Source organism: Choloepus didactylus, chromosome 4 (genome assembly GCF_015220235.1).
Source record: "Choloepus didactylus isolate mChoDid1 chromosome 4, mChoDid1.pri, whole genome shotgun sequence".
Taxonomy (NCBI): domain Eukaryota; kingdom Metazoa; phylum Chordata; class Mammalia; order Pilosa; family Megalonychidae; genus Choloepus; species Choloepus didactylus.
Window position 1 is genome coordinate 195756142 of NC_051310.1, and position 144179 is coordinate 195900320.

The window sequence follows — 144179 nt, forward strand, 5'->3', positions numbered from 1 at the left end:
GGATTGTAAAAAATGGTTATGATATCAATGATTATTATAGTGGCTAGCACCTGTGAAATATTGGCTACATTCCAGGCTCCATGTTAGGTGCTACACATATAACCATATTCTTCTTCTCATTTTACAGGGAAGGAAGCAGAGTAGTTGGCTGGAGAATGGAAAGAAAAGAAGTGAGAGGGTCATGATCCCAGCCAGGGATCCCAACCTCTCTGCTACCATCCCAATCAACTAGGGACAAACACTGAAGAAGGCTTTTGGTGTATATTGATTTCCTTGGCCACCTTTAGACCTTGGGGCCCTGATGTTCTCAACACAGGCTCCCCAACTGCCTTCTGATGGTAGTCAATGGGAGTGAGTGCCCCCAATAGCCAGACTTCCCCCTACCTTTGTCTACAGCTTCTCTCTGCTTCTATAAATTGATGCTTCCTAGCATTAATTGTTGGCCTTATGGGAAGGCCATAAATTGTGCAGCATTAATAGCAGCATAAAAATTCCAGTTACACAGTGTTGCTCCAGGAAGCTCAAAAAGTCAGGAAAAGGTGATATGTGAGTATATGCTAATCTTCAGTCCTGTGGGGTGAGGCAGCTTTCTCAAAGTAGCAGAAGGTCATAGGCAAAATTCAAAGCAAGTGCCTGTCACTGGAGACAAGTTCCTGAGCTGTTCCAAGCCTTTGGCCTCCTCAAGCCCCATTTCTTCCCTCATATCAGTGTCAGAAGCAATGGAGACCCTTAGACCGGAACCCTTCATCTCCCCTAACTGCATCCTTACCATCATCTGTCCTTTCCTTCTGTTAGAAGAACAAGGATTAAACCTCCCACTTGTGCTTTCCATTTCTGTCATCTTATGTCATCTGGGGACTTGAATCATCCATTTAAGTTTCTTTCCTGTTTCTTCAAACTTTCCCCTCAACCTCTTCCTGCACTATATCTACAAACAAGATGAAATTCTTCTCCATCACTGCCTTCCCCTACCAATGTCATGCTAATCTCTCTCCATCCCTTCAGAGCTGAGACTTTTGAAAGTGTCCCACTTTTACCACCCTCTTCTACTGTTTCTTCATTTCTGTTCACTTTTCCATGTCCTAAAATGTGGCTTCTATCTACTTCTGCCTCCCAGCGACCAGGGTGGCCTGGTGGCTGCTCACCAGACCCAAGACTCACCCACTGCTGAGCTCCTTCAGCTCAACATTGTGGACTTTGTAGGATTTGAAACTGTAAACCACCCCTTCTTTTTTGAAAACCTCCATTTTGACATTGCCCTTGGGTAATCATCCTACATACACTAGGCCTTATGTCCTTTATCTTTTTCTGTGTGCCCTATCCTGAGCCTTCCTTCTTTGCTCTTTCACTGTTAATGATGTGAGGCAGACAACCTTGGAAATGGCCCTAATGATCCCTCCCTCCCTGTACACACATCCATGGGTAATTTCCTTCCACAGTCTTACCAGGGTTAGTGTGTGACCAGCAAATATGACAGCAGTGGTAGTGTGACAATTCCAATATTAGGTTAGAAAAGACACTAAATTGGTTTCTTTTTTTTTTTTTCCCTTGGATGATGCTTTTGGGGGGAAGCTGGCTTCTGTGTTGTGAGCAGCTCTCTGGAGAGCCCAGAGCCCTCCTGCCTACCTTCCCAAGCATGAGCTTAAAAGCAGATCTTCCAGCCCCTAACAATCTTTTGAATGACTGCAGCTCTGATTAACAGCTTGACTTCAACTTCATGACAGACCCTGGACCAGAAATATCCAACTAAACTGTTCTCTTATACATGACTCTCAAAAGCTGTATGTTGTAATGAATTTTTATTGTTTTGAGTTTTAGGTTTGGGAATAATTTGTTATGCAATGAATTTTTATTGTTTTGAGTTTTAGGTTTGGGAATAATTTGTTATGCAATGATAGTTAACAGATACAACATTCTTAACCTCTTTTCTCTTGACCACCCTCCACTCTTTCTCTGGTTATTCTTTAATAATTCCATGGCTTGAGTAAGAGCAGCAAGAGAAAACTCCCATCCAAGGTGTCTGGCCCCAGCCACTTTTCTTACTACAGAACTAGGTCTCCACCTGCCCACTGGTCACCTGTGCCTCAAATAGTATGCCACAAATTGAACTTATCTTTTTCACTTCAATTATTTTCCTTGATCTGAGTTTTACTTGTTGGCTACTAGTCTCATTATTACACTAGTGTCTGAAGCTAGAAACATCAACATTGATTTTGACAACACCTTTTGTTCTTTCCCCAGTCCTGCCAGTTCTATATTACAATTGATCCTCACCCACCTTCTCACATCTGTTGCCTCCCTCCTAATGAGTTCAGTCCTGTAATGGTTAGGTTCATTTGTCAACTTAGGCAGGTGATAGTAACCAGATATTTGGTCAAGCAAGCACTAGCTTTACCCTTACTGCAAGGACAGTTGTGGCTGGTTAATAAACTAGAAGGCTGGTTTATTAAATCATCAGTCAATTGGCTGCAGGTGTGACAGGTTACATCAATGATAGGCATTTCTTTCACAATGAGAGAATGCAATCAGCTGGATTTAATCTAATCAGTTGAAGACTTATAAGTGAGACAGATAGAGGACCTTCACTCCTTTGACTAACCAGCAAAGCATTTCCTGAGGAGTTCATTGAAGTTGCCAGTTGGTTTCCTGAGTAGTTCAGTGAAAAGCTTCATTGAAGATGCCAGCTCACTGCATGAGGAGCTCATCAAACACTTTCATTGGATTTTCCAGTTTGCTGCCTGCCCTACAGAATTTGGAATCATGCATACCCACATTTATGTGAGACACTTTTATAAAATCTTATATTTGTAGATATCTCTTGTTGATTCTGTTTCCCTATAAAATTCTAATAGAACTTGTTACCAAGAATGGGGTGGGTCTTGAGAAACAGAATCTTAAAATGGGATTTTGCAATTGGCCTTCTACTCTGATGATATTCAAAGGCACCATTTCCAATAATCAAGATGGCACTGACAGTCCATGGCATGAGTTGGCAATGGATATGCACCAAACATAACCATTTGATTCTCCTAACCATACTCTTGTATGAAGGAAGGCTGTGGTTAACTGTGTTTTTTGACACGTTAACAGAGTTTTGCAGAGTTAACAGGTATAACAATGTTGGCTGGCTTTTCTTAGATATGCTGGATAAAATTATAAGAGAAAGGGATGACCTAAAGTCTTCAAATTTGAAACTTAAGTACCATATGACAGATGTAAATGTTTCTATGTGTGCCCTGAAAGAAAATCTTCTTTCCTGTGGCAGCAGACTTGAGATTTCTGAAACACAGACCCAGAATCTCATTGTGTGAGTAGCAGATTTACAATGTAAACTAAAACCTCAACCTTGCATGGCATCTGCTTTTAAAGTAAAGGCATTGATTGGAAAAGAATGGGATCCTGAAACTTGGGATGGGGACATATGGATTGATAATGGCAGTGAAACACTGGAATCCTGTATTCTGCTGAGGCTTTGTTAGATATATCTGCAGTGGTTTGTCCTGAGAAAACAGCTTCCTGGTTCCAGTGTGCTCTGAGGAGCCTACCATCCAACCCCTACCTAAACAGATTAACCCTTCAGCACCTTCTGAACATGTAATCACCTCCCCTGAGGAAGCAGCCCTCACTGCTCTGGAGAGATTACTCCTGTTTCAGGAGACGAAACTGCAACAGAATTTTCTGAGGTAAATGGATTGAGGTGTACTTCTAATTCTTTTCATTACCCACCCCCATCACCAGTCATGCTTCAAGACTATAACTAGACTAAAGTCCCAACAGATCCTGAAGGGTGAGGTACAAAGTGTGACCCATGATAAAGTATGCTATACTCCAAAGGAACTATGAGTTTTCCAACTTATACAGACAGAAATCAGAAGAATTTGTGTGGGAATGGATATTGTGTGTGTGATAATGGTGGAAGGAATATAAAGTTGGATCAGGCTAAATTTACTGATATGGGCCTACTAAGCACAGATTCTACATTCAATGTTGTAGCTTAAGGGGTTAGAAAGGGTGTTAACAGTTTGGGTAGCTGACTGAAACATGGATCAAAAGGTGGCTGACATTACCTGAGGTTGAAATGTCAGAACTTCCCTGTGATAATGTAAAGAAGGGGATTCAAAGGCTTAGAGAGATTGGAATGTTACAGTGGATTTATCATGGAAGACTTGGTCACATACCCCTTGAATGTCCAGAGAACACACCTTTTACCAGCACTGTGAGGAATAAATTTGTAGACTAGCTCCATCATCCCTGAAGGGCTCTGTAGTCATCCTTCTCTGTAGATCAGTTATAACTGTGGGAAATGCTGTCACTGAGCTGCAATCATTAGAAACAATACAGATAATCAGATCCCAGGTTGGCAGAAGCCATGTGTCAGCAGTTAATCACCAAAAACAAGGTGGGTGTGTCTACCATAAAGGAAAACATGCTCAAGGCAGCAGTCAAAATAATCTGACTTGTAGAGACTTATGGCATTAGCTAGTAAATCATGGAGTAACTAGCAGTAAAACAGATGGGCAGTCTACTAAATTCTTGTTTGAGCTTTATAAGCAGAATTCAAGGTAGAACAAAAGTCTACCTTGAATTACAAATGCAGAGAATCATGACCCCTTAATCAATTCCCAGAATTGAGACAGTTTACAGATCCAGAGCCCCTTGAATGAGGGGAAGTCTGCATACACTTGGGGAAGGACCCTGTTACATTGCCAAAATTTATACTGTTAATCTTCTTCCCAGACTTCCCCAGGGGGACCTACAGCCTTTTGCAGGGTGATGTGCATTGGGGAAAAGGAAATGGTTATATTTAGGGGATTATTAGACACTGGAACAGAAGTTACATTAATTCCAGCAGACCCAAAATGTCACTCTGATCTACCAGTCAGAGTTGGGGCTTATGAAGGTCAGATGATTGCTGGAGTGTTAGCTCAGGTTCATCTCACAGTGGGTCCGGTGGGTTCCCAGACCCATTCTGTGGTTATTTCCCCTGTTCTGGAATGCATCATTGGAATAGATACACTCAACAACTGGCAGAATCCTCACATTAGGTCCCTGATTTGTGGAGTGAGGGCTATTATGGTTGGAAAGGCAAGTGGAAGCCACTAGAACTGCCCATGCCTAGCAAAATAGTAAACCAAAAGCAATACTGGATTCCTGGAGGGATTGCAGAGATTAATGCCACACTTAAGGACTTGAAGGATGCAAGGGTGGTGATTCCCACCACATCCCCATTCAACTCTGCTATTTGGCATGTACAGGAAAAAGATGGGTCTTGGAGAATGACAGATTATCATAAGTTTAACCAGGTGGTGACTCCAATTGCAGCTGCTGTTGCAGATGTGGTATCATCGCTTGAGCAAAGCAATACATCCTGTTACCTGGTATGCAGCTATTGATCTGGCAAATGTTTTTTTCTCTTTAGCTGTTAGTAAGGACCACCAGAAACTATTTGCATTCAGCTGGCAAGGCCAGCAGTATATATTCACTGTGCTACCTCAAGAATATATCATCTCTCACCCTATGTCATAACATTGTTCACAGGGAACTTGATCATTTCTTCCTCCCACAAGACATCACACTGGTCCATTATATTGATGATGTCATGTTGATTGGATATAGTGAGCAAGAACAAACTACTCTAGATTTCTTGGTAAGACATTTGCATGACAGAGGATGGAAGAGAAATACAATAAAAATGCAGGGACCTTCCACCTCAGTTAATTATCTAGGTGTCAAGTGTTGTGGAATATGTCAAGATATCCCTTCTAAGGTGAAAGATATGCTGTCACATATGGCCCCTCCTATGACCAAAAAGAGGCACAATGCCTAGTTGGCCTCTTTGGATTTTGGAGGCAACATATTCTTCATTGGGGAGTGGTACTCCAGCCCATTTACCAAGTGACCAGGAAAAACTTCTAGTTTTGAGTGGGGACTGGAAAAAGATGAGGCTATGCAACAGGTCCAGGTTGCTGTTCAAGCTGCTCTGCCACTTGGACTATATGATCCTGCTGACACAATGGTGCTGGAAATGTCAGTTGCAAATAAAGATTCTGTTTGGAGCTTTTTGCAGGCTCCTATAGGAGAATCACAACACAGGCCCTTAGGATTTTAGAGTAAAGCCTTACAGTCTCTACTAAGCCCTGGTATTGGACCTTAGTAGAGATGAACACTTAACTATGGGCCACCAAGTTACCATGAGACCTGAGTTACCTATCATGAGCTGGATGTTGTCTGACAAGCCAAGTCATAAATTTGGGTTTGTACAGCAATGCTCCATTATAAAATGGAAATGGCACATATGAGATTGAGCTCAAGTGGATCCTGAAGGCATAAATATGTTATGTGAGGAAGTGGTCTAAATGCCCATGGCCCCCACTCCTGCCATAATACCTTCTGTTTCACGGCGTGCAGCTATGGCATCTTGGGGAGTTCCTTAAAATCATTTAACTGAGGAAAAGAAAACTCAGGCCTGGTTTACAGATGGCTCTGCATGATATGCTACCACCCAATAGTAGACAGCTGCAGCACTGAAGCTCCTTTGTGGAATGTCTCTGAAGGACAGTGGTGAGGGGAAATCCTCCCAGTGGATGGAACTTTGAGCAGTGCACCTGATTTTTCACTTTGTTGGAAGGAGAACTGGCGAGAGGTTTTTTTGTATACTGATTCATGGGCTGTTGCTAATGGTTTGGCTGGATGGTCATGGACTTGGAAGGAACATGATTGGAAAATTGGTGACAAAGAAGTCTGGGGAAGAGGTACGTGGATAGAACTTTCTGAGTGGGAAAAAAAACATGAAGATATTTGTGTCCCATGTGAATAGTCACTAGAGGGTGATTCAGCAGAAACAGATTTTAATAATCAAGTGGATAAGATGACCCATTTGGTGGATACCAATCAGCCTCTTTACCCAACAACTCCTATCATTACCCAATGGATTCATGAACAAAGTGGTCATGGTGGTAGGGATGGAGGTTATGCATGGGCTCAGCAACATGGACTTCAGCTCACCAAGGCTGATCTGGCCACAGCCACTGCTGAGTGCCCAATCTGCCAGCAGCAGAGACCCACACTGAGTCCCAGATATGGCACCATTCCCAGAGGTGATCAGCCTGCTACCTGGTGGCAGGTTGATTACATTGGACCACTTTCATCATGGAAGGGGCAGCAACTTGTTCTCACTGGAAAAAAGATGTACTCTGGATATGGGTTTGCCTTCCCTGCACAAAATGCTTCTGCCACAGCTACCATCTGTGGACTTCAGAATGCCTTATCCACCATCATGGTATTCCACACAGCATTGCTTCTGACCAAGGAACCCACTTCACATCAGTGAAGTGATGAAATGGGCACATGTTCATGGAATTCTCTGGTCTTACCATGTTCCCTATCATCCAGAGGCAGCTGTCTTGATAGAATGGTGGAATGGCCTGTTGAGGACTCAGTTATGGTTCCAATTAAGTGGCAATACCTTGCAGGTCTGGGGAAGTGTTCTCCAAGAAGCTGTGCATGCTCTGAATCAGCACCCACTATATGGTGTGGTTTCTTCCATAGCCAGGATTCATGGGTCCAGGAATCAAGGGGTAGAAACAGGTGTAGCACCACTTGCTATCACTCCTAGTGATCCACTATGTAATATTTGCTTCCTGTCCATGCAAGCTTAAGCTCTGCTTGTCAACAAGACTTGGTTCCAAAAGGAGGGGTGTTTCCACCAGGAAACACAACCATAATCCCATTGAACTGGAAGTTAAGACTGCCACCTGGCCACTTTGGGCTTCTTCTCCCTCTGAATCAACAGGAAGAATCTTCCTTTAGTGTCTTGAGAGGGGCAGGAAGATAAACTTTCCTGCCTTTACTCACTTTAAGTAATGCTTTACCTGGCTCAACTCAAAAGCTAAAGTTGCAATATCTCTCCAGTGAGAGACTAAAATGACAAAATCTACTACTTCCGCTCCAAGGGTCATTCCTTAATATGCATGCCTTACTTTTTGCCTCTTCTCTCTTCTCTACCTCCATCCTCTTTGGGTTTTCCTGGTGATCACAATCCTCTAGTCATTTTTACTTTCCATTTGTTAAATGGCAGACATATTTATTGGTGTGAGATGATATCTCATTGTGGTCTTTGTTTGCATCTCCCTAATACCAAGTGTAAATGAACATTTTTTCATGTGTTTTTTTTTTAGCAATTTGTATTGCCTCTTCAGAGAAATGTCTTTTCATATCTTTTGCCCATTTCATAATTGGGCTGTTTGTACTATTATCATTGAGTTGTATGGTTTCCTTATATAGGCAAGATATCAGTCTCTTATCAGATACAAGGTTTCCAAACATTTTATCACATTGAGTTGACTATCTCTTTATCTTTTTACAAATTTCTTTGAGGTACAGAAGTTTCAATTTTGAGGAATTCCAATTTATCTATTTTTTCTTTCATTGCTTGTTCTTTGGGTATAAGGTCTAAGAAGTGGTCTCCAAATACTAGGTCTTGAAGATGTGTCCCTATATTATGTTCTAGGAGCTTTAGGGTACTGTCTCTTATACTGAGGTCTTTGATCCACTTTGAGTTAATTTTTGTATAGGGTGTAAGGTAGGGGTCTTTTTCATTCAGTTGGATATGGATATACAGTACTCCCTTCCCCATTTGTTGAAAAGACTGTTATGTCCCAGATAAGTGGTTTTGGGGGTCTAATCAAAAATCAGTCAACCATAGATCTGGGGGTCTATTTCTAAATTCTTAATTCAATTCCATTGATCAGTATGTCTATCTTTGTGCCAATACCATGCTATTCTGACTTCTGTGGCTTTATAGTAAGCTACAACATCAGGAAGTGTAAGTTCTCCCACTTTGTGTTTCTTTTTTCATATGTTTTTAGCAATTTAGGGCAAACTTCCCTTCCAAATAAATTTGATAACTTGCTTTTCCAAGTCTGCAAAGTAGGTTGTTGGAAATTTGATTGGAATTGAATTCAAACTGTAGATCAGTTTGGTTAGGATTGACATCTTAATGATCTTTGGCCTTCCTGTCCATGAACATGGATTATCTTTCTACCTCTTAGGTTCTCTTTTATTTCTTTTAGTGAAATTATGTAATTTTCTATGTAGACATTTTTATATTCTTAATTAAGTTTATTCCTAGGTATCTGACCTTTTTAGTTGCTATTGAGAATGGAATCTTTTTTACTTGAGTGTCTCTTCAGTTAGGTCATTTCAAGTACATAAGAACTTTACTGACATATATGCATTAATCTTGTATCCTACCACTTTGCTAAATTTGTTTATTAGCTCAAGTAACTCTGTCATCAGTTTCTCAGGGATTTCCAAATATAAGATCATATCATCTACAAATAATGACAGTTTTACTTCTTCTTTTCCAATTTGGATGCTTTTTATTTCTTTGTCTTTCTGGATTGTTCTGGCTAGAACTTCTAACACAATGTTGAAAAATAGTGGTGAGAGTGGTTATTGTTGTCTCATTCCTGATTTTAGAGAGAAGGCTTTCAGCCTCTTGGCATTGCATACTAATTTGGTTGTGGGTTTTTCATATATGCCCTTTATCATATTGAGGAAGTTTCCTTTGATTACTACATTTTGAAGAGTTTTTGTCAAAAAAGGATGCTGAATTTTTTGAATGCTTTTTCAGCGTGTATTAAGATGATCATTTTATTGGTCCCTTTTCACTTTTTAATGTGCTGTAGTGCATGGATTGATTTTCTTCTGTTGAACCACCCTTGCATGCCTAAAATGAACCCCATGTGCTCATGGTGTATGATTATTTAATGTGTTTTTGGATTTGATTTGCAAGTATTTTGTTGAGAATACTGTACCTATATTCATTAGGGAGATTGGTCTGTAGTTTTCCTTTCTTTTTACCTCTTTATCTGGTTTTTGGTATTAAGAGTGATGGGTTGATTTTTTCAATTTTGAAAGAGTTTAAGTAGAATTAGCATAAGTTCTTTTTGGAAAGTTTGGAAGAATTCCCCTTTGAAGTCATCAGTCCAAGGGCTTTTATTAGTAGGAAGCTTTTGGATGACTGATTGGATTTCTTTGCTTGTGATTAGTTTGTTGTGATCTTCTGTTTCTTCTCTCTTAGTCTAGGTTTTTCATGTTTTTCCAGGAAACTATCCATTTCTCCTAAATTACCTAGTTTGTGTGCAGTTTTTCATAATATCCTATTATGATTTTTTTTTTTTAAATTTTGGGGGCTCCTCAGTAATGTATTCCCTCATTCATTATTTTGTTTATTTGGGTTTTCTCTCTTTTTGACTTTGTCTGTCTAACTAAGGGTTTGTCAATATTGTTGATCTTCTCAAAGAATGAACTTCTTTTATATTTAGTCTCTCTATGTTTTCTGTTCTCCATGTCATTTATTTCTGCTTTAATCCTTATTATTTCTTTTCTTCTACTTCCTTTAAGGATTAGTTTAGTGATCATTTTCTAGATTCTTCAGTTGTCCCATTAGTTCTTTGATTTTAACTCTTTCTTCCTTTTTAGTGTATGCATTTACAGCTATTATTTTCCCTCTTAATACCACCTTCACTGCATTCCATAGGTTTTTATACATTATGTTCTAATTTTCATTGGTTTCTAGATATTTAGAAGGTTGTCTTGCAATTTTTCTTTGATCCACTGATTGTTTAGGAGTGTGTTGTTTAACCACCAGATATTTGTGAATGTTCTAGAACTTTGGTGGTTATTGACATCTTGTTGCATTCCATTGTGGTCAGAGAATGTACTTTGAATAATTTCAAACTATTAAATTCTGGGGGGTTATGTTTTATGCCCCAGCATATGATCTAACCTGGAGAAAGTTCCATGAATACTGGAGAAAGATGTATATCCTTGTAATTTGGGCTGTAATGCTCTACATATGTGTCGAGTCTAATTCATTTATCAGATTGGGGGCTCTTGGCTAACATTTACAGCAGCTAGAATAAGGGATGTGAAAATTGTTCTATTCACAATTCATTATCCATGGGCAGCTCTGAGAACTTGAGTTATTGGAAGATCTAGAAGAGGACAAATATTACTGATATATAGTGTTTAGGGCAAGAGTGCAATGTGTTGATATTAAAGGTGTTGATATTTTGGTTTTGTATTTATGTTTTGTAAATGAAGGGGTTGATATTTTGGTTTTGCATTTATGTTTAAAGAGAAATCACTGGTTTTAAGCAAGAAATTGATGTGTTCTAGTTTATATTTTTATAAATATAACTTTTATAGGGGATATGAATGCTTTGAAATATCACTTGATCTAGGAATGTTAGAATCAACATAGTAAAGATATCAATACTCCTCTATTTGATACACAGGTTTTAGATAATTTTCATGAAAATTCAAAATGATTGTTTTGGAAGATGAAGACAAGAATGTTTTAAAATTTATATGGAATGAAAAATGAACTGGAATATCAAAGACTTAAAAGTACAATAAAATGAATGGAACACATCTCCTTGATTTTAAAACTTATAACAGTTGAGATGGGAAAGTCATATATATATATGAAATATTATATATATGTATATATTTCCACAGTTGAAGAAATAGGAAGACTAAAGGGACACTGACAAATAAATGCAATATATGATATGGACTGTATCTTATAATGGAGAAGAAAGTGCCCAAAATGACATTATATGAGTAAGTACAAATTGGAATATAAGAAGAAAGCTTTAAATCAGTGTTAAATTTCTTGCCATGCTTAGCAAATGTAGACAGAAGTTTTAAGAGCGCAAGGAAAATGATGTATTCAATGTATTTTCAAATATTTAGGAAACTGATAGATAAATAGAAAAGTTAAATAGAAAAAAATGAGATGACAAATGTGACAAAACATCAAAAGTTGGAAGATTGGGTACCTGGGTGGAAAGTATGATAGAGTTCTCTATTTGTTTTGTACTATTTTTGCATCTCTCCTGTTTAAAATTATTTCAAAATAATAATTATACATAAAAATTTGTGTTTACTCCAAAACATCTATGTACATGGTCTATTCTAAAAATAGAATATTTCACACAGATAAAATGAACATCTTAGCATACTATGAAGAAATGATCATAGCATACTAAGAAAAGGTAACCATTTGAGATAACCATTTAAGATGCTGGAAAGTAATAATCTAGAGGGCAAATTATTTTCAAATTGAAACAGGATGGAATATACATATTTTATTTTGGATTTTTCTTTTGACAAGAGGAGGACATGATTTTCTAATACAATGGTGCATAGGAATATGTGGAATTGAAATCCCTATGCATATTTTTCGGGGGTGGTATAAAAGTAATTCAGCTCTTGTCTGAAGTGATCTACTTTCTCAGTGAGTTATTAGGTAAGAAAAAGAGGTAAAAGATGTGGGTATCATGGTTAGAATACAGAAAAGATTGGATATAGATATTTCCTCAGAAATGATTTTACTATGGAAACATAAACTTAATGATTTTTGAAAATGTTTCTTGCCCATTTGGTATGTAGAAAATTTTAATTTGCAGTGATATGATTATGCCACTTTCTGATAATTTCTCCATTACGATACATCTATGAGGTGTAATCATGCAATTATAAGGCAAATGGAAGAGATCACCCATTGATGGAATGTATCTAGAGAGAGGAAAGAGGGTTAAGAAAGTTTAAAGTATTTATAAGACAGTGACTACATAGGAGGATGAAGTAGTCCACCTGTGGGTTTTTGTGGAGTATTTTTAGGAGGGTATTTGATCACATCAGAGAGAAGGGATGCAATGAATGGACTGTGTGCCTGGATACATGGAACTAAATGTGACTGCAGGTATTTGTACAAATAGTCTTGTAGTTTAGGAAGTTGTGGGCAGCAAATTTACCAAGGAATCAAGGATGTCTGTAGAGGTGAAGAGTACAGAAAATTTAAACAATAGGTGGTGAGTGGGGCATTGGTAGAGGCAGCAACTGGCCACTTAGTAAGGAATGATCCCAAAATGAATGGAGCAAGAGGGCTCATGGGAGATGGGTCCTTCATTTGTCTGTAAAGTTGTGATCTATGATCTGTCATGATTACTTTGAGAATTGCAAAAGATTAATCTAACATTTAATTGGAATTTTCCAGGACTTGTTCAAAATTTGTTACAATGGTAATCTTATAAACTCTCTTGGTTTGAAACTGTTATCATTGATCCTACTTTCTGAAGAAAAAATGGAGGGATGGAGTGGAAAAGCAAATTGTTTGAAATAGCTCATTTAAGAAGTAATAGACCTGGGGTTGAAACCCAGGCAATGGAGCTGAAAATTAACTCTGTGCCAGGAAGTGCCTTCCCAGCCTTTCTTTTATTGCCAAGTCAGGAAGACCCTTGAGAGAGAAAGCTCCAGACATGACAGATTTGTGTTCAAGCTATCCTCAGTTACACTTGGAGGGTGTACCAGTTTGTATATATTAGGTCCCCAAGAAAAAGCCATGTTCTTTGAATGCAATCTTGTGGGGGCAGAAATATTAGTGTAGATTAGGTTGGAACCTTTGGATTGAGTATTTCCATGGAGATGTGACTCACTCAACTGTAGGTGATGACTTTGGATAATGTCCATGGAGGTGTTACCCCACCCAGCCATATAAATGACTGACAAACAGAAGGAACTCAGTACAGCTGTGAGTGACATTTTGGAGAGCAACTGAAAATGACATTTTGAAGAGGAGCTACAGCTGAGACAGACATTCTGAAGGAGGCCATTGAAAGTTGACATTTTGGAGAATGCCACTTTGAAATGTAACCTGGGAATAAGCAGATGCCAGGCATGTGCCTTCCCAAATAACAGAGGTTTTCCAGATGCCAATGTTTTTTCTCCAGTGGAGGTAGCCTATTGTTGATGCCTTACTTTGGACAATTTATGGCCCTTAGACTGTAACTTTGTAACCAAATAAACCCCCTTTATAAAAGCCAATCCATTTCTGGTGTTTTGCAGAATGGCAGCATTAGCAAACTGGAACCGATTTTGGTAGCAAAGAGGTGAGGTGCTGCTGAATTTGCAAATACCAAACATGTTGGAATGGCTTTTTAAATGGATAAGGGGAAGAACTGTGAGGAGCTTGATAGAAAAGCCCTGATTGTTTTGAAGAGACTGTTGGTAGAAATATCAACTCTAAAGATAGTTCTGATGATGAATGTGTCATTGCCAACTGGAAGAATGGTGATTTGTTTTAAAGTGGCAGAGAATTTGGCAAAATTGAGTCTTTGTATTAGATGGAAGGCAGAATTTGATAGTGATGAGCTGGAGTATCAAAAGTGTGGCCTGGCTTCTACTTGCAGCTTAAAGTAAAATGTGAGTGAATAGAGATAAGCTAAGAACTGAACTATTGGGTATAAAGAAACCAGAAACTGATGGTTTGGAAGATTCTGGTCTTCCAGAAAGTGAGACTCCAGAGGCTATAGACCCACATTAGGATTTAACCAAATGTAGAAACTTGCTGCCATTTCATTACAAGCCAAGATTTGAGATGGAGTTATCTAGACAGGATTTGTGGAAACTCCTGTTGTCTGATGGTTTTGACCCCTGTGTTCTTCATGCCAAGCCAACCAGATATTTGTGAGGTCTGTATATATGGAGGCATTGCCAGTCTGAACTGGAACACAGAAGGAACAAATTGAAGGAAAAATTTCTTCAAAGACAGAGCCGTGGAGATTGAGGTCTGGAGTCAAGAAGCTGGGAGAGTGGAGCAGCCCATGCATATGGAAAGGGTTAGTTTGCCCCAGAGGCAGAGCACAGGCCTTCCACCTCAATGATCAGGAAGACTACTGCCACCTTAGTCTCCAGAGAGGGTGAAGCACATTCCCCGGGAATTGGGGATAGCCTGGTCACCACCACACTGTTCAGAGAGGAAATAGCCTTTGCCCCAGAAAGGCAGAATCTAGATGGCACCCTGATGATTGAGGAGGGTGGGGCCAAGAAGAAAGTAGTCTCCCCAACATGTGGACATGTTGGGGCACTCACCCCTGTGTTTGGAGAGAAAAGGGATGCTGCATAATCTTTGGAAAGTGTGGGAAAGCAACTCTCTCAAGCCCCAAGGATGCAACATCATTCTGTAAATGACTCAGAATTTGAAATCTAATAGAGTTTGCCCTTCAGGTTTTAGGAACTGTTTTGGTCCCTTAAACCCTCTTTTCCTTACTGGTTTTCCTTATGGCAATGGGAATATTTATCCTATGACTGTCCCTCCTTTGCATATTGGAAGCATATAACTTGTCCTAAGTTCCACAATTAGAAGAGAAATTTGCCTTAGGACAGACCACACCTGTAACTGATTTTGAGGGGATCTTGTAGTTAACTGTTGTTACTGAAATGATTTAAGTTTTTGTGATATTATGATGGGATGAATGTATTTTGTATATGGAAAGTTCACATTTTCTGGGGTCCAGGAGGTGAAATGTACCAGTTTGTATATATTATGTCCCCCAGTAAAAGCCATGTTCTTTGAATGAAATCATGAGGGGGCAGACATATTAGTGTTGATTAGATTGGAACTTTCTGATTGAGAGTTTCCATGGGGATGTGACCCCCCAACTGTGGGTGATGATTTTGATTTGATAATGTCCACGGAGGTGTTACCCCACCTATTCAGGCTGGGGCTGAATTAAATCAATGGAGTCAAATATATGACTGACAAAGAGAAGAAACTCAGTGCAGCTGTGAGTGACATCTGGAGAGCAAGTGAGAGTGACATTTTGAAGATGGCCATTGAAAGTTGACATTTTGGAGAAAGCCATTTTGAAATGTAAGCTGGGAAGAAGGAGATGCCAGCCATGTGCCTTTTCAGCTAATGGAGGTTTTCCAGATGTGAATGTCCTTTTTCCAATGAAGATACACTATTGTTGATGCTTTACTTGGAAAATTTATAGCCCTAAGACTGTAACTTTGTAACCAAATAAACCCCCTTTATAAAAACCAATCCATTTCTGGTGTCTTGCAGAATGGCAGCATTAGCAAACTGGAACAGAGGGTGACATTTCATATCCCTTCCTTTCACTAATGGAAATGGCCATTTTATACTCCTCATCTTAAAGAGGTAATCACTCCTCTTATAAAAATTTTTTGGGAGAACCTAAGATGGCAGCCAGGTGAGACACGGCAAAAAAATACCACCATGAAAAATACTAGATAAAAGCCAGAAAGTGACCCAGAACACCAGTTTCAGCAATGCACCAGCCAGACAATGTCTGCTAAATCCACAGGGACCATGCATTTGGTGAAACAGGGAGTCTGTATTCTGAAACAAGTGAGTGAGACAACTGAAAGTCCAGTGGTCACACTGCACTGTGGGGAAACCATGGGTTGGCATTTGTAGATGGACTTGTTCTTTTAAAAAAGAAAACCCAGGAGTGGCTTCAGTTATGATGGTGAGGACCATGCAGTGAATCATGGCAGGAGTGGGCTGTGCCAACCTCTCAGTGTTTGGCATGGAGGATAGCCTGCTGCTAATTACTTCAGGGCCAGGGGGACAGAGGGGAACCAAAAGGAGAAAGAAACCATGCCCCTTGCAGCCATCTCCCTGGTGGGCTGGGAACACTCCTGCCCAGAGCTAGTGCTATAGCCCAGAGCCACACCAAGAAACCCAGTGTGATGAGTAGTGTCTCCCACAACACTGTGCACATGTCACAATATTGGCCATGGACAGTGGCCTTTAGTGCACCCTCAGCTAATTGTCCCAGAGCTGGGAAGGTGGAGCTGTGCAAAAAGGGGGAAATTAACATGCTGCATTCAACCATCTTTAGAGCAGGCTGGGAATGCCCCTGCATGGCCCAGTGGCCCAGGGCTTCCCTGGAGGGCTGGTGCACACTTGTGACATGGCACAGCTTTCCCTCAGCAGAGGTCCTGGAAGAACATGACTGGGAAGGGGGACGTGTGTGAAAATCCCAGGGATCCTATGCCATTATGAAGGACTTGTGGGTCAGTGGCAGAGACTATCTGTAGCAAGACTGAAATGAAGGCTTAGACTCTTCCAACAGCCTTAAATCTCTGGAAACACCTGGGAGGTTTGATTATTAAAGATACCATGCCTCCCTAAACACCCAGACACACACCTCACATTCAGAGCAGACAGCATCAACAACACACCCAAATTTAGTGCACAAATTGAACCCCACAAGAACCATTACAGTCTCATTCAATTCTCTCAATCATTTGAGGTAGCTTCCATCACCTTGATATTATACATAAAAATAGAGGTTCCATGATAATCAATTATGTGCACAAATGTCAGTGACAGAGCAAGATTTTAATATACCACTCTACTCCAGAGTATATGCACAAATAAATTGCAAAACAAGCTCAGTGTTATGGATAAGGGCAAGAGAATGAATGTTTTTGATTAGGGAGAAGAGAAAAGATATTTTTCTCCTAATTGTAGTCAGAGGAGTGTAAATAGTAAATGAGTAAACAGGGAATTACCATGTTTTTTTAGAATCTCAATTCAGCACAGACTTCATATTAATTCTTATGATTAATAATTATTGTCATTATTGTACCATTTTTACATGGATAATTTTGTTTAATACTCATAATAACCCTATGAGCTAAGACCTAACATTGGTACCCCTGTTATACATCTTAGAGAAATGAGACTTAGGTAACTTTCCATGTTTCCAAATTCAGCATAGGCAAGTTAAATTTGAATTTCAGAAAAAAAAAAAAATGAATGCCCTTTTTAGTTGAAGTTTGTACCATGCAATATTTGTCCCAAACTAGGCATCTTGCATTTTTCTTTGCTAAATAGCCCTACTTTAACTCAAGTCCCAATCTCTGAGTTGCTATGCAATATGGATAGTGATGAGTTTCTTCATAATTGGGAGTGATTCATATGAACAGGCTCTTTTTTCCTATGACAAAATGATAAATTAAATCAGTTTTGGAGGTTGTGTTATAAATATCTTGCCTAACTTCAGTTATGCACACAAATGTTTTACTTCAACAGAAGCAGAATCCAAAGATATAAGCATAATAATCCAGTTGATAAAAAGATTCCCATAATCCATGAAAAATATTCAGAACACTTACAAAATACACATCAACAAAAATTAGCCAAATATCTGAAATATGTTGGATTTAACAACTTGGCACACTCATTATATCTGCAGGTATATGCTATAGAAAATATTAAATTCAAATATGTAGGTATGTGGGTGTGTGAAGTATTCTACGGAATATAATTAGAATATAGATATATAGTAGATTAAGTTAATAGTGAATGTTTGATCATATATTATCCTATGTAAGTACAAATGAAATATTGTTTATAATAGATTTAAGTTAATACTGGTTGAATATATATTATCCTGTATAAGTACAAATACAATATTTCTTATGGATGTATATTTACCTGGTAAAAAATGTTTTATTCCTATCAGGGGCTTCTCATCTTACCCAGGAAAAATAGTTTATCAAGACCACAAGTTTCTTGTATCTGGGTTCCTGATTACTTCTCCATTCCCCTTTCCAACCATTCTGCTTGATGAGTAACTGTAACTGCTTTTTGCCTCAAGGTTTTGCACCAATGTTTGTTCTCTATGACATTAATTCTGTCAGAACTTAGCATGGCTTTCTCCTTTTTCTGTTAATATTTTAGATGAAATATCACTTTATCATAGAAGCATTTATAGTAGGCAGACCTGAGATCCTCCAATCTTTAGTAGCATTTCATCCACTCTTCCCTCCCACCCATGAGTCACTCAGAAATTTTCTTATTTCTGTTTCTGAACAGCATATATCTATTAGAAATTGGTTTTGTTCATTTGTTTACTTTTTTTTCAAAATTAGAATGCACATTCCATTGGTTGTTTTCTGTCTTGTTCCTTGCAGTGACTTACATGCTGTAAGTTTTCAAATAACTATTCAATAAATTCAAGAACAGTAAAGGAAGGAGAAATTTCTCCTGTAGATGATTGTTACCTGCAAATTGGATTGTTTATTTCTGATGACTTCTGGAAAGAATTAAAATTATTCCTCACATATGGATGAACTTCATTTCAGTTTTGCCTAGGAAAATCTCAGAATTAACTGTTGAATATTTTCATATGTTATGGACTCCTTTAAACTCCTTATTTAATTGCCATCAGAGTTTACTTCCAGAGAATCTGAATGAAAAAAATTAAATCAAAATCTTTCTCCAAGCAAGAGCTTGCTCTTAGGGGGTGATTTTGTATAAATAATAGAAGGGCTGAGGTGAAAGTTTCACCAACACCAGATGTTTGACTGGCGAGAGGAACATAGGCAGCCTTCCACTTCCTTCTGATCTACTCCTTCTTTAACAACTTTACAACTTTCCTGAGTCTCCATGTTGACTTACCAAAGGGACCCAGACATTTTCTGGGCTGCCCATTCCTAAAGAATACTAAGATGGTCCACATATCTTTCCTAACTATGTCCTGCTCCCATAGCCTTAGGATGATTCTTTGCCACTCCTTGGCAATTGTGTATTTTCCTCTGGAGAAACTCAATACTAGCTGTCTCAAGTCTCTTTAGTTCCCTTTCATTATGCATCATATCAAGCCTGGAAACAGCCCTGCATTTTGATTCTCCAAGTGCCATAGACAAAATTTGCTTGTCATATTTGACAAGTTTTTTGAAGCCTTGAGGATATAGAAATGAATTATGCTGTAATAAAATATTTTAATGTGGTAGATGAGATGAGTTCTTAGTCCAAACCCAACCATAGTATGCACTAGACATCTTTTATCTGGCTAATCTTTCTCTACCTCCTATTGCAAGGCCCTGTAGCTTATTTCCCACAGAGGGAGAGTTATGAATCTCCACTCCTTTGAGGGACTCCAGAAATCAGAGGAAAACAGTTCTCCTAAAATAAACTTCTAAGTCCTAGGCATTGTGTGTGAAAAACAAAGCAAAACAAAACAAAATGAAACAAAAGAACCCAAAATTTCTTGCTGATTATAATGGACAGAAATCTAAGTCCCAACTGTTTCCAGCTTCTCTACATCTGAAATAGGATATTTACTTTATCAAAATTTCTATTACAGTTTTTTTCTTTTTCCTTAAACAAGAAAATAAATTGAAAAAAAACTGGTAAAAAAAATATTATTCTCTTATTGGCAATTTTTAAATGGAAGTTTTTCCTGCATTAAGCCACATACAAATCATGTATTCTTTTTGAGTGTCATTCAGAAATCCAAAATATATAAATTACATTTCCCAATCTTTGCTAAAATTATCATAATCAAGAATAGAGGCGCTGAAAAATAAGTGAATTTCCAGTGATTGTTGGTTTCTTAGTGATGAGTTGTTTACACATTGGGTAGAATTATTTAAGTAAAATAATTATATTTATTAAGATAATACACCATAGTTATATAGATCATATAAGAATATTTCCTTTACTAAAGACACCCTTATAAGTTGAGTATGAGTTCCTTAATTGAAAATAAATTTTTTATTTTGGGTAATGCTCATAGTTAACCATTATCAAACAATATACCAATTTTTGGTTTAAAATCTAATTTAATATTGCATTTTACCTATGTTCTTATGGAGAATGGTACTGCCAAATTAAACTGCATTTTTCTAAATATTATAGTGATGATACAGCATCTATTATATTCCTTGTATCAGAATCATGAATATGTTACACAGAATAGAAATATCACCCTTCCTTGGTTTACTCTGGAATAGGGTTATGCAGTTTTAAAGCTATTAAAAGATATATGAAATAATCCTTATGAAGCAAAGCAAGCAACAATATGGTTGATAAAAAAAATTTCCATGAACAGAATAAATATTGTAAAATAGCCTGAGAATCTAATATATAATACTTATTTTAGGTGGAGGAATCAGGTACTGGGAAGTGTTTTCATGTATATTCAGTTCACATGGGAACAGCTCACTTTCAGTTAACACACATGGCTCCTTACTTATTTTGAGAAGAAAGAAGTGATCCAGATCCCAGGGTGCTACTTTTATACCAGACACATGACAGGTATTTATCTAAAGATCTGTGGCCTGGAAAAGCCAAGAAACTCTATGGAAGTAGTTGGGACCTTATTATGTGAAACTGATTTTCACCATACAAGTCATTATAGAATGCAACATCACATCAATAAAGTAAATCATGCTTTGAACTACAGATAAAGGAAAAGTCAGCTGCAATTAAAAAATAGTGGCCCTGATAAATGGTAGAACATGGATGAAAAACTAGACAAATTCCAGTTAGACTGCTCTTAACTATTTAATTATTTAATTAACAAACATATCCACTTAATCTCACATCTAAAGTATAGTGCCTGGTGTTTAATTAACTATATTGGGCAACATTTTACTGTTTGTTTTAAAAGCAGTGGGATTGCCAGGTTATCTGGTATTCCCATAACTAACTTTCTGAGGATGTGAAAAATTGTCTTTCACAGCAGCTGCACCATTTTACATTGCCACCGTCAATGAATGAGTGTTCCTATTTCTCTGCATCCTCTCCAACACTTGTTATTTTTCAATTTTTTAATAGCAGCCATTCTCATGTGTGTGATTTGATATCATATTCTGGTTGTGATTTGCATTTCCTTGATGGCTAAGGAGGTTGACCATCTTTTTAAGTGCTTTCTGGTCATTTGTACACCTTTCTTGGAGAGATGTCTAGTCATGTCTTCTGATTTTTAAAATGGTTGATATTTTTTTAAGTTGAAGGACTTCTTTTATTTTCTGGTTATTAAACTTTTAATGGATATACGGTTTCCAAATATTCTCTCCTATTGAGTAGGCTGATGTTTTACTTTCATGATAAAATCCTTTGAAGCACAAAAGTTTTTTGATTTTGATGGGGTCATTTATCTATTTTTTCTTTTGTTGCATGTGCTTTGGGTATAAAGTTTAAGAACCATTACTGAAAACAATGCCTTGAAGATGCTCCCCTATATTTTTTTCTAGGAGTTTGATAGTTCTTGCTCTTATATTTAGGTCTTTGATCCCATTTTGAGTTGATTTTTGTATATGGTGTGAGGTGTCCTCTGTTCTTGGAAAATGGAGATCTAGTTTTTTGAGCACTATTTGTTGAAGAGAATATTCTTTCCCAATTGAATAGTCTCTGTCGCATTTTCAAAAATAATTTGGTCAGAAAAGTGAAGGTTGATTTCTGAGCTCTCATTTCTATTCCATTGATATCTATATCTGTCCTTCTACCAGTACCCATCAGTTTGATTACCATGGTTTTTTAATAAGTCTTAAGATAGGTACGTGTGAGCCCATCAGCTTAATTCTTTTTCAAGGTCGTTGTCATTATTCAAGGATCCTTACACAGTTCTATAAATTTGGTGGCTGGCTTTTCCATTTCTGCAAAGAATGTTGCTGGAATTTTAATTGAGATTGCATTGAATCTATAAATTGCTTTGGGGAGGACTGACATCTTAATTATATTTAGTCTTCCAGTCCATGGGCACAATATCCTTCCATTTATTTAGGTCCTCCTTAATTTCTTTTAGCATTGTTTTGTTGTTTACTTTGTATATGTCCTTTACATTCTTGCTTAGATTTTTTCTTAGATAGTTGATTCTTTTTGTTGCTATTGTGAGTGGAATTTTTTCTTAATTTCTTCTTCCTATTGTTCATTATTTGTGTATAGATGCACTACTGGTTTTGGAGTATTGATCTTGTGCCCCACCACATTACTCAGTTTTTTATTAGCATTAGAAGCTTTGTTGTGGATTTTTCTGAATTTTCTGTAGATAGGATCATGTCATCTGCAAATAAGGAAAGATTTATTTTTACCTTTCAAATTGGATGTCTTTCATTCTTGTCTAATTGTTCTGGCTAGAAATTCCAGTACAATGTTGAATAACAGTGGTGACGGGGGCATCCTTGTCTTGCAATGATCTTGGAGTTTCAGTCTTTCACCATTAAGTATGATATTAGCTGTGTGCTTTTCATATGTCCTTTATCACATTCAGGAACTTTCCTTCTATTCCTAGTGTTCTAAGTGCTTTTATCAAAATCCAGCAGTGCTGGATTTTGTCAAATGCCTGTATGCATCAATTGAGATGATCATGTGATTTTATTCCCCCATTCTATTAATGTGGTATATTACGTTAATTGATTTTCTTACATTGAACCAACCTTTCATAGCAGGCATAAATTCCAGTGGGTCATTGTGTATAATTAAAATGTTATTTGATTTGGTTTGCTAGTATTTTATTGTGAATTTTTCCACAGCCCCTCCTGGCCTCCCCAACAAATGCAGCCCTTCAACTATTGTTCCCCACATCCCTGAGGAAGTGTAGCATCTTTTTTAATGTAAGTTTATTGAAATATATTCACATACCATGCAACTATCCAAAGTATACAACAATTGTTCACAGTTTCATCATATATTTGTGCATTCAACACCACAATCAATTTTTGAACATTGTCATCAATCCAAAAAAATAAAAATGAAATTAGGAATAAAAAATGAAAGTAGAAGAGATCACTCAAAGCATCCCATACCTCTCCTCACACCCTCATCCTCTTTTAATTAAAATGTATTCACATACCATAGAATCATCCAAAGTATAAAACAATTGTTCACCATATCATCATATAATTGTTCATCCATCACCACAGTCAATTTTTGAACATTTTCTTTATTCCAAGAAATAAAAAAAAGTATAAAATAAAAGTAAAGGGAACACTCAAAACATCCCATACCCCCTACTCATTATTCATTTACTTTTTGTCCCCATTTTCTCTACTCATTTGTCTATATACTGGGTAAAAGGAGTGTGAGCCATAAGGTTTTCACAATCACATGGTAACATCACATAAGCTATATAGTTATATGATCACCTTCAAGAATCAAGGATACTGATACCAAAAACTAAAAAGGGATATCTATATAACATGTAAGAGTTACCTCCAGAATGACCTCTCAACTCCATTTGAAATCTCTCAGCCCTTGCAAGTTTATTGTGTTTCAATTCTCTTCCCCCTTTTGGGCCAAAAGTCTTTCATAATCACATGATGCAGGTTCCAGGCTCATCCCTGGGAGTCACATTCCACATTGACAAGGAGATTTATACCACTGGGAGTCATGTCCCTCATGGGGGGAGGGCAGTGAGTTTATCTGCTGATTGGGCTTAGAGAGAGAGGTCACATCTGAGCCACAAAAGAGGCCCTCTGGTAGTGACTCCTAGGCACAATTATGAGTATAATTAGCCTTTCTTTGCAGTATCAAGCTTTGTAAGGGCAAGCCCCAAAATCAAGTGTTCAACCTACTAAGTTGGTAGTCCCCAATGCTTGTGAGAACATCAGGAATTCCCTACCTGGGGAAGTTTAATATTTCCTTATTTTTCCACAGTCCCTTAAGGGGGCTTCATAAATACTTTTTATTCTCTGCCAAAATTACTCTGGGTTGTATTGGTGCTTCAAGCTAACCTCTACAATCAACAAGTTCTCACTTTCAAGTTAAGGTTCCCTGTAATTATAGCATTTGAGAAAACTGACCATACAAGTTAAGTTATATAGTGTGCTACAGAAAATATAGACTTTGCACCATATAACCATGTCTTCCTTTGGCCCCACACAGAAGTTAGTTTTAAAGCATCATTAGTAACATCCTGTAACCTGTAGTCTGATCTACCCCATCTCTGGTCCATTTCATTTATATCTCCATTGAAAGTCTGATCTCCTTTTCAGCCTCTTTAACAGTTGATTCATGAGGTAATCCTGACACTTCCATAAGCCAAAGTTTGACTCTGAGTCCCAAGTGCCACACAGATACCTGAAATTCCAGGGACTGATCATGTAACACACAAATTGCTCAGAATCTCAAAAATTTGGAAGTCACCATTACACCTCATGAATAAATGTGACTGCTATAAGAACTTACAATCTAAGAACCTCTACACAAGACTTCCCCTTGTAGCCCATGCTTCCAGATTCAATTCTCAGAGTTTACACAGTTATTAGTCTATATTAGTGAGGAATTATAATGTTTGTCCTTTAATTTCTGATATACTTCACTGAACCTCATGCCCTCACAGCCCACTCACTTCATTGCCTACCTCATAACTTCATCCTTTCTTGCTGCTCCCTCATGCAAAACATTCTTATATTTGTACATTTAATCACATATCTCGACCACTCTAAGATTCGCTAAGTTATACAGTCCCAGTCTTTATCTTCTATCTTTCCTTCTGGTGTTATACATACCCCTAATGTTCCTCTTTCAACCTTATTCACAATTATCTTTTTTCAATGTACTTAAAATATTGTGTTACCATCATGTTGTATTTGTGCTATCCATTTCTATATCTACACAGTCAATCCTCTAGAATATTCTATACTCCTTCAACATCAAATGTTGAGTCTCTACCCTCTTTCTATCTCCTGATATCTTCATTTCTATACTCTTCTCCAAACCTCTCCTGTCTTTTCCTATCTATCTGTAGCACTTCTTTTAGTATTTCATGAAGAGGAGGTCTTCTGTTCATGAACTCTCTGTATGTGTTTATCTGTAAATGTTTTAAACTCTCCCTCATTTTTGAAGGACAGCTTTGCCAGATGTAGGATTGTTGGTTGGCAGTTTTTCTCTTTCAGTATCTTGAATATGTCATAAAACTGCCTTCTTGCCTCCATGGTTTCTGCTGAGAGGTCCACACTTAGACTTACTGAGCTTCCCTTGCTTCTGATGGATTGCTTTTCTCTTGCTGCTTTCAGAATTCTTTGTCTTTGACATTGGAAAATCTTATTAGTAAGTGTCTTGGAGTAGATCTATTCGGATCAATTCTGTTTTGGGTCTGCTGTGCTTCTTGGATGTGTAATTTTATCTGTTTCATAAAAGTAGGAAAAATTTTGTTGATTACTTCCTCTATTATTCTTTCTACTGTTTTTAACTTTTCTCCTTCTGGGACATGTATAAGAGGTACGTTTATTCATTTCATTTTGTCCTTCAGTTCTCTGAGACTGTGCTCATATTTTTCCATTCTTTTCCCTATTTGTTCCTTTGTGTGCAGGATTTCAGATGCCCTGTATAGCATCTCACTGATTCTTTCTTCTGCCTGAGTCTGCTGTTGTATGTCACCATTTCTTTCTCATCTCTTCTATTGTGCTTTTCATCCCCATAAGTTCTGCCATTGTTTCTTCAAGCTTACAAATTCTTCCTTATGTTCACTCAATGTCTTCTTCATATCCTTTATCTCTTTTGTCATATTATCTCTCACCTCATTGATTTGGTTTAAAAGATTTGTTTGAACATCTATAATTAGTTGTTTCAACTCCTGAGTCTCAGTTTGAAATGATAGTTTCCTCTTTTGACTGGGCCATATCTTCCCATTTCCTAGTGTGGTTTGTGATTTTCTGCTAGTTTCTAGGCATTGATTTTCTTGATTGGTTTATTCTGGAGTTTGTTGTCTGTCTTTTGCCTAAGGTTTTCTTGTTTATTGAATTTGATCTCTATCTTTTCTTTTCTGCTCCCTGGCCCATTTTCTGATTGGCACTGCCTTCCAGTCTTCTCCCCAAATCCAGACACTCAACATGACCTGCTACAGGGATGGAAAGTAGGCAGTGGGCACCAAAGCAAGTTCACTGTGTGTAATAATACAAATCTGCCAGCTTCCAGTGTTGCTTTATTTTCCACTGGCTAGCAAGACCTGAGTTTGATTTGGGTTCCTGCATTAAAAGTTGGGTCTTTCCTATTTCTCAGTCAAAACAGGATCTGGTTTCTGTACAGGAAGTGTAGAGTGTCCAGCAGATGCTGCTGTTTGGTAAATTAATCATCCTCAGGGCAGGTTGAAAGAATGGTTGCCCTCAGGGCTGGGCCCACAATGATCCAAATAATTGGCAGTGGCCTCCCTGGCCTTGGGTAAGAGGATTCTTATATCCCTTTCTGCAACCAGCACACTGGCCAGGGGCTGTTCCCAACTCTGCAACAAGAATGGGGGCTTAGCACCATGTCAAGGGAGAAATTTACTGACATTTACATTAATTTATCAGACTCTTCCTCCTGCTCTTTCCTGTAGTTTTCTTCTGGCCCCTGGAGTCTCACAATAAGAGATTCAGACAGTTCCTACCTGTTTAATAGTTGTTTTACTGGAAGGCCTGAGTCCTGGAACTCCCTTCTCTACCATCTACCCACAACCCTCTCCCTATAGTCAGTTATTTTTAATATATGTGTTTAATACTAACCATTAATCTTAAAATATTGCTTTCGCAAAACTTGGCAAGTTTCAATTTCTTTATCATCCAATTAAAATATTCTTTAATTTCATCATGAATTCCTTTTTTTAATTCAGTTTTATTGAGTTATATTCACATACCAAACTATCATCCATGGTGTACAATCAACTGTTCACAGTACCATCATATAGTTGTGCATTCATCACCCCAATCTATTTTTGAACATTTTCCTTACACCAGAATGAATCAGAATAAGAATTAAAAATTAAAAAAAATAAAAAGAACACCCAAATCATCCCCCTTTCCCACTCTATATTTCATTTAGCTTTTGTCCCCATTTTTCTACTCATCCATCCATACACTAAAGGGAGTGTGATCCACAAGGTTTTCACAATCACACTATCACCCCTTGTAATCTACATTGTTATACAATCATCTTCAAGAGTCAAGGCTACTGGGTTGGAGTTTGGTAGTTTCAGGTACTTACTTCTAGCTATTACAATACACTAAAACCTAAAATATGTATATAGTGCATAAGAAAGTCCATCAGAGTGACCTTTTGACTCCATTTGAAATTTCTCAGCTACTGAAGCTTTATTTTGTTTCATATTGCATCCCCCTTTTGTTCAAGAACATGTTCTTAATTCTACAATTCCAGGTCCAGATTCATCCCTGGGAGTCATATCCTGCATTGCCAGGGAGATTTACACCCTTGGGAGTTAGGTTCCATGTAGGGGGAAGGGCAGTGAGATCACCTGCCAAGGTGGCTTAGTTAGAGGGCCACAACTGAGCAAAAATGTGGAACTCAGGGGGAGACCCTTAGGCACAATTATAAGCAGATTTAGCATGTCCTTTGCAGTAGCAATCTTCATAGGGGCTATCCCCAAGACAGAGGGCTCAGCTTGTCAAGCCATCAGTCCCCAATGTTTTTGAGAATATCAGCAGCAATCCAGATGAGGATATCCATCACCTCTGCATCCTCCCCCAGCTCCTCAGGGGGCTCTGAATATATATTTATATTCTCTGTGTAAATTACTTTTGGATGTGTTGCTGTTTCACTCTAACTTATATAGACCTATCATAGCTCACTTCCTATTCAAAGTTTCATGTAATTGTGGTGTTTCAACAAACTGACTGTAGAAGTTATATTGTTTAGAAAATATAGATCCTACTCCAAATAAACATTTCTTCCCTTGGTCTCACATGGAAGTTGAAGTTTGGCCCAATTTGCCCTAATCTTAACCAGATCCGCTTCATTTATATCACTAATTGAAGGTCGGGATTTTTTCAGCTTTTTTTTTAACAGTTGCTGTATGCATTAATAGTGACATTCATATCTGCTGAGCTCTAGCTCTGAGTTTCATGTATCCCACAGATACCCAATATTCCAGAGACTAACCAGGTTATACACCATGGGATCAACAACTCAGAGCTTGGAGATGAATTCCTTTTGACTAATGTGCTATGTAGAAATACACTGCATAATTTTCAAACATACATTTAAAAAAATTTCTTTTTGTTTTTGTGTTTTTGCATAATTGCTCTTGCATCAAGATTATATCCTTATATTTTAAATGTTTCAAATTCAAATTAAGAAACAATTTTCATGTCCACAAATGTTGAAACAATGAAATACACAGTTTTTAAAATAGTGTTTACAAAAGCATAAAATGTATGAAGTGTTTTTGAATAAATTTCTAATAAGGCGCACAAGATTTTAGTAAATAAATCTTTGAATTTTACTGAGTGATATTTAAAAATAATTAAATATAATAGACACAAGAGATATATCCCAGGTTCTTGGATTGGAAAACTTTATACTATGATTATGATCCCTGTAAACTTGTAGATTAATTTGGACACAAATTATTAGTTTCCAGGATTGTTCTGTAGATTTAGTGCAATCAAAACCCACAGATTTGTTTTTTTCTCTCCTTCTTCAGTATGTGTGTGTGCATGTGTGCATGTGATCGAGTAGGGAGGGGATTTTCTGACTTTGAGATAAAATCCAAGACTGATTGAAAAAGAAAATTAATTCAAACTCCTAATTTTCCTCTAGGAATGGGTCCTATGGTCACCATTAAGGACTCACTCTCCTCTTTCTGGGGGGATATCCATCCTCAGGAAATCAGCTGGTATTCAAGGTCAGTATCTTACATAAATCATGGGACATGCACACAGTGGAACATGAGGATGTCATTTAAAAATATGGTATAATTGAGTTAAGTGTAGGCAAGCCAATATGAAAAATTGGCTAAGAGACAAACAGCAAACCAGTAGAAAGCATGTCTGATGTGATATTCTCACCTGTGCAACTGCAAAGGAAAGTGCTCATTGGAAATAAACCATATCATCAGAAGAGTTCATTTCTGGGACACAGAATGCTAGATGTTTTTTTCAGTTTCTTTTTGTGCATTATCTTACTTTCCACATAATCTAAAATGAACATGGAATACTATTCTAAAGAGAATAATTGCAATGTATCAAAATGCACCCAGGACAGGGTACCTAATTTGCAGAGCTAAATGGAAATGGAAATGCCAAGACCTTGATAAAGATTAAGAATTTTGAGATGGCAGCTGTGGAGTGTGGGTTCTTCTGAGCCAGTGGATGTTGATGCTGGTTATGGATTTGCCAGATGAAATGTTATAGGGAGAAGCACCTGGGCTGTCAGCTCTACATGGAGGCATGGTGAGGCTGTACAAGTCAGAAGGAGAGGCCCAGATGCTCTCAAGAGACAGAGATGGACCTCCAACACAGTATGAGACCCTTGTCAGTCCACAGCACTCCCATACCCCACCAGGCATGGCCCATAAAGATTCCTCTCCTGGGATCCCAGAATGATTCCTCACACAAGATGGCAAATGAATTTATTCAAACCACACTGATGGCACTGTAAGGCTTTTAGCAAACAGCTGCACAGAAGGGAGCTGCTGGTCATCGTGCTGTGGGGACTTTGGATACTCAGAGGGAGGGGAAGAGATAGCTTGGGAAAGGAGGTTGGGAACAAGAGACAGGAAGGCTGAAGCTTGCAGCCAGAAATAGGACAGTGATATGGCCTGAGAGGCAGGAAAAGAGAGAAGTCTGGGTCAGATGCTTTTGCTCCATTTGATCTTGATCTGGACCCTCTGCCAACAACCTCACAGATCCTTCCAGCCTCCAACTGTCTGGCTGGTTCTCTCCAAGTCCTGAATATGTACCAACCAGTTAGCCAGTGCCTGTGAGTCTATTGAGGCTGCTTTGCATGGCTGGCCATAAGCAGCATGACACAGATGATTGAATGGATAATCAGATATCTGCCTCCTGCCAGGACTTTCACCAACCTCCAGGGCCACTCTTAGGACTGGGAGGCATCAGCAGCCCAGCACTGAGTGTACATGGCATCATGCAGGTCTATTACTCACCAGGCCTTGGCTCTGCCTTCTGCTGCCAAGTTCCCATAAGTACAGAGGTGTCAGCTGAGGGATGGAGAGGAAAGCAGTGAGTCAGGCAAAAGGACAGCAGAGGGTCAGGTAGGGAGAAAGCAGATGGTCTGATGGGAAGAGAAGATGGTCAGGTAATGGATGGGCAGGGTCAGGTAAGGGGAGGGAAGAGAGTCGGGTAATGGAAGTTCAGCGGGTCAGATAAGGGGAGGGTATGGGGCCAGGTAAGAGGAGAGTGGTGGGTCAAGTAAGGGGAGGTCAGAGTGTCAGTGTCAGTGTTGGGGATTTAATCATCTCACCTCTGAAGGCTGGATGGGTGTAATCACAGGGTGCCTGAGGAAAGTCACAGGACTGTGTACAAGTGTACTGCAGAGTCCAGAGGGAATAGGTTCAAGAACTAATGGGAAGAGAGTGGTCAGGTGGAAGAATCAGATCAGGCAACTGGGGGATGGTGGGAGTAGGTGAACATTAGTTTCCATGGGTAGCACTGAATTCTGATGGGTTCCTGGGCAGGCAGCCCCATCTGAAGACAGGAGAAAGTCCAAGGTCTCTGGAGCAGAGGTGGTTGGTGGGGAGGCCATCAGGGGCCTGATGGAGAAGACTGGCAGGCCCTGGTGAGGTCTTGGAGTTCATCACAGGGTCACTGGGAATACATGAAAGAACTTGAGCATGCAGGTCATAAAACCATATTTGTATTTTTATAAGATTGTTCTAACCTCAGAGTGGGCACTGTATGTTGGGGCCTTGTAGCAAAAGCAAAATATCTAATTAGGAAGCTGGTACAGAAGACCTGACAAGGATTCTGATGCCTCCAACTTGTCCAGGAAAGTAAGGAAACAATAACCAAAAAGGTTAAAGGGATGTCCAGGCATTATAGCCACTTGATTGCTGGCTCATTAAGAAAGGAAAAGAGAAGCCTTGAGGATGAGGACCACATCTCATGTGGATGGGGACCATCCACCCAGATGGCAACCGGGGGAAGGTTTGTGAGGAAGACTTGGAAACATCCAGAACATAATTGGACCTAGAAATCTAGAGAGAAATCTGGTCTAGAAATAAATACTCAATAGTCAAAATCAGGAGCATGAGTCAGGAAGTATAGAGTGGAAAGGGCAGGAAGATAAGAGAAACTCGAGGGAGCCAGACCTGAGAAAAACCTTCAAGGAAAGAGTCAAAAGGACACAGAGGAGCCTATGAAAGCATCCTGAGCAGGGCCAAACTAACTGGGAGATCACAGGTCCCTCTGCCCTGACTCTGTCTCTCCAGTGGGCTCACATATATCCCTGTCCAGACCCCCTTCTTCCTGGGAGCTCAGATATCCCTCTACCCAGACCCCCTCTATCCAGGGGTTTCACAATTCCCTCTGCTTGCACCCCATCCTACCAGAAAGCTCACAATTCCTACTGACTGGACACCCTCTCTACATGGAGGGACAGGAAAGATCTGGTACCCAGTGGGGTAAGCCCAGCACTTCGGTCCCTTGAGCTGGCTGAGGCCTCACAGAGGACAGGGTCATCATCAGCCTCCAAAGCCTGCCAATATAGTGACCCTGAAAACACACAGCCTGCCTGGCATAGGAGACCAAAGGGCTGCACCCTAGGAATGAGCCTGAACCAGAAGATCCAGTCCACCCATGGACCAGGAATACTGAATCATCAAACTTTAACAAAAAATGCAGGCTTTGGACTTTGATTCATGTTAAGCCATGAGACTTGGAGAAGTGAAAAGAAAAAACATTCCTTCTAAAGGAAGACAGCACCAGGGTATGCTCCAGTCATTCCTTCAAATAATTTTCCAATTCAGTGTTCATGTTTTCAGATGCCTCCACCAGAAACAGCAGAAACCTCTGGCTCCAAAGAGCCCCAAATATCATGATTACCTTTCTGGGCTTCCCTGTCTCTTGGATCTTGGTCTTTCAGTACTCACTGTTTTGCCAGCTCTCAGTGCCTTCAAACAAATGGGGTTTTGTTGTTATACAGTTCTTCTAGTTTTCTCAGATGCAGGCTTAATATGAGTGATTCACTCAAAGCAGAAGCCCAGGGTTTCCATTTATGTCTTTTTAATATTTGTTTGAAATTCCATTTTTAATGTTGAAAGGAAAGCACTAAGATACAGACCCCTGGTGAGGAGAGCAGAGAGGAATGAGCCTTCCATGTATCAGCACCTTGGACAGCACTGCAGCCACGCTGCTAGCTGGAAGCAGCACTGACTATTCAGCTCCAGCTGTCACCCCAGGAATTATCCGTCAGTGTTCTATGTCCAAGGCCCCAGTGATGGAGACAGCACTTCCCCCTCACTTTTCTTGATGTAGTGTTTGGAGATGTGCAGGGCAGCTGTGAGGATAAAATTCTGTATATTTGGAAGTGTCTGGCCTGTGGAAGGATTTGACAATATTCATTGCCTCCCCTTGTCATTTTATTACTGTCCATAACTCCATAACTATGAAGGTCATTAAACTTCAGTGAACCACAGTTTGCCTGTTATATAAAATGGGAATAACAACAATAGCAATTACATCCTTGGGCCAAAATGATATCATGTACATGAAGAACGCTTTGCAAACTATGAAGTGCAGTGCACATTTGTGCTATTTTTAACCTCTGAAACCCTTGGAACATCTGTGTCTAAAAGAGACAATATAACAGGGTGGTTTAGAGTTCAGGAACCAGATAGTCTCTGTTCAAACACTGCTCTGTCATTTAGTAGCTGTGACAATTTAATCTTTGTCATATATTATCACCCATTATCTTTGGAAGCATTTACTCCTTTCCAAACATAATGTTGAATGAACCAAAGGAGAACATTAAATGCACATGATGTTTGGTTCCATTTATATGAAGGTAAATGAAACAGGCCAAACTACCCTCTGGAGTTAGGTGGTGGAGACTATGGTCAGTGTCTGGGGTGGTGTGTTGATGGAGCATTGGGGGCTTCTGGTATTCTGGTGGTATCTGCTTCTTGATGAGGAGTGTGTTTAGTTCCTAAAAATTCATCAAATTATATACTTAATTCTTTGGACATTTTCTACACTTCAATAAAATTTACAGACAATAAAATGCCTACTCCCTTTAAAGTCTAGAGAGTGGGAGAATGCTGAAAGGGCTGAAAATTAATGCACCACAAAGGTGGAGTTAAGATTAAAGGTAGACAACTCTGCAAATAAACTCACTACCCTCCCCCTATGTGGGGCATATTTTCCAGGGGTATAATTCTCTCTGGCAATGTGAAACATGACTCCCAGGGATAAGCATGGCCCTTGTATAATGGGATTGAGAATGCCCTTTTGACCAAAAGGGGGAAAAGAAATGAAACATAGTAGAGATTCAGTGTCTAAGAGATTTCAAATAGAGTTGAGAAGTCACCCTGGAGGCTTTTCTTATGCATTATGTAGATATTCCTTTTTAGTTTCTGGTGTATTAGAATAGCTAGAAGGAAATACCTGAAACTGCTGACTGTAATCTAGTAGACTTGATCCTTGATAATGATTGTATAACCACATAACTTTTATCATGTGACCATGTGATTGTGGAAACCTTGTGACAGACACTCCCTTTATCCAGCATATGGGCAGATGAGTAACAAAATAGACAACAAATAAAAATAAATAATGGGGGTGATAAGCAGCATGGGATGTTTTTTTTTTTTTTTTTTTTTTTTTTTTTTTTTTTTTTTTTTTAATTCATCTTCATCACCTTAAAGGGATATTTGTCATTTCTAGCAGAGGTCACTGCTCTGCTCCCCTTCTTCCCCTCCCCCATCTCTCTTCTCTTTTTCTAAATTGTAATCATAAATAATGAGTTTCATTCATAGCTCCCTGCCAGTGAGCTGCTAATTACGCAAAGTACTGCTTGTAATTTACACAGTAATAAACTGTAAATTTAAACATTATGGCACTTCAAGTTAATAATTTTTCTGCTGTAACAAATAGCTCATTTTTCACCCATCTTTCCCCTTGGCCCCACTACCATCTCTGTGTCTGTAATCAGGAGGCCTGGCTGTAAGGGATGAAGAATATGAAGAATACAATATGTGAAACCTTTTCATTCCACTGCTTCCCAGAATCTGACCTCAAATTAATTTTCTGTAGCTGATTGTTCTGCTTAAATGTGTATCCTAATGTTTAAGCTAATCCACACCTGTAGATGAATACAGGTAACATTTACCTAGAAACAACTGAGTTTGGGTAACAGGCTTGACATTCTTGACATTCACGCCTATGACTTATGCTCTCTCATCCTAACACTCATATGTGCAGTTCTTACGCATTTAAGTTCACAGTTTTTCCAGGCACTGTGAACTTCAGTGTAAATGTACTCAATTTAAATGAAGGATGAGTGCCTTCTGCCATTTTCCACTGTTTTGGAAATTGTTAGCTTCTGAATCACTTTGATATTATGGGTTAGCATTCACATCACAGTCTTGAGAACCCTGAATTTAAGAATCAATCTATACAAACTTTTATTTTTATTTCATTAAAAAAAGATAGCATTTAAAGAACAAAATATAAAGTGACCATTTTTGTAAGTCCCAAAAGTCCTTTCAAGTTATGCATTTAATCACCTGCTATTTAAGTCTTTGCTAGTGAGAACTCCATGAATGTTCCTTCATGAAGGCTGTTGAGGAGCTATAGTGACAGCAGGGACAGTGCTGGTCTGTTAACAATTGGCTGCTGTTGGGTTTTTTTTAAAAAAAGTGTTTCTACTATATACTTTACTAATTCTAGGAGCTATCACTCATTATATGACATTAAAATATATTGTAGGCAATATTTATAATTTTTTTTGATCACTATAAAAAATAAGATTAAGCTAACTTGTACTGCTTTAAAGATAGATTCCCATAGAAAGATTTACAGCTGCTTTTGGATTTTAAGTTTGACTTGTGAAGTTGCCCCGGCTGGCACAGTTATGGGAAGGTGTGAGCTTGCTATCAGATGGTACTTTATATATATATTTGTCTTGTGGTTGGTTGATCTTCTTATCTTCCCTGTCTTTTCAGGAGACCAGCATAAGTACTTTGGGTGCTGAAAGGATCGGCCACATTATTAGTGACAGCATGGGATGTTTTTGGTGTTCTTTTTTATTTTTATTATTAGTATGATTAATTTTTTGGAGTAATGAAAATGTTCTAAAATTGATTGTGGTGATGAATGCACAATTATATGTTGATACTGTGAGCCTTTGATTGTGTACTTTGTATGCATTATATGGTGTAAGAATATATATCAATAAAATTGCATTAAAAAATAGAAGATCAAAGGCAGAGAAGGTCCAGCCAGGCCTTTCAGAGACTTAAATGTGTCCAAGTTGTGGGTGTGGCCTTCTAGGTGAGGAAACACTGGTATCCTGGCTGTGTCTGGGGTATTTACAGGTTTTTGTTATGTGACAAGAATAAGAAGACTTTGAAGTGTGCTCTGGTGAAACTGAGGACCCTGAGAGGACTGAGTGGGGGCAGCCTGCTCTTTGCAGGAAAACTTCACAAATACCAAAATTTCAGGTGTCTTCTGAGGCAGTGAAAGGCTCAAAATTCCTCAGCCCCCTCCCCTGAGTCTAATTTTAAAATGAGGAAGCCCAGCTCAAAATGCACCATTGATACTCTCTCCTTGCCTGTTGCCTCAGCTGCAGATGTCCCAGCCCTCAGACCTAATTGCTTGTTTTTTTTTGTTTTTTTTTGTGTTTTTTTTTAAGATTTTAAAATAAGTATATTTATATCTTTATTGGGAAAAGGTTCAAGTCATACATTTGTTATGGAGAATTAGCTTCTAAATATTACCTTGTCTTATCAAAGCTGTTTTTCAAATGGTATTTATTATTAAAATGGAGAAACATTTTGCAGTTTTATTCCTTAATATCATGCATGTTACACTTAAGTTTTAGAATTGTTTCAACAAATTTAATATTGTATAAATAAGATCATTCTTTGCTCCCTTATTATTTTGTAAATAATAACTGAATGTTCATGACAAAGCTGTGCCTGTGAGTATATTAATTTTATTCTCTATTCTTTATCATCCTACTTCATAAGGTCTTTGATTCAACAGTTTTTCCATTGAGTTTTTGTAATTTACTGTTAAAATTACACCAACCAAAAGAAAACAGAAATTTGGCTTGTTTCCAAATTGTGTACCTTTTTCTCTCATTTCAAATATTATATGATAATACTGATGGAGCAAAATGTCCTGAACTTTGCTTTAATAAATCAGCTTCTCTATTGGTCCACATTATTTTAAGGGAAAAGATTGAAAATTTATATTTTATAGCTATAGTAATATTGATCTATGCATTTCAATATGGCTTCCTGTTACATTAGAGTTCTATTGGGAATGGTTTCTTTTACTAAAAGGTTTACATTTCCTGATGAATGAATTTTTCTTTGATTTACTGTCACAGTGACAAACATCAACAAGGCTTCTTGATGCCAAACATTTGGATATTAATGCAACTGAATTGTACTTATTGTTCACTTATATTTTTGGAAATTTTATGAGCTGATATCTTTAGAGTTTTTCATGGATCTTTATAATTAGCATTTTTCTATTTTTTTTTTTTGCTATTTTTGTATGGTTTTCATATCACACAAAATAGGTTGTGAAAATTTCCTATAGCTTTTTTTAATCTCAAAGTCATTTGAAATGCCACTGCTTTCACTGTTTCTAAGAGGAAGGGCTCTCTCCTCTGTTCTGTCATCCCTGGCCTGGCTGCTATGGACAAGTGCCCCTTCTCTTCAGACCCTTCCCCTCTACACACAGACTCTTTCTTACTGAACAGCAGGCTTAGACCTTCCCCGGGCATCTGGTATACCTGCCGCCTGTGCCACAATGTGCCTGGGTCTTCACGTGAGTCTGGCTCCCTCCCCTCTTTCAAGAGCAGCTTAAATGTCATCTCCACATGGGACCTTCACTCATGACACTGATGAGAACAGACCTGCATCCTCCTTACCCATTATACTTCAAGTAATTAATCAAACATATAGTGGATATAGAAAATTGATAAGTAAATAGACATATAGATTATATATAGAGATAGAGAATAAAGAGAAAGATAGGCAGACTGACAGGGGGAGGAGGGTTGGGGGGGAATGAATAGACAGACATGTACATATGAGAGTATAAATCTACATATTTGGGAATATACACTCATTTAACATATTTTTCATCTGGTATGTGTTTGCATGTTTATTATTGGCTTACCCAACTGAATTCAGATGCTAAGGAAGCAAAAATTCTGCCTTTATGGCATTGACTTAAAACCACCATTTATAAGATAGTATATAGGTATATCTATGTGTGTGTATCTGTTTCTATACACATATGTGTGTATATGAATATAAATATATATGCATATACAGTTGTATGTTTTCCTAACTATATGACAGAATAATTTATGAAAGAATAAATGAATGAAAACAGCTGATAAAGATTAAAAGGTCGACCCAAGGATGTGGAGGGGAGGTTGTCAAAGTAGAGTGAAGGGGATGAAGCCCCAGACATTCTCTCCTCTGGGCTCCAGACACTTAGAACCATCTGTCAGGGTCATCCATGGACCCTCGGTCCTCAGCAGTTGAATAGGTGAAATTTTTATCTTCAGGACATTCAGCTTACTTTGCTTTGTGTGGCAGACCAAATAGAGCACGTACAAAAGTTCAATTATTTCTGGTTTCGTGAGAAAATTCGTAGTGTTCTCGCTAAGGCTGAGTTCATGGGGCATGTTCCTCTGTGGCTCATAAACCAAATTTGAATTCAAAGTTCACAGAAGACCTTCAAACAGCCGCCACGGGTCCTTCTCGTCCAGCGTCAGCAGCTCCCGGGCAGCCTTGCGGATCTTAGCCAGCGTAAACTTGACCCTCCAGACCTCGCGTTTGTTCCGGAGCCCGTACTCTCTGATCAGCTTCAGCTCTTGGTCGAGGCGGGACTTCTCGAAGGGTCTCCGCGGGGTCACATAGGTTTTCCGACAAACCCAGCTCCGGGACACGGGCATATTGGCGCCGCTTACACGTCCGCACCTCCGCGAAGGGCCAGACGACAGAAAAAGCTAATTGCTGGTTTAAGATTGACTTCTCCAGCTGAGCCCTTGGTGAATTTTATGGGTCATTAACTGACTACACAAAGTTATACACTAGACCAGGGCCTGGGCATCAGAGATACGCCTCCAGGCCTCTGGGACCACCTTCCTGCCCTGTGTCTCACTGCTGGCTAAGGAGACAGAACCACCCAAAATTTTAATGGATAAGAAGCCTGTCCAGGAACCTCCCAAGGCTCTGCTGCTCAGCCTCTGTCAGACCACTCCACTCTTTTTCTAATGATACCCTGGTGAAAGCAGCACATAAGTCTCCCAGCACTAAAATCTTTTCCCGTCAAATTTGGCTTCAATCTTTGTAAAATGGAAATTTGTTTGGGCATCAAGAGGCTTGTGAACTATTCCCCAGTTGTGTGCAGAAGCAACATTTTCTCAGAAACAGGGCTCAGAAAGTCATTCCTTATGCCACACTGGCCACTTCTCAGGAGGGGCCAGTCACAGAAGAGGCAAGAGAAGAGGATGCCAGGTGTTGCTACATGAGCAGTGATATATGTTGAACAGTTAAAAGGAAGTAGTTGTGGCTTTGGCAATCACAGGTCATGTTCTTGGACCTCAGCTTCTTCCAGGTGAAAACCATCCCTGAGACTGCAGGCCACATCAGTCAGGGAAGGCTGAGGTTCTAAGGCATGCAAACCATCCATGGGGAGACCAAAGTGTGCCCAGAGCCCTCCTTGCCAGGAAGGAAGCATCTTCCTCAGGGGAACTAGAGGGGATGAAGCCTACAGGTGGGTAGCCTCTCTGTTCTTCCAGCTGTTACAAGACAACTTGGGAAGGTCAGCAGACCCTAGCAAGAAGAACACATGATTGTTAAGTGAGGACAGTACCCACACACCTCCATTATTTGCTGCTGTGTGAGGTCCTTGCTGGGACTCTGATCCCACTGCACACATCCCCCCAGCCCCCTACCCCATTCCCCTGCCCATCTCCCACCAGCTCCTCCAACATTCATGTTCACTTCTGAAAACACACATGATGGATGCAGGAGTCACCTGGTTCTTCTGTGTGTGTGGACCACCTTTGGACCTTGATCAGATACTCCAACCACAAAGACAATCCTGAGACATGACTGTGAAAGAAAAATCAATCAGTTTAGTTTGCATAGTACAGCATTTTATTCAGAACACCAAAATTTTTCTGCAGCAAAGAAAGCCAGAACAGAGCTAGTGCCAGGGTTCTAGGGATAGCAAAGAATCTTTAGAGACAAAGAAAGGAAGTTAGCTCGACTCCTATTGATTGGATGAGGGTTTGGCTATCTTAAAGGGGTGTGATTTGGTTGGACTTTGTTTTTTATTGTGTCAAAGGTAATGAACTATGGGCTTGATTGGCTATCTGGGTCACTTGCCTTGGAGGGGATTTCAAATTTCAAAAGATGAAGAGGAAGCTCAAGAGGGCATCATTTATTTTGACTCTGAGAGGTTCCCAGGCTTTCTCTTATAAAATTTTATCAAGACTGAGGGAAAGCTGTTATTTTTATGTATTATAGCCTTGAGTTTATGTTTTTTAAAAGTATCTCAGTTTCTTAAGTACTGTATTTATGGATAAAATCATAGTATGCATCAGATTTTCTTTAAAATAAGCCAGCAGAGGAGTGGAAATGGAAGAGGTATAGAAAAAAGGATACTGAACATCTATTAATAATTTATCAAAGTATAATGTGTACATAGGCATTCATTGTACTATTTCATCTGATTTTGTGTATGTTTGAAAATTTCCAAAAATAAAAGGTTTGTTTTTACTGAACTCTTATATCCTAGAGCCCTGCTTATCTCATGGATCCCATCCTGGTTACTTGCACCAACTCCCAGCTGCACCCCATGTCTACATGGGGGGCTTTATCCTCCCTGACACCTATGCTGGCAATAGCCCTGTCCCCATGTCTGGGTGGGAGGCTCTCTCCCCACCCCCCATATGTCCTTGTCTTAATTCTGAGAACTTATAACTATACTACCTTACACAGAAGTAGATGTTGCAGATAGAATTTGGTTAAAGATCTTGAGGTGGGGAGATTACCCTGGGTTAACCAAGTGGGTCCAGTGTTATCACAAGTTTCCTTATAAGAGGGAAGCAGGGATGTCAGAGTCAGGTAGGGGGTAGCAACATGAGTAGAGAAACAGAGACTGGTATCATGTGTTTTGAAGATTGAAGATAGGGTCACAAACCAAGGAATATGACCACCAGGCTAAGCTGGAAAGGCAAATAAATGGATTCTTTGCTCAGAATATCCAGAGGGAACCAGTACTACTGACACATTAATTTTAGCCCCTTGAGAATAATTTTGCACTTCTGACCTCCAGACATGTAAGACAATAAACATGTGTTGTTTTAAGCCATAAATATAGTAGTAATATATTATGGCAGCCCTTGGAACTAATATAGTAGTCCTTAAATTCTCACAGAGTATATATACAGAAATACATAGTGGTGATGGCTGTATAACATTGTGAATGTAATTATCACCACAGAATTGCACAGTAAAAAGTGGTGAAAAGGAGAAAATTTGAGTTGTATATGTATTATCATAATAAAAAATTACACAAAACATTCCCAAGACAACTACAGATCCATCAAAAAAAGGCAGAAGCCTCACTTGTGTGAGGGATATAAGAACAATCTCCAGTCAAATGCTGACTAATAACAGGCCTCCTTCACCCAAGGGAAGCCAGGATTATATACACAGTCACACATACTCTTGACATTGTTGAAGACTGTGTGCACATCCAAAACTAGGGCCTATGAGAAGTGAGCACAGAGGGAAACGTGAACTATTTTACAAGTACATGGAGCCAAACAATAAATTCCGTGAACTAAGAGGGCAGTCTCAGAAAAAAATCCCCTTTCTTAAATGGACAATGGTGTATCATACATGTGATTCAATCTTTCTGAAGTTAATTTAACTTCCATCCTGGAGATCACTTATCAGTAGCTAACTCTCAAGTTCTACAGAGCATTCAGAAATATGGAGACCAAGTAACTCCTCTTGATGTACTCACAGGCTCATGGGAAAGATGAAGCACACACCCAAACCAATAGTCCAAGAAATAATATTGCATGTAGCATTTGTACAGGTGTCTGCAGGTCTCAGGGCATGTTCCCAGCAAGGATCTTACTCCAGCTTTGTGTGGTGGGAAGATAAGGAAAAAGTGCTTCCTTCTTAAAGGGCAAGGAGACACCAAGGAACCTGCAAGGCCAAAGTGGAAGTTGTGGGAAGGGTGGAGGTAGAATCAGATTCTTGGCTCCACAAGAGCTTCTTCTGTGACCTGCAGATTTATGCCAATTGCTAAACACGTGTCCAGGAAAGAGAGTTGGGGGACACACAGAGAGATATAAGTTCAATTAAGAAATACAAGTTTAATCAGGAAAGCCTATTGATGCTGGTCAAAACCTGGTCTCCTGCAAATTTATGCAGAAGAGTAAGAAGGAGCTGAAATCTATGATGATGATGTGTTAAGTAGACAGCATGTAAGAGGAATCTCAACCCAGACTTACATGGACAATAGGGCATTTATTGTTCCTGTAATGAAAACAGAAGGAAGTGCAGCTTGATCAAAGTTTGGGATCCATTTTTCTTTGATTCCCTCTATTTTTAACAACAGAAGTATATTACCTTATTTTATGGACTCTTCTCTCAGGGTGGCAAAAGAGCTGATAGCACTCACATCTGCGTATCACACCCCATAGCAGAAGAGTAGGATTTTCTACCCCCAGTGAAGTCCTGGCTTCATTTTGATTTGGGCCAACTTACAATGTGTCTGCACTGGCATCAGTCACTTGTGCCAGTAAGGGCTGTAAATTAGAGCTATGGGGTGTAGGTAGGGCATGAACTAGAGCTGAGAATACAGGCATGGCATGAACTAGAACTGAGAGTGCAGACAGGGTTTAAACTTGATCTGACCATGGAGGCAGGACTTAAACCAGAGCTGAATGTGCAGGTGGGTCTCCATATTGAGATGAGCATGCAGGCATAAGCTAGAGATGGGTGGGTTTAATTTAGAGATGATCATGCTGTGAAACCTAAACTAGAGCTCATCATGAAGGCCTCCCTGTCTCACCTGGGCTCCTTTCAGTTAATTCCCAAGCCAGCAGCCAGAGTAACCCTGTTAAACCAAAGACTGGTCATGTTAAGCTACGGCCTAAAACCTTCTAAGGGCCACCTGTGCTCAGACTGAAAGACAGTTAGTTCCCACTGTGATCCACAGAGCCCTACACACTCAGGTTCCCTCACAGCCCCTGATCCAGGCTTGGGGCACCTTGTTCTTCCTGGGAACTACCAGGAACATGCTAGTGAAAGCATCATTAGCCAGGCAGGGAACAGCAAGGCACAGGCCTCAGCAAGGCATGGCTCAGCCTGGGCTCAATGCTGCTGCTCAGAAAAGCCTCTCCAGCTGCCTCAGCTACAATTTCACACACACCCAACACAACTTCCTGCCCCTTCCCTGCTTCATTATTTTCCATTTCATCTGACTTTTCTCTTTTAGCGTCCACCTCCCCAACTAGGATATGAGCTCCAGTAGGGCACAGTTTTGTCTGTTTTATTCCTGCTGTATTTTCATGACAAAGAATACTACATAAATGTGAAATATTTGTTGGATGAATGAATAAAGAATGACAGAGAAACTGATACAGTCCCAATGAAATAAGAATGCATCTCTGGAATTATGATAAGACCCAAGAGGTCTTGGTATTTGGTAAACAGACATTTGTTTTGTGTTTTTATTATATGTAATTTTTTTTCCCCAAATAACTAGCAACCCCCAGCCCAAAATCTATACTTCCACTGTGGTTTCTTTCTCTTTTGGATATGGAAAATGAAAAGTCCTCCTCTCAGGAAGGCTCATGGAAAGATGGTGCCTCAGGGTGCTGGGATCTCTGCATTTCACAGGTGAGGACACTTTGGTCTAAGGGACCACATGGTTTGTCCAGAGACATAGCTGTTTGGGGGCCTCAGAGCTCACTCTGGCTCCTACCCCTCTAAGGACTAATCAAGGGCAACTCCTCTTCAGCCCCACATGTCCAAATTCTGGCCTCTGCAGAGCCCATCAGGGACAGAGCAGCTGAAAGCAGGAGCAGAAGCAGATTCAGGCTCTGTAGACTACAGGCAATTTCAAACTCCAATAAAAGTTTCCATGACAACTATTTACATGAAGACTCAAAAGGCTATCCTTCCTTTTGGGATTTTGAAGGGGCTGCCCTTGATGCTAACATGGGCTTAAACACTGTTCATGTAGGGAGGCTTCAGGAAGGGGATAATTCTGATTCTGCACCTGCCTACACACTGCTGCCTCCCCTCCATCTGTCTACCCTCAGGCTCTGAGTCTTCCTGCTGGATGGCTTATGTTCCTGAGTAGGAGCTCCAATGTGGCTCTGCAGTGTCCAGTCAGCAAACACAAAGTGGGCTCTTGCAGGGGCCACAGCTGACAGGGACTCTGGCTGGCAACTCCTGCCCAGCTGAGGCTGGTGGCTAGGGAAGGACCCAGGGCATTGAAAGTTCACCTCTTGGGAGGGTCATGTGTGTCTGCCCAAAGCAGACCCTGAAATCAAGGGACCTGGGACAGGGAGGTGAGACACAGGCAGAGAGAGACCCAGATAAAGGGCAAATTGAGGAGCAAGTCACACTGTGGCAACTGGGCTCATCTATTCTGAAGAGTTGAGGCCACCCCCAAAGGAACCTAGAATGGTCTGCCCAGGAAATCCACCCTCATCCCTGGCAAGGGCTGCCCTGACTATGGCCTACAGCCCCTGGAATGGAGCCCTAAATCTGGGCCTTTACAGGCTGTGCTCATGGCAGGTGAGCTTGCATCTGTGATGCAGGGAAGAGCTGACCAAAGAAATCCTTAGAGATACAGGTGCTTGGCATTGAAGCTGCCCAAAATGGCTGCAGGTGAACTCATGGGATGGTGTGAGCACCTGGGGGGAGGGATGGACAGAGGCTCCCCACAGCCCTCAGGGTACTGAACATATTCAGAGCAGCTGAGACCAGGCCCAGATTGACCAGGGGCATAACCATGGAAAGCTGGACATGGGTTTGAGAGGCCTTCACAGAGCTGAGAGGGCCCATTTGTGCTCCTGAAAAGCAGTAGCAGCCCAGGTAGCCAGCTCTCAGGGCTGCTACCATCTGCAGCTCCCCAGCCATCTGAAGCCCCAAGCCCAGGCCATCAGGATGGACCAATAGGACAGGCTGCAGAAATGTGTGGTCCTTCAAAAAGGAAAGTGCCACTAACCTGCTAAAATATAAAGCTTTTTCTTTTGCCCACAACCTCTCTCTCCATCTGCCAAGTTCTTTTTATGTGCTATTTAATCTGGGGTTCCCTCAGACACAGAACATACAAGGGATGAGTGTAGAACTCACAGGCACTGGGGTCCCACCCCTGACTCTGAGCATGCACATGCATGGACCACTGGGGTCCCATCCTGAAAGCCACCATGTTCTACCAGGGAAGTCAGGCCAGGCACCTCCCTATCTCACAGGCTGGCAGCCCCAACCTGTGGCAAATGTGTGATGCAAAAGGGCATTGCAACTTCTATGCTGGTTTGGGCTCAGAGCCTGGACCAGTGTGGGCAAGGGGCTCACCATGCTTGGAGATCCTGTGAACATGCCATGGTCCTGCCATGCTGGGGATAAGGCAGTGTAACAAGACTACCCCCACAAAGACTGCATGCCACAAAAGCCCAGCCCTGACCTCACACAAGGGCAGCCATGTGGGACTGGACACTAGGAGATGTGACAGCAGGCAGCCAAGACAGGTACAGGGAAATGGGGGCAGCAGGAGGCAAGTGGCCCATGAGCAGAGGTTCCAGAGCCCAGCCCCTGTGTCACTATCCCTTCAGATGTCACAAAGCACACTTTCAAAGACACAGTTAAGAATTTCCAGGTGGTGACCACAGAGAACTGAACATCAACGATGGAATACTACGCGGCAGTAAGAAGGAACGATCTGGTGAAACATATGACAACATGGATGAACCTTGAAGACATAATGCTGAGCGAAATAAGCCAGGCAAAAAAAGAGAAATATTATATGCTACCACTAATGTGAACTTTGAAAAATGTAAAACAAATGGTTTATACTGTAGAATGTAGGGGAACTAGCAGTAGAGAGCAATTAAGGAAGGGGGAACAATAATCCAAGAAGACAGATAACTATTTAACGTTCTGGGGATGCCCAGAAATGACTATGGTCTGTTAATTTCTGATGGTTGTAGTAGGAACAAGTTCACTGAAATGTTGCTATAATATGTAACTTTCTTGGGGTAAAGTAGGAACATGTTGGAAGTTAAGCAGTTATCTTAGGTTAGTTGTCTTTTTCTTACTCCCTTGCTATGGTCTCTTTGAAATGCTCTTTTTGTATGTTTGTTTTCTTTTTAACTTTTTTTTTTCATACAGGTGATTTGAAAAAGGAAGGGAAAGTTAAAAAAAAAAAAAAAAAAAAAAGAAAAAAAACAACAAGGGAAAAAAAAAAAAAAAAGTTGTAGTGCCCCCTTTAGGGGCCTGTGGAGAATGCAGGGGTATTCGCCTACCCCACCTCCATGGTTGCTAACATGACCACAGACATAGGGGACTGGTGGTTTGATGGGTTGAGCCCTCTACCATAAGTTTACCCTTGGGAAGACGGTTGCTGCAAAGGAGAGGCTAGGCCTCCCTATTTGTGCCTAAGAGTCTCCTCCTGAATGCCTCTTTGTTGCTCAGATGTGGCCCTCTCTCTCTGGCTAAGCCAACTTGAAAGGTGAAATCACTGCCCTCCCCCCTACGTGGGATCAGACACCCAGGGAAGTGAATCTCCCTGGCAACGTGGAATATGACTCCCAGGGAGGAATGTAGACCTGGCACCGTGGGACGGAGAACATCTTCTTGACCAAAAGGGGGATGTGAAAGGAAATGAAATAAGCTTCAGTGGCAGAGAGATTCCAAAAGGAGCCGAGAGGTCACTCTGGTGGGCACTCTTATGCACACTTTAGACAACCCTTTTTAGGTTCTAAAGAATTGGGGTAGCTGGTGGTGGATACCTGAAACTATCAAACTACAACCCAGAACCCATGAATCTCGAAGACAGTTGTATAAAATGTAGCTTATGAGGGGTGACAATGGGATTGGGAAAGCCATAAGGACCAAACACCACTTTGTCTAGTTTATGGATGGATGTGTAGAAAAGTAGGGGAGGAAACAAACAGACAAAGGTACCCAGTGTTCTTTTTACTTCAATTGCTCTTTTTCACTCTAATTATTATTCTTGTTATTTTTGTGTGTGTGCTAATGAAGGTGTCAGGGATTGATTTAGGTGATGAATGTACAACTATGTAATGGTACTGTAAACAATCGAAAGTACAATTTGTTTTGTATGACTGCGTGGTATGTGAATATATCTCAATAAAATGATGATTAAAAAAAAAAAAAAAAAACAGTGTCCCTTGGACCACAAGCTATGCCCATGAAGCTGCTGCATCCCTGCAGCACTCTGGAAGGGACAGAAAAGGCAATTTCACAGCCATTTTCAGGAGTCATCATTGCATCCAGGTCTCTCAGGGAAAGTGGAGGAAGGGGAAAAGTCACCTCATCTCCAAGAGAAATCAACCCAACAGAGGCAAGCCTCTGGTGTCCATTCTACACTTACAGGGTCAGGAAGGATCTTGGGCCAACTGCCAAGATGGGGTGCAGGCAGGATTTGACTTCATGGGATGTCCTCACTGCCCTGTCTGCCCAGCTCCAAGGCATCCCATGGTGGGGTAACTGCAGACCCCCAGTGGCCAGAACCTGGCCTCAGTCTGTCTGAGACCTGAGTTGCCTATCCCAGTCTGCAGGGTTTCCAAGGAGCTGGGATGGCCATTGCCTGGCATTCTTGAGACCCTGCCCTATCCTGTCCCAGCTCTCCCCAGGACCCTTCCCCTGGAAGCCATGAGGTGGGAGGCTCTGCTTCCAGACACTGTTTGTGGATATAGCCACTCTGCTGCTGAAGAGGAAATGCACAAAGATCAGCGGTCACCATTGGAAGGCAAGAGGTGGGCCAGAGAGCTCTGATAGCTGGTCAGCCCTCCTTGTGGCTCAGGGGGCAGAAGTCAGTCATTTCATTGACAGGTGGTGAGGAGAGGAAGCAGGGGGCAGGTATCCACATCCCATACCCCAGCTGCCTCTGACTGCTGACAGTCCCCACTGGGGTACTGAAGACCTGTTCCCCTGGTACCTGCAGTAGCTCCAGGCCTAGAGGCTCCAATTCTCACCCAGGCTGATGGGACTCACAGTGGTACAGTGAATACCAGGGCAGGGGCAGCAGTTGAGTGAGGGTGGACCAAGGAACCCCAGGACTGGGTACAATGAATGAAAAGGTCACAGATGGATGGAGAGGGTGGTGGGGAAGGAGCTGGGATGCCAGGAGAGGGTGCTGCCTCCAAAGGCTCCAGAAGGGACAAAGGTGCAGAAGGGCCAGAAGCTTGGAGCCTCCTTGTTGTGCCCTGATTCACTGTCCACTTCAGGTCCTGGTGACTTGGGCTTCTATCATGTCCCTCCACAGGCCTGGCCAATCCTCAGTGGAGGCTCCTGGTGCCTCACATGACCCTGGATCCCCCTCTCCATCCCCCAACCATAGAAAGCCCTCTAGGATGCACAGACCCATGGCCCACCCCTGAACCACCCTTCCCAAGCAGTCTTGTCCCTGGTGACCTCATGTCCCCCATCCTGCCTGCTCTCTCTACTTTAGAATCAGGACTTGTCCACCCTTTACTGAGAAATCATCACAGTTCACAAGGTCACCACCCTGGATGAGGAGAGAAATCCCACCCAGTGTGCCATGCGCAGTGCTTCATCCTGGCTCCCTGTTTTTCAAGGATATGGGCCCAGGGCTGAACTTGAGTCCCAGAAGACAAGCAGAGGGGAGATGGAAATTGCCTGCAGGGTAGGAGGAGCTGCTTGCTGGTGAGCTGTCCTGGACCCACCCCTCCTGGAGCTCCACCCAGTTTTGCCCCCCAGAGCAGTTTCCATAGTGACCATAAACAAACCTCTGTGCAGCCCCAGCCAGTACAGTCTTCTGAGCTACTGCTTCCCCAGAAGGTGAAGAGGTCAGCACAGATGTCCAGATGTCAGGAAATGAAACATCAAGATACTGAGCCCAGGTTGGGTCAGGGTCCTGGGAGAGGCCACCTGCATTAAAGGATGCACAGACCTGGGGCTCTGCTTTGGCTCCCTGTGCACATCTGGAACAGGCAGCAGCAACCTGGAAAGCCAGGTGAGAAGAGAGAGAGCCAGTATTCATGGAGCCTCAGTCCCCACAGCTGGGGAATGGGCCAGAACCCCAAGGGCCTCATTCCAGCAAGACCTTCTGGAACTATCCTATAAAGAAGCAGGTGCCTTCATGGGAAGGGCTGTCCAGTATAGGGGAAGGCATATGACTGTCTTCTTCAGGCTCTTGGCAGGAACAGGGTCAGGGGACTCAGGCATTGCAGGGTGTTGGAAAGAGCTTATGGCTTACCTTTCAAACAAATTCTGCTGTCACATCATTGAAAGCATAAGATCAGTTCAGGATTATTAGTTAAAAAATCAAACACAGACTCTTTCCACCCTTATCCCATTTCCTTTCCCCATATATCCTTTTCATCCTCAGCCACTTCTATTTCTCCTTGTGGTTTCCTTCTTCACTCTTCTGGATACTTCTATCTAGTCTTGCCCTATTTTGTCTGAACCTGGGATCTTTGTACTGGGGCCACCTTCAGAGAGGTTAAGGCTTCCTTGTGTTCTGTAATTCAGTACCTAGTTTTGATCATTGCTCTTAACCTATCTGATGTATTGTTTCCTCGCAAGTGTCCTCAGGTAAATTTTGTTCTTTGTCCTTTTTTTTCCCCATACTTTCATTTTTAGACATTGCATTACTTCATTTTTCATAACCTCTCTTTATATCAGATGAGTTATCTTTCATCAGCTTCCAGGCCAGAGATAGTTCTATGTTTTCCCATTAGAATAATAAATGGTATATCTGGCACCTGAAAACTTGGATGTCAATACAGTAGCCACTCTCTGTGTAGTGTGGCTGTTTGACATGAAGTTCATTCAAAAATAAAAAGGCATTTCATTTGCACTACCCACCTTTCAAGGACAAATATCAAACATATAACTCAGGTACAAGAGTAAAATAAATAGAGAGCATTCACCCACTCCTCTTGGCAGAAATAATTGTCTTAGAAACAGGATGATTTGAGTTTCTCTCTCCACATTCTTTATATGCTTTTCCATCAAGCCCAGACATATTCTCTAGTCTTAGCATTTTAATGGTTTGCTCTTTCTTAGATTTTTATCTCCTTCAAAAATTACTAAGCAATATATTGAATTTTTATGTATGCTTTCATCATGACAACATAATTACTTATCATGATTTATGTTTTTTTTTTCTGGGCCTCAAAAAAGCTAGTGAGAAAAGAAATCATAACTACAATAAGAAGAGGAAATTTATGGAGGGCAAAAGAAAACCATAGAAGCTTCAGATGGAAAAAAATAAGATGAATTTCAAAGAAGCAATGATTACACACACACACACACTCACATACACACACACATGCAGCTGCTCCTCTGCCTCTGCCCAAAGAAGGAAAGCAGTGGAAACCAACCAAAAATTGCCCTCTCAGGGTCACTGCTTAGACTCCTAGAAAGACCCTCTCCTGCCCACCCTCACACAGACTTGAGGGTGGGACACCCTGCTGAACCAAGGCCCCCACTCTTGTTCCTTCAGTCTGCCCCACCCAAAACCTCTCCTAGGAACCCCAGCCACACCCTCAACCCACAGTAGTTGCCAGGCCAGAGAAGATCACAGGAGCAATGTGTTCAGCTTGCACCAGGCCCAGCTAGGCCAGCCCTGGTTTCCCCAATGCTCAGTGACACAGAGCTTAGCAGCCTGGTGGTTGTCCTGTTGTCCACAGCTCACATGGTCCATGCATGCATAGTGACACAGCTGGCCTCTGCTCCTGGATGCTGTAGGGCCCAGTCTGTGTGTTCTCTTGACAGCCCTGCTGATGAGACCCTTCTTGATTGCCCACATTTTTGCCTGAGGTGAGTGCAAATCTGGGGTTGTGGGAGGACATAGAGTTAGGCAGGGTTGGGGATGATGTCTGCTGATGGGGCTGGGATGTGGCAGGTGGGAGAGGAGAAGGGATTGGTTGGAGTCTAGGAAGGCAAAGTTCAGGAGTCCAGAAGTGACAGTATCAACTGAAAAATCATTGTGACACATCCCCATACCTGGACAAGTGAGCACAGGCCATTCTTTGAGTGAGCTTCAGGGTTGGGCCTCTAATAGGGCCTTTCTGGAAATGATTAAGGCCCCCCTGGGGTTACAGAGACTGGCCTCTTTGGGTGGAGACTTCTGGCTTGGACCCACTGGTAGAATGCAGTCTTTCTCTCAGGCCAGCACTATTCCCCATGTGGGTTAGCCCTGAGAGTTTAGCCCCAGGTGCACTGACCCTGAACTTTCCTGTAAAATCAGGAATGGCAGATGGTGCTCCCATCCCTCTGATTTCATCTTTGTACTGTGGGAAATGGCCACAGGATGGCTTGGTTTGGTTGGTTCTCAGTGAGGCCTTCAGCACTTAATGGCCCTTCTTCTTCACCTTTCTACATTTCTCCAAGAGAAGTTTCCTGGGAGGAGGGAAGCATGGCCCACTATAAAGCCACATTCCAGGGAAGCAGAATTTTCTCTGGTAAGAAAAAGGAAAATGCAACAGCCTCCCTGTTTCCCAAGGGCTGTCATGTTTTCCTTGGTGACATGGTCTTTCCTTCTCCAAGTGTGGATGGTGTGAACAGTGGTCTTCTCTGGCATTTCCTGCCAAGGAATTGTGGAGACAGAGGTTCCAGGGCCTCTTCTGTCCTCTGTCTTGATCACATTTGCCTCTGGCAAGTCTCTCCAATTCCTGAGAAGAGAAGAATTGCCTTCCTCCCCCCAAAATTGCTAACATCTTTATTGTGGAAAGTATTTTGTGGAGGAAAAGTGAGGCCTACAGGGATTGTGGTATGAGATATTTTTTATCTTCTCCACAGATGTGAATTTGGTATCAGGCAAGCTCTGGGCTATTTCAGTCATGCAGTACCCAGCTGTTTTAAGAGAATGTCACACAGAGCAGTTGGCTCTGTTTGGGGGCAGAAAGGTTTGGGTCAAATGATTACATGTGTTAAGGCATACAACAAAGTACCCAGGATGGGGGGAAGTTATTTCAGGGGAGTAAGGAAGGCATCTAAATTCCTGTTAATAGGAATACTTTAAAGCCATGAGGAAACACAGGCCCAGCTATAGGAGAAGGCTGCAGGCAGGCTAAGATAAGATAGAAAGGACCTTGCAATCCACATTGACCTTGGGTGGATATTTTTGATACAACAGCTAAGCTCTGAAGGAGAACACAAGCTAAAGTGGAGTAATTTGCAAAGAGTGTAGAAGATTTTTTTTGCATTGGTTTGATTTTGCTACTCCTTGGTGACATTCATGGAAACCTCTGCATATCTCTAGTTGGAAATAAACTTAAGGAACAGAAAGCTCAGGGTCTAAATCCCAAAGATAACATTTGAATGTACTAAATGTACATTGTGCATCAAAAGATTACTAGCAAAACCAAGAAACAGAGAGTGAAAGCCCTTCCAAAGAAACAACATAAGCATCAAGAGACCTTCCTTTAATCAAGAAGACCAGACTTGGAGAGACTAGGAAATGCTTTAAAAATGATCCTCAGTATGCTTAAAGAGATCAAGGAAACAAGGAGAAAGAACTGAAAGATATCAAGAAATTATGGAGTGAACAATATGAGAATCCTAGAAAAGAGACAGAAAATTTTAAAAGGAACTGAACAGAAATACTGTAGTTGAAGACTACATTAACTGAAGTGAAAAAATCCCTAGAGGGTTTTCAACAGAAGATATGAGCTGGAAGAAGAAAGAATCAGTGAACAGGAAGGCAAGACAATTGGAAAGAAAAAAGCAAACAAAATCTAAGAGACCTGTGGGACACCATCAAGTGTATAAATATATGCATTATGTGATTCAGCAAAGGCAGTGTTGAGAAAGAAATTTAGAACTCTAAATGCTAACATTAATAAGGGAGAAAGGTCTTAGATAAGAGACTCAATCTTACATCTGTAGGATCCAGAAAAGGAAGAGCAAACTAAATCCAAAGTAAGTAGAAGGAAAGAAATAAAAATATTGGAGCAAAGATAAATTAGAGAATTAAAATAGTAGAATCAACAAAATCAAAACCTGTTTTTCTGAAAAGTTGTATAAAATGGACAAATCTTTACCTAGAATGACAAAGAAACAAAGTGAGAGGACACAAATAAATAAAATCAGAAATGAAAGTGAGGAATAGAAATTACAGACCAATACTTTTTATGAATACAAATAAAAAAGTCCTTAACAAAAGAGTAACCAAACCCAAACCAGAAACACATGAAAAGAATTGTACACCGTGATCAAGTAGGACTTATCCTGGGTATGCAAAGTTGGTTCAATATAAGGAAATCCATTAATGTAATAAACCAAATTAACAGAATAAAGGGAAAAACACATGATCATATTTTCAACTGATATCAAAAGGGCATTTACAATATCCAACATCATTTCTTGATAAAAAGGACTTAGAATCCTAGAAATAGAAGGAAACTTCCTCAAGGTGTACGAAATATATGAAAAACCCATAGCTAGCATAACACTTACAAGGGAAGGACTATAACTTTCCTTTTAGGATAAGTACAAAGAAGGATGCCCACTGTCACCACTGTTATTCAACCTTGTATTGGAAGTTCTTGCTACAGCAATTAGGCAAGAAATATAAATGTGAGGTATACAAATTGGAAGGGCAGAAGTAAGACTCCCTATTTCTACGTGACATGATCCTATATATAGCAAATCCTTAGTAATCCACAAAAATCTCCAAGAGTCAATAAAGAAATTCAGCCAAGTGGCAGGGTACAAGATCAACACTCCAAAATCAGTAGTATTTTATACAGAAATAATGAATAATCTGAAGAGGAAATCAAGGAAAATTTCCATTTACATAGCAATGAAAAAATGAAATGTCTAGGAATAAATTTAAGCAAGGTTGTAAGAGGACTTGCACACAAAAACTATGACATACTGTGGAAGGAAGTCACAGAACACCAAAATAAATGAAAAGACATGCTGCATTCACAGATTGGAGGACTAATGTTAAGATGTCAATTCTACCCAAAGGGTTGTGTAGATTCAACATAATTCCAATAAAAATTCCAACAGTTTTCTATGCAGAAATGGAAAATCCAACCTTCAAATATATATGGAAGGGTTTGTGTCTCTGAACATCCAAAGTCATTTTGAAAATGCAGAATGAAATTGGAAGATGTACCCTTCCCTATTTTAAAACTTACTACAAAGCCACCAAAATCAAAACAGCATGGTACAGCACAATACTAGACATATAGATCAATGGAATTGAGCTGAGAGTTCAGAAATAAACCCTCACATCTATGGCCAATTGAATTCAATGAGAGTGCCAAGTCTACTCAATGGGGGGAAGAATAGTCACTTCAACAAATGGTCATGGGAAAACTGGATATAAATATGCAAAAGAGTAAAGGTGGATCCTTAACTCATTATATAAAAATCAACTGCCTCACACCATATAGAAAATCAACACAAATTATATCAAAGACCTAAATATAAGAACCAAAACTATAAAACTCCTAGTAGAAAACACACGGCAGGATCTTCTAGATTTGTGTTATACAATAGTTACTTAGACTTTATACCTGAAGCACAAGCAACAAAATAAAATGTAGATAAATAGGACTTCCATTAAATTAGAAACTTGTGCTTCAAAGGACTTTGTCAAGAAAGTGAACAGGCAGACTACTCAATGGGATAAAATATTTGGAAACCAAATATCCACTAAGTGTTCAATATCCAGAATACATAAAGAATCCTAAAACTGAACAATAAAATGTTGAACAACCCAATTAAAATTTTTGCAAAAGCCTTGAATTGACATTTTTCCAAAAAGGAAATACAAATGGCCAAAATGTACATGAAAGTATGTTCAACATCACTAGCTATTAGGGAAATGTAAATCAAAACCACAATGAGATATCATTTCATACCTACTAGAATGACTGCTATTAAACAAATTGGAAACTGCAAGTGTTGGAGGAGATGTGGAGGAATAGGAACACTTATTCACTGCTGGTGGGAATGTAAAATGGTGCAGCTGCTATGGAAGATGGTTTGGGAGTTCCCCAGGAAGCTAAGTATGGAACTGCCATGTATTCTGACAATCATGCTACTGGGTATATACCCAGAAAAACTGAAAGCAGGGACATGAACATACATTTCACACCAAGGTTCATAGCATCATTATTGATTGTCAAAACATGGAAACAACCTAAGTAGCCACCAATCAATGAATAGATAAACAAAATGTGGTATATACATATGATGGAATGACATCCTGATGAATGTGACAACTTGGGTGAACCCTAAGGACATTATGTTAAGTGAAATAAGCCAGACACAAAAGGACAAATACTGTATGATATCAATGACATGAACAAATTATAATGAGCAAATTCATAGAGGCAGAATCTAGACTATAGTTTACCAGGAGACAGAATGGGGATAGAGAATGGAGAGGTGTTGCTTAATTTGTGCAGACTTTGTATTTGGGTTGATTGTAAATATATGGGAATGAATTGTGGTTAGTGTCATTAATAGGGCTGAATTATGTTTGTGAATGTGATTGAAAGGGGAAGTTTTGTGCCATGTATGTTACTAAATGGAAAGTTAGAAGATAAAAGATAATACAATATAACGCAGTGAACCCAGTTGTAGGTGATGACTGATTAACAATACAAATATAAGAATATTCTTTCATGAATTATAACAAATGTACATCACTATAACAAGGTGTTAATAGTATGGCATGTGGGTAAAAATACACAATGCAAACTAAAGACTCTAGCTAAGATTAATATCTTAATATTCTTTCATCCATTGTAAAAAGGGTATTACACCAATCCAAAAGTGCCAACAATAGGGGGTATATAGGAATGTTGTACTTTTACATGACTTTTCTGTAAATCTACAACTTCTCTATAAGAAAAACAGTAACAGTTATTAAAACACATTATTCTAAATGAAAGTATCTAGACACAAAATACTACTTATGGAATGATAGCTTGTGTATTGAATGCAACTAAAAATATATCTATAGAGACAGAATTAGATTGTAGTTACATAGGGTTGGGATTGAGGGATTGATAATTGACTGATAATGGGTATGTTTTTTTGAGTATTAAAAAAGTATTTTATTTGGAGTTTCACAATGTTCTAAAATTGATTGTGGTGGTGAATCTACAATTTTGTTATTATACTAACAGACATGGATTGTATATTTTGGATGGATTGTATGGTATGTGAATATATCTCAATAAAACAGCTTTTTAAAAAAATTCATTTTGTATACAGAAAAGTATATGGAAATAACATGGATTCCATAAGAAAGACTCTAAATTGATGAGTAAAGAATAACTTAAATGGCAATAAAGGAGGGTGGGACAAGATGGTGGCATAGGGAAGTGTGGATATATTTAGTCCCTAGAGCAACTAGTAAATACTGAGGAACAACTAGAAAATAGTCTGGAACAACTGCTAGGGGCACATCTGTGACCAGACATTATACAACAGTCAGGAATAGGTGGAATGGCTGAGATTGCAACATAGACCTGTAAGTAAAGTTCCCCAACCTGCAGAGCTGGTGCCCATCCCATAATGGCATGGCAGGCTGAGTTGCAAAACTTTGCTGTAGGAAAAACAGGAAGTCCCTGCCAGCAGCAAGGGAATGAAGCTCAACAAAACTCCAAATGTGGTTTTAATTAACAAATTTGGACTACTTAATACATGCTATGAGCACAGATAAACCCAGAACAAGTAGGAAAGGAACCTGGAGGTTTATCTTGGCAGAAAGGAGCGGGGGCTCATGGAAAAGAAATACATAAATAAAACAGGTTTTGGAGCCAGTCATGCTCAGGATACTGGAAAAGGGCAGTGTCCAAAGAAAAGGGTCAAAGAGAACTGGGTACAAACTGCAGTTCTTGTCTGGTGAACAGGAGGGCTAGGGACTAAATCTGAAAAGGGGACTTCTTGCTTTTTTCCAGTTTTTTCCTCTCAGTCTAAGTAGCTCATTAGAGAAACCCTCGGGCATTTTCAATTGTCAGCACTGACCCAGGCAATGGTAGAGTTAGAATAGAGAGTTAAAGGAAAAACTCAAGTGTAGAACAAAATTCCCTAAAGGGCTTATCTTTCTAAGAAAATGGGGGTGGGTGGGGCCCAGCTCAAATGGCAGCCCTTTCTCAGAGAACTTAGACCCCAGGGCCTGGGGGAAGGAAAAAATAACAGAAAGAGTTTAAGCTTGGCTTGTGACACCCTCAGCCCCTGACCAGGACAGGGGCCACTGAGAATTAAATACACCACACTTCTTTACACTGGTGGGGAGCTGTGGGCTGACAAGCACCACCTGCTGGGAAGAATAGGAAAAGCACAGAGTCTAGAGGACTTACAGGAAAGTCTGACAATCTGCTGGGTTTCTCTATCAGGGAAACCTGATACTGAATACAGCTCCCTCCTGAGAACTGGGCCCGTCTGATTTGGGAAAACCTGATTGGAATAATCAAGAAAATCAGATGCCTAGATGACACAAAATCACAGATCAAACTAGGAAGACTGAAGGTATGGCCCACTCAAAGGAAAAAACTTGCACTTCAACAGATATAGGAATTGAAACAGCTGATTATTAATCAAATCTCCAAATCAATTCAAACATCAAATCAATGAGTTGAGGGAAGATATTGCCAAAGAGATGAAGGATATAAAGGAGATATTGGGTGACCATAAGGAAGAACCTGCAAGTTTGAAAAAACAATTGGAAGAACTTATGGGAATGAAAGACTCAATAGAAGAGGTGAAAAACCCAATGGAGACATACAGAGCAGATTTGAAGAGGCAGAAGAAAGGATTAATGAACTGGAGAACAGGACATCTGAAATCCTACACACAAAAGAAGACAGGGAAAAGAATGGAAAAATATGAGCAGGGTCTCAGGATCTGAATGACAACATGTTGCACATGAATATGTGTGTCATGGGTGTCCCAGAAGGAGAAGATAAAGGAAAGGGGACAGAAAGAATAATGGAGGAAATAATCACCAAAAATTTACCATCTGTTATGAAAGACATAAAATTACAGATCCAAGAAGCACAGCATGCCTGAAACAGAATAGATTTGAGTAGACTGACTCCAAGATACTTAACAAGCAGATTATCAAATGCCAAAGACACAGAGAGAATTCAGAAAATAGCAAGATAATAAGAATACATCATGCACAAAGGAAGCTTGATAAGATTATATGCAGATTTCTCAGTAGAAACCATGGAGTCAAGAAGGCAGTGGTATGATATATTTAAGATACTGAAAGAGAAAAACTGCCAACCAAGAATTCCATATCCAGCAAAACTGTCCTTCAAAGATGAGGGAGAGTTTAAAATATTTCAGACAAACAGACACTGAGAGCATTTGTGAACAAGATACATGCACTGCAAGAAATACTAAAGGGAGCATACAGGCAGATAGGAAAAGACAAGAGAGTGGGGTTCAGAGAAGACTGTAGAAATGAAGACTATCAGTAAGGGAAAAAGAGGAAAAAATAAAAATAAGATATGACATGTAAAATCCAAAACAGAAAAAAATGGTATACAGTAGAAATTACATTGAGTGAAATTAGCCAGAAACAAAAGGACAGATTTTGAATGGTCTCACTAATATGGACTATTTGAGTGAAATTTGAGAGTTGAGATCACAGGTTATCAGGAGACAGAAAGATGTGAGAGACAAGGCATTTGATGCTGAAGGAGTACAGAAGTTTCAACAGGATTGATTGTATAGATCCAGAAATGGAATGGATAGCATAATAGTGTGTAACGGTAAGACAATATTATAAGTACTCTGAATGTAGATGAGTTTGAGTATGGTTGAAGGAGGAAGGCTAAGGGCATGTATGACCCTGGAAGAAAAGGTAGAAATAAAGACTGGAATTGTATAACTTAGCAAAACCTAGAGTGGTCAATGATGGTGATTAAATGTACAAATATAAGAATTTTTTTAAATGAGGGAGAACAAATGAATGTCAACATTGAAAGATGTTGAAAATTGGATAGTGTAGGAGAAAATACAATCAATGAAAACTAGTGTCTATAGTTAATGGTAACATTGTAAAAAAGCTTCCATTAATTGTAACAATGGTAATATACTAAAGCTAAATGTTTATAAGAGGGGGATATAAGGGAGTGATATGGGATTCTTGATATTCAAGAATTGTATTTTATTTTTATTTTTCTTCTGTCTTTTGTATTTTTATTCTTCATATTTTTCTCCTGTTTCTCTTTCTTTGGGGAAGAGATTGAAATGTCCTTATACAGATTGTGGTGGTGAATGTATAATTATGTGATTAGACTGGGAATCATTGATTGTTTACTTAGGGTGGATTGTACAGTGTGTGAATAAAACTGTAAAAAATATACAGAGAGATACACATGCTGGAGAAAATGTGGAGAGAAGGATATACCTATTCCTTGTTGGTAGGGAAGTAGAATGGCACAGCCCAGCTGGAGGTCAGTATGATGGTTCCACAGGAAGCTAAGTATGGGGTTGCCATATGGTCCTGCAACCCCATTATTGGAAATATACTTGGAAGAACTGAGAGCAGGGACATGAGTGGACATTGCACACTGGTGTTTATGTCAGCCACACTCACACTTCAGAATGGATAGAAGTGGCTTTAGGATACATCAACTGATAAACAGAATGGTGAACTGTGATGTGTACATACAATGGAATACTGAGCAGGGGCAAGAAGAAATGAAGTTATGAGGTATACAGCTAGGTGAAAGGACCCTGAGGATAGTATCTTGAGTGAAATAAGCCTGAATCAAAAAGACAAATATTATAATGCCTAATATGGACTAATGATAATGTGCAAACTATGAGAATTGAATCTGAGATCATAGGCTATAAGGGGAAGGCTTATGGTAAAGGTTCCTAGATTGTAAGCTCTTACAGAAGTCACATCTATTCATGAGTTGTAATGTTTATCTCTGATTTCTGAGATGCTAAGCTGTTTGTATATAAACTGGTCAGTCCCTGTTACTTTGGCTATCTGGATGACACCTGAGACTCAGAGCCATAGTTCAGCAGCTAAGAATGTCAGCATTATGTCATACAGCAAATGTTAAAAAAGCTGAAAAAGAGATCTGTCTTTGAAATTGACTTGATTAGAACTAAGGTAAACCAGACTAAAGGGAAAAGGATGATATTGACTGTGTTTTAAAACCTCAACTTCTGTGTGAGAACAAAGGAAGAGGTGTTTATTTGTTGCAAAATCTATACTTTCTGTAGCATACTATATAATTTAACTTGAATGGTTATGGAACCTTGAATGGAGAGTGAGATCTGTTTAGTTTGTACAGGTTAACATGAAACCCTGATACATAACAGATAATTTGGTAAGAGAATATAAAGAATTTGCAATCCCCCTTGAAGGCCTGGGGAAAAATGTGGAAACATTAAACTTCTTCACCTGGGGAATGACTGATAGTCTCACAAACACTGGGGACTACCATTGTAGCAGGCCAATACCTCAATCTTGGGGCATGCCCTTATGAAGCTTGTTACTGCAAAGGAGAAGCTAAGCCTACTTACAATTGTGCCTAAAAGTCACCCCCAGAGAACCTCTTTGCTGCTCAAATGTGACTTGTCTCTCTCTCAGCCCACTTGGCAGGTAAACTCACTGCCCTCCCCTCTATGTGGGATGTGACTCCCAGGGGTGTAAATTTTGCTGGCAGTGTGGGACATGACTTCAAGAATCAGCCCGGACCTGGCATTGTGAAATTGAGAAAGACTTTCTGACCAAATGGGGGTAGAGAAGATAAACAAAATTAAGTTTCAGTGGCTGAGAGGTCTCAAATGGAGTTGAGAGGTCATTCTGAAGGTTATTCTTATGCATTATGTAGATATCCCTTTTTAGTTTTTAGTGTACTAGAATAGCTAGAAGGAAATACCTGAAACTGTTGAACTGCAACCCAGTATCCTTGATTCTTGAAGATGATTGTATAACTATATAGCTTATACAGTGTGACTGTGTGATTGTGAAAACTTTGTAGCTCACACTCTATCAAGTATATGGACAGATACAGAGAAAAAATGGGGATAAAAAGTAAATAAATAATAGTGGGGAAAAGGACTATGAAATGTTTGGGGTGTTTTCTTTTACTATTATTTTTATTCTTATTCTTATATTTTGGAGTAATGAAAATGCTCAAAAAATTTTGGTGATGAATGCAGAACTATGTGATGATTCTGTGAACAATTGATTGTACACTTTGAATGATTGCATGACATGTGAATATATCATTAAAATTGCATTAAAAAATAAAATATAAAAAGCAAGCCAGGTAATGTCACTGGCTTCCTGGCCCTACACTGGCTCCCCACTGCATCTGGCTCAAGGTCCCTGATATCCCCAGTGCTCACCTCTCCAACATCATTTGTTGCTCTGTCCTCTCATTCCCCAACACCAACCACACTGGTCCCTTGCTTTTATGAACATGTCAAGCATGACCCTGACTGAGGAGATTTTCACTGCTATTCCTTCTGTCTAGAATTTTCTTTTTCCAGATATCCATGTGGCTGGTTCCTCACTGCCTTCAAGTCATTGCTTAGAGGTCACCTTAATGAGATACTTTCCTTTACCACCCTGTATGAGACAGCTCCTCTCATTCTCTTTTCCTCTTACCCTGTTTTAATTTTCTCAATAGTACTTATGACCCCCAACATCTTATATGTATTTACTGTTTGCCTTCTAGCATTAAAATGTAAGCACCACAGTAACCTAAAATGTTCAGAATATATAACAAGTATGAACTTAAAATGTTTGTAAATAGATATGGGGTGAGAATAACTTATTATTGGGAATATAAGGAATAGTGCTGCATTTTAGTTGAATTTGGCTGAAAGGGGTTGTTTAGAGTCATGTATGTCACTGATTAACACTACAAATTTAAATAAGATCTTGCATGAACCAGAATAAATGTACAACACTACAACAAACAGTAGAGTGGTATGTGGTGGAAAATACCTACTGCAAGCCATAGACTATAGTTACCAGTAACACTGCAAAATTCTTTCATCAACAGTAACTGGTATACCACACCAATACTAGGGATCAATAATAGGAGTGATGATTAGATGGTGGTAATGTTTCAGTGTTCATTTCCTGATACCAAGAACTGTAATATGGCTATGTAGAATTCCTATTTGATGGAAAAACACATATAACAATTAGGGGAATGATGGGGTGTGATGTCAACAAATAGTTCAAGGGAGAAAAAGGTACTTTGTATTCTATTTGTGAATTTTCCATAAGTTTGTGATTCCTTCAAAATTAACTGTACAAAAATTTTGCTTTCAGGGAATGCAGAATGTGTCACCAAATGAGTTGAGACATAATTTGTATTTGTTAGGGTTCTCCTTGGAAACAGAATCAATGAGAGATGTCTCTGATTATCAAATTGTAAAAGTGACTCATGCAACTGTGGGCACGCACGAGTCCAAATTCTGCAGAGCCGTCAACAAACCGTCAACTCCAAGGAAGATGTCCGACGAACTCCTCGGGAAACGAACCGACAACTTTGACCAACTCCTCAGGAAATGAACCAGCAACTTCGACAAACTCCCCAGGAAATGCTTCACTGAGCAGCCGAAGAAGAAGTGAAGGTTCTCTAACCGTCTGGCTTATAAGCCTCCAACTGATCACCTGGACCAAATCCACCCAATTGCATTCTCTCACTGTGGATGAGTCATCAGTCAGCTGCAGTCAATTGACTGATGATCCAACAAACCAGCCTGTTGGTTTATTAACCAGCCTCAAATATCCTCACAGCAATCGTCAGGCCAGTGCCCGCTTGACCAGACAGCTAGGCCACCTAGCCAAGTTGACACATGAACCCAACCATCACAGTCCACCCCTTGTCAACTTGACAGTTGTACACATCACCTAAAACCATACCTTCAAAATGAACGTTACAGCTTATGCCATATGATAAGGGGATAAGACAGAGAAGAAAGCAAAAATATTTGCTCTACAGACAAATACAAACATAATAACAAAACGAGGAGGAAATATTCATGTCATCATAGTCCTCGTTTCTGTAACTGGTCACGCGGCCGTAGTTCATATTTATCACGACCTTCTTCCACTACCCATTCCATGTTCCCTTTACCCTCAGCAAGCACTTCAGCTGGATGTGGTTCTTTCCCTGGTGGGGTGACCCAAACCTTCATTCCTGAAGTTTCTTGGCCATTGGTAGTCCTGCCTGGATTGGGTTGTTGCAGTTTTCCATTGACTTGAATCACGGGGCATGGTAGTACTAAGAGACACCCTAGGGGATCTCCTGTATTCCAGGAAAACTTCTTTACTTCCATTGTGTAGTTGCAGTGCTATTTCCCCTTGATAGTCAGGATCAATCACCCCAGCCAGTATAGTAATCCCCTTACTTGCCTGTTGATTCAGAGGCATAAGAAGCCCAAAGTGGCCAGGTGGCAGTCTTAATTTCCAGTTCAATGGGATCATTGTTGTGTTTCCTGGTGGAAGCACTCCTCCTTTTGGAACCAAGACTTGTAGACCAGCAGAGCTTAAACTTGCAGGGACAGGAAGCAAAAATTTCTCTAGTGGATCACTAGGAGTGATAGTGAGTGGTGCTACTCCTGTTTCCACCCCTTGATTCGGGGACCCATGAATCCTGGCTATGGGAGAAATAGAATGGATGCTGATTCAGAGCATACACAGCCTTCTGGAGAACACTGCCCCAAACCTGCAAGGTATTGCCACCTAGTTGGCACTGTAATTGAGTCTTCAATAGGCCATTCCACCATTCTATCAACCCAGCTGCTTCTGGATGATGGGGAACATGGTAAGACCAGAAAATTCCATGAGCACATGCCCATCCCCTCACTTCATTTGCTGTGAAGTGGGTTCCTTGGTCCAAAGCAATGCTGTGTGGAATACCATGATGGTGGATGAGGTATTCTGTAAGTCCACGTATCGTAGTTTTGGCAGAAGCATGTCATGCAGGGAAGGCAAACCCATATCCGGAGTATGTGTCTATTCCAGTAAGAACAAATAGCTGCCCTTTCCATGATAGAAGTGGTCTGATGTAATTAACCTGCCACCAGGTAGCAGGCTGATCACCCCGAGGAATGGTGCCATATCGGGGACTGAGTGTGGGTCTCTGCTGCTGGCAAATTGGACACTCAGCAGTGGCTGTGGCCAGGTCAGCCTTGGTGAGTGGAAGTCCATGTTGCTGAGCCCATGCATAACCTCCATCCCTACCACCATGACCACTTTGTTCATAAGCCCATTGGGCAATGACAGGAGTTGCTGGGGAAAGAGGCTGATTGGTATCCACCAAACGGGTCATTTTATCCACTGGGTTATTAAAACCTTCTTCTGCTGAAGTCACCCTCTGGTGAGCATTCACATGGGACACAAATATCTTCATGTTGTTTGCCCACTCAGAAAGGTCTATCCACATACCCCTTCCCCAGACTTCTTTGTCACCAATCTTCCAATCATGTTCCTTCCAAGTCCCTGACCATCCAGCCAAACCATTAGCAACAGCCCAGGAATCAGTATACAGACACACCTCTGGCCAGTTCTCCTTCCAAGCAAAGTGAACAACCAGGTGCACTCCTCAAAGTTCTGCCCACTGGGAGGATTTCCCCTCATCACTGTCCTTCAGGGATATCCCAGAATGGGGCTGCAGTGCTGCAGCTGTCCACTTTCGTGTGGTGCCTGCATATCGTGCAGAACCATCTGTAAACCAGGCCCGAGTCTTCTCTTTCTCTGTCAACTGACTGTAAGGAACTCCCCAAGGTGCCATAGCTGTGGGCTGGGAAAGAGAAGGTAAGGTGGAAGGAGTGGGGGTCATGGGCATTTGGGCCACTTCCTCATGTAACTTACTTGTACCTTCAGGATCTGCTCGAGCTCTATCTCGTATATACCATTTCCATTTTATGATGGAGTGCTGCTGTGCACACCCAACTTTATGGCTTGGTGGGTCAGACAACACCCAGCTTATGATAGGTAACTCAGGTCTCATGGTAACTTGGTGGCCCATGGTTAAACGTTCTGTCTCTACTAAGGCCCAGTAGCAGGCCAACAGCTGTTTCTCAAATGGAGAGTAGTTATCTGCAGAGGATGGTAAAGCTTTACTCCAAAATCCTAAGGGCCTGCATTGTGATTCTCCTGTAGGAGCCTGCCAAAGGCTCCAAACAGCATCTCTATTTGCCACTGACACTTCCAGCACCATTGGGTCAGCTGGATCATATGGTCCAAGTGGCAGAGCAGCTTGCACAGCAGCCTGGACCTGTCGCAGAGGCTCATCTTGCTCCAGTCCCCACTCAAAACTAGAAGCTTTTCTAGTCACTCGGTAAATGGGCTGGAGTAGCACACCTAAATGAGGAATATGTTGTCTCCAAAATCCAAAGAGGCCAACTAAGCGTTGTGCCTCTTTTTTGGTTGTAGGAGGGGCCAGATGCAGCAGCTTATCCTTCACCTTAGAAGGAATATCTCCACAGGCCCCACACCACTGGACACCTAGAAATTTTACTGAGGTGGAAGGCCCCTGTATTTTTGTTGGATTTATCTCCCATCCTCTGCCACACAAATACCTTACCAACAAATCTAGAGTAGTTGCTACTTCTTGCTCACTAGGTCCAATCAACATGATATCATCAATATAATGGACCAGTGTGATGTCTTGTGGGAGGGAGAAATGATCAAGATCCCTGTGGACAATATTATGACATAGGGCTGGAGAGTTGATATAACCCTGAGGTAGCACAGTGAATGTAAACTGCTGGCCTTGCCAGCTGAATGCAAACTGTTTCTGGTGGTCCTTGCTGACAGCAATTGAGAAAAAAGCATTTGCCAGATCAATAGCTGCATACCAGGTACCAGGGGATGTGTTGATTTGCTCAAGCAATGATACCACATCTGGGACAGCAGCTACAATTGGAGTCACCACCTGGTTAAGCTTATGATAATCCACAGTCATGCTCCAAGAGCCATCTGTTTTCTGCACAGGCCAAATAGGAGAGTTGAATGGGGATGTGGTGGGAATCACCACCCCTGTATCCTTCAAGTCCTTAAGAGTGGCATTAATCTCTGCAATCCCTCCAGGAATCCGGTATTGCTTCTCATTCACTACTTTGCTAGGCAGGGGCAGCTCTAGTGGCTTCCACTTGGCCGTTCCCACCATAATAGCCCTCACTCCAGGAGTCAGGGAACCAATGTGAGGATTCTGCCAGTTGCTGAGTATGTCTATTCCAATTATGCATTCTGGCACTGGGGAAATAACCACAGAATGGGTCTGGGGACCCACTGGACCCACTGTGAGATGGACCTGGGCTAAAACTCCATCAATTACCTGACCTCCATAAGCTCCAACTCTGACTGGTGGACCAGAGTGACGTTTTGGGTCTCCGGGAATTAATGTCACTTCTGACCCAGTGTCTAATAATCCATGAAATATCTGATCATTTCCTTTTCCCCAATGCACAGTCACCCCAGTAAAAGGCTGTAGGTCACCCTGGGGAAGGCTGGGAGGAAGATTAACAGTATAAATTTTTGGCAGTGTGACAGGGTCCTTCTCCAAGGGTACCCAGCCTTCCCTTCATTCAAGGGGCTCTGGATCTGTAAACTGTCTCAAGTCTGGGAATTGATTAAGGGACCGTGACTCTCTGTTTTTGTAATTCAAGGGAGACTTTTGTTCACATGACCTAGAATTCTTCTGCTTATATAGTTCAAACAAAAATTTAGTCAATTGCCCATCTATTTTACTACTTGGTACTCCATGATCCACTAGCCAACGCCATAAGTCTCTGTGAGTCATATTATTTTGATTGCTGCTTTGAGCCTGTTTTCCATTATGGTAGCCCTGTCCACCTTGTCTGTGGTGAGTAACTGCAGCCACTTGGCTTCTGCTGACTCAGGACCCAATTATCCCCATTGTGTTTAAGGATTCCAGTTCAGTGACAGCAGTTCCTACAGTAATATCTGACCTACAGAGAAGGGCGACTACAGAGCTCTTCAGGAATGATGGAGCTAGTTTCACAAATTTATTCCTTACAGTCCTGGTAAAAGGTGTGTCCTCTGGACATTCCAGGGCTGTGTGAGCAGGTCTTCCATGATAAATCCACTCTAACATTCCAATGTCTCTAAGCCTTTGAATCCCCTCCTCCACATTGTACCATGGCAGTTCTGGCATTTCAACCTCTGGTAATGCCGGCCACCTTTTGATCCATGTTTCAGCCAGCCACACAAACAAACTGTTAACACCCTTTCTAACCTCTCGAGCTACAACATTGAATGCAGAATCCCTGCTTAGTGGGCCCATGTCAGTAAATTCAGGCTGATCCAACCTTATATTCCTTCCACCATTATCCCACACTCTGAAAATCCATTCCCACACATATTCCCCTGGTTTCTGTCTGTATAAGTTGGAAAACTCACACAGTTCTTTTGGAGTATAGCATACTTCCTCATGGGTCACACTTTGTACCTCACACTTTGGGGCTTGTTGGGACTTGAGCCTAGTTATAGGCCTTGAAGCAAAAACTGGTGGTGGGGGTGAGTCATGAAAAGAGTTAGAATTATCTCTCAAGCCATTCACCTCAGGACACTCTGTTGCATTTTCATCTCTTAAAACAGGATTAATCTCTCCAGACAAAATAGTGAGGGCTGCTTCCTCAGGGGAGGTGATTACAGGATTAGCAGGCATTGAAGGGTTAATCTCCTTAGGTGGGGGTTCGGTGGCAGGCTCCTTAGGGCAGACTGGAGGCAGAGAAGCTGTTTCCCCAGGACAGCCCTCTACAGGTAAATCTAACAATGACCCAGCAGAATCCAGGGTTCCAATGTCCTCACTGTCATTATTATCAATCCATATGTCCCCATCCCAAGTTTCCAGATCCCATTCTTTTCCAATCAATGCCTTTACTTTAACAGCAGACACCCTGAGAGGTTGAGATTTTAGTTTACACTGTAAATGTGCTACTCGCACAATGAGAGACTGTGTCTGATTTTCAGAAACCTCCAGTCTGCGGGCACAGGAAATAAGATTTTCTTTCAGGGCACAGATGGAACCCTTTACATCTGTCATACAGCATTCAAGTTTTGAATTTGAAGCCTTTAGCTCATCCCTTTCTCTTACAACTGTATCCAAACTATCTAAGAGCAGCCAGCCAACATCATTATACCTCTTAATACTGCAAAACTCCGTGAAAGTGTCGAAAACACTGTCACCCAGAGCCTCGCTTCGTACTAGAGTACAATTAGGAGAATCAAATTGTGCTATTTTGCGTATTTCCTTTGCCAACTCCTGCCATGGACTGTCAGTTCCCTCTTGATTATTGGAAATAGAGTCATTAGTGCCTCTGAATCTAATCAGAGTAGAAAACAAATTGTAAAAGCCCATTTTAAGATTCCATTTCTCAAGAACCACTCTCGGTACCAAGTTGCATTAGTTAGGGTTCTCCTTGGAAACAGAATCAATGAGAGATGTCTCTGATTATCAAATTGTAAAAGTGACTCATGTAACTGCGGGCACGCATGAGTCCAAATTCTGCAGAGCCGTCAACAAACCATCAACTCCAAGGAAGACGTCCGACGAACTCCTCGGGAAACGAACCGACAACTTTGACCAACTCCTCAGGAAACGAACCGGCAACTTCGACAAACTCCCCAGGAAATGCTTCACTGAGCAGCCGAAGAAGAAGTGAAGGTTCTCTAACCGTCTGGCTTATAAGCCTCCAACTGATCACCTGGACCAAATCCACCCAATTGCATTCTCTCACTGTGGAAGCACACCCCTTGATGAGTCATCAGTCAGCTGCAGTCAATTGACTGATGATCCAACAAACCAGCCTGTTGGTTTATTAACCAGCCTCAAATATCCTCACAGCAATCCTCAGGCCAGTGCCTGCTTGACCAGACAGCTAGGCCACCTAGCCAAGTTGACACATGAACCCAATCATCACATAATTCATTACTGATATATATGTCCCCAATTTGGACATGCAGAATTTTGGTGAATGAAAGTGAGATGTGACTGTCAGTGAGCCTGAGTGAAGGGCCAAGATCTGCAGAGTGGGAGTGGGTGGTAGGAGGGCAGCTGAGAGCATTTCTCAGGCTGCGATCAGGCCCAAGCTTCCACATACCCTGGGCACCCATGGCAAATTGCTTCTCTGGTTTCCCATGTCATACCATCATAGCATTTGCCACTCTTTTGTAAGGATTACTGGCTTATTTCTGCCTACCCTGCTGGCCTGTGAGGCCCCTGAGGGTACAAATCTGACTTTGCTCCCCAGTGAGTCAAATGAGCTGCTCAGTGAACACTGATGACTGAGAGAATGAGGGAGGATGAGACTGGGGGACTCAGCTGATGGCTCCTGAGTCACCCATGTGAAAGGCTGAGGGGTGAGGCAGGGGCTGGAGATGGCAGCACCCACTCAAGACCATTTGGGCTTGACAAAGCTACCCCCAACTCTGGGGGAACATCCCACATGCTTGTTCTTCTCACTGCCTTTACAGATGCAGCACTGATGCTGTTCTCCCTGACCCACCATGCCCTTCTCCTATTCTGGTCAAGATTATCTTGCTCCTCCCAGACCCCATCTGAATGGGCATGAAGGCCTCTCCTAGCCTCAGAACCTCCTTCCTGAATGTGATCCCACAGGAAGGAAGGTGTGCAGATCAGCTTGGGTGATTCTGGGAGCAGGGTCAGGGACCAAGTTATATAATTTCCTGACTCTCAGCATGAAGAGCTTTCCTCTGACAACTCTGTAGTCCAGCCCAACTAGATGAGCACATGGGCAAGTGAGCAAAGACATAGTTGCCTCACAAAGACAAACCTAGAATCTGGAGTCCACCCCTGGGGCTTCCAGGACTGATCCAGAAATTCCACTTCCAAGAAATCATCCTGAGAAAAAATCAGGAAAAGTAAAAAGGTCAAAGAACAGAGATACCCTCCATAATGTGGCTCATAAAAGTGGGCCCACCTAAGTACCATCTGTCAGGCACTGACACCTCAATGCACACTCACATTGGGAAATGCCAGCCAGGGATGAAAAGGTCAGCCCTAATCTTTACACTCTGACATGGAAAGATGTCCAGGATACAAAGTCAAAGGCACCAAAGGGGGCATTCAAAATATTATACTTTAATTAAATAAAACATTTGTTTTGCAAACAGAATGAATCACAACTGGAAGGAAAAGTCTACTATATCTCACCCTGACTGACCCATCCCCAGCAAGGTTTTCCCTTAGGACTCCAGGGAGAAGCCCCATGAACAGAAATGGAAGCAAATGGCTCACTCCTCAAGGTAGCTGGGTGGGGAGTGGTACCTTGTGCCATGGGACAGGAAGGATGGTGTGAGCAGTGACACATCCTCCTCTCTACAGAAGGGCCTGAACTGCACAGAACTCATCTGAGGATCTGTGCTTTCTCTGGTCTAATGCTGCCTGAGTGGGAACATACTTTCCTTGAACTCCTGTTGTGAACATTTCTCAAATGCTTTGTCCACTATAAGGAGTAGCCAACTAAACTATTCAAACATGGCAGTGGGCTAAAAAGCCACAGTACTAGTCAGGGAATCTGCTCCAGGAAACTCTGAAGACCTCCTTCAATTCAAGATATAGCTTGGTAACTCAACTTCTTGAACTGCAAGCCAACTCCTTCCATGCCCCCTGGAGTGCTGCCCACTGGCAAGGCAAGTCTCAGCCCAGATGCCCCCAAGAAACTCAAGGAGCATCTGTGATCCCAAGATGGAATTGTTGGAGGCCTAACAATTGGGTCATTGCATCTGGAGAACCAAACACAGCATCACACTCTGTGTCCAGGCTTTAGGACCCTCCCTGTCAATCTTCTACCCTAGACATTCCCCAGCCACCTCTGGAGCCCTGGGCTCAGGAGTGACTTCCCATGGCCTGTGACACCCAGCTCCCTTCCGATTCCCCAGTCTCATCTTCCACCTAGTTTATCTTTGCTCAGGTCATTCACCCCAAAGGTGTTAGCACAGCCCATTCTCCATGCCTCAGTGGAAACAGGTGATAGGAATGAACCAACAGAGCATCACAGGAAGGACTCACCTTAGCAGAGTAAAGGTGCTTGTTCAGCTCCATGGTGGACATGTGCTGAGGAAGGAGGGAGAGGTGTGCACCAGCTCCAGAGGGCTGGGAAAGGGACAGGGTGGCAGGAGAGGATCTATCCCAAGAGCCAAGGAAATCCAAGGTAACAATAGTCACCAGTGAGTGCTTACTACACATCAGGAAACATCCAGGTGGCTGATATCCCTCAAGGACAAAACTCTGCCCACTGTGCTGTTGGTGGGAGGATGATGATGACAGGAAGTTAGAGGGACAGTGTATTACACATGCAAAGCATGGGCAGCTTGCCATGCAAGGACACACAGGGCAAATTGAAATTGGGTGTCAGAGTGGACCTCATCAAGAAGGGATCCTGTGGCAGGAATGGAAAGGAAGTGGGGACCCCAAGATTAGAGCATGCCTGGGGTGTGAAAAGAGAGAAGAAGCCACTTGGACCCACTTGGGGTAAGCAGGAGGGAAAGTAGGGAGGAAACAGATACAGCTGCTTGTCCAGGCCCAGTGATGCCACAAGATCTGCCATTCCTCTCCTAGGTTTTTACTTGATAGAAATGAAAGCAAATAAGCCACCAACATTGAATGTGTTCCTGACATCTCACAGAAGTTTTATCTGCAATGCACAAAGCAGAACCAACCCCAATGCCCATCAACATGGGAGTGCATGAACCAGCTGTGGCCCATCCATATCATGGAAACCCCCTCAGCAACAAAGAAGAATGGACTGTGGATAATGCCACATTGATGAATATCCGAACTATTCCATGTTAAAGACACCAGACCAAAGGAGACAGGGAGAGAGATTAAAGTTGTTTGAAATTCCACTTGTTTGAAATTCTAGAAAATACACACAAATCCATAGCGAGAGAAAGCGCATCAGGGGTCCCTGAGAATGGGTACAGAGGGAGGTGGGGAGACAGTGAATGGCAGGTGGGAATTCCGTAGGTGGTGGATGTGCTTGTTACCTTAGCCTTGGCTTCATAGGTGGAAATGTGTCAACACATCTAACCATCACAATTGTATCATCTAAACCTGTGCAATTTATAGTGTCAATTATGCCTCAAAGAAGCTGTGTTTAAACAGAAGCTCATCAGTTGGAATGAGGGTGGGCAGGAATCTTTGGAAACTGAGGAGTGAGAAGGGATGCAATTGCCACATGGAGGGGGAAGAGCACACACATGGGGGTGGGTGGGTGTGGGGCCCATGAGAGGTTCATGGTGACAAGGGTAAGGGTGACTATAAGCAAGTGGTGTGGTTTTTCTCACATTGTGACTCCTTTATCAAGCAGAGCTTGTGATTTGGGGGACTGACTCCTTCCTCTCTTTCATGTCCATTCTCATTCTTCCCTCCCTGGACACTGCCCAGTCCATGGAGCTTTCAGCTCCACATTAAGGAGAACCCTGCTCCCAAGGGATGCAGTCCCCATGTGAGGACAGGTTGGGGCACCCAGTGGAGGATGGGAGATGGAGGAACCCCCACTAGACTACCTTGACACTCTCACAGCCCTCAGTGCCACTATCCTCTCTGTCTCTCCTGTCTCCTGCCATGTCCCCCAGCCTGGGTGAGTTTGGTCATCTTGTCTACATTTCCAACACAATCAACAACAAACTCTCACCTGGAATGTAGAAGACCCTCCCAGCCTTTAACCCTATAATTTGGAATATAAAGTCAGGATATTCTGGCTGCTTAGAAACCCTGGTGGCCCTTTGGGTGGGGCAAAGAACATGCCAAAACGAAGCTTCAGGGCCCAAAGTGACCATGGGGAAGAGGACATCCTAGAGCTTGAGCCTGTCAAGTCACCTCAGAAACACAGCCACAGGATGGGGTGCCCTGTCTGCTCCTCCTTTTTATAGGAGAGACCAGGAGAAATTTATAATTCCCAGAAAGCCACAAGGAAAGGCTGACCTGCCTGGTGTGTGGATCAGGCTGTCCCCTCTTAGACCCTCAATCCCCAGCTCTATGGCCTGTAGAGTCACCAGAGGCCCAGGGCTCTGCCAGGGTTACCTTTGGGGGATGATGAAATCCAGAGGCTGCAGTGGGGTCTGCATCACCAGATAACCCCCTACCTGTATGTCTGCTTGTCCATGGCTGGTGTCTGGACCCTCTTCCAGATACAGGCTCCAGGTTTCCCTCCAGGTTGGTCAGTGAATTCTGCATGCAAAGAAATTGCACCACTCACTGCCAGGAGGAAGGAACTCACAGCAGAAACTCACAAGAAGGAGCTCACAGCAGAGAGGCAGGTGGCAGCATGGATGTTTGTGAGTGCTCAGCCAAGGGCACCAGCCTCAGCCCTGCTGGGGCCTCAGTATCTCTGAGAAAGACATGGTCACACCAGCAATCTACAGCACCTTTCTGTTCTGTTGGTCTTTGTTTCCAGAGTCCAAAACAATGTCAGATTTTGCTGACATAAAATTTTGCTTTGGTGGCCAAGAGCTGAGCAGCAGCAGTGGAAACAGCCATGGTGGCATGCACACTGGGCTGCCCCTCACTGGAGTTTCTCATCAAAGGACATGGATGAAAATGAAAGCAATGAGCCCCTGAAGACAAGCAGCCAGTATAAAAAAAAAAAAAAAAAACAGTAGAAAACACCAGAATTCAGCATGGAATTCTGCAGGAAGCAGATCTTCTAGGTTTTCCAGGAAAAGCTTAAAACCGGATTATAGATTAGAGGAAGATGTAACTAAATCAAAGAAAAGAAAAGATGGGAGATTTGTTAACCCTTGGCCAACTTGGAAAAATCCCTCTATTCCAAATGCCCTCAGATGGTTGATAATGGAAAAAAAATCACAGCAATGTTCCATGTTCCAAAGAGGAACTTGATAAAGGCCTCCCAGTGCTTAAACCCTATAATATCAATGGCCCTGAAGAAGCTGGAGTGAAGGAAGCTGCCTTAAGAGTCACATGGCTGAGACATGCAACAGTAATGGTAGAAATGAATGAGCTCATATTTCTCATGAATACCATTCTTAGCCATCGTGCTTCACCATCACAGCATGTGGGTCCAAAATGCTTTCATCACCCTCCATGCACAAGTAAGCTGCCCCCGATAGATGTGGTCCTTATCAGTCACAACCAGTATGATCACCTGGACTACAATTCTGTCATTGCTCTGAGTGAGCAATGTGGTAATGAGTTGAGTTGGTTTGTGACTTTGGGTCTCCTAGACTGGATGCAAAAATGTGGCTGTGAGAATGTGACTGAGCTGGATGGGTGGGAAAATTGTGTCCCCAGACATGATAAGGTCACCTTTGTATTTACACTGTCCCTGCACTGGTGTAAGAGGACTCTAATGGATGTCAGTAAGGTTCTGTGGGGCAGCTGGTATGTCTTGGGGCCTTGGAATAGATTTTTTTTTGCAGGAGATACTGGTTATTGCCCTGCTTTTGAAGAGATAGGAAATAGATTTGGACTTTTGACCTTGCAGCTATTCTTATTGGAGCTTATGAACCCAGGTGGTTTATGAAATGGCAGCACATAGAACCATAAGAAGTTGTAAGGATTCATACTGATGTTCAAGCAAAGAAATCTGTGGCAATTCACTGGGGAACTTTTGTCTTAGAAAATGAGCATTACTTAGAACCTCCAGTGAAACTGCATCAAGCTCTAGGAAGATACAGACTTATGACTAAAGATTTTTTTGTCTTGAAGCATGGAGAATCAAGATATCTAAATAGTGATGATAAAAACTTTGAATATTTATGAGCACAAGGGCTTTAAATGAAAAAGGCATCCTCTAATCTGAAATTGAAAAGCAAATGAAAAAACTAAGAAGTTCATCAATATTATGAGTTTTTACATTTGAAACAACTTCTGCAAGTTTGTGTTTTAAGTCTTGTGTAATAACTTGCTTACCAATAGGATTGCCAGTTAATATAAATGATAGAAGAAGGTAGGTGGGTCATTTAAATAGTGACTTAGCTGATGTGGACTTTACATCTTATTTCCATGGTATAACCATAGAAATTTCTTTCCTAGAGCATTGTACAATAATGGTAGGATTTTTTGAGGAAACAGAAAACTGATATTAAAGACTCATTGCTATTTTTTTTATTATTTAATTTTATTTTGAAATAAATTCACAGTTATAGGAACAGATGCAAAAACAATACTAACCCCATGCAGAGAATTCCATCATACCCTGAACCCCTCCTCTGATAGCTCAATCCACCAACCTCAATATGCTGTCACATCACTATTTCTTTCCCTCTCTCCCTCCCTATCATCCATCATCTACTGCTCTGTCTTCTGAACATATGAGAGGTAGCTGCACACATCCTTGAACATACACTATAATTCATGTATACACTTCCCATGAACAAGAACATTCTTTTATGCAATCCCATTAAGTGCAGCTAAGAAGTACAAAAAATTCAACAATGATACAAAGCTTACATTCTATATTTCCTTTACCTTATGTCTCAACTGTGTCCCTTTGAGCCACCTGTCCTCTATCCTCCAATTCCATCCAAGTTCATCCTTGGCATTCAATCTTCTATTTAGTCTGCCTTTTTTTTTTTCAGTTGTGGAAACATATATACAGCCTAAATCTTCCCATTCCACCCCCTCCCTAGCCTTCCATTAGTGGGATTAATCACCTTTAGAATGTTGTAATGCTCTTTCCCACCATCCATTACTAGAAATTTCCCTTCACCTCAAACAGCAACTCCACCCTCATTTCTCAACTCCCCATTGCCCCTTTCCCAATTTCTCTTAACCCAAACTCTACATTTCATCTCTATGGTTATATTCTCTGATAATTTCTTTGTGTTTGCTGTGAAGGTTAAAATTAACCTCTTAAATCCATATCAGTCTTGTTTTTTTTCATACCACCTTCACTTCAATAGGACACATAAACTATGTTCCTATACTCCTCCATTCCCCTACCTTTATATAGTTGTCTAAAATTACATATTTTACATTGAGTTCAAAACCACTGATTTGTCATTAGAGTTTGTGTAATTTATATCATGTAGGAAGTAAATAGTGGAGTTACAATTCAAAAATTACTGACTTCTATTAGTATTCCATTGTGGTTGGAGAATGTGCTTTGAGTATACTCAAATGTTTTTTTTTTAATTTCTTGAGGCTTGTATTATGTCCCAGCTTATGGTCCCTTCTGGAGAAAGATCTGTGATCACTAGAGGAAAATGAGTGTCCTGGTGCTTTGGGATGCAAGATACTATATATTTCTGTTAAAATTCTCTATATCTCTTTCTCCTTTCTGTTGTTTCTCTGTTGGTAGGGCTCCCTTTAGAGTCTGAAGTAGGGCAGATCTTTTATTGGCAAAGTCTCTCAGGATTTGTTTGTCTGTGAAAAATTTAAGCTCTCCCTCAAATTTGAAGGAGAGTTTTGCTGGATAAAGTATTCTTGGCTGGAAATTTTTCTCTCTCAGAATTTTAAATATGTCATGCCACTGCCTTCTTGCCAACATGGTGGCCGCTGAGTAGTCACAACTTAGACTTATGTTGCTTCCTTTGTATGTGGTGAATTGCTTTTCTCTTGTTGCTTTCAGAACTTGCTCCTTCTCTTCAGTATTTGAGAGTCTGATCAGAATATGCCTTGGGGTGGGTTTATTTGGATTTATTCTATTTGGAGTTTGCTGGGCATTTATGCTTTGTGTATTTATATTGTGTAGAAGGTTGGGGAAGTTTTCCCCAACAATTTCTTTGAATACTCTTTCTAGACCTTTACGCTTCTCTTCCCCTTCTGGGACACCAATGAGTCTTAGGTTTGGACATTTTATTTTACCTGTCATTTCCCTGAGATCCATTTTGATTTTTTTGATTTTTTTCTCCATTCTTTCTGTTGTTCTTTCATTTTCTGTTCTGTGGACTTCTAGGATACTGAGATGTTGTTCAGCTTCCTCTAGTCTTGTACTGTGAATATCCAGTCTTTTTAATTTGGCCAACAGTTTCTTTTATTTCCATAAGATCTTCTATTTTTTTTATTTACTCTTGCAATGTCTTCTTTATGCTCTTCTAGGGTCTTCTTTATGTCGCTTATATCCTGGGCCATGGTCTTCTTGATGTCCTTTAAATCCTTTGCCATGTTTTCATTCCTTGATTGTATTTCTTTGATTAATTCTGTGAGGATATCTGTTTCTTCTGATAACTTGATTTGTTTGTTTGGAGTTGGATTCTCCATATCATCTGGTTTTATCATATGCATTGAGATTTTCTGTTGTTTGGCCTCTTGGCATTTGCTCTGCTCAACAGGGTTCTTTCAATTTGTAAAAAAAAACCTATCTAATTTTTCAGAACACTGGTGATGTACACTTTCTCTAACTAACCAGCAGATGACGTCTGTGAGTCACCTATATGTCTCAAGTCAGTTCTCCACCTTGTCCCCACGGTATGTGGGGAAATGATTCTTGTGGGGTCCAGATGGAGAACTCAGCCTAGGTGTGTTGCTGGAGCCATCCTCCCTGAATGTGGGGCACTTGTACGGATGACCAGGGAGGAAGGACAGCCTCAATATTCAAATCCCACCAGTTCCCAGAGATTCAAGGCCACTGCAAGAGACCAAGCCATCATTTCATTTCAGCCCCAGCCCCTCTCTTTCACTGTCCCACAAACCACCAGACTTGGTATAGTGTCCCTGGGATCTCCAAGGAGGTCTCCACACCCAGCTGTGATCCTCCAGAACCTCTGCTGAGGGAATGCTGTGCTACATCACCAGTGTGTGCCGTCCCTCAAGGGAAGCCCCAGGCTACCGGGCTGAGCCAGCTTGCTTTCAGTCTGATGCAAAAATGACCAAATGGGGCACCTCCACACCCCCCTCCTCACACAGTTCCTCCTTCCCAGCTCTGGGACAACTGGTAGAGCTCTGGGCTGTGGGCACAGCCCCAAGCAGGAGTTTATCCAGCCCTACCAGGAGTGAGCTGCTAGCCATGGGGTTTCATTTGGCTTCTGGCTCTCCCCTCCATTCCCCCAGTGCCAGGGATATCTACAGTGGGCTATCTTCCAGGCCAGACACAGAGGCTGGCCCAGACCCCTCTTGCTGTGTTTTACTGCATGGTTTCCACGATTGCACCTGCAGCTGCTCCTGGGTTTTTCCCTTTCTTTTTTTATTAAAAGAGTCCATTGGTCTCCAGATGACAAACCCTGGTTTCCCCAGATTGCCGTGCAGCTGTGGGACTTCCAGCCAGCTTACTCACTCATTTCAGAGTGCAGATTCCCAGTTTCACCAAGTATACAACCCCTGGGAACTAGCAGATCTTGTCCAGCTGGCACATCACTGTAACCAGTATTCTGGGTCTCTCTCTGGTCCTTATCTAGTGTTTTCCATGGAGGTGTTCCTTAGCCCTGTCTCACGTAGTCACCATCTTTGTTTCTCCCCCTCATTGCTATTCTTATATTCTTCAGGGCCTTGCATGAGGTGAGTCAAGACTGTCTACTTGCCTAGTTTCTTTCAAAGGCCTGCATTTGAATACAAATATATTTCTTATTTTCCCATTATAGTAATTGACTCCCAGATTTTTACAGACATAGCAGTTCTTGCTCTGTGAAGATCAGCATATATCCCAAATGTTAAGTATTTTTTTAAGCATGTAAAACATAGGAGTTTGGACTAATTACCATTTTTAAAGGCCTGCATTATTTTTTTATTAGAGGGAAACTCTCAATTCTAGTGCATGTCTACAATCCCAAAGTTAAAAGCCCTACAAGTTGCACACAGCAAGGGAAAGAGTATGGCTTTGAGAATATGATATATGAATTTTTCTATTTTTAATCTAAAAGTCATACCTTCTAAGCACAAATGTAGGTACAGGGAAATAATTATTTTACAAATATAAATGCAAGTCTTAAATGTTAATAGACCATACACTTCAAATTTTCTCTCCATTTTTTTCTACACTCATATTTTTCTGCTTTCTTGAGTCTAATTCTAAAGTTACCTGTAATGGTTTGAGTGCATTGTGTCCCCTAGAAAAGCCATATTCTTTGATGCAATCTTGTGAGGCAGACATATTAGTGGGGATTAAGTTGGAACGTTTGGATTAGGTTGTTTCCATGGAAATGCATCCCACCCAACTGTGGGTGATGATTCTGATTGGATAATTTCCATGGAGGTGCTACCCCACCTATTCAGGATGGGTCTAAATTAAATCACTGGAGCCATATAAATGAGCTGACAAACAGAAGGAACTCAATGCAGCTGTGAGTGACATTTTGAAGTGCAGCTGAGAGTGACATTTTGAAGAGGAGCTACAGCAAAGAGGGACACTATGAAGAAAGAACAGGAGCTGCAAATAAGAGAAAGTTTGAAGATGGCCATGAAAGCAGACTCTTGCTCTGGAGAAGATAAGAGAGGGCAAATAAACCAAGTGCAACTAATAGTGACATTTTTGAGGAACTGCAGCCTAGAGAGGAACATCCTGGGAGGAAGTCATTTTGAAATTTGAATTTTGGAGCAGATGCCAGCCACGTGCCTTCCCAGCTAACAGAGGTTTTCCAGACACCCTTGGCCATTCTCCAGTGAAGGTACCCAATTCCTAACATGTTACCTTGCACATTTATGGCCTTAAGACTGTAACTGTGTAACCAGATAACCCCCTCTTTTATAAAAGCCAATCCATCTCTGGTGTTTTGCTTTCTGGCAGCATTAGCAAAGTAGAACAATACCTATAAAACTTATTTTATAAATTAAAAAAATTGGTTTTGTCACAGGTGTCATTATGGAAAATTGAAGACCTCACACTAGACCTCACCTCAGATTTTGTGCACCACCACCTCTGTTACCCATGAGGAACCCAAGACATCACAGGCCATCATTATGGCTGGTTCCTCATGTGGCTGGGATGCTGGCCTTTTGCCCTTCTCATTTTAGCTTTCACTTTGGGTTTTACATTTCACCTTTACATTTGCACCTTAGGTTTTACCTTGTTCTCATTAAAGTATAAGGTGCAACTACTTTACCTTGCTCTGTCCACTTTCTCTCTACCTAAAATATTTTGGAGAGTATCTTTCATTGCTAAAGACAAGCTGCCATGGATTTGAAAATCTCTGTGTGGACAGAAACTTAGGAGAGAAGCAAGTAGAGACTGTAGGTTCATTTCTGCCCTGAATCTACAAAGTTGTAAGAAAAAAAGACAAAAAATACATCCTCTCATCTCAGACACAAAATGACATTTGCCTGGCCAGGCCCCTAACCATCCATCTTCCCTGTATGTTGTTCACATCCACAGAGCAACCTCATAACCCCAGTTGCCACCTATGCAGGACACTCTGTTTAAACAAAACTCCATGGCCATTTGGCCTATGCCTCTAACTTTCCTTACCTCTATTTCCTCCTCCCTGGAAACTTTCAAAGCCTTCTCAGGTAAAAGAAATACTGTTTAAGTGCTAATACGACCATGTCTGGTTCAAACATGTAGAAGAATGTGTTAGATCTTCTCCCTCCAAGAAAAATAGAAGTAAGTAGCCATGGGCCCAGAACACTGAAGTTGTGTAATGTCAGTGGTGAGAAACCAGGTGTGAAATGTCCAAAGTTCTGCAGACTCAGGAAGCAGATAGAAGGCCCATGGCTGACAGGAATCTGATGTAGAGCTGAGGAACAGGGCAGGGGGCATAGTGGGGCAAGAGTACAGTATGTGGCTGTGATGGTCTGCAGCTCTGTACCCCAGAAAAACATGTTCTTAAATTTAATTCATACTGTAAACCTTTGATGCACTTCAGTTAGGGTGTAGCCCAGTTAAAAAGGGATGTGTTTTAATCCTATTACTGAAGGTCTTAAAGGGAAAGTCACAGAGGGAGAGAAGGCTAGAGGGGGCAGCCAGAAGCTGAAAGTCCATGGAAGCTGGAGTGGACAGGAGAAGCCAAGAGAGACCACAAGGTCATTACCATGTGACAGAAAACTCAAGACCATGGATTCTCTGCATCCAGCCCTGCACATCACAGTCCTCTGTGAGAAAGCATCACCTTGATGGCAACTTGATTTTGGACTTCCCCTAGACTCAAAACCATGAGCCAATAAGTCCTCTTTGTTTAAGCCAACAAGTTGCTTGGAATTTGCTTTGGCAGCCAGGAGAACCAAAATTCTGGCCAAGTATCTGTATGCATCCCAGTGCTAGGAGTCAGCAGGAACCCATGGGCAAGGAATTCTAGAAACCTGGAGAGAACAACCTTTGAAGACCAAGGAAGCTAGCCAATTACATTTGCTGGTCCATGATATGAAGACCAGCTCCCTCATCCCAGCCTTAAATCTACATTGACTGTCCCCATTAACAGACATGGGGCCTGTTCTAGTTTGCTAATGCTGCCAGGATGCAAAACACCAAAAATGGATTGGCTTTTATAAAGGTGATTTATTTGGTTACAAAGTTAGTCTGAAGGTCATAAAATGTCTAAGGTAACACATCAACATTTGGGTACCTTCACTGGAGGATGACCAATGGCATCCAGAAAACCTCTTTTAGCTGGGAAGGCATGTGGCTGGCATCTGCTCCAGAGTTCTGGTTTCTAAATGGCTTTCTCCCAGGATGTTCCTCTCCAGGCCACAGATCCTGCTCAAAATGCCACTCTCCCTTTCTCTTGGGGGCATTTTTCCTCTCTTAGCTTCTTCAGAGCAAAATCTGCTTTCAACAGCCATCTTCAACCTATCTCTCATCTGCAGCTACTCTCTCAGCTCCTGTGCATTCTTCAAAGTGTCCCTCTTGGCTGTAGCTCCTCTTCAAAATGTCACTCATAGCTGCACTGAGTTCCTTCTGTTTGTCAGCTCATTTATATGGCTCCAGTGATTTAATTTAGACCCACCCTGAATGGGTAGGATAACACCTCCTGGAAATTAGCCAGAGTCATCACCCACAGTTGGGTGGGGTACATCTCCATGGAAACACCCTAATCCAAATTCTCCAAATTAATCCTCACTAATATGTCTTCCCCAACAAGATTGCATCAAAGAACATGACTACTTCTGGGGTACATAATATATACAAACTGGTACAGGGCCCCATGTGAGCCACACTGTTAAACTGGGACAAGCACATGTGAATCTCCAATGGTGAAAGAAAGCATCCAGTTGAAAGACAAACATGGAAAGACTGAAAATCACTTCTGGAGGAGCCTCATCCTCCTTCTGTCCGTGCATCCTTCTCTATACAAAGCAGGGACAGAATCCAATCTCAAAAGGACCCTTTTGACCAGTGAAGAATATTTTGAAAAATTCTAATTAACATCCTCAGAGAAACATAAGAAGATACTGTATCTATAAGAAGGGAATGTATTCATTTCCTGGCTGTTGAAAAAATAGCCAAATAGAGGGTTGGCTTAACAACAGAAAATTTTTGGCTCATAGATTCAGAGCCTAGAAGCATTGCTTCCCTCCAGAGTTATCTTTTGGCTGGTCAGCAATCTTTGTGGTTCTTTGGCTTTTCTGTCACATGGTAATGCATATGGCAGGATCTTGTTTCTCTCCCAAGTTCCATTAACTTCCAGCTTCTGGATGCTCCCTTAGGCATCTCCATACATCTCCATTTCCATTATTTATAAGGACTTTCAGACATATTGGATTAAAGCCCACTTTCATTCAGCTTGGGCACATCTTAAGTAATAACAGGTTCCAAGTTTCTATTTACATTTAAATGGGTTCACACCCACAGGACCCAGGGATTGGGACCTGAACATGCCTTTTGTGAGGGACATGAGTCAATCCCCAAATGTAACATTATCTATTAGAAGGAAAAGACAGAGATCAGGAGAAAGCTTGTAGAACTTAATAACTTCAAAATAAAGAATTCAATGGAAGGATAAATGATGGAGTTTAAGCTCCCCAGATGTGGCCAAGCCCTCAGGTGTGCTGCACCTGGCCTGGTGCCTTTTCTCTCTGAGGTAGAAGGACCACAGCTCAGAGAACTAGGATGGTGTGAAGCAAACAGGTGCTGAGGCAGAGGGGCCTCATCCTCCTTCAGTGTGGGTGGCCTGCTCCTCCTGCCCCCATCCCACACCCACTCCTGCCATTTGCATGGAATTTCCAACCTGCCGGGCTCACAACTACCCAAGGGCTTCTCTCCTGGGGTGAACCCTTGTTTGGTGTCTATTCCCCCTCATTGTAAGCACTCAGGGCCTACACACAAGAGATGCTTAATGTGCATCCACTGAAGCCACATGATTGGTAAAGTTTTAGCTCCACATGGCAAAACAAAGCCTCTGTGTGTGCAGACTGTCCAGTCATGACAGGACTGCCCATCAGACAATGAGCTTCTGGGTGGGGAACACTCAAGAGACCTGGAGCAGTCACCATAGGGGAGATCTGTTGAGAAAGCATACAGGAGGAGAAGCAGCCTAGGGTGAGAATTCACAGGGGTTCATCCAAAGGGGAGCATCCCTGGGAAGAGAAGCAGCCTGGGGAGAATCATTCTGGCCTTTGAACTCTTGGTAGGGACCCCCAGGGAGGTACCATCCTAGTGGGGTAAGCAACTTAGGGTGATGAGAATTCTGGGTGAGAAGCAGGTTAGAGGGAAATGTCCTGAGGGAGAAGCACTCTGGGGGAGAGTAGTGTCATAGTGGAAGTATCCAGTGGGAGAGTACTTTGTGGGGGGGGGGCAAGCTAAGGGGAAAAACCTGGGGGTGAAATTTTGGGGCAAGAATGTTAGGGGAAGCACTGTGGGGCTGTGGGTTTTAGGGGATATACTCTAGGGGATTTCTGGGGGTGGGAGCATGCTAAGGGGGATCAGTTGGCAAGGGGAACATTCTATGGCAGAACACTGCTGGGGGAGCATTCTAGGTGGGAGCAGCTGGTTAGGGGGTAGAACACCCCAGAGAGGGGACAGCCTGAGGGAAGCAGCTCTGCCCTCTGCTCTCACCCTCTGGTACTTGTTGGGGCTGCTGCACACACTCAAGGCAAAATCCTGCAGCTTCTGGTGAACCTCTCTGGGAAAGTACCAGCTCTTCAGACCCTCTAGGCAGAGGGAAGAGGGTGGTGGGTGCTTCGACAAGGATAGTGAGGAGGAAGGTTGTGAGAACAGGGACCCGCAAATCTGTTCCCTCCTCAAGGGCTCCCTCCAAGAAGCCATCCTCATGCTCCCCCCTCCCGACCACTGCCTCTTTGTCCTCAGTCTTTAGAGGAGCTACAAGCTCCCTCCCTGTAAACTGCAGACCCCAGGTGTTCCAGTTTGCTAATGCTGCCAGTAGGCAAAATACCAGAAATTCACTGGTTTGTATAAAGGAGGTTTATTTGCAAAGTTAAAGTCCTAAGACCATAAATGTTTCCAAACTAAAATATCAACAGTAGGGTATTGTGCCAGTTTGGATGTATTACATCCCACCAAAAGCCATATTCTTTGATGCAAACTTGTGGGGGCAGACATATTAGTGTTGATTAGATTGGAATCCTTTGATTGTTTCCATGGAGGTGTGACTCAATCAACTGTGAGTGAAATGTTTGATGGGATAATTTCCATGGGGGTGTTACCCCACCCACTCAGGGTAGGTGTTAATTGGATCACTGGAGACATATAAAGGAGTTCACAGAAGGACCCCAGAGCAGCTAAGAGTGACATTTTAGAGAACAGCTGCAGCTGAGAAAACAAAATGCCCCAAGAGCAACAATTCAGAGGATACCATTTTGAAACACAACCTGGGAGCAAGCAGATGCCAGCCACATGCCTTCCAAGCTAACAGAGGTTTTCTGGATGCCAATGGCCATCCTTCAGTGAAGGTATTCTATTGTATATGTCTTACCTTGGATACTTTATGGCCTTAAGACTGTAACTGTGCAACCAAATAAACCCCCTTTATCAAAGCTAATCCATTTCTGGTATTTTGCATTCTGGCAGCATTAACTAACCTGAACAGGTACCTTCACTGAAGAACACCAATGGCATCTGGAAAACCTCTGTCAGCTGGGAAGGCACAGGCATGTGGCTGGAATCTGTTCCAGCATTCTGATTTCAAAATGGCTTTCTCCCAGGATGTTTCTCTCTCAGTATCTAGGGGTGTTCTCTTAGTTTATTCCAGGCAAACCAGACTAGCAAAAGTCTGCTTTCAATGGTTATCTCCAAAATGTCTCTCTCAGCTGCAGCACTGAGCTCCTTCTTTCTGAGCACTTATAGGGCTCCAGTAAACTAATCAGGACCCATGCTGAATGGGCAGGGCCACAGCTCCATGGAAATAATCTAATCAAAGCTATTACCCACCATTGGGTGAGTCACATCTCCATGGAAACAACCTAATCCAAATATTCTAACTCAATCAACACTAATATGTCTGCCCCCACAAGATTGCATTAAAGAACATGGTGTTTTAGGGGACATCATACATCCAAACCAGCACAACAGGTGAGGTCCACAGGTGTAGGGCCAGAAGAGAGCTCCTGATCCCCACATGGCCTACTTTTGATCCTGGCTCCTTCCATGGGTGACCACAGGACAATGCCCATCCCTCCATCACAAGCTTGACAGGCAAATCTGTTTTGTTGAAGAGATTTTGTATGTGTGGCTAAGGGATCATCTGTCAATTATTCAGTCACTGCTCCCTGTGGGGAGGTACCACCTCTCTTAGTGATCCCAGAAGTAGGAGTTCCCAAGGGCAGGAACACCTCTCCTAGAGACCCCAGTGGTAGGAGCCCCTGAGGGTGGGACCACCTATCCTAATGGCTCCAGTGGTGTCAACCCCACTGAGGCCTAAACTACACCTCATATATCACACAATAAAAGGGAGCTCCATTCTCCTTTCTCAAAATCTCTCCCCAGTGACTGGGGACACAGACATCTTGGCAAGCAGCACTGCACCAGGAGCCACCTGCTGTTCATCTAGGATTGGAGGGCATACCAGTAAATATGCCAAATCCAGCCCATGGCCTGTAATCCTGTGGCCCATGGGCTAAGAAGAGCTTTTACACTTTTTAAGGGTTGTAATCCACCCCATCTGCACACACACACATACACACTGTATGTGGCTCCTGCTCTCTGCCCTTAACTGGGATGGTGTGTCAACCCTGCTCCAGGATGCCCAGCCCCTTCTATGCCCTGTCCCTGACCCTCTGCCTGTGTGACAGGCAAAAAGTTCCAGGTGCAGACAGACCTGTGCAGACCACCCTTCTAGGGCAGCCCTCCTAGCAAAGACCCCACACATCCCTGGTCCTATTCTGAACATGTGCTCTGCATGGAACTTCTCACAGTGAGTCCTGCCATTGGCCTTTTCTTCCTTATCTAGTGCCCTTCCCCCACATCTGGAAGGCAGCTCTAGGGAGACATGCCTGGTCTACACCTCAGCCCTTCTAGAAGCCCTGGCAGGCAGAGGACACTCATGAACCTGGAGATGAACTGCACACCATCTGGTCCCCTGATCATTCACCTGGCTGAGGCTTACTTTTCAGGTGACCAGCACCTGCATGGAGTGACTTGACCCTGGAGACCTCCAGGCTGAGGAATGCTATAGCACTGCAGGGTACTGGTGGGAACTGTGCAAGAACATTCTCTTGGACCCCAAAAAGGAATCACCTCCCCATCCTCCAGTAAGCAGTGTCTGTTTACCAGCCACTACAATGCTGGAACCCTCTTCCCTTGAGCTGCTCTGAAGCTCAGAGCAAGAACTGCAGCCCTGCACTTGTGGGTGGGAAGGCCAAAAACTAAATGCAGACCTCCAAGGCCTGAGTGTCTGTGCCAGAGTCCTGGCTGTGCAGCCCTTTCACATGTGACACTGTGGGAGGCATAGACTGTGCCTCAGTTTCCTCCCGTCACTGTTGATGATGATGACAAGGACACCATCCATAATGGATTTAGTGCTGATCACCTGCCAGGGCCTCTTCTCAGCATTCTGCCTCCACCTTACCCAATGTTACCATCACCCTGACACTTCCATCTCAGAGGATCTACTGCTGCAACCAGAGCACTGGGAGGGAGACCCAGGGCCACTGGGGAGCACAGCTGTGGGGATTATGTAGCCTATGAATTGTGGGCTGAGAACTTCCCACCTGCCCCTTCAATACCCTGTCTGTGGTCAGCCAGAGACCCTGGCCCCAGCAGGAGAGGAAAGGGGAGCAGGGAGAGGAGAAGAGGTTCATTTCCTGCAGGGCCACTTCTTGGGAGCAGGGGCTGAGGGTTTCCATGGTGGTGAACTCTGTCACAGATGCCCTTCCAGCTGTAGATGGAGCTTCTCCCACATCCAGTGATGGCCCCTCTCTTTCTCTGGGGCAGGTGCAGCTGCATCCCCCACTGTGCCAGCCTGAATAACAGCCTCCTTTACTGATGGTCCTCAGCCCCCAGCTGACCTGCCAGGGACCATCCCTTTGCATCCACATTACCTGACAGAGCAGGTGAGGAGCATGGCTCAGTGAGGGCACACAGTCAGTGCTGGAGAAAAACTGCCCAAGAGAACACTTGTTATATTCTGACTGTTCCTGCCCATCTGGTTCTCCTGTCCCACTTCCCCAACTCTGCAGTCTCGGCACATGTCCTGGGAAGGCATGAATAACACAAACTCACATCAAGCTCCAACCTCTTCCTGAGGTGGGCATGGGGTGAGCACAAACCCACAGAGTGCAGAGCTCTATTTGAGGGTCCCATGGGGTAACACAAATCCATGCCAAGCCACACCTCTTACTGGTGGTGTCTGTGAGGTAACATAAACCCATACCCAGTGCATAGCCCTTCCTTGAGGGGGTGTCCTGTGGGGTAACACAAACCCAAATTCTGCAATTACCTCTTCTGGCACTGGAATCTCTGCAAGGGGGTCAGCATGCCCACACCCAGCTTTTTCCTTTCCATGTCACTCCAGGGCTGCATCAATTTCTGACTGCCTTCCACTGATGCCCAACTATCCTACAAAGGACAGCATGGCTGATCCCTGAGTGCCCTGGCTCTCTGGGAATGCAGTGGGAACTGGAGCCCATGTTCCTGACATCCAAGAAGAAGCACTGCCTGGGGCACTGACAGGGGCTCTGGGTGTGATTCCTACTTTTGCTATCTTCAGAAGTCCTGAGTGGCCAAGCCACAAAGGCCTGAGATGACTGGGGTGTTGTCTCTGCCACTCACTGCAGTGTGGCCCTGTGGTGATCAGATCACTTCAAAGGTCAGGTGACACAGTCATATAACCCCCCAGAAAGCCACAATCAGGCACCCTATGCCCTCCCAGGAGGTGAGCACAGCTCTCAGCCCCATCCTGCCAGGGGAAGCACAAGGCAAGGAAAAGGCAAATAACAGGCAACCAGTCACACAGACAAGGAGTGTTAGAGTGTGGTATGACCAAAATCTGCCTTGAAGGACCTCTACCTGCCAGAGCAAGGCTGGCCTCAGGGTTCTGCATTCTGGGCAGAGTGGGACAAAAGACCCCCTTCTGAGCTCAGCAATGATGCACTGACCCAACACCACCTGGAATGATGTCCTTGCATTAATTGGACTTTCCAGATAACTGGTGTGCTGCTCACCATTTACTTAACTCCATCATCCACCATACGAACCTTCACAGAGGCCCATGATGGTCTTAAATGCCACAAACATTCACTGAACCAGGGATTTTGGACCTTTTGGGTGAGGAGTTCAAACTTTCTTCCAGAAACAGAATTGTTCAGTGTTCTCTCCAGGACACTAGAAAAGCCCTGGACTCAGTTGGCTGTGACTCCTCTTGGCTGGGGATCTCCACACTGTGAGTGATGCTGGGTTTCTGCAGATGTAGCTTCATCATACCCTTGCCTGCCAGGAGCCATCAGAGACCCTTCATGGAACCACCCAGCCCCCAACTGTGCTACACAGGGTGGAATCATACTCATTCTTGGCATGGTTGCCCCATCTTACCTTGAGGCCTCAGTAAAAAGGACTTCCCTCAGAAAGGCCTCCCCAGACCACCCCACAGAGCTGACAATTCTTCCCCTGATGTTTGCTACTTTGATGGCCCCAGTTTCCTTCCTGGGCTTTATTAGAGTTCTAATAGGACCTTCACTTGTCTGTTCACATCATTCATTTACTTTGGCAAATTTGCAAAATTGAGCCCTTCCTGTGGCCAAGGTGTTCAGTGAAGGGTTGGTGGAGGCTGCAGTGGGCAAAACCAAGGCAGTGCCTCCTCATGGGCCTGCAGTGCAATGTTGGGGCACAGAAGGTATCCAGGGAAATTAATTAATGGGACAGTATTTATAACCCAAGGAAGGAGCCATGCAGGTGGTAATGAGGGTGAGCTATCTGGATGGGGTCCATTGGGAAACTCTCTGAGAAGTGACATTGACACAAGTGTCAAAAGTCACCAGCCATGCCAAGAGCCACCTGCAGGAGAGGGACCAGCATGTGCAAAGGTCCTAAGGTGGGGAATTATTTCAGAGGTCTAGGATGGAAGGCCAGCCAGCATGGCCATTGAGAGATGAGGCTTGATTATAAGTGGGTCTGGTTCACAGGGCCCAGGAGCCACCAAAACAGGTGCATGTCATGGTCCTGTCTGCAATTGCAAAAATCCCTTTGGTGGCTGGATGAGTAATGCATTTGAGGGACAGAAGTGAGCAGAAAAGCTGCTCACATAGACATTGTGTTAGCTTTGTGGAGGGGAGTGGAAATAGAAAGAAATGTGCACCGATTATATCACAGAGTGAGACAGGCAAAGAGTCCCCATATCACTCATTCAAAATCCTTTGGGCCAGGTGTACTCTGGAATTCAGAATTTTAAAGAGTTTAGGAAGGTATACAAGGCATGCAACATATAACCTGTACCACCCCAGCATCACCTGGCCCAGCATCACTTAGTCAAATATGTGCTTATTTTTGTCACAAATCCTCAGAAGAGTGGGTAAATAAATGCCATCAATAGTTTCACATCAACACAGGTTGGGTTTGCTGCCAAAGGAGGACAAGGTCTTGGGCCCTGGATGTCCTACACTGACACCTGCTAGGCCCTTCCACCTGTGCTCAGGCACTGCTGCTCTCTCCACCCTCTCAACCCTCTGCCCCAAGCCTACCTCCAGGAGCCAGTGGGCAGCCTGGGGCTGCTCCTGCTGGAGCAGCACATGCCTGCACACCAACACCATATTCTAGCTCTCCAGCAGATGCAGGCAAAGCTGGATCTCCAGGAGGGACTCCATCAAGGGGTCTGCCTGGATGAGGTTATCCTGCAAGTCCCAGCACAACCTTCTCTTGAGGGCCACCAGTCCCAGGGCTGGTGGGAAGTCATCCCTGCTCTCCTGCAGCAGTGCCAGGAAGTTCTGCATCATGTTTTGGTCCAGGGACCCATATTACCAACAGAGAGAATAGCACCAGCCAGGTCACCACACAGTGCATATGGCAATGCCCACACCACTCCCATCCTCAGACCAGCTCTACATTGTGCCTAGGAGTGAAAGGAGCCCACCAGAGGAAAGATGGGGGCAGGGGGCATCAGATGTCTCAGAGAATTTCTTCCCAATACCCCCAAGAATGCTGTCTTCCAGGAACTCTGGCTGGGTACCATGCAGGTGCCCAGGGCTGCCTTCCACAGATTGCCTCCATCTCTGGACCTCTCATCAGCTCCATTTGGCCACACTGGCCCCAGGGCCTATCCTGGGCACCCAGTTCACATGGCTCCACCAGGTCACTCTCTCCTAGCACTTCACATCATTCCACTTGTCCTCCAATTTGCAATTGGGCTTTGGTCTGATTTCTTCTCTGGGCTCCCAACTCAATGGGGGCCATGTCTGCCTCACCAGGACTTCCCTAGCATCTGCCACAGAAGTCACATGCCTTCCAGAGCACTTAGCATGTGTTCTGACCAGGGGTGGCAGGTGCCCTTTCTATTTCAGCAAGAAACTACTAAAGCAGCAGGACTAATGCCAGTGCCTGTTTTAAGCATTTTGCTTCTGGAAAAAGAAACAAGCTTTTACTTGACAAATACTGGAAAACACAAAGAAGTAAAACCTGCCCTGCCCTGATCCAACCAACAAAAATCTAGGCCAAGGAAAATAAAACCTAGTTAGCAGCTCTGTTTGTGGGCCCTGGCATGGACAGGCCATGTGGGTGCACCTTGGCTCACTTTCCTTCACAGGAATGTGTGAGGCAGCCCTAGAGCTTCCCCACTTGCCAGGTGAGACATCCAGTTCAAGAGTTGCACAACTTCCACAGTTCACAGTGTGGTGACCCCAGCAGGCTGGACTGTGAGCCCAAGCACCAAACTCATCTACACCCAGAAGGCCACTCCACCACCTGAGAAGTCATGGGTTATCCCACATGAGGCCCTCTACTTGGTTCTTTTACAGCTAAGCCCTGGCCAGTTGGACTCCCAGGCTTTCTGAATCTTTCCTCAGTTTATACAAATCTAACTGTGTGCACATACACCCACTTTAACATGAGAGACATACAGGCCCATTGCCTGGGCCACACCCCAGCTGCCTGTCATTGCACATGAGTCCTTCCCCATGAACTCAGTCCTGCCACATGTTCCATTAACAGAAGACTAGACGTGGTTGAAGTGGGTCCCACCACAGACACTTAGGTGGCATCCTAGCACCTGCCTTTTCAAAAAGAATACCTCTGTTCACAATTGATTATTTCCACAGCTTGGTCTTTTAGAACTGTAACTAAATTTGTGTGGGATACAGCCATAAAATTTTTCATCCATACCACCAAATTGCATTCCAAAATTCAGCAATAACCTGTATTTCCAAAGAAGGCAAATGGAGGACCCTGTTTGTCCTGCTGATCCAGGTGTCTGCTCTGACTTTCTCTTCATCCTGGCTGTCCCTGCACATTGCCCTTAGAATCCCCAAGCTGTTTCTTGCCAGGCCCAGTTGCTGCTTTTCTTTCCCTTTCCAAGCTGCCTCACCAGGGAGGCTCAATCTAATCTCCAGACCCCCACCTCCCAGATTTTACTGGTCTACCTTTCCCCAGACCCTGACTCTGGTCCTTCAGTGCAGGCCCAGGGCCACCATGCTGGTCCCTGCACCCCACTGACTGAAGGAGGCTCTGAACTTCAGATAAGGGGCTGAAAACCAGCCTCCCCTTCTCCAAGGAGTGAAGCTTCCAGAACTTCCACTGTGGGGAGAGCTCCTCAGGACCTGTTTCCTCCAGCAGAGATGCCTACCCACCAGACTAGGGAGAGGCTGGAGTGGGCCTGAGGAGGCAAATTTGGAGGCCAACACTGTATGTGGGCAGTCTGACCTGGCACTTGGAACTTAAGATCTGAAACAGATTCATGTGGGGTCCCCTGGCTTTGATTTTGACCCCTGACCTTTCCAGGTCTATGTATTTAGGGAGGGGAACAGAGTGGAAGAAACCTGCTGTGCATATACGTTCAGTGGGAATGCACCTGCCCAGCAGCCTGATACCTGTCAGCACATGCTCACAGCTCTGCAGGGACTCACCCTGGGCTCCTGGACTCACTACACCCTGCTGCCATTTCTGGGCCTGAGCACATGCTCCAGGCACCTCTGCCCACACAGCTGCAGTCAGAGAAGCCCAGGTGCCAGGGTTGGGGCCATGTCTGTGCTCCAATCCTGTATTGGAGCATCACCCCTGACCTTTGGTTCAGGTCTCCAGAGCTTCCTGTGTGGAGATGTAGGTGGGGGTGGTGGTGGGGGGTGGTAGAGGGAGGCATCTGGCAGTTTGCCAAGCCCAGTGGAGTTGGGTTTCTAACTGGAAGGGGTTGGGCCATTCCCATGGGATTCACCAGATTCCAAGGTGAAAGGGCACTGGTTGGCTGTTTCAAGCTGTGCCATGCACCCTCCTACCCCTCTGAGTCCTCACCCTGTGCATCCTTGTGCAGGCCAAGGGCAGGTGGGAGGTGCATCCTCAGGGCCCCTGGGATGTAGCAGAAGTGCCCACATAGCAGCTAGGTAAGTTAGTAAATTTCAAAGATCTCAAATCAACAATGCAGCTTCACAATTTGAGGAGGTTTATCAAGAAGAGAAGACTAAATAGAAAGCTACCAGAAGGAAGAATACAAGATTAGAACATAGATAAAAGAAATACAGAATAGAAAAACAAGAGAATTTGTGAAACTAGGATTTAGTTCTTTCGAAAGATCAATAAAGTTAAGAAACAGTTACACTGCCCCCACCCCAAACAATGAGAAAAGACCCCAATAACTAAAATGAAAAATGAAAACAGTGACTTACATTCTGACCTTATAGAAATGAAAGGATTATAAAAGAAAACAGGCTGGAAGGAGGTAAATGACATTGTGGAAATGTAGCCTATAGCATCCTTTGGGATTTGCTCTATAGCTGCTCATTGAATTTTGTCTTGAAGGTCTTCAGCTTTTTGTACATACTTTCTATTGCATAATAGGGATGGGATGGGACTGAGATTGTGGAACTATAATCCATAACAATTTTTGAAATTGCCTATATAATTGCATGTTGAGCTGTACATCAATAGTTGACACCTTTCTGTATATATGTACATATATATACACACAAACACACACACACATGGTATATTTTACAATAAAGGAAATGGCTGAAGTGGAACTGTGACACATGACATTCTTTCAAATTTGTTCTCCAACTACTTGTGAAATTGTACTTTGAATGTTATCACTGTTATGTATATATGTTAAGGTTCACAATAAAAAAATAAAAAATACAAAATACAAAAATAAAAATAAAAATAGAATACAATGAACAATTGTATGCCAACAAAGTAGATAATCAAGATGAAATGGACAAATTCCTAGAAACACAAATTACCTAAATTCACCAAAAAGTAATTAAATCCTATAACAATTATAGAGATTGAATGAGTAGCCACAGGACTTGCCATTGGCAAGACTGTTCCTGCAAAGGAGAGGCTAGGCCTGCCTATAATTGTGCCTAAGAGCCTCCTCCTCCTGAATGCCTCCTTGTTGCTTAGATGTAGCCCTCTCTCTCTAGCTAAGCCAACTTGGCAGGTGAAATCACTGCCCTTCCCCCTATGTGGGATCTGACACTCAGGGGAATGAATCTCCCTGGCAACATGGATATGACTCCCAGGGAGGAGTCTAGACCCAATATCTTCTTGACAAAAAGGGGAATGTGAAAGGAAATGAAATAAATTTCAGTGGCTGAGAGTTTCCAGAAGAGCCAAGAGGTCACTCTGGTGGGCACTTTTACACTCAATATAGACAACCCTTTTTTAGGTTCTAACGAATTGGAATAGCTAGGAGTAAATACCTGAAACTATCAAGCTACAACCCAGAACCCATGAATCTTGAAGATGATTGTATAAAAATGTAGCTTATGAGGGGTGACAATTTGGGAAAGCCATATGGACCACACTCCCCTTTGTCCAGTGTATGGATGAATGAGTAGAAAAATGGGGCAAAAAAAAAAATGAAGAACAAATTTTTAATTAAAAAAATAATTAAAATCCTGTAACAATTATAGAGATTGAATCAGTAACCAAAAAACCACACAAGAAAGAAAAGTTATGGACCAGATGACTTCACTGTTGAATTCTACCAAGCAGTTAAAGAAGAATTAAAACAAAATATTCTCAAAATCTTCCCAAAAAATGAAGAGGAGGGAACACTCATTAACTCATTCTATGTGGACAGCTTCTCCTTCAAACTAAACCATATAAAGACAGCATAAGAAAAGGAAATTATCAACCAATTTCTCTTATGGATGTATATTCAAAATTCCTCAGCAAAATGTTAACAAACCAAACCCAAAAACATATTAAAAGGATTATACACAAAGACTAAGTAGGATTTCTCCTAGGAATGCTACAGTGGTCAACATAAGAAAATCAATGTAATACACATTAACAGAATAAAAAGAATAAAAAATGCAAAGAATACATGATCATCTCCACCACATTAATACAACAACAACAAAAAACCAGAACACATATCATCTCAATAAACAGAAAAGGATTTGACAAAATTCAAAACAGCTTCATGTGGAAAACCTTTCTAACACTAGGAAGAAAAGGAAATACCCTCAACATGATAAAGGGCATTTATGAAAAGCTCACAGCTAACATTGTACTCAATGGCAAAAGACTGAAAGCTTTCCTCCTAAGATCACAAACAAGACAAGGGTGCCCACTTTCCCCACTGCTATTTAACATTGTGCCAGAAATTCTAGCCAGAGCAATTAGGGAAGAAAAACAAAAGGCATCCAAGTCGGAAAGGAAGAAGTAAAACCATCTCTATTCCTAGAAGACATGATCCTATATAAGGAAATCCTAAGGCATTCACAGAAAGCTATCAGGGGTAAAAAATGAATTCATAAATTTCCAGGTAAAAGATCAACATAGGTCTATATTGTGTCTCTGTACCCTAGCAATGAACAATCTAAAATGGAATGTTAGAAAATAATTCTATATATGAGGGCATCTAAAAGAATAAAATGTCTAAAACTGAATTTAACCAAGAAGATGAAAGACTTGAACACTGAAAATTACAAAACTTTGCAGAATGAAATCAAAGAAGACCTAAATAAATGGCAAAATATCCTGTATATGTGGATTGGAAGACTTAATACATTGCTAACCTGTCAATACTACACAAAGTTACCTGCAAATTCAATGCAATCCCTTTCAAAATTCCAGCAGTCAAATTTTGCAGAAAAATATGTGATCCTCAGGTTCATAAAGTATTGCAAGTGGCTCCAAATAGTCAAAACAATTTCTTAAAAGAATGAAGTTGGAAGACTCACACTCCCCAATTTCAAAACTCACTACAAAACTACAGTAATCAAAAGAGTGAAGTACTGGCATATGGATACTCATATAGACCAAAAGAATAGAATTTAGAGCCAGAAATAGTCCCACACATATATGGTCAATTGATTTTCAACAAGGGTTCCAAGTACATGCAATCTGGAAAGAATAATCTCATCAAGATATGGTGCTGTGATAATTAGATATACACATGCAAAAAAATGAAATTGGACCCCTGTCTCATACCATACACAAAAATTAATTCAAAGGAAACTGGAGTCTATGGTCAACAGTAACACTGTAATATGCCTCCATTAAATGTAACAAAGGCAATAAACCAAAGCTAAGTGTGTATGAAAGGGGGATATGAGGGAGGGATATGAGATTCTTGGTAGGTGTTGTTTTCTGTCCTATTATATTGTATTGTATGACACATTATTTTTCTTTTTATCATCTTTTTTATAATTCACTCAAGAAAAAAACAACCTGTTTTGTAGTAATCAATATGTTCAAGTGCTGACTGTGGCATTAAATGTACAACTTTATGATGATACCATAAACAACTGACTGTACATGGTGGATAAATGTATGGTATGTGATTGAGCTTAAAGTTAACTTGGGTGCTTCCTAGTAAGATTTCTGAAGCCAGAAACATGATATGGTTCTTCTTACCAAATGAAGAAAACACATTTTTCCTTCAGAAGAGCTGAACTATTTTACAGAATTAAATTCTAAAATTTATATGAGGAGACATCTAGTCAGTTCAGCAAATAAATTTTTAAAAGTTAAATGACAATTTGAGAAATTGATGGATTTTTGTGACTAAATTAACCCAACTGTTCTGTCAATCAGTGTAAGCACTGTCCCTAAAACTTGGTGGCTGTGTGTTGGGTGAGAGTCAGTGTGTAAAACAATATGGCATTCCACAAAAAAGTTAAACATAGAATAATCATATGACCCAGCAATTCCATTCCCAGGTATATACCCAGAGGAAATGAAAACAGGGACTCAAACAGATACTTGTGTGCCAGTGTTCATGGTAGTATTACTCACAATAGCCAGAGGTCAAAACAACCCAAGTGTCTATCAAGAGTGAATGGATAATTGAAATGCTGTATATACATCCCATGGAGTATCATTCAGCCATAAGGATGCTATAAGTTCTGATATAAGCTACAAAATGGATAAACCTTGAAATCATTATTGTGTGAAATAAGCATGGCACATAAGGAAATATAATATATGGTTCCAGTTGTATATCTAGAAGTAGCAGGTTCATAAAGAAAGAAAGATTAGAGGCTACTCAGAGATGAAGAGGGGGAGGAAGGTGCAGTTGTTGTTTGGTGGGTAAAGTTTTTGAAAATTTTAGAAATTTTGAAACTAAATAATAAAACAAAATCCAAACCTAGCTCAACTACTAAGATTGAGTCCACTTCCACATCAAAGGCCTAGCAGAAGAGTTCCACTTGTGAAATGTAGATACCATTCATCTCACCTTTTACCATCCTACAGAATATGTCTGGCTTTTGGCCAAATGTTACCACCAAAAATAAAGCAAAAGAAAAAAATCATCAGGAGAGAAAGTGATCAACAAACTAAACTCAGATTCCAAGCCCAAATTTTAGAACCATCAAAAAAGGAAGTTAAAATAACCATAAATTATGTTAAAGGCTTTAGTGGGAAAGGTGGAAATAGCAACAAGAAAGTAGAAATGTAGGAAAAACCAACAACTCCTTCTCCCTCCCTCAACATGACAGTGATGAAAAATGCCTTCTATGGGCTCATCTGGAACCTCAACTCAGCCATGGAAAGAATTGGTGAAGATAGGTCAATAGAAGTTATCCAAACTCAAATACAAAGTGAAAAAGTATAATGAAACAAGACAGGACATCCAAGAGCTGTGAGACAAGATCTAATGTCCCAGCAAATGTGTAATTGGGATCCCAGAAGGAGAAGAGCAAGAATGGAGCAGAAGCAATAATTGAATATGGCTTAGAAAGTTCCAAAAGTAATAAAATACATCAAACTGGAGATTAAAGAAACTCAAACCTATGAAGCAGGATAAACATCAAATGCACACACACACACATGTACACACCTAAACTTACATTCAAACTGCTGAGAACCATGACATACAGGGGAATAAGGGTAAGGATAACTAAGGACTCTTTCAGAAACTATGCAAATTAGAGGGCAACGTTTCAAGTGATTAAAGAAGTGCCACTTTAACTTAGCAAAAATCTTTCAAAAATATAGGGAAAATGAAGACTTTTCAGAAAAACAAATCCTTTTAATAAAGAAAGTTTGGACAAAACCCAGCAGATTCACACAAGACATGTTAAAAAAACAAACAAACAAAAAAAACCAAACAAAAAAACAAACAAACAAAAAAAAACTATAAGCAAAGGAATTGCACCAGTCCAAAAATTGGATATACCAAAGCAATGAAGAGCACAGGAAATGATGAAAACAAGGGTGAGCATATAATTCACAATTATTCCTTTTTTAACCACTCTAAAAGATAAAAGATAATTGATTGAAGAAAAACCATAGCAGTGCCTTGTACATTATGGCATAAGTAAAAGTCAAAAGTATTACAATAAGAGCACAAAAGATGGGAGTAAGGACTTGGATGCATACAGTTTTTAAGGCTCTTACACTACCCATGGATTGGTACAATGTCCTTTGAAGGTAGAGTAGATGTGTATTATAAACTCTTGGGTAACAACTAGAAAATGAAAAATTAAACAGTGGTTAATGGACAGGGTCAATATGCAGATTGGGCAGCCTGAATACAGCATGTGGTGCAAATGCCCAATAAACAGAATCTGGGCTCTAAATCCTATTTTCTGCCCCACATCTGACTTAGGACCAGAGGGAAAGAGGGATTACAGCCAGGGAAGGGGTCCTTGTTTGGGTGCAGTGCCACTCTTCTGCCCCCTTGGAGCCTGAAACAAAATGAAAAATCAGTAGCACTGATCCAGTTTATAGCTAACATTTTGATATTTTTTCATCATGGTGTTTTTTTTTTTTTGCTTTTCAATTTATTATTTTTGCCTTTCTTTCCAAGTTGGCTTCTACTTACAGAATGCACTGTATTATCTATAAAATTAACATGATTGCCTTCAATTTCACATTTTTATGGGCAGTTTTTGCTGACTTGGCTCTTTTGGTGAGATCATCATGATTATGAGTTTAAGGCTATTCTTTTGATCTTTGTAAAGAATTTTGCTTTCCTCCATCCTGGGAACATAGATATCCTCCATATGTCTTATAAATGCATGTCTTTGATCTTATGGGAGGAGAGCATAAATTCCTTATCTATAGTAAAACTCAACCAATTAAGAATAACTTGACAGGAGGTCAAAACTGAATTTTTGATGAGGGATGGCACCATGATGGGGGGAAATACTCTTTAGTTACTAATTTTCTTTGGATGTCATTTCTAAAATTAAAGATTTAAATTTCTAAGATATAGCTTAGATCTATGATCATGAGTAAAATGATTCCAAATAAGATTTTTTTTTTAGTTCTGTTTTTTTTTTTCATTTTTATTGAGATTGTTCAGATACCATACAATTATCCAAAGATCCAAAGTGTACAATCACTTGCCCCTGGGTACCCTCATACAGCTGTGCATCCATCACACTTAATTTTTGTTCAATTTTTAGAAACTTTTCATTACTCCAGACAAGAAATAAAGTGAAAGATGAAAAAAGAAAAGGAAACTCTAATCCTCCCCTATCCCTAACCAACCCCCCTCAATTGTAGACTCCTAGTATTGCTATAGTACATTTGTTACTGTTTATGAAAAAATGTTGAAATACTACTAACTGTAGTATATAGTTTGTAATAGGTATATAGTTCTTCCCTATATGCCCCTCTATTATTAACTTCTAATTGTATTGTCATACATTTGTTCTGGTTCATGGAAGTGATTTCTAGCATTTGTACAGTTGATCATGGACATTGCCCACCGTAGGATTTAGTTTTATACATTCCCATCTTTTGACCTCCAGCTTTCCTTCTGGTAACATATATGACTCTGAGCTTCCCCTTTCCACCTCATTCACACACCATTCGGCACTGTTAGTTATTCTCACATCTTGCTACCAACACCCCTGTTCATTTCCAAACATTTAAGTTCATCCTAGTTGAACATTCTGCTCATACTAAGCAACCACTCCCCATTCTTAAACCTCATCCTGTATCTTGGTACCTTATATTTCATGTCTATGAGTTTACATATTATAATCAATTCCTATCAGTGAGACCCTACCATAATTGTCCTTATGTGTCTGGCTTATTTCACTCAGTATATTGCCCTCGAGGTTTTGTCATCAACCCATTTTTTTTTTAATATGGTTTTGTTCACTCACCATACATTCCATCCCAAGTAAATAATCGATGGTTCTCTGCATGGTCATACATTTATGTGTTCACCACCTTCACCACTATCTATATAAGGGCATCTACATTTCTTCCACAAGGCGGGAGGGAGAGTCAAAGAAGGTAGAGAGGCAAAAGAAACAGGAAAAAAAAATGACAGCTAGGAAGCAGCAAAAGGAAAAATAACCTTAAATCAAAGTAGAATGAAGAATCAGACAATACCACCAATGTCAAGTGTCTAACATGCCCCCCATCCCACCCTTATCTGCATTTACCTTAGTATATCACCTCTGTTACATTAAAGGAAGCATAATACAATGATTCTATTAGTTACAGTCTCTAGTTTATGCTGATTGCATCCCTCCCCCAATGCCTCCCCATTTTTAACACATCATGGGTTTTTTAATAGTAAGTTCAGTATTTTTAAAAAACACTGCATCAAAATATTATTTATCTTGATTACTGAGTTTTCAGTGCCTCTCTCAACTCACCATAGTCCCAGCCCTGTTGGGGGAAAATCACTCAGAGAAACCTGGTCTGAGCCCTGTGGACCCAGGCTGCAGGGAGTGTGGGCTCCCACCTACTGCATCACTCTGAGGAGTGAGGCTGGAGCCCAGGGCTTTGGAGGAGGAATTTCCTAGGGGAGCCTGGACCCTAACCCAGGGGAGAGGCATTGTGGGCCTTGGTATCCCCTGAAGAATCTGTCTTCAACCAGAGGCACAGACTCATTTGACCATCTGAGCAGGGTTATAAGTCTGAATTGCTTGTTACAGCAAGAAAAAGGGCCATCCCTAATGACCACTGTTTCAGTGTGTTGGGGCTACTCTTTTTCTGTTCCCTGCTCCCACCTCCCTCTGCCTTCTATGGAAATTCTTGTCCTGAAGAAAGGACTGACTGAACCACTCTCTCAAGCTCCTGTTTATGTCCCCCCTGTCCTTCATGGACTACTACCTAGGATATTAGAAACTCCCTCTTCTTTCTATGTTCCAGCAAATGGTCCAGAAGGACTGGTGCCCAACACCTGTCAGCCCTCCTAATATGCAAATAGATATTGGATAAATCTCCCCAAGAGGTACTACCCTAGGGGCCATTGGGAAGGCCTCATGGTGGGCAGCTGGGTCATGGCTTCCTCAGGGGAACCCCCATGAACTTAATTCCATGCAGTAGAGTGGTGGGTCCATTAGGAGGCAAGTCTAGATGGTCTTAGAGTCTCCTGCAGATCAGGAGTTTAAAAAACTGTCCTGTTAACTTTGGGGGAAAGTGCAGGAATTGCCCTATAGTTTCTACAGAGGAAAAGGAATACAGGGCATTCCCCCTATCAGATTTGAATGTGTTAACAAAATGATGATGATGACAACCATCACCTCAAATGACTCAAACCAGTGAGACAGATCCTATCATTATCCCCAGTTTTCAGAAGACAGAAGGTACAGAGAGGATCAGTAAATTGCCCAAGGACTCAGAGCTGATAAGTAATTGACTGGAGAGTCAACCCCAGATCTAGTCTGGATTTAAGTGAGAACAGAAAATTCAGAAGTAGGTGCAAGTATGTTTAAGATGTGCTAACAATGGCCTTTCACCTTAGAGAGCTTGGAGAAGGACAAAGAGCCTATGTTTATACTGGGTATTGGTTAAACACATGTGGGCACTACCTTTTGTTGGTATACCAAGCTCCATTAGATATGAAAGTTATAAAGCATTGTCCTGCTTTAACATACTTACAATTTGACTTCTGAGAAAATGAGAGAGTGGGTGAGGAAAGGTGGGATTCTCCTCCTTGAAGGAAAGTAGAGAGGGGCCAGAGGATGCCTGGGACCACAGATTCAGGGTGTGACTGGCCACTGAGGGACCCCTACAGTACATGGTAGGGACATGAACAAAAATGCAAAGAAACTGTGCCTTGAGGGATGTGGTGAGTTTGTTCAGCCAGGACTGCCTCCTGGGCTGGCAGCAGTGAGGCTGCCAGGCAAGGGAGTAAGCAACAGATCTCCACTTTCATGCACCCAGGTTAACAATTAACTGGTGAGGTAATCCTCCATAGTAATAAGGCCAGGACCTCCCATGGGGGACCCAGGGAAAGCAGAAGAAGGGTATTGACCTCATTTACTCCCCCCCCCCCACACAGGTCTGGGTGGTACAGAGGTAAGAAACTGGGATAGGAAAGGGTTCCACATGGAAGCTTCAGAAGCCCCTCCCATATCTCAGAGGCTCACAAGCACACGGCAGGCACACTTGAAATGGGAAAGAATAGTATCTTCAACAAATGGGGCTGGGAGAACAGGAAATCCATATCCAAAAGAATGAAGGAGGACCCCTACCTCACGACCTATACAAAAATTAACTCAAAGTGGATCAAAGATGTCAATATAAGTGGCAGCAGAATAAAACTCTTAGAAGATAATATAGGGAAATGTTTTCAAGACCAAGTAATAGGAGGTAGATTCTTTGACCTTATACCCAAAGCACAAGTGACAAAAGAAAAAAAAGATAAATGGGAATGCCTCAAAACCAAAAGCCTCTGTGCCTGAAAAGACTTTGTCAAAAAGGTGAAGAGGCAACCAACTCAGTGGGAGAAAATATTTGGAAACCATATATCTGATAAGAGACTGATATCCTGCATATAAAAAGAAATCCTACAGGTGGGGCAAGATGGTGGAGTGGTGAGGTGTAGGTTTTAGTTACTCCTCCAGGGCAGTAGGTAGAAAGCCAGGAACTGCATGGACCAGACAGACACCACAGAGCAATTTGACTCTGGGCATACTTCATACAACACCCATGAACATGTGGAACAGCTGAGATCAGTGAAATATGTGAGTTCTCATGGTGAGGGGAACTGCACCCCTCCCTGGCAGGCTCAGTCCTGTGGGAGGAGGGGCCTTCTGTGCTGGGAACCAGGAGGGAGAACTACATTTACAGCTCTGACTGAAAACTCAGATTGCTGATCAAAAATTCCAAACATAGATAGACTGAGACCAGAAACTGGAGAATCTGGGAGCAGTCAGCCCAATGGAGAGGAGATAGGGCTAGCAAAAAGAGCAAAAAAAAAGAAAGAAAAAAGAAAAAACCAACAACCCAAAAATAAAAACAAAGACTTTCTGGAGTTCCTGTGAACAAAAAACAGAGAAGGGCAGGGCTCAAACAGAATCAGACAAATATGCAAATCCAGAGGGCAAGGACCCTTGTCTGAAGAGCTCCTTTCCCCTACTTTCTTGATTGTTCCTTAAGGGCCTTAAACTCCTTGTCTCCTAGCATTTCAATATTCCATTAGATCAGCAAGAAGGGTCCTTTTTTTCTTTTTCTTTTTTCTTTTTTTATCTTTGTCTCTTTTTCTAAAACAATTACTCTAAGAAGCCTCAAAAACTGATAATTTGGGCCCAGACAAGAGCAGAGCTAAGACAGCTCTGAGGGACAAAGCAATAAGTCTAGTAGATGAGAATATTTGCTAAACACCATAACTTACCAAGGAAAGGGGGACATCCTCTTGCAGCCATCTTTATGCTGGGCTGGGAACACTCCTGCCTGATGCCAGCACCACAGCCCTAAGCTGACCCAAACAACCCAATGTGAGGGGAACTTCCCATGGGGGATGACACTCACCTTTGACATATCAGTCTTCCCTCAGCAGAGGTCTCGGAAGGGCACAGCTTGGAATAGGGACACACTCACAAGTCCCAGAGACCATAGGCCAATACTAAGGACTTGTGGGTCAACAGATGAGACAAACTGTGGTGAGACTGAACTGAAGGGTTAGACTATTGCAACAGCTTTAAATCTTGAGGAACACCTAGGAGATTTGAATATTAAAGCCACCTTCCCTCCCTAACTGCTCAGAAACATGCCCCACATTCAGGGTGCAAAGTACCAACTGCATATGCAACCATGGTGCACCAATTGGACCCCCACAAGACTCAGATCCCCACTCACCACAAAGACAAAGTTGGGGAGAATTGGCTTGAGGGGAATAGGTGGCTAATGGATGCCACCTGCTGGTTAGTTAAAGTGTACTTCACCAAGCTGAAGATCTGACAAATTAGAGATAAGTGTTTGAATCAGTCTACATATCCTAAAAGAACCCTATCAGAGGATCTAAGGTGACAGCATAGAGAGGAGTGGAAGCTAGTTAGTCCCCCTGGAACAACTAAAAAAAAAAAAAAAAAAAAAAAAAAACAACTAGTAAATAATCCAGAATAACTGCAGGGGAACAAATGTGACCGTCCAATCATCATACACCAATCTGAATTGGTACGAATGCCCAAGATCACAGCATAAAATCTATAAATAAAAACTGCAGATCCAAGCCAGGAGACCCCTCCCCCACAGCCTGAGCTGCAAAGCCTCATGGTGCTAGATAGAAGCTCTCTCCCAGCAAGTGAATATAGCTCAGTTGATCTCCAACCAGGGTTATAGTTAGCAAGTGAGAACTGCTCACTACAAGTGATGAATCCCCAACAAGCAGGCACAGACTTTGGGTGACAACTGAACTTGGAGAGCAGGAGGGTCACCAGGGACTAGCCCTGAAGGGGAATTTCTGTTCCTTTTTCTGCTCAGTGTAGAAAGCCTCAGCTACTTTCAGTTCCCAGTACTCTGACCCAGACAAGGGTGGAGATATCACAGGCAAAGAGAGACCACTGAAATGCTAATGGTCTACCCCTAGGGAGGTCTAAGAGGAAAGGGGTGGGGCCCAGCTCTACTACCCACCTTCCATTCAGAACCAGACCCCAGAGCCTGGAGGAAAACAGCCATGGGTCACACCTCCTTACACCAGTCTGGAATTACAGGCTGACAGATGCCACCTGCTGGGCAGAAAAGCACAGTGACCTGAGGCATCACAGGGTGTACCAATTTTCTAAGACACACCTTCATGCAAACCAGATATGGAATATTTCTTCCTTCTGGGACCTGAGCCTGTTCTGTTCTGGGAAAACCTGATTGGGTAACCAAGGAAACCACGCCCAGACAACAAAAAACTACAACCTACACCAAGAAAAATGAACTTATGGCCCAGTCAAAGGCACAAACTTACACTTCAACTGAGATACAGGAATTGAAACAACTAATAATAAGTCAATTCAAAAATTTTAGGGAAGATATGGCAAACGAAATGAACTATATAATGAAAACAGTGGATGTACATAAGGTAGAAATTGAAAGTTCAAAAAACCAACTGGCAGAATCTATGTAAATGAAAGGCAGAACACAAGAGATGAAAGAAACAATGGAAACATACAGCAGCAGATCTCAAGAGGCAGAGGAAAACACTCAGGGACTGGAGAACAAGGCACCTGAAAGTATACACACAAAAGAACAGATAGAGAAAAGAATGGAAAAATATGAGCAACATGTCTGGAAACTTAAGGACAAAAATAAAAAGCAAGAATGCATGTTTCATTGGTGTCCCAGAAGGAGAAGAGAAGGGAAAGGGGCAGAAGCAATAATAGAGGAAATAATGAAAATTTCCCATCTCTTATGAAAGATATAAAATTATGGATCCAAGAAGCACAGCATACCCCAAACAGAATAGATCTGAATAGGCCTACACCAAGACACTTAATAATCAGACTATCAAATATCAAAGATAAAGAGAGAATCCTGAAAGCAGAAAGAGAAAAGCAATCTATCAAATACAAAGGCAGCTTGATAAGACTATGTGCATTTCTGAATAGAAATCATGGAGGCAAGGAAGTGGGGTGATATATTTAAGATACTGAAAGAGAAAAACCACCAACCAAGAATCCTATATCTGGAAAAACTATCCTTCAATTATGAGGGAAAGGTTAAAATTTTCTCTGACAGACAATGACAGAGTTTGTGAACAAGATACCTGCTCTACAGGAAACACTAAAGGAAGAAGTGCAGACAGAAAGGAAAAGACAGGAGTGAGAGGTTTGGAAAACATTTTTGGGAGATAGTAGCACAGCAGTGTAAGTACACTGAACAAAGATGACTGTGAATATTGTTGAAAGAGGAAGGCTGGGACCATGTGGGACATGAGAACAAAAGATTACTGATAAAGACTAGGACTGTGTAACTCAGTGAAACCTAGGGTGCTCAACAATTGTAATAAAAGGTACAAATATGTTTTTACATGAGGTAGAAAAAATGAAAGTCAACATTGCAAGGTGTTAAAAATAGGGTGGGATTGGGGGAAAATACAATCAATGCAAACTAGAGACTAGAATTAACAGAAACATTGTATTATGCTTCCTTTAATATAACAAAGGCACTATACCAAAGATAAATGCATATGGGGGGATAGGCGAAGGGTATGGACTCCTGACATTGGTGACTTTGTCTGACTATTCTACTTTAGGTTAATGATATCTTTCCTTTTGTCACTTTCTAGCTATCAAGTTTTGGGCTTTGTTTGTTTGTATTTCTCTCTTTCTCTTTCTTTTTCTTTTGCCTCTCTGCCTTCTTTGCCTTTTCCTCAATCTTTTTGGAAGAAATGGAGATGTCCCTATATAGACAGTGGTGATGGTGCTCAATAAATAACTATGTGACTATTCCTGGAACCAACAATTGTTTATTTAGAATGTAATATATGATATGTGAACAAAACCATCTTAAAGAAATGGGTTGATGAAGAAACTTTGAGGTCACTATATAGAGTGAAAGAAGACAGACACATAAAGGCAAATATTGCAGGGTCTCACTGATATGAACTAATTATAATATGTAAAGTCATAGATGTGAAATATAAGTCACCAGGATATAGAAATGAGGCTAAAGCATGGGGAGAAGTTGCTTATTATGAGCAGAATGTTCAACTGAAGTTAACTTAAATGTTTGGAAATGGACATGGGTGATGGTAGCATGTTGTGAGAATAACTAACAGTGCTGAAAGGTGTGTGAAGATGGTGGAAAGGGTAAGCTTAGAGTCATGCATGTCACCAGAAGGAAAATTGGAGGTTGAAAGATGGGAGTGTATAAAGCAGTGAATCCTGTGGTGGAAAATATCCATGATAAACTATAAAAATATTAGAAATCTCTCTCATGAACTAGAGCAAATCTTTGTCACTATAATTAGAAGTTAATAACAGAAAGGTATATAGGGGAAAATATATACCTATTGCAAACTACATACTACAGTTAATAGCATTTAAACATCCTTCATCAACAGTCACAAATGTACTATAACAAAACAATGAATCAATAATGGAGGAGGGCATGGTTAGGGGTATGGGAGGATGTGAGTTTCCTTTGTTGGTCTTTATTTCTTTTCTGGAGTAGTGAAAATGATATAAACATTTAAAAAATATTAATTGTGTTGATGGATGCACAGATGTATGGTGGTGCTATTGGCAATTGATTGTACACTTTGGATCTTTGGATAGTTGTATGGTAGGCAAACAATCTCAAAAAAGAATATATATATACCGTACAAGTTAGGCAAATGCCAAAACACCAAAAACAACAGAAAATTTTACAGCATACGAAAAAAACAGATGATATGGATAAGCCAAACCCAAACACCCAAATCAAAAGCTCAGAGGAGACACAGTACATGGAGCAATTAATCTAAGAACTAATGACAAACAATGAGAGCAAGGCACAAGGTATAAAGGACATGAAGAATACCCCAGAAGAGCGTAAAGAAGAAATTGCAAGAATAAATAAAAAATAGATGATCTAATGAAATAAAAGAAAGTGTTGACCAAATTCATAAGATTCTGGATACTCATAGTACAAGAATAGAGGAAGCTGAACAATGAATCAGTGACCTCCAGGATGACAGAACAGAAAATGAAAGAACAAAAGAAAGAATGGAGAAAAAATTGAAAAAATCAAAATGGGCCTCAGGGATATGATAGACAAAAAACATCCAAATATAAGACTCATTGGTGTTCCAGAAGGGGAAGAGAAGGGTAAAGGTCAAGAAAGAGTATTCAAAGAAACTGTTGGGGAAAACTTCCCAAACCTTCTACACAATAAAAATACACAAAGCATAAATGCCCAGCAAACTCCAAATAGAATAAATCCAAATAACCAACTCCAAGATATATTCTGATCAGACTGTCAAATTCTGAAGAGAAGGAGCAAGTTCTGAAAGCAGCAAGAGAAAAGCAATTTGTGGAGGCATGGAGGGTTCCCTGGCTTGGCAAGTTAGTCAGCAAGGCTGCTCCCTAAGCATTGTGTGCCTGAAGGCAGGCACCAGGTTAGGAGAAGGCCAAAGCTTTGTGTGCCTGAAGTCAGGCACCAAGGCATTGTGGGCCTGGGGGCAGGTGCCAAGGCATTGTGTGCCTGAAGACAGGCACTGATGCATTGTGCACCTGACAGCAGGCAGCTAAGTTAGAGAATGATGCTGGGCCCCTTCCGTGCCCCTGCTTTCCCATCTGGTTCAGAAGAGATCATTCCCTGAGATTACTATTGTCCTCAAGCTTGCACCCGAAGATTGTAAACATGCTAGTCTTGTGATTTTAGAACAAACACTGTTGCCTGGGGAAACAGGAAAAACAATTATGTAGCCCAAAGAATGCTTATGCTATATAATCCTGGGCTAAAAAGCCAATAAAGAATTTCTTGCAGGAACAGAGGGACAGAGTTGGCTCTCTTCTTTCACAATTGGTGCCCTGTGTGAGGGATTCCAATCCTGACCACAATGTTTGGAAGTTGCACAGTAAGTACAAGTGATTTATTTCATGGTGGCTCAGTAGTTTCAGCCACTCAATGATTATGGGTCAGTCTCTCATTGTTCCCCAGTGCTGGTATGTGTTAACCCTACAACAGCTGCTGCAGGCTAGTGGAGCTTCTGTCTCTGAGGACACTTTGCATTCTTTCTACATGATGTTGTTCAGCATAATCCCTGGTTTCCTGATGATGGCACATTAGATCTAGATGTCTGGGAATGAATTGGAAGGAATTTAAAATGTGATTTTGAGCAAGGACAGAAAATTTGCTCTAAGACATTTACTACATGGGCTCTTGTTTGTACTGCCCTGGCTCCTCTTCATATTGCTGGAACTGAGCTCTCTGAAACTGAGGGACCTAAAAGGGAAACCACAGTTGTCTCTGATGAGCATCTTCCACTACCCAAGCCCTCAGCTCCTCTGCCAACAGCTGATAAGGGCAGTGGAGATCTAGCAAAAATGGGTTGGCCCCTGCCACCACCACCAGCACCACTGCCACCTCCTCTCCTTGGAGGTGCCGCACCAGTTTTACAACTCTGTTTGCATGAAGCAGCATTGGCTGGTAATCTTGTTTGTCCTGTTATGCTTAACCAGCAAAATCAGAGTGTTTAAGCCATTAACTTGTCAAACTTACAAAAAACTCAAAAAGAGCATTCACAAAAATGGTGCTGCAAGTCTGTTTACTAAAGGGCTATTGAAAGCTTTGTCTAAAAATTTTATTTTAACCCCCCTGGGAACAGGGATATGCTTGTGTTTCCACCTTAGCAGGTCCCATTGATGATGTGGAAAGTCCTGAAGAAAACTACACTAAAGGCTGAAGTGGTGCTTCAACAAACTAGCACCCCTGTAACTCCAGAAACACTGTTTCTGGCAATGGTTTCTACTATCCATTGCCAGAGTGCAGTAACCTTAATCTTCCTTTCCTATACAAATATTACTTTCACTCATAACTGTACTCTTGATATCCTAGTCTACACTACACATCCTTATGTATTCCTAATCATTGATTCCCTTAATATCACCTATTCTGATCATTACATTACCTTCTCAAAAAATTCATATTTTACTTCTTGCATTTCAAACACTAACATAACTGAGGGGAATATAACAAGTATATTAGTCTTAAAGAAACAAGCTGAAGTCAATAACCATCAGAGAGTTAGAAAATTCACAAACACCTGGAGGTTAAAAATGAGGGGGAGATGAAAACATTCCTGGATAATCCAAAGCTGAGGGACTTCATTACCAGTAGATCAGTCCTATAAGAAACACTAAAGGGAATTTTGCAGGCTCAAAGGAAGGAACACTAAACAATTGACTGAAACTACATGAAGAAATAAAGATTTCCAGTCAAGATCATATGGTAAATATAAATACCAATACTATTGTATTTTTTATTTGTAACTCCACTATTTACTTCCTATAGGATCTAAAATACATAAAGTGTAATGATAAATCAGTGGTTTTGGACTCAATGTAAAATATATAATTTTTGACAAGAACTACATAAAGAGGGGAATGGAGGAGTATAGGAACATAGTTTATGTGTCCTATTGAAGTTAAGTTGGTATTAAAGAAAACAAGATTGCTATAGACTTAAGATGTTAAATTTAAGCCCCATGGTAAACACAAAGAAAGTATCAGAGAATATGATCATAGAGATTAAAAGTGGAGCATGGGTTACAAGAAGTGGGGGAAGGGGCAATAGGGAGTTAATAAGAAATGAGTGTAGGGATTCTGTTTGGGGTGAAGGGAAATTTCTAGTAACGAATGGTGGGAAGGTGATGGCATTGCAACATTGTGAATGTGATTAATCCCACTAAATGGAAGGCTTGGGAGGGATTAGAAGGGGAAGATTTAGGCTGTGAATATGTTTCCACAATTGAAAAGAAAGTCTAAAGAGATAATGACAATTAAATGCCATAGATGATCCTGGATGAGACCTAAGAATAGAGGAGAAAAGGCTCAAAAGGACACAATTGGGACATAAGAAAAAAATGAAATGTACAATGTAAGCTTTATATCAATATTAAATTTCTTGAACTTCTAAACTACACTTAATGTGATCACATAAAAGAATATTCTTGCTCATGGGATATGTATATGTAAATTATATTATTTGTTCAAGGATGTGTGCAACTTGCTTTCATATGTTAAGAAGACAGAGCCATAGATGATGGATGATAGACAGGGAGGGAAAGAAAGAAATGGTAAAGTGACAAAATATTAAAGTTAGTAGATTGTGATATTGGTGGACAGAGTTTGGGGTATGCTGGAGTTCTGTGTACAGGGTTTGCATTATTTTTGCAACTGTTACTGTAAGTTTGAATTTATTTTAAAATAAAAATTTTAAAAAGTAAATAAAAAATAAATAATCTTATGTAATAAAAGAAACTGTTGACCAAATTCAAAAGACTCTGTATATTTACAGTACAATACTAGAGGAAGCTGGACAATGAATCAGTGATCTCAAGGATGACAGAACAGAAAATGAAAGAACAAAAGAAAGAATGGGGAAAAAATTGAAAAAATCAAAATGGGCCTCAGGGATATGGTAGACAAAAAACATCCAAATATAAGACTCATTGGTGTTCCAGAAGGGGAAGAGAAGGTTAAAAGTCTAGAAAGAGTATTCAAAGAAATTGTTGGGGAAAACTTCCTAAACCTTCTACACAATATAAATACACAAAGCATAAATGCCCAGCAAACTCCAAATAGAATAAATCCAAATAAACCAACTCTGAGATATATTCTGATCAGACTGTCAAATACTGAAGAGAAGGAGAAAGTTCTGAAAGAAGCAAGAGAAAAGCAATTCACCACTTACAAGGGAAACAGCATAAGACTAAGTAGTGACTACTCAGCAGCCACCATGGAGGTGAAAGGCAGTGGCATGACATATTTAAAATTCTGAGATAGAAAAATTGTGAACCAAGAATTCTTTATCTAGCAAAGCTCTCCTTCAAATTTGAAGGAGAGCTTAAATTTTTCAGACAAATAAATGCTTAGAGAATTTGCTAAAAAGAGACCTGTCCTACTTCAGATACTAAAGGGAGCCCTACTGACAGAGAACCTAAGAAAGAAGAGAGAGAGAGATGGAGAAAATTTCAGTACCAAACAGTTTCAGCATGGGTACATTAAAGGACATTAATAGAGAGAGGGAATAACATATCTGACAAACATAAACCAAAGGATAGGATGGCTGATTCAAGAAATGCCTTCAGAGTAATAACATTGAATGTAAATGAATTGCACTCCCCAATTAAAAGATATAGATTGGCAGAATGGATCAAAAAATATGAACCATCAATATGTTGCATACAAGAGACTCATCTTAGACACAGGGACACAAAGAAATTGAAAGTGAAAGGATGGAAAAAATATTTCATGCAAGCTACAGCCAAAAGAAAGCAGGATTAGCAATATTAATCTCAGGTAAAATAGACTTTAAATTCAAGGATGTTATGAGAGACAAAGAAGCCTACTACATACTAATAAAAGGGGCAATTCAACATGAAGAAATAACAATCATAAATGTTTATGCACCTAATAAAGGGGTGGCAAAATACATGAGACAAACCCTTGCAAAACTAAAGGAATCAATTGATGCTTCCACAAAAATTGTGGGAGATTTCAATACATCACTCTCCTATAAATAGATCAAACAGACAGAAGACCAATAAGGAAATTGGAAACCTAAACAATCTGATAAATGAATTGGATTTAGCAGACATGTATAGAACATTACATTCCAAATCACCAGTATACAAATTGTTCTCTAGTGCTCAGGGAACTTTCTCCAGAACAGATCATATGCTGGGACATAAAACAAGCCTCAACTAATTTTAAAAAGATTGAAATTATTCAAAGCACATTCTCTGACCACAATGGAATGCAATTAGAAGTCAATAACCATCAGAGACTTAGAAATACACAAATGCCTGGAGGCTAAACAACACATTCCTAAACAATCAGTGGGTTAAAGAAGAAATAGCAAGATAAGTGGCTAAATATATGGAGATGAATGAAAATGAGAACAGAATACATCAAGACAAGTGGGATGCAGCAAAAGTGGTACTGAGGGGGAAAGTTACAGCACTGAACATGTACATTAAAAAGGAAGAAAGAGCTAAAATCAAAGAACTAATGGAACAACTGAAGAAGCTGGAAAACGAACAGAAAAAGAATCCTAAACCAAGAAGAAGAAAAGAAATAGCAAGGATTAAAGCCAAAATAAATGACATAGAGAAGAAAAAAAAACAGTAAGGAGAATAAATAACACCAAAAGTTGGTTCTTTGAGAAGATCAACAAGATTGAAAAGTCCCTAGCTAGACTGGCAAAATCAGAAAGAGAAAAGACCCATATAAACAAAACAATGAATGAGAAAGGTGACATTACTGTAGATCCCAAGGAAATTAAAAAAAAAAAAAAATTGTATGAGGATACTATGAACAACCATATGCCAACAAATTGGATAATGTAGAGGAAATGGACAATTTCCTGGAAATATATGAACAACCTAGACTGGCCAGAGGAGAAAGAGAAGACCTCAACCAACCAATCACAAGCAAAGTGATCCGATTAGTCATCAAAAAACTTCCACAAATAAATGCCCAGGGACAGATGGCTTCACAGGGGTATTCTACCAAACTTTCCAAAAAGAACTGACACCAGTCTTATTTAAACTCTTTGGAAATATTGAAGAAAATAGAATACTACCTAACAAATTTTATGAAGCTAACATCAACCTAATACCAAAACAAGGCAAAGATGCTACAGAAGAAAAAGGAAAACTATAGGCCAATCTCCCTAATGAATATAGATGGAAAAATTCTCAACAAAATACTTGCAAATTGAATCCAATGACACATTAAAAAAATCATACACCATGACCAAGTGGGGTTCATTCCATGCATGGAAGGATGGTTCAACACAAGAAAATCTACTGATGTATTACAACACATTAACAAATCAAAAGAGAAAAATCAAATGATCATCTCAATAGATGCTGAAAAAGCATTTGAAAATATCCAACATCCTTTTTTGATAAAACCTCTTCAAATGGTAGGAATTGCAGGAAACTTCCTCAACATGATAAACAACATATATGAAAAACTCACAGCCAGCATAGTACTCAATGCTGAGAGAATGAAAGCCTTCCCTCTAAGATCAGGAATGAGACAAGGGTGCCCTGTGTCACCACTGTTATTCAACATTGTGCTAGAATTGCTAGCCAGGGGAATCTGGAAAGACAAAGAAATAAAAGACATCCAAATTGGAAAACAGAAGTAAAACTCTCATTATTTGCAGATGATATGATCTTATATATGGAAAACACTGAGAAACTGATGATACAGGTACTAGAGTTAATAAGCAAATTTAGGAAAATAGCAGGATACAAGATTAATGCACATAATTCAGTAATGTTTCTATATGCTAGAAATGAACAAAGTGAAGAGGCATTCAAGAAAAAAATACCATTTTCAATAGCAACTAAAAAAATCAAGTTCCTAGGAATAAACTCAATGAAAGATGTAAATGACTTATATGAAGAAAACTGCATTACCCTACTAAAAGAAATAGAAAGGGACCTTAAAAGATGGAAAAATTTTCCATGTTCTTGGATAGGAAGGCTAAATGTCATTAAGATGTCAAATCTACCCAAACTCCACAAAACAAGAGGCTGGAATTTACTACAAGGCTCACCATTTATGCATTCGCTAGATCTCTCAAGCCAGGATTTGAGCAGTTTGATAATTGCCTAACCATTATTTATCCCTGGTCATGGAGAACCGCCAGTGCACCCTCAAGATCCTCAAGCCTCACTCCCTTCCCCTCCACTGCGCAGCTTTGCCCGCAGGCCCAGGGTCACAGTGAGATCGGGCCTGCAGGGGATCAGGGCAAAGGTCAAAAGCTCTAAGGACTGCCCTGCAGTTCTCCCGATCAGGAAGTCGTCCCCACCTGGCGCCCTCCAACTCCTTGTTCAGGGACCCCTGGGGTGGAAGAACAAGCATCCCCAGAGGGGCCTCTCCTCAGACCCGTCCCGCACCATCCTTGGGGTCTGGGTTTACGAGGTGTTGCTCCTCTCCTAACCAGGTCCTAGAAGCCAGAGGTGGGGGCGGGGGCAGACAGCAGTGGGTGCCAGAGGCTAAGGTCAGAAGATTACCTACCCCAGGCTCGTCTGCAACTAGCATCTCCAGAGCAAGCCTTGGCTCCTGAGTAACATGGGGCCAAGGGAGTGGGGGTTGTCAAAGGCTCATCACCTCCTCCACCCACCGGCTGCTGGGATGGGGGTTCCGGCGCTCCCCGCCCTCCTTACCGCCCCTAGGATGTGGGCACTTCTGCTCACTCAGGGCGCTAAGGACGCAGCTTCCTCTCGCAGGATCCTGTCCTCAGAGGACTCAGGGGTTCGCAGGGTCCAGGGGCTCCGGTGGGAAGCGGCCGACCCCTTCCACACCGAAACCCAACACCACCGGGCTCGGCAAGCTGCCAATCCCATCCTTCGTGCCCCCGCCCCTCCCAGCACCGGAAGCCCTGGGACCCGAGCCTAGGGGCGGGGCCGGCCCTCTCCCGCGGGCTTGGAGCGCAGGCGCGGCTCACACGGTAGCGTCTGCCACCCCAAGACCCCTCCTGTGGCACCACCTTGGCGCCTAGACCTCCACAGAAGCAGGCAAAGGCCCCTAGGCTGCGGAAATGGCGGCGGGGAGTAGCCAGGCCGGGAGACCCCGGTGAGTCCGGACACGGGGAGCTGTGTGTACGTGTGGGGTGGTGGTGGCGGTCGCAGCATCCAGAGGTAGCAGCGCCCAGGCCGGGTGCAGCAGGAAGTGTATGGGATCTGCTGAGTCGCGGGAGAGCCCCGACAGCTATTGGTGACGGGCAGGTGGGGGGTCCTTTCCCCGCACACGCACAGCAAGTTTCCTCTACTCTATCTCCCCCATTAATACCCAAGTCAAAACCAGGGCGACCCCAGATGAGTCCATTTCTGATCTTAAATTCCGGGTTCCTGGTGAGACTGCCCACGTGCAATGTAGGCCTGGCTTCCGGCTTTGTCTCCTCATCCCCCCTCTAGCTGCTCCCAAATGTCTTGTGGGGGGGAGGCTGTGCTGAAGGAAACAGGGTCCTGAGGAGCCTTCCCTGCAGTGGAAGGCCCTGGAAGCTTTACTTCTTTGAGGAGGGTATCTGGGGTCTTTGGCCCCTTATCTGAAGTCCAGAGCCTCCTGCAGTCAGAGGAATGCTGTTACCAGACCAAGGCAATGGATTCTTTTACCCTATGTGCTCAAACGACCAATTCCTGAGTCACTGGGGTTTCAAAGAGAGAAAGACTTTTATTGCTAGGCAGGAAGCAGGAGAGCAGATAGCATGTCGGTCCAAAATCTTTATTCCCAGACTGCAGTAATTCTGGTAGTATTAAAGCATCAAAACATAGGCAGGTTTTAGGATAATGAGTACAGTGGCCCCCAAATTATGTAATTAGAGGTGATCTAATTATTGAGCTTGCACAGAATTGATTACATGCTTAGTCACAGAACATGTATAAGAAAATGGCAGGCTTAATATGATGATGGGTGTGATTTTTAGTATTATAATAAGGTATAGGTGATTTGTAGGTTAAAGTCTAAGCTACTGTGCATGTCAGGTGGGCCCATTTTGGTTAGATCCAGCTTCCATTACCAAGACAATTTTAGACTTGTGGTGGGTTAATCCTTGCTGACCCAAGACCCTTCATTAATAAACACTAGGGGCTGTCTTTTGTGGTCATAAGACTTTGGAGTAAAAAAAAAAAACTGTATAAATGGGTGCAAGTGAAAGTTACAAGGTTTTTACAATCATAAGGGCACAAGATAAAGGCTATACAATCGTTGTCAGAGCTCAGGGCATCTGGATTACAATTCAGATTTCAGGTATTTCCCTCTGTCTACTCTAATATACCAGAAAGTAAAAAGCAATATCTATGTAATGATTCAGTAATCATCAGTCCTTAAATCTTAACTTCTCAGTTACAATGTGTGGAACATGGTGGCTGCTAAAAGCCCTGAGTCAGGGTCTGGGAACTGTTGGGCCAGTAAAGTCTGGGAAGTGGGGGATCTGGAGACTAGTAAATCTCCCTCATGGGGGTGAGATGGAGAGGGAAGTGGGAGCAGGAGCAGAGCCTGGAAAGAACCAGACTGGGAATTCCAAGGGCAGTGTGCAAGGACAGCCAGGTTGGAGAGAATGAGAAAGAGCAGACCACCCATGGCAGCAGGACAGACAGGGCCTGCCACCTGCCCTCTTTGGAAGCTAGGTTCTTGCTGCCTTTTGAAATGCAGTTTGGCATTATCAATGAAAATTGTTGATGTCCATATAAATTTTGTTAATTCTCCACTTTAATTTCAGTTCTGCAGGTCTTCTGTGGAAATAGTTCAGTTGTGAACAGAGGTGTTATGTTTGAAAAGGCAGGCACCAGGATGCCATCTAGATGTCCATGGGGGGGGGGTACCTGCTTCAACCACCTCTAATCCTCCATTGATGGAACACATGGTGGGACTGTGTTTATGGGCAAAGACTCATGTGCCATTGTCAGGCAGACTGAGGGTGGCACAGGCAATGGCCTGTCTCTGAGGTTAAAATGGGAGAATGTGCACACAGTTAGATTTGTATAAACTGAGGAAAAATTCAGAAATCCTGAGAACACAAGCAACCAGGAGCCAAATAGAGGGTCCATGGGGGAGAACACATGACTCCTCAGGGGGCAGAGTAGCCTTCTGGGTTTAGATGAGTTCTGTGCTCAGGCATGGAGGCCAGCCTGCTGTGGTTACCACCTTGCAACCTTTGGGTGTTTCCATGACTTTCTGAGCTGGGTGTCCTCACCTGCCAAGTGGGGAAGCTCTAGGAGTCACCTCACATGCTCCTGTGAAGGAAACTGGATTAAAGCTCCCATGCAGGACCTGTCCCTGCCAGGAACCACAAGCAGCACTGCTAACAGGGGCTTTCCTTTCTTGGCCTATCTTTGCATTGGTTGGACCAGGGCAGCTTTTACTTCTTCATGTTTTCCAGTATTTGTCAAGTAAAATTTTATTGTTTCTTTTTCCAAAATCAAAATACTTATATGCAGATGGTGACAGTAGTCTTGCAGCTTTAGTTGTTTCTTTGCTGCAATGGAAATGGCATCTGCCAACCCTAGCCAGGGTGCTTCCTAAGTACATAGGAAGTCATGTGACTTCTATGGCAGATGCTGGGAAAATTCTGGTGGGGCAGACAGCAGCCCCCATTGAGCTGAGAGCCCAGAGAAGGAGTCAGAGAGAAACCCAATTGCAAACTGTGGGATGAGGATGGAGGAAGTGAAGTTCAAAGAGTGTCCAGGTGGAGCTGTGTGGTTAGGGCACCAGGTTCAGCATGGCCAACAGGGGCAGAGAAGAGGTTCAGAGACAGAGGTGAGCTGTGGAAGGTGACCCAGGTCACCTGTGTGGTGCTCAGAAAGTGTTCCTAGAGGACTGCATTCTTTAGAGGATTGGAAGGAAATTCTTCAGGGCTTCTGGCACCCCTCACCCCTACCTTTTCTTGGGTAGACTCCTGTGATTCTGAGGCAACATGTGGAAATGGTCTGAGGATGGGGAGGGTGTGGCTGGTGCCTTGTGCATGGTGTGGTGATCTGGCTGGTGCTGCTGAGACTGTTCCCCATGTTGGCAGCATGGGACCCTGGCCTGAGATGTGATGCAGAACTTCCTGGCACTGCTGTGGGATAGAAGGGATGCCTACCCACCAGACTTGGATCTGGTGGCACTTGTGGGAAGGTTGTGCTCAGACCTGCAGGATGACCTGATCAAGGTGGAGAACTTGGTGGAGGCTCTGCTGGACAGCCAAACCTGCCTGCACCTGGTGGACAGTGTGGACATTTTGCCAGGGTGCACATGTCTGCTGGCCTGGCAGGAGCAGCCCCAGGCTGCTTGCAAGCTCCTAGAGGTAGGCCTAGGATGGATGGGGGAGGGCAGGGGGGGAGCAGGGCTGCCCTGAATTCAGGCCAAAGATTCCACAGTATGTCTAAGTAGCTCATCCTGGGTCCCAAGGCCCTGTCCTCACTTGGCAGCAAACTTGACCTGTGCTGGTGTGATGCTATTGATTGTCTCTGCTCACTTGTCTGATGATTTGTGACATAAATAAGTGTGGGGTTGACCAAGGGATGCTGGCCCAGGTGATGCTGGGGTGGTGCAGGTTATATGGTATATGCCTTGTACACCTTTCTGAAATCTTTTTTAATCCATTTTTATTGAGATATATTCACATACCATGCAGTCATACAAAGTGTACATTAAGTTGTTCACAGTACCATTATATAGTTGTGAATTCATCACCAAAATTAATTTTTGAGCATTTTCATTACCACACACACAAAAATAATAAGAATAAAAATTAAAGTGAGAAAGAACAATTAAAGAACACTGGGTGTCTTTTTTTATCCCCCATTTTTCTACTCATTCACCCATACACTGGACAAAGGGGATTGGGGTCTATATGGCTTTCCCAATCACATTGTCACCCTCATAAGCTACATTTTTATACAATTGTCTTCACAATTCTTGGGTTCTGGGTTGTAGTTTGATAGTTTTGGGTATTTACTGCTAGCTATTCCAATTCATTAGTACCAAAAAAGGGTTGTCTATATTGTGCATAAGAGTGCCCATTCAAGTGACCTCTCAGCCACTGAAACTTATTTCATTTCCTTTTGCATCCCCCTTTTGGTCAAGAAGATGTTCTCCATCCCACAATGCCAGGTCTAGATTCCTCCATGGGAGTCATTTTTCACATTGCCAGGGAGATTCACATCCCTGGGTGTCAGATCCCATGTAGGGGGGAGGGCAGTGATTTCACCTGCCAAGTTGGCTTAGCTAGAGAGAGAGGGCCACATCTAAGCAACAAAGAGGCATTCAGGAGGAGGCTCTTAGGCACAATTATGGGCAGGCCTAGCCTTTCCTTTGCAACAAATCTTCCCAAGGGCAAGTCCTGTGGTAGAGGGCTCAGCCCATCAAACCACTAGTCCCTATATTTGTGAGCACAACAGCAACCATTGAGGTGGAGAATCCCAACACCCCTGAATTCTCCACCAGCTCCTCAAGGGGGCTCTGCATATTTTTTTCATTTTTTAAAATTAACTCTTTTTTTAAAATTAACTATATCAAAAAAAATTAAAACATACAGTAAAAAAATTTCAAGCAAACCATAACATAACAAGGGAATAAAAAAAAGACAACTAACCTTAAATAGCTACTTTACTTCCAACATATTCCTACTCTATCCCAAGAAAATAACCTACTATAGCAACGTTTCTGAGAACTTGTTCCTACCATACCCATCAGAAATTAACAAACCATAGTCATTTCTGGGCATTCCCAGAATGTAAATTTACCCATGATAGCTTATCTGTTCTTATTGGGTTATCATTCCCCCACCATTAATTGCTCTCTTTTGCTAGTTCCCCTACATTCTACATTATAAATGATTTATTTTACATTTTTTCAATGTTCACATTAGTGGTAGCATATAATATTTCTCTTTTTGTGCCTGGCTTATTTCACTCAGCATTATGCCTTCAAGGTTCATCCATGTTGTCATATGTTTTATGACATCATTCCTTCTTACTGCTGTATAGTATTCCATCATGTGTATATACCACATTTTATTTATCCACTCATCTGTTGAAGGACATTTGGGTTGTTTCCATCTCTTGGTAATTCTGAATAATGCTGCTATGAACATTGGCATGCAGATAATCTGTTCATGTCACTGCTTTCAGATCTTCCAGGTATATACTGAGAAGGGCAGTAGCTGGATTGAAGGGAACTCTATATCTAGTTTTCTAAGGAAGTGCCAGACTGACTTTCAGAGTGGGTGAACCAGTATACAGTCCCACCAACAATGAATAAGGGTTCCAATTTCTCCACATCCTCTCCAGCGTTTGTAGTTTCCTGTTTGTTTAAAGGCAGCCATTCCAATTGGTGTGAGATGGTATCTCATTGTGGTCTTAATTGGCACCTCCCTAATAACTATTGAAGCTGAACATTTTTCATGTGTTCTCTTTAGAGAACTCTTTTTATGTCTTTTGCCCATTTTATAATTGTGCTGTCCGTACTATTGTCATTGAGTTGTAGGTTTTCTTTATATATGCAAGATATCAGTCTTTTGTCAGATACATGGTTTCCAAAAATTTTTTCCCATTGAGTTGGCTCCCTCTTCACCTTTTGACAAATTCTTTTTAAGTACAGAAACTTCTAAGCTTGAGGAGTTCCCATTTATCTATTTCTTCTTTTGTTGATTGTGCTTTGAGCATAAGGTCTAGGAACCTCAAATCCTTTTTTAGACACTTTTTATTGTGAAATATATATACAAGAAAAGTGATAAATTTCAAAATTTAGTTTAACGTGTAGCTATAGAGCAAATTTCAAAGTATAGTATCGGCTACAGTTCCACAATTTCATATATTTCCTTTTGGCTGTTCTAATACACTAGAAACTAAAAAGAAATATCTGTATAATGATTCAGTAGTCATTTAGTAAGCCCATCTTCCCTCACATCAACAGCAGCAGACTAGAGTAAAAGCTGCTTTGGCTGTGAGAAGAGCAGAAGGAAGAAAAAGAAAAATAGGCTACAATTGAGAACTCAGGCATATGTGTTCTGTGTGGATTTGCACTGTGGTTATGAGGAGGCTGGGTGATCTGGTATGGTGTACAGACTGCAGGAGGCTGGAATGATTCCCTCCTGATGCTGTTCATGACCTTTTTATTTCATCCACTAGACTGTGGGTGGGACCTGTGACTTACTTGTAGCCACAGAATATGGCAAAGGTGAAGTAATTTTGCAGATGGAATTAAGGTCCCAGATCAGTAATTTTGCTTTACTCAAAAGTGACATTGCACTGGGTTAACCAGAGTTAATCAGGTAAAAGCCCTTCAAAGAGGGACTGGTACCTTCATGAAGGTAGAAACAATTGGAAATCCTCTTTCCAGGAAGGTACCTTCATTCTAAACTCAAAGTAATTTTTTAGAGGTCAGTAATCAGCATACTCTGAATGATAAGCAGGCATACAAAGATGTGCATTTCAAAAGGTTTTGATATCCTTATTTGAAAATTGATTCTCAAAATTTTGAACTTTTTAAGTGTTTTAACCAGGAATCATCCTCTCACTTATAATTTAGTTGTGAAATATTGAATTTTATTAAGGAAAAAATATTAAGATGACAAAATATATTCTTATACATTTAAAAATATTTATTTGAGGTACATTATGCTCTTTTAAAAGCATCCTGGAAGTGCTTGTTAGAAACATTGCTTAGAAACATTCATAAATTCAATGTACTTGAGAACATACAAAAATAGCATGCTTTCTATCAAAGAAAAGAGAAATTAAAAACATGATGCAAATCAAGCTTCATATGTAAAAGGGGTTTTGAGAAGACATCTCTTGAGGATCATGGCAGATGATAGCCATAATTTCCTGCTTTGCTGTAATTTCTTTGCTGGGAATGGGGCCCTACACCTTGGCTTAGTTCCCGGAATGCTGATGACCACTTTGCAATTCTCTCCAACATGAGAAGGCCTAGGCCCTGAACAAGTCTTGACGGCTTTAACCCTGACCTCCCTACTCTCTACTCTGAAATAACCCTTTGAAGCATTGGATGCAAAGAATGATATTTCAATGATTTAGTGAGCTGAGAAAACATATTTCAGCAATTTTCCAGAATGTACCATATTTTAATTAGTACTCAAAATAACAACAAACCATACTGTTGGAAGGAAAACCACTTTAAAAGTATTCCTGAGATGAAAAAAAGTTAATTAGCCATGTAACTAAAACTGTTTTATGCAACTTTCTTGTTTAAGCAGAAAGGGCTTGGATTTATAATATCAAGTCATTCCAAAATATTTATAGAGAATTTGAATCTATGTTGGAAAATTAAGAAAAAATTAACTTTGTTCTAAATTGTTCTTTTCTAACATCCTTTGTAGGCTACAATATGATATAATTAAACTTTGAACTCCATATTTTAGGTATGTAATCTTGAACATTACCCAAACCTTCAAATTTGTTACAGCTATCCTGTTCCATAAGATCATCCAGCATAGACACCATAATGGAAGTAAACATCATACAATGCAGTGATGACTATGGAGTATAAGCAAGATACTTATCTTTATTTTTTATCATTTCATGTATACATAAGTTTCTTCTTCCTGGGGATTTATCAATTCAGAAACATATCTGGATAGTTTAATATATATATAAAATATATATTTTATATATATATATATACATGTATATATACAAGTACAAAGATTAAGTGTTTACAAATATACATATTACACACATATAATTACATTCATACACACATATAGAAAATCTAATTTAGTCTTGAATATGCAAACAATTTCATGATTAATTTTATTAAATCCAAAGAGGCCAGTCCAAACTACATGAAATTTTTTGAGTTCATGCAAATATCATAAACTCCCTCCAAGGAGGAGAGAAATGTCTTCATATATGTTTGAATGAGGTTTCCAAAGATGTGCATTTACAAAACTCTGATAATGTCAAGGTTTTCTACTCAATTAGAATGTTTTGTCTTATCTATTTGTTATTCAATAAAAATTTACTCATTGTAGAATAATCAAATAGAAAAAAAGAACAGGTAACCAGAAAATAAAGCAGCAGCATTACCCTGTTGTCTCATCAGAGGTTTTGCTTACAAATTGCCTGTTTTCTTGTAAATCTAACATCCATTTAGTTCATTACTCTCACATTCATTGTACTTTTTAAAATCTCTTCTGAATCTGAAGTTATGCTTCATTCACAATATACTACATATGTGTTTATTTCACCTCTTTCTGTCCTGATGTACATTGGAGTACATTGGTTATTTTTTTTAATTAAATTTTATTGAGATATAGTCACATACCATGCAGTCATCTATGGTGTACAATCAGCTGTTCACAATACCATCATATAGTTATGCCTTCATCACCCCAGTCTATTTTTGACCCCTTCCCTTATGCCAGAAAGATATCTATTATTTTTAACATCCCTAATCCTTTTCTTATGAATCTTAGCTCAGTAAGATTTCCATGTGACTTTGGTCAAATTATTTTCATTCTCTTAGCTTCAGCATCTTTATCTGTCAAAAGGGAATAATTCTACTTGTTTCCAAAGGCCTTTTGAAGGATTAAGTGAATTAATGCATGGTAGCTAAGAATAGTAACAGGATAGATTCTATTTTTGCCTGCCTACTGAGTTTTAGATACTCTAAATATGTTATCTCATTTAATTCTCAAATCAATTTCTTTTTTTTTAAATCTTCATTTTATTCAGATATATTCACATACCACGCAGTCATGCAAAACAAATCATGCATTCGATTGTTCACAGTACCATTACATAGTTGTACATTCATCACCTAAATCAATCCCTGACACCTTCATTAGCACACACACAAAAATAACAAGAATAATAAAGTGAAAAAGAGCAATTGAAGTAAAAAAGAACACTGGGTACCTTTGTCTGTTTGTTTGTTACCTTCCCCTATTTTTCTACTCATCCATCCATAAACTAGACAAAGTGGAGTGTGGTCCTTATGACTTTCCCAATCCCATTGTCACCCCTCATAAGCTACATTTTTATACAATTGTCTTTGAGATTCATGGGTTCTGGGCTGTAGTTTGATAGTTTCAGGTATCCACCACCAGCTACCCCAATTCTTTAGAACCTAAAAAGTATTGTCTAAATTGTGTGTAAGAGTGCCCACCAGAGTGACCTCTCAGCTCCTTTTGGAATCTCTCTGCCACTAAAGCTTATTTCATTTCCTTTCACATCCCTCTTTTGGTCAAGATGTTCTCCATCTCACGATGCTGGGTCTAGGTTTCTCCCCGGGAGTCATATTCCACATTGCCAGGGAGATTCACTCCCCTGGGTGTCTGATCCCACATAGGGGGAGGGCAGTGATTTCACCTTTCAAGTTGGCTTAGCTAGAGAGAGAGGGGCACATCTGGGCAACAAAGAGGCATTCGGGAGGAGGCTTTTAGGCACAATTATAGACAGGCCTAGCCTCTCCTTTGCAGCAACAGTCTTCCCTGTCCGGCGCTCTCTCCGCCCCGCCTCGAGTCCTCGGTCGGCCGGCGATGGGGACCAGAGAGATAAGGGGAGAGAGGGTGCGGACAACGTCTTACCCGGAGCACTTGTGATCACTCAGGACTCGCGGTGGTAAAGCAGATAAACTTTTAATGGAACTAGGCAATCATCATCTTTACAGGTTCCACCCGGGGCGAGACACCTCGGGGGAGAACAACCTCGATGCGGCCGTCAGGTACGGCTCCTTGTGGGCTGTCTCCCCGAGCTTTGCCCGGGAACTTTCTTATAAACCTTGCGTGTATCCAATGGGCTAACGCCACGCACACAAGCATGATTGGTGAATACAGCGGGTGGTTACATACATCAGAAGCCGGAAGCAGGATGTGGGCGCCATCTTGGCACCACTCGATGGGCGGGGGGACTTTGGAGCAGGTTTACAGCGCATGCGCTATGCCCGTCCCGGGAGACGGCTCTCCACACTTCCCAAGGGTAAATCCTGTGGTAGAGGGCTCAACCCATCAAACCACCAGTCCCCTATGTCTGTGGTCATGTTAGCAACCATCGAAGTGGGGTAGGCCAATACCCCTGCATTCTCCACAGGCTCCTCAAGGGGGCTCTACATATTTTTTTCCTTGTTTTTTTTTTATCTTTTTTTTTTAAATCAACTGTATGAAAATTTAAAAAGTTAAAAAAAATTAAAAAAACATACAATAAAAGAACATTTCAAAGAGACCATAACAAGGGAGTATGAAAAAGTCAACTAACCTAAGATAACTGCTTTACTTCCAACATGTTCCTACTCTACCCCAAGAAAGTTACCTAATATAGCAACATTTCCGTGAACTTGTTCCTACTATACCCATCAGAAATTAGCAGACCATAGTCATTCCTGGGCATTCCCAGAATGTTAAATAGCTTATCTGTTCTTCTTAGATTATTGTTCGCCCTTCCTTAATTGCTCTCTATTGCTAGTTCCCCTACAGTCTACATTATAAACCATTTGTTTTACATTTTTCAAAGTTCACATTAGTGGTAGCATATAATATTTCTCTTTTTGTGCCTGGCTTATTTCACTCAACATTATGTCTTCTAGGTTCATCCATGTTGTCATATGTTTCATGAGATCATTTCTTCTTACTGCCATGTAGTATTCCATCATGTGTATATACCACATTTTATTTATCCACTCATCTGTTGAAGGACATTTGGGTTGTTTCCATCTCTTGGCAATTGTGAATAATGCTGCTTTGAACATTGGCGTGCAGATATCTGTTTGTGTCACTGCTTTCCGATCTTCCGGGTATATACCAAGAAGTGCAATCGCTGGATCGAATGGTAACTCTATATCTAGTTTTCTAAGGAACTGCCAGACTGACTTCCAGAGTGGCTGAACCATTATACAGTCCCACCAACAATGAATAAGAGTTCCAATTTCTCCACATCCCCTCCAGCATTTGTAGTTTCCTGTTTGTTTAAGGGCAGCCATTCTAATCAGTGTGAGATGGTATCTCACTGTGGTCTTAATTTGCATCTTTCTAATAGCTAGTGAAGCTGAACATTTTTTCATGTCTTTCTTGGCATTTGTATTTCCTCTTCAGACAACTGTCTTTTCATATCTTTTGCCCATTTTCTAATTGGGCTGTCTGTACTCTTGTCATTGATTTATAGGATTTCTTTATATATGCAAGATATCAGTCTTTTGTCAGATACATGGTTTCCAAAAATTTTTTCCCATTGAGTTGGCTACCTCTTTACCTTTTTGAGAAATTCCTTTGAGGTGCAGAAGCTTCTAAGCTTGAGGAGTTCCCATTTATCTACTTTTTCTTTCATTGCTTGTGCTTTGGGTGTAAAGTCTAGGAAGTGTCCACCTAATACAAGGTCTTGAAGATGTTTCCCTACATTATCTTCTAGGAGTTTTATGGTACTTTCTTTTATATTGAGATCTTTGGTCCATTTTGAGTTAATTTTTGTGTAGGGTGTGAGGTAGGGGTCCTCTTTAATTCTTTTGGTTATGGATATCCAACTTTCCAAGCCCCATTTGTTGAAAAGACCATTATGACCCAGTTCAGTGACTCTAGGGGTCTATCTCCGAATTCTCAATTCGATTCCATTGATCTATATGTCTATCTTTGTGCCAGTACCATGCTGTTTTGACAACTGTGGCTTTATTATAAGCTTCAAAGTCAGGGAGCGTAAGTCCTCCTACTTCGTTTTTCTTTTCTAGAGTGTCTTTAGCAATTTGAGGCATCTTCCCTTTTCAAATAAATTTGATAACTAGCTTTTCCAAGTCTGCAGAGTAGGTTGTTGGAATTTTGATTGAGATTGCATTGAATCTGTAGATGAGTTTGGGTAGTGTCCGGCGCCGCCCCGCTCGACCCCTGTTCCCCGGCCGGCGAGGGGAGAAACAAGGGATGAGAGAGAGAGAGAGATGCAGACCACGCAAACTGACCTGGCTGGAAGTCACGACTCGAGCCACACGGCGGTTGCGAGAGCAAGTCTTTTACTGAAGCTAGATAAGCATTCTCTGTTACAGGTTTCCACGCGGGGCAGAGTGCCTCGCGGGAGAGCAGCCTCGATGTGGCCGTCAGGTATGGCTCCTAGTGGGCTGTCTCCCCGAGGTTCGCTTGGGCAAACTCTTAAGTACTCTACTCATAACCAATGATCTAGCGCCGCGCATATGCACTCAATTGGCAGATAGGAATAGTGAGTGTGCACGTCATAAGCGGAAGCAGGATATGGGCGCCATCTTGGCTCATTCGATGGGCGGGGGGACTTTGGAGCAGGTTTACAGCGCATGCGCTATGCCCGTCCCGGGAGACGGCTCTCCACAGGGTAGAATTGACATCTTAATGACATTTAGGCTTCCTATCCATGAACATGTTATGGAGTGTTATGTAGTTTTCTTTGTATAGGTCTTTTACATCTTTGGTTAAGTTTATTCCTAGGTACTTGATTTTTTTAGTTGCTATTGAAAATGGTATCTTTTTCTTGAGTGTCTCTTCAGTTTGTTCATTTCTAGCATATAGAAACATTACTGACTCATGTGCATTAATCTTGTATCCCGCTACTTTGCTAAATTTGTTTATTAGCTCTAGTAGCTGTATCATTGATTTTTCAGGGTTTTCCAGATATAAGATCATATCATCTGCAAACAATGACAGTTTTACTTCTTCTTTTCCAATTTGGATGCCTTTTATTTCTTTGTCTTGCCGGATTGCCCTGGCTAGCACTTCCAGCACAATGTTGAATAACAGTGGTGACAGTGGGCATCCTTGTCTTGTTCCTGATCTTAGAGGGAAGGCTTTCAGTCTCTCAGCATTGAGTACTATGCTGACTGTGGGTTTTTCATATATGCTCTTTATCGTATTCAGTAAGTTTCATTCAATTCCTGCCTTTTGAAGTGTTTTTATGAAAAACAGATGTTGGATTTTGTCAAATGCTTTTTCAGCTTCTATTGAGATGATCATTTGATTTTTCCCTTTCAAATTGTTAATGTGTTGTAATACATTGATTGATTTTCTTATGTTGAACCATCCTTGCATGCCTGGAATGAACCCCACTTGGTCATGGTGTATGATTATTTTAATGTGTCTTTGGATTCGATTTGCAAGTATTTTGTTGAGGATTTTTGCATCTTTATTCATTAGGGACATTGGCTGGTAGTTTTCCTTTTTTGTAGCATCTTTGCCTGGTTTTGGTATTAGATTGATGTTAGCTTCATAAAATGAGTTAGATAGTGTTCCATTTTCTTCAGTGTTTTGAAAGAGTTGAAGTAAGATTGGTGTCAGTTCTTTCTGGAAAGTTTGGTAGAATTCCCCTGTGAAGCCATCTGGCCCTGGGCATTTATTTGTGGGAAGATTTTTGATGACTGATTGGATCTCTTTGCTTGTGATGGGTTGATTGAGGTCTTCTATTTCTTCTCTGGTCAGTCTAGGTTGTTCATATGTTTCCAGGAAATTGTCCATTTCCTCTACATTATCCAGTTTGTTGCCATACAGTTGCTCATAGTATCCTCTTATAATTTTTTTAATTTCTTCAGCATCTGCAGTTATGTCACCTTTTTCATTCATTATTTTGTTTATATGGGTCTTCTCTCTTTTTGATTTTGTCAGTCTAGCTAGGGGCTTGTCAGTCTTGCTTATCTTCTCAAAGAACCAACTTTTGGTGATGTTTATCCTCTGTTGTTTTTTTGTTCTCTATGTCATTTATTTCTGCTTTAATCCTTGTTATTTCTTTTCTTCTACTTGGTTTTGGATTGGTTTCCTGTTCATTTTCTAGCTTCTTCAGTTGATCCATTAGTTCTTTGATTTTGGCTCTTTCTTCCTTTTTAATATATGCATTTAGTGCTATAAATTTCTCCCTCAGTACTGCTTTTGCTGCATCCCATAGGTTTGGTATGTTGTGTTCTCATTTTCATTCATCTCTATATAATTAGCAATTTCTCTTGCTGTTTCTTCTTTAATCCACTGATTGTTTAGGAGTGTGTTGTTTACCCTCCAGGTATTTGTGAATTTTCTAAGTCTCTGATGGTTATTGACTTCTAATTGTATTCCATTGTGGTCAGAGAATGTGCTTTGAATAATTTCAATCTTTTTAAATTTATTGAGGCTTGTTTTATGTCCCAGCATATGATCTATTCTGGAGAAAGTTCCGTGAGCCCTAGAAAAGTATGTGTATCCTGATGATTTGGGATGTAATGTTCTGTATATGTCTGTTAAATCTAATTCATTTATCAGATTGTTTAGGTTTTCAATTTCCTTATTGGTCTTCTGTCTGGTTGATCTATCTATAGGAGAGAGTGATGTGTTGAAGTCTCCCACAATTATTGTGGAAACATCAATTGCTTCCTTTAGTTTTGTCAGTGTTTCTCTCATGTATTTTGTGGCACCTTGATTGGGTGCATAGACATTTATGATTGATATTTCTTCTTGTTGAATTGCCCCTTTTATTAGTATGTAGTGGCCTTCTTTGTCTCTCAAAATGTCCCTGCATTTAAAGTCTATTTTATCTGAGATTAATATTGCTACACCTGCTTTCTTTTGGCTGTAACTTGCATGAAATATTTTTTCCATCCTTTCACTTTCAATTTCTTTGTGTCCCTGTGTCTAAGATGAGTCTCTTGTATGCAACATATTGATGGTTCCTTTTTTTAATCCATTCTGTGAATCTATATCTTTTAATTGGATTAAATTGGGTAGTTTAATCCATTTGCATTCAACGTTATAACTGTGAAGACATTTCTTGAATCAGCCATCTTATCCTTTGGCTTATGTTTGTCATATACATTTTTCTCCTCTGTCTATTAATATCCTTTATTGTACCCATACCAAATCTCTTTAGTACTGAACCTTTCTCCAAGTCTCTCTCTCCTTTGTTTTTTCTGTCTGTAGGGTTCCCTTTAGTATCTCCAGTAGGCAGGTCTCTTGTTAGCAAATTCTCTAAGCATTTGTTTGTCTGTGAAAAATTTAAGCTCCCCCTCAAATTTGAAGGAGAGCTTTGCTGGATAAAGTATTCTTGGTCATAATTTTTTCTCACTGAGAATTTTAAATATGTCATGCCACTGCCTTCTCGCCTCCATGGTGGCTGCTGAGTAGTCACTACTTAGTCGTGTGCTGTTTCCTTTGTATGTGGTGAATTGCTTTTCTCTTGCTGCTTTCAGAACTTGCTTCTTCTCTTCTGTGTTTTACAGTGTGATCAGAATATGTCTCAGAGTGGGTTTCTTTGGATTTATTCTATTTGGAGTTCACTGGGCATTTATGATTTGTGTATTTATGTTGTTTAGAAGATTTGGGAAGTTTTCCCCAACAATTTCTTTGAATACTCTTCCTAGATCTTTACCCTTTTCTTCCCCTTCTGGAACACCAATGACTCTTAGATTCAGACATTTTATATTATCTATCATATCCCTGAGGTCTGTTTCAATTTTTTCAATTTTTTTCCCCATTCTTTCTTTTATGCTTTCATTTTCCATTCTGTCATCTTCCAGGTCACTGATTCATTGTTCAACTTCCTCTAGTCTTGTACTATGAGTATCCAGAATCTTTTCAATTTGTTCAACAGTTTCTTTAATTTCCATTAGATCATCTATTTTTTTACTTAGTCTTGTGATGTCTTCTTTATGCTCTTCTAGGGTCTTCTTGATATCCTCTGTATCCTGTACTATGGTCTCATTGTTCATCTTTAGTTCTTTGAGTAGTTGCTCTAGGTGCTGTGTCTCTTCTGATCTTTTGATTTGGGTGCTTGGGCTTGGGTTATCCATATCATCTGGTTTTTTCATATGCTTTATAATTTTCTGTTGTTTTTGGCCTCTTGGCATTTGCTTAACTTGATAGGGTTCTATTAGGATTTGTAGACCAATTGAAGTCCTTATCTCTAATTTATCAGATCTACATCTTTGTGGAGTACACTTTCTCTAACAAACCAGCAGGTGGTGTCCACAAGCCACCTGTTCTCCACAAGCCAGTTATCCCCTGCTTTGCCTTTGTGGTGAGTGGGGGAGTGAGTCCTGTGGGGTCCAATTGGTGTACCAAGCTTGAGTGTGTAGTTGGTGTTGCCTGACCTGTATATGGGGCATGTTTCTGGGTGGTCAGGGAGGGGGATTGGTTCTAACAATTAAATCAAATCTCCCTGGTGTTCCTGGAGTTTTATAGCTGCTGCAATAGTCTAATCCTTCAGTTCAGTCCTGCCACAGTTTGTCTCTGCCACTGACCCACAAGTCCTTGGTATTGGTGTATGGCTCCTGAGACTTGCGAGTGGGTCCCTCTTCCAGGCCGTGCACCCCCTGGTCCTCTGTTGATGGATGACTTTGTTATGTCACATGTGAGTGCCATCCCCCCAGAGTGGTTCTGTGCTGCTGGGCTGTGTAGGGGAGGCTCCCAGTCTGCTGAAATGATGGCTGAATGGGGCTTTGTTAATTCACACTGCTCCACCTTCCCAACTCTGGGACAACCAGCTGAGGTTGCAGGGAAGGCTAATGTCCATGCCCAGTTTTGTGGTGTGTGCCTGTTATTTGAAGCACTTCCATCACACTGGGTTGTCTGGGGCAGCTCCGGGCTATGAGGCTGGTGATGGGCAGGAGTGTTTGCTGTTCACCAGGATGATGGCTGTGAGCAGACACCCCCCTTTTCTTGGGAAGTTGTGGTGTTTAGTGAATTTTCTCAGCCACTGGATTATTGCCTTTTGTCTCAGAGCTCTCTTAGTTCTGCTCTTGTCTTGACCTGCCCAAATTGCAAGTCTTTGAGGCTTTCTGTATTGGGCTTCTTAGAGTAATTGTTTTAGAAAAAGAAAAAAAGATTAAATAAAGGGCCCTCCTCAAAGATCTAATGGGTTATTGAAATGCTAAGAGACAAAGCAATTAGGGCCATTAAGGAAAAGTCCACAGGGCAGAGAGATCAGTTTTTCTTTGGGATTTGCTTATGAGCCTCAGGGCCTGAGCTCTGCACTTCCCCTTTCTATGTTCACCAGAACTCCAAAAATCCTCCGCTTTTATTTTGGAGTTTTTCATGCTGTTTTTTTCTATGCCTGTCTCCTCTCTGCTGGGCTGGTTGCTCTCAGATTCTCTGGTGTCTGGTCTCAGTCTATCTATGGTTGGAGTTTGGATCAGTAGAATGAGTTTCCGATAAGAGCTGCCACTGCAGTTCTCCCTTCTTCTTCCCAGAGCTGATGGCCCCTCCTCCCAGGGGACTGAGCCTGGCAGGGAGGGGTGCGGGTAACCTGGCTGCAAAAATTTACAGATTTTGCTGATCTCAGCAGTTTGACGTGTTCATGAGTGTTGTATGAAGTATGCCCAAAGTCAAATTGCTCTGTTGTGTCCAGTCCACACAGTTCCTGGCTTTCTACCTACTTTCCTGGAGGAGTAACTAAAACATAGAGCTCACCAATCTGCCATCTTGCCCACACATTGGTTATTTAAAGAAATTAAATGGAACTACATCTTTGTTCTGTTTAAAGACTCTTATTTTATATAGATTTATTAATTATATATCATTTCTAAGCAATATCCTAATATCATGATTTCATTATTTCCTTGCTATTGTTTTCTCAGTTTTTTCTTGTTATTTTACTATCTTTTTCTCCACATGTGCTGCAACTCTCACTTAATCCAGTTCTTTCAATATTATATCTTCAATGCAATCTTTAAATATGTTTCCATGTGTGCATAAACTGTGATTTTCCCTCTTGTTTTTATAATTTTTGATCTTTAAGTTAGATTTTGGGAAATAGGGTACTGATTTTGCAGCTTCTAAATGTCATTCTATATATGAACATTGATTTTTAATTTTCATTTAATTGTTCATTTAACAGATAAATAAAACTAGAATATTTATAACATTTAACAGTTTTATGAAGCTCCAAGTACTAAAGCATCACCAGTTTTGTTTTTATAGATGTAAATCCTAGTTTCCTCCCAAACACCAACCATTTTCCCAGAGTTTATGAAAATTTAGCTTCAGAGTAAAGCAGGCAAGTGTATTTATTAAAAGTAGGGAGAGAAAACTAGAGAGAGAGAGAGAGAGAGACTGGGAGGAAGAGAGAAGAGGTAACTTATTGGAACTAGTCTCTATTTGGGTTGGTGGAAAGGTTTAGTAATGGATAGTGGTTGTGATAGCACAACATTGTGAATACACTCAACAGCAATGAATGTTATAGTTGTTAAAAGGGATGTTTAGGTTTACATGTGTTAGTAGACCAAAAATTTAAAAATACAAAGAGGATGATACAACACAGTGAACCTTAATGCAAATGATAGACCATAGTTAATAGTACAATTATAAAATGTTCTTTCATGAATTCTCATAGATATACCTCAGTAATGTATAATTTAAATAATAGGGTGGTATGTGGGAACAACTGAATTTTTTGTGTGAGCTTTTCTGTGAACATACTACTTCTCTAATAAAACAAATGAAAAAAAGTAATAGGATTCAGGAAAAAGATTTAAGGGGATGATTTAGAGAATAAATAGGAGAAAATAAGTACTTACTGTATATCCACAGCTAAGTGGTCCTATTTTGTGGTTTAGCTTATGTTCCTTGGATTGTTTTTATATTCCAGTCATTGTGCTGTATTTACATAGAAAATATAATTTCATCTTTATAATAATCTTATTACATAGATGAGGAAACTGATGTTAAAGGAGGTTCATAAATTTGCCTAAAGGTAAGAAAGAATCCAATGCAGTCATATTCCAACCAGGATTGGCTGAAGATGGGAGAATGGACACAGGTTGTGGATTCAATGTTTCAATGTTTGGGGAATAACTGGAAATAGGAGAAAAAATATAAGGTGGTAATATCTCACACTTCTGTTTTAGGCTCAGCTAGCTTTGACTGTTGTTATTCCCATAAGAATGATACTGATGTGCATCAAACCACATAATAAGTATACTGGACTTTAGAAAATATATGTCTACAACTTTGTAATTTCTGACATGTAAAGAAGGGATTTCTAGTGGGAGAAGAAGCTCAGGTAAAAATTTGATACTGGGATATTAGTGCATCTAAAAATCTCATTGGTTCCCTATCACTGTTTTAGAAAGCATTTTATAATTAAATTTCAGACATTTCTTCAGAAGTATTTCAATGCCTATTTTATTCACTGCACAGTGCTCTTCTTCATACCTTATACTCTGAGGACAATGCCTCACTGAAAAACATGCAAGGGTCCCTAAACTCATTAATCCATTGAAGGAGTTGAGTTCATATAAAAATGCTACCATACAGAGTAATAAATGCTGTGTTAGTTTGCCAGGCTGCTATAACAAATACTACAGACTGATTGGCTTCACCAACAATTTATTGTTGGCACTTTGGGAGGCTAGCAGTCCAAAAGCAAGGTATTGGCAGGCCCTGGTTCTCTGATGTCTGTAGGGTCCTGGTGGAGACTCACAGGCATAACTCAGCCCCTGAACCATGTCACATGGCAATCTGTCCTCCTCTGTCTCTATCTCTGGCTTCTAATTCTCCTGCTCAGTCATCTGTGTCTCTGTCTAGTGTCAGGGGTTCATTTCATTACACCTCATGCCTATGATCTCCATTAGAAAAGGCCTGAGCCTAATCAGGTCCTGATTTAATAGGTTTGGGCTTCATAAATTTACCTCCCACTCAATTAAGTGTATAGGGACAGGCAATAATTTAAAAGTAAAGAGTACTTAAGGAAAGAATTCACCTTTAACCCATTTTTACTAAAGGAGAACTTAAGCTAAAAGAAACAAGTTTACAATGTAAAAATTAATTGATACATTACCATGCCTCCAGACACAGATGGATTTGAAAGTAGAGAGAGTTCCTTTTTATTTGAGTTACAGACAATTTATAGCAACCTGATTTAAAATAACTTTAACTTATATTCTACTTTTATATTAAATGATGCTTCATGAACATGAATATCTCATTTGAAGCATCTTGATCCATGAGTGTCAAGATCAAAGGAGGGTATCCACATTATCAGAGACTTAGCCTTGAATGCCTATAAAACTCTATGGATAATATTTTTACTAATTAAGCTATGATTTCTCTAAGAGCAATATAATATACTTTTACTTGCATAAAGACTAAAATTGGAAAAGAGATTACTATTATTTGTTTCTAACTTATTATAGTTTTTTCATTTCATTCTATGATTATTTAACCATTTCATCATACTGATAAACATATTTGATTAGGACTGTACTTAACCTTGCTACATTATTTATGGTTAAGGTAACACCTGCAGCTCCATCCTGTTTTCACAGAGGAGTAGGTGACTATATGTTATCTACATGTAAGAAGGTTGAGTGGGCCTTTCTGCTTTCTTGAAAATATTCAGTTTTTTTTAACTGTTTAGCTTCTCCTTCAAGTTCTAATATGGGACTTGAAGGATATGAATCATCTGTCCCAGGTAGTGTAGTAAGGCCTTTCCATTTTTTGTCATTTGGAAATTGTACTTGAGGGTTTTTTAGGTAATAGTCCTGTTAAATATGTTTCTATATCATGAGTAATAACTGGTTGTTTACTATCAGGACAGAAATCATCAGGTGGTATATGAGAGCAGCATGGACAGAAGGAATCAGCATTCTCATTATTGTATTTCTTAGTAGATATTATCCTGTGATGCCCTCTCCTACTGATTTCTCTCTCCAAATTCTACATAACTCATTCCATCATTAATTTCATTAATATCTGACTCTCCTTTTTTTCCAATGTTCATTCCATAAGGGTCAATCAACATTGCTCTCTGAAATTCTTGCCCTTTCAGAAATTGGCCATACTTGTGGGTAGGAAGTATTCAATTAGGGTCAGTAGCCCATTTATTCAAAATATAGGCTTGCATTATCTGTATGTTCTGACAGTAGAACTCTTATACCTGGATTAAAATCTAAAGGATATTTACAGTATTCTGTTACTGGTTTATTTAATTCAGTAATTAAAATTCAAATGCCCTATAATTACTTTGTTCCCCTCTTTGGGGAAGTTCCAAAACCAGTAATTATAGTATACAGCAAAAACATTGTTTAGGATTACATTTAGATTGAAACTTTCCACCACACCATATGGTGTTTTTACAGCAAAGATAAATCAAAGTTCCATGTGGAGTCAAAATCATAACCACATCCTCAAGTTCTGGTGAGTTGAAGGTTACTGAGGTCATCATCCTGGAAGATCTCCTCCATGGTTATGGGTACAGGATCTCCTTCCTAACTGCATGAGTGTTCTGGCAGATCAGAATGCTCAGCAGACATGGTACCTTGCTCATCAATGGAAATGAAGTTGTTGCTGGGATATATGTGCTCAATATCAGGTGCCAGTCATGCTTGTTTGCAAAGCTCTGTGCCTGTTTGGCTGTTCTTATATCTCCTATAGCCCTTACTAGAAGGAATAGGTGATGGTAAGGCAAAGTGTACATTAACTCTTGAATAGTAATCTGGGTGGTATATTCTGTTTTTATTGGAAGGAAGCACTCAAAATTTGGATTGATATCATAAAACAAATATTTGCTATCCATGAACTTTTCTGCACATATTTTAAACACATATTTCAGGCTAAGTTTGTTAGTCTTAGTTACAATAAAGATAATGTCAAAATTATGCATTACATTCCTAACAGTATGAGAGTGTACAGAGTTAATAGAGCAGATTGAAGTTTCCACTTACATTCTTCACTACAAATGTCTTGTAGTAAGATTTTATGAAGATGCTGTAAAACAGCAGTATTGACTTGTCTCTCTCCATGGTCACTTACTGTTCCTTCTTTTTCTCAGAATTTGGAAGCAATTTCAGAATGCTGAAAATCAATACTACAAGTATGGTAATAATTAGTAGGATGACTATGGGCTTAGTATAAGTTGTTATATCAATTATTCCACCAAAGGTGCCTTTGGTAGCAGAATTCACAAAGCTGGCAATTGTTTTAGTGGCTGAGGCAGCAGCAGGCCATACATCCTCCAATGCTTCTCCTCATTGATCCACTTTGGTGTGTCCCCTTTATGTACTTCCAGTCTGAGAAGGTCAGACTTTGTATCTTCTATCTGCTCTTCAATTCTAGCCCATGTGTCAGTGGCCTTGACTTCAATCTTCGGCTTAGCTAAGATTCCAACCAGGTGTGGTAACCCCAGTTGTATTTTTGGTGTATGAAAATTACCTAAAACTTTGCTCTTTAGGCAAATGTTTCTTTAACATTTTTTCAAAGCATGTTACTATTTCATTAATAGTGACAATTAATGATTGATATGGAGGTATATTACAGTCTATAGCATATGATATAACTACATAACTGCCATTCTTTAAAGGAATAAGTTCTAAATGAGGAGATGAAACTGCTTTTCCAGTTACTGGACATTTACTTCCATTTTTATTGTCACAAGTTAGATGTAGATTAATTTCTTCACAAAAAATAAGATAATCTCTTTGTTCACATCCTTTAGGCTCTAAATAATATAACTCAGAAGATTATTGACTAATATGTGTATAAGGTTGATGTATGTTTGTTAAAGTAAGCTGAGTTCCTGTTTTTACTAAATGTCCAATGTTTAATACTTGCCAGTTAGTATAAAACACTTTGTTAGGTAGAATTATTTGATAATAAATCCCTATTTCCCAGATACTTTTAATTGGAGATGTGTAAGTTTTCTTTATATTGTATATATTGCTGCATGATGTTCACTTAACTATTTGCATACCATGATGAGGAATATTAAGACCTTCATTAATCCATGTTCCATTTAATATTCTTCAGTCAATTCTCCCTTCTGTGGAGGGTATTCTGAAATTTTGTATGTAAGATAGTATCAACATGGCTGTAGTTAATTCATCTATATGGTGAGTGTCCTTCATGTTGGCCTCCAAGAGAGTCACCACATTGTCTTTTAATATATGTAATCCATCAGGAAACAGATACTCATTTAAGTCAGAAAGTTTAGATACTGTTGCTGTTGAATTAGCCATCATAAGCCTTACTTTCTCAAGTCTTTGAGTGTTGGGCTTTTTCATCCTCATTTTAAGGGACGAGGATTTACTTCCTTTTGTTTACTCTTAATTTATGTATTAGGCATATTGACTTCATTAACTAATCACCATCTCTTATCTTCCATTGGAAGTTCTTTAATATTAATAGTATTACTCTCTATTTGAGTTATAAAAAGTTTATTTAGTTAGCTACATACTCCCTACATGATGTTTTTTAGCTTTTGCTATGCATTTCTGATATAGTAATTTTACCTTATATTTAGGCACTACAATTTTCCTTTCCTGTTTACATATTGGTGCAGGGAGCTTTTTAGAGTATGCTAATTTTCTCCAATCCCTTTTAATTTCAGAGACAGTCTATTTTGCATAATAAAGACAATTCAAAATTCACCTGGAGAAAACTGTGATTCATATTGACATTTAACTTGTTTTTGTTGTTTATTGTTTGGGTCAGGGAATTGTCTCCAAAATGGACATGTATAAGGATGAATAGTCTTAGTTTTAATAAAGTTAACACATTCAGGTAATACGCTGCTTACATTCTTTTGAAAATATCCACAATCTCCTTCCCATAAGGAAAAAGTAGTATGTGTGGTATTTAGGAAGTAAATTAACTCTGGATACTTAAAAAAGTAATAGTGGGAGATTTGAATAACCTATCTAAAGATTCTCTATTAGAAATATTCTGTTTCTACTCTGAAAGCAGGGCACAATCCTTCAATAGGCCAGTTATATTATTTTCAATCATTGAAATAATTTTTTATTTAGAACTTGTTCAGTCATAGTTCTAGCAACCTGCCATCAACTGTTATACATATTGGTGGAACAAAAGATAGCCTGTTTATATGTAGCATTACCCCCAGGCTACTACATGCACAAATACATGCATACTTTTGATCAGCAATAGTCTTATTTCCTGGTCTCATTATTTGTGTTTGAATTAATACTTCCAGGCATTCAGTCTGGTGGTATCAGAGATGCCACTAGATGGAGATATAAGACCATGATCCTAGATAACTTTAGAATTTGACCAAATTCTTTGTGAATTATATTTCACTAAATTGCAATGCCAAAATTCTTGAAAACACCCCTTTTGTTGCTGTTGTTCCTGAGTGTATGTCTGGTCTAGAGGTAAAGTAAAAGTCAAGACAATTTCTTGCAATTGGGCAAATTCATTATCAATTAATGTCCTTGAGTGATATATCTGATTATCTTGAGCCAAACTAGAGGTGTATCTATCAAGAAGATTTGTGAGATACCCAGAGTTCATTTCTTGTGTCAAATAGACTTAGGGAATTGTTCCCAAAACATACCTTGTTGAAGATGACATATTTCTAAATGAACATTCCTAGGTGTAGGGTGAATGTCTTATCATTCACAATGACATTATGGGAGAGTGACAGGAATATCAGTCATGGGTGTGACACTAGTTAAATTCTGAGATATTATTGTACCAGGATGATGTATGGCATTTTCCCATTGCAATCTAAAATCTACTGAAAGAATAAACCATAGGATAAGTCCAATAATTAGTCCAAAAAAGAACCAGCAAAGTATTTGTGTATATGTTGCACACAAGGTTTACAAAAAAATATCTGAGCCTCACCTGTGAGTGGGTTTTGAGAAGAATCATATTTTGGGGGTTTCTGCATATTATCTTCTGACAAAGGCTTGTTAAATTCTGAATGTCTGGAAGTGTAGGATCATGGTGAAATATTGAGCATTTTTAAAATGTGTCATCCAAGTAATCCATTGGGAATGCAAACCTGTTCTTTCTGCTAAGGGGTTTTTGAATATGTGTGGATGAGGCTAAAGATGAGTAAATATGTACTTGTGCACCTTGTGACAATTGCTTTATGCATTGTTGTAACTTTTCAGTAGTCTTAAACTTTATTTTGGCATGGGTAAATATAAAATTAACATTGATTAGGTTTTCTACCTCCTTTATTATATGTTTGAATATATCCTGCTGTTGGTGAGCTATTGAGTATATTTATTAAGGGTTTCTGAATATCTGTTTTCTAAATAAGAGGCATTATTTAATTTTTAAATTATTTCTTATAATGCCGTCCCTTCTTGCTCTGTCCATTGAATATGTTGCCTCTCTAATCTGCTAATAACCAGATTCAAAGTTTTAATCAATTCAGCAATTCAGCAACAAGAATTCCATAAGCTTCCTTTATGCCCACATTTATTGACATTTAGCTTTGATGAATTGCCTTTGTTACAATTAATGGAAGAATATTACAAACTTACTGTTAACTATAGACTCTATTTTGCATTGACTGCATTTTTTCCTATATCCCATCCCATTTTCGACAACTTGCAATGATGACATTCATCTGTTCTCTCTCATGTAAAAACTTTCTTATGTTTGTATATTAATCACCATCATTTAACACTCTATGTTTTCCTAAGTAGTACAGTCCCAATTTTTATCCTCTATCATTCTGGTGTCATACAAGCCTATAGCCATCCTCTTTCAACTATACTCATAGTCAGCTTTGTACATTATAATTCAATATAAAGTATTTTGCTACCAGCAGATAGTATTGGGCTATCCATTTCTAGATCTTTACAATTAATCCTCTTGCACATTCCATACACCTTCAGCATCAAATGCCCAATCTCCACCCTCTACCTCCTGATACCTTGTGTTCTTTTATTATTATTATTATTTAGAAGTTTATTACTTTATGGCTGAGCAAGATGTTATACTAGCACATTTTTTAAAATTGTGATTGTTCACATATCATACAATTATCCAAAGATCCAAAGTGTACAATCAATTGTCCCCAGTACCATCATACAGCAGTGCATCCATCACAGTTAATTTTTATTCAATTTTTAGAACATTTTCATTACTCCAGACAAGAAATAAAGACAAAAAAAAAAAAAAAAAAAAAAAAAAGAATAGGAAACCCATATCCTCCTGTATCCCTAACCACCTCCCCTCATTTATTGACTCATAGTATTGGTATAGTACATTTGTTACCCTTTATGAAAGAATGTTGGAATACTATTAACTGTAGTATATAGTTTGCAATAGGTATATATTTTTCCCTATATGTCCCTCTATTATTAATTTCTGGTTGTAGTGTCATATATTTGTTCTGGTTCATGAAAGAGATTTCTAATATTTGTACAGTTAATATCAGACATGGCCTCAAGTTTTATGGTTTTATACATTCCTATCTTTTAACCTTCAACTTTCCTTCTAGTCTAGAGGTAAAGTAAAAGTCAAGACAGTTTCTTGCAATTGGGCAAATTCATTATCAATTAATGTCCTTGAGTGATATATCTGATTATCTTGCACCAATCTAGAGTTGTAATTATCAAGAGGATTTGTGAGATACCCAGAGTTCATTTCTTGTGTAAAGTAGACTTAGTAATTGTTCCCAAAACATACCTTGTTGAAGACCACATATTTCTAAATGAACATTCCTAGGTGTAGGGTGAATGTTCATACATGACTCTCCACATTCCACCACATTCATGCACCATTGAGCACTGTTAGTTATTCTCACAACATGCTACCATCATCTCTGTTCATTTCCAAATATTTAAGTTCATCCTAGTTGAACATTCTGCTCATACTAAGCAACTGCTCCCCATTCTTTAGCCTCATTCTATATCTTGGTAAATTATATTTCATGTCTATGAGTTTACATATTATAGTTAGTTCCTATCAGTGAGACCCTGCAATATTTGTCCTTATTTGTCTGGCCTATTTCACTCAGCATATTGCCCTCAAGGTTCTGTCATCAACCCATTTTATTAAGATGGTTTTGTTCACATGCCATACATTCCATCCTCAGTAAACAATCAATGGTTCCGTTATAGTCACATATTTGTGTTTACCACCCTCCTCACCACTATCTATATAAGGACATCTACATTTCTTCTACAAGGCAGGAGGAAGAGTCAAAAAGGTAGAGAGGCAAAAGAAAGAGAAAAAAATGACAGCTAGGAAGCAGCACAAGGAAACATAACCTTAAATCAAAGTAGAATAAAGAGACAGACAGCACTACCAATGCCAAGAGTCTCATAACCCTCCCCTATGCACCCCTCCTATCTGTATTTACCTTGGTATATTGCCTTTGCTACATCAAAGGAAGCATAATACAATGATTATGCCAATTATAGTCTCTAGTTTACATTGATTGTATTTTCCCCCCAGTACTTCCCTATTTTGAACATCTTGCAAGGTTGGCATTCATTTGTTCTGCCTTGTGAAAAAACATATTTGAACATTTTATCACAATTGTTGAACACTCTAGGTTTTGCTGAGTTATACAGTCCCAGTCTTTACCTTTCCTCTTTTTTTCTGGTGTCCCACATGCTCCTAACCTTCCTTTTTCAGCCGTATTCATAGTTATCATTTTTCAGTGTACTTACATTGTTGTGCTACCATCTCCCAAAATTGTATTCCAAACCTCTCACTCCTGCCTTTTCTTATTAGTCTGTACTACTCCCTTTAGTATTTCCTGCAGAGCAGGTATCTTGTTCACAAAGTCTCTCATTGTCTGTTTGTCAGAGAATATTTGGAACTCTCCCTCATATTTGAAGGACAGTTTTGCCAGATATAGGATTCTTGGTTGGTGGTTTTTCTCTTTCAGTATCTTAAATATATCACACCACTTCCTTCTTGCCTCCATAGTTTCTGCTGAGAAATCTGCACATAGTCTTATTAAGCTTCCTCTATATGTGATGGATCACTTTTCTTTTGCTGCTTTCAGGATTCTCTTTGTCTTTGACATTTGATAATCTGATTATTAAGTGTCTTGGCATAGGTGTATTGAGATCTATTCTGTTTGGAGTATGCTGTGCTTCTTGGATCTGTAATTTTATGTCTTTCATAAGAGATGGGAAATTTTCATTGTTATTTCCTCTATTGTTTCTGCCCCTTTTCCCTTCTCTTCTCCTTCTGGGACACCAATATATGTACATTCCTGTATTTCATTTTGTCCTTAAGTTCCCAGATTCATTGTTCATATTTTTTCCATTCTTTTCTCTATCTGTTCTTTTGTGTGTAGGCTTTCAGTTACCTTGTTCTCTATTTCTTGAGTGTTTTCTTCTTCCTCTTGAGATCTGCTGTTGTATGTCTCCATTGTGTCTTTCATGTCTTGTGCCTTTCATTTCCATAGATTCTGCCAGTCCTTTTTTTGAACTTTCAATTTCTGCCTTATGTATGCCCAGTGTTTTCTTTATAGCCTTTATCTCTGTTTCCATATCTTCTCTAAACTTTTTGAATTGATTTAGCATTAGTTGTTTAAATTCCTGTATCTCAGTTGAAATGTAAGTTTATTCCTTTGACTGGGCCATAACTTCATTTCTCTGTAGGTTGTAGTTTTCTGATGTCTAGGTATCTGACCTCCTAGGCCACCCCAAACAGGTTTTCCCAGATGAGAACAAGCTCAGGTCACAGAAGGAGGAAATATTCAGCATCCAGCTTCCCTGATTGTGTGTCTTAGAGGATTGACACAACCTGTGTTTTCTGCCCAGCAATTGACACCTGTCAGCCTGTCACTCCAGACTGGTGTAAGGAAGTGTATCCTGTGGCTGTTTTTCCCCAGGCTCTGGGGTCTGGTACTGAATGGAAGGTGGGTAGGGGAACTGGGCCTCACCTCTTTCCTCTAGGGAAGATATGACCCTAGAGAGAGATCATTTGCATATAAATAGATTCTTTGTTTCTCTGACTCTGCTATCTCCACCCTTGTCTGGGTCAGAGTGCTGGGAGTTTAAAATGGCTAAGGCTTTCTCTACTGCAGAGCACTGTGAGCTGAAAATGGTTGAGGCTTTCTCCACTGAGCCACCCAGGTTGAGAGAGAAGGAAAGGGACAGAAAGCCCCCTTTCAGGGTTGTCTGTGGCCCCCAGATTCACCCATCAGCCAGAGATAGCACACAATCCTTTGGGCTCCCCATCCTGAGACAGATACATCCCCTGACTCTTCAAGGTCAGTTGTCACCAAAAGCCTCTGTCTGCTTGTTGGGGATTCATAGTTTGTATTAAGCAGTTAGCATTAAACCCCAGTTAGAGCTGGGCTGAAGTATATTTGCTTGTTCCGAGAGTGCTGCTCTTTAGCACAATGAGACTTTGCAGTTCAGGCTGCTGTGAGGGAGGGAGTCTCAGCTCAGGTCCACAGTTTTTAACTTACAGATTTTATGCTGCAATCTCAGGCATTCCTCCCAATTCAGGTTGGTGTATGATAAGTGGACAGTCATGTTTGTCTCCCCACAGTTATTCCAGGTTATTTACTAGTTC

General features: G+C 40.9%; 1 protein-coding gene and 1 pseudogene across 5 annotated transcripts; one reads left to right on the forward strand and one right to left on the reverse strand.

Annotated features, from left to right (window-relative positions):
- Positions 1 to 34949: 34949 nt before the first annotated feature.
- On the reverse strand, positions 34950 to 115099 carry LOC119532525 (40S ribosomal protein S9-like). 5 transcript variants are annotated; one of them, XM_037834993.1, is made up of 4 exons: positions 114703 to 115099; positions 72901 to 72985; positions 39580 to 39656; positions 34950 to 39374 (listed from the first exon to the last, which is right to left on the reverse strand). In XM_037834993.1, the coding sequence occupies exon 4, from the start codon at positions 38489 to 38491 to the stop codon at positions 38261 to 38263; it is 231 nt and encodes a 76-aa protein (XP_037690921.1). In that variant the 5' UTR covers positions 38492 to 39374; positions 39580 to 39656; positions 72901 to 72985; positions 114703 to 115099; the 3' UTR covers positions 34950 to 38260. The 5 variants fall into 5 exon arrangements, with proteins under 5 accessions (XP_037690921.1, XP_037690919.1, XP_037690918.1 ...); XM_037834991.1 differs by having other exon boundaries at positions 114554 to 115099; XM_037834990.1 differs by lacking the exon at positions 72901 to 72985.
- Positions 73345 to 74536, forward strand: LOC119533099 (annotated as a pseudogene).
- Positions 115100 to 144179: the final 29080 nt, after the last annotated feature.

What these genes read in the sequence shown, in the direction of transcription:
- LOC119532525 (XM_037834989.1), bottom strand. Translation starts at nt 48,828, where the DNA reads ATGAATACTGGCTCTCTCTCTTCTCACCTGGCTTTCCAGGTTGCTGCT. An exon ending in CTGGCTGGGGCTGCACAGAG is followed by an intron (nt 39,657 to 48,574) that starts GTTTGTTTATGG and finishes TTTCTTTCACAG; the next exon opens with TCATGTCTCAGGATTGTCTT. An exon ending in CACACACACAGAAGAACCAG is followed by an intron (nt 39,375 to 39,579) that starts GTGACTCCTGCA and finishes TCTTCTTGCTAG; the next exon opens with GGTCTGCTGACCTTCCCAAG.